The sequence below is a fragment of the Pecten maximus genome, chromosome 16 (assembly GCF_902652985.1).
Source record: "Pecten maximus chromosome 16, xPecMax1.1, whole genome shotgun sequence".
Lineage (NCBI taxonomy): Eukaryota > Metazoa > Mollusca > Bivalvia > Pectinida > Pectinidae > Pecten > Pecten maximus.
In genome coordinates, this window is record NC_047030.1 from 31,489,455 (window position 1) to 31,614,372 (window position 124,918).

The following is a 124,918-nucleotide window of genomic DNA, read 5'->3' on the forward strand; positions in this document are numbered from 1 at the left end:
GCATGTAGTCAGTGAAGCTGAAAGAAAAGCTTTAAATTAATTCCAATACATGCAAAACTCTATATCGTTCTCGTGTTTGTTGTCGTTTTATTAAAGGTGTAAATGTTCTAATAAATAACTGTATTGTTTAGTTAAATTATTTCCGTAGAAAAGTCCAGAAATAACATGGCGAAAAATAGTGGAATCGTTTCATAAAACAAAACAGGTATTGACTTTGTTTAGGTTAATACGAGGAATTGTTAACCTTCCAAAGGTGATATTTTCTTCGACTTCCGGTTACGGGAAAAATCACCTTCCGAAGGTTAACCATCCCTGGTATTAACCTAAACAAAGTCAATACCTGTATAATTACATACTGACTGTGACATTATAACTTTCTGAGACATTATAGTAGTATTTTTGTATGAATATTATTAATTATGTCCATGCTACTGTTTTTCAGGCTCAGAAGAAACTTTCAGATTCAGAAATTTCGGGTAACATTAAAGTATTACATTTTTGAAATGAAAGTACAATTTGATTAATATTACACAATATCAAACCCTAACTTTTATCAGTTAAATCAGTTAAGAAATGAAGTAAATGTTTTACTCTCGTCAAAATTCCACATGTGAAACATTAATATGAATAATTGTATCAGTTCGGGCGACTTTGTCATATAGTCCACTAAATTATCATGTCAAATAACCAAACGCGTTGAGAAAGACAGAGAGACTGTGGAAACAGTAACTGAGATTCCATACTGTATTTACAGATGTAATATACATTGTTTTTCTGTTTCATTTTATCTATAAGATTTACGGACGATATTCGATCAATTTGATACGGATCATAGTGGACAAATCTCCGCAGATGAGCTAGTTACCGTGTTGAATGCGAGTGGAATGTATCCAACAAAAGGCGAAATCAAGAAAATGCTAAAAGAGGCGGATACAAATAGTAAGTCAGAAGTTCGCTACCAATTAGAGTGACGTCGACAACTAACCCTAGTTAAATGATGGCAAACCATCGCTCATTAGGTAGACATTATACCCAATCATCACTCATTAGGTTACTCTATTACTAACCCTAGTTAGACATTATAACCAACCGTCAATCATAAGAAAACCTCTATAACTAACTTATTCGACATTATAACCAACCGTCACTCATTAGAGAACTTCTATAACTAACTTAGACATTATAACAAGCCATCACTCATTAGGTTACTCTATAACTAAGTTAAACATTATAACCAGTCATCACTCATTAGTTAACCTCTATAACTAAGTTAAACATTATAACCAGTCATCACTCATTAGGGAACCTCTATATCTAACCCTAGTTAGATATATTAACCAGACATATCTCATTAACCAAGTCTATTTGTACAACAAAATTACTATCATATAGTATGCATGATCATTGGTGTCTGAGAAATCATTAAATATATATCTATTCTGTCACAGAGGACGGACAACTTGACTTTGAGGAATTCACCTCGATCTTTATAAAACGGAAGGGAACGGTGGATGAGAAGGGCACTTTGAGGGAAGCATTTAAAGAATTAGATACGGACAATTCCGGTTTCTTGGATAGAAAAGAATTAGAAGCCATGTTCCAACCTGGCGAAATTGATGTAATACTGAAAGATTTCGATAAAGATGGTGACGGTAGAATTGATTATGACGGTAAGTCTCGTATATATATATATGTATATGTGTGTTATGTGAGGCGATCCAGTTTGCTAAGAGGAAACGAACTATTGACTTAACTTAACTAACGTCTAACTAGAGTTAGTTATAGAGGTTCACTAATGAGTGGTGACTGGTTATAATGTCTAACTAGAGTTAGTGATAGAGGTTCTCTAATGAGTGGTGACTGGTTATAATGTCTAACTAGAGTTAGTGATAGAGGTTCCCTAGTGAGTGGTGACTGGTTATAATGACTAACTAAGTTAGTGATAGAGGTTCCCTAATGAGTGATGGCTGGTTATAATGTCTAACTTAGTTAGTGATAGAGGTTCACTAATGAGTGGTGACTGGTTATAATGTCTAACTTAGTTAGTGATAGAGGTTCTCTAATGAGTGATGGCTGGTTATAATGTCTAACTTAGTTAGTGATAGAGGTTACCTAGTGAGTGATGGCTGGTTATAATGTCTAACTAAGTTAGTGATAGAGGTTCACTAATGAGTGATGACTGGTTATAATGTCTAACTAGAGTTAGTTATAGAGGTTAACTAATGAGTGGTGACTGGTTATAATGTCTACTAGAGTTAGTTATAGAGGTTCACTAATGAGTGATGACTGGTTATAATGTCTAACTAAGTTAGTGATAGAGGTTAACTAATGAGTGATGGCTGGTTATAATGACTAACTAGAGTTAGTGATAGAGGGTCACTAATGAGTCATGACTTGTTATAATGTCTAACTAGAGTTAGTTATAGAGGTTCCCTAATGAGTGGTGACTGGTTATAATGTCTAACTAGAGTTAGTTATAGAGGTTCCCTAATGAGTTATGACTGGTTATAATGTCTAACTAAAGTTAGTTATAGAGGTTAACTAATGAGTGATGACTGGTTATAATGTCTAACTAGAGTTAGTTATAGAGGTTAACTAATGAGTGGTGACTGGTTATAATGTCTAACTAGAGTTAGTTATAGAGGTTCTCTAATGAGTGGTGACTGGTTATAATGTCTAACTTAGTTAGTGATAGAGGTTCACTAATGAGTGATGGTTGGTTAAAATGACTAACTAGAGTTAGTTATAGAAGTTCACTAATGAGTGATGACTGGTTATAATGTCTAACTAGAGTTAGTGATAGAGGTTCTCTAATGAGTGGTGACTGGTTATAATGTCTAACTAAGTTAGTGATAGAGGTTCACTAATGAGTGGTGACTGGTTATAATGTCTAACTAAGTTAGTGATAGAGGTTCACTAATGAGTGATGGCTGGTTATAATGTCTACTAGAGTTAGTTAAAGAGGTTCACTAATGAGTGGTGACTGGTTATAATGTCTATGTAGAGTAGTTAGTCATAGAGGTTCCCTAATGAGTGATGGCTGGTTATAATGTCTACTAGAGTAGTTAGTTATAGAGGTTCACTAATGAGTGATGACTGGTTATAATGTCTAACTAGAGTTAGTGATAGAGGTTCACTAATGAGTGGTGACTGGTTATAATGTCTAACTAGAGTTAGTGATAGAGGTTCCCTAATGAGTGGTGACTGGTTATAATGACTAACTAGAGTTAGTTATAGAAGTTCACTAATGAGTGATGACTGGTTATAATGTCTAACTAGAGTTAGTGATAGAGGTTCTCTAATGAGTGATGGCTGGTTATAATGTCTACTAGAGTTAGTTAAAGAGGTTCACTAATGAGTGGTGACTGGTTATAATGTCTATGTAGAGTAGTTAGTCATAGAGGTTCCCTAATGAGTTATGACTGGTTATAATGTCTAACTAAGTTAGTGATAGAGGTTCACTAATGAGTGATGGTTGGTTAAAATGGCTAACTAGAGTTAGTTATAGAAGTTCTCTAATGAGTGATGGCTGGTTATAATGTCTACTAGAGTTAGTTAAAGAGGTTCACTAATGAGTGGTGACTGGTTATAATGTCTATGTAGAGTAGTTAGTCATAGAGGTTCCCTAATGAGTGATGGCTGGTTAAAATGACTAACTAGAGTTAGTGATAGAGGTTCACTAATGAGTGATGACTGGTTATAATGTCTAACTGGAGTTAGTTATGAAGATTCCCTAATGAGTGATGGCTGGTTATAACGTCTAACTAGAGTTAGTGATAGAGGTTTTCTTTAGGTTAACTAATGAGCGATGGTTTGCCATCATTTAACTAGGGTTAGTTGCAGACGTCACTCTAATTGGTAGCGAACTTCTGACTTACTATTTGTATCCGCCTCTTTTAGCATTTTCTTGATTTGACCTTTTGTTGGATTCATTCCGATCGCATTCAACACGGTAACTAGCTCATCTGCGGAGATTTGTCCACTATGATCCGTATCGAATTGATTGAATATCTCCCATAAATCTTTGAGATAAAATGAAACAGAAAAACAATGAATATTACATTTGTAAATATAGTAAGGAATCTCTGTTGAAGTTTCTTCTCTCTGTCTTTGTCAACGCGTTTGGATATTTGACATAATAATTTAGCGGACCATATAACAAAATCGCCCAAATTGATACAATTGTTAAAATAAATGTTTCACATGTGGAATTGGGACGATATGTAAAACATTTACTTCATTTTTTAATTGATGTAACTGATAAAAGTTAGTTAGACAATTACTTAGGAAACAATCGGGACTTCTGATTGGCCAAAATTGAGATATTGTCTCATTACTCTGAAAATTGATTCATAAAGGTTTCGAAAGATAGCAAATGCAACATTGCTATTATTCCAAATAACAAATACATGTAACATGGTTGCCATGGTTACAAATAAGGGGTAGCGGGGTGTTGTGGCTATCCATTGGCTTACAGACTCTTGTTTTTTATATCAAAATAACTTTTTCTTTGCAGAGTTCCTGGACTGGCTAGCATGATACTGAAACAACTGTCAAATGTCGACCAGATTATGACGTCATATTTCTTCAAAAGATGTTATCAACGTGTACAAATCTAAATGACGTCACGTCGCTTATAAAAGTTAAAAATTTACTGTCGATCTATTGCTACAAGAAAATATATTCACATGACTTAATTTGAATGAAATCACATAGCTTTAAAAACATGACTACGTTTCTAAATTTTAGTGACGTCACATTACAACGAGAGACAAATTTTGATGACGTCACATTGCAACGAGAGACAAATTTTGATGACGTCACAATTCAAAAACAGAACATGTATAAGTGTGTAAAAAGTACTGGAACAATATCCATATTGCTACATTGGATGAAGTCACAGTGTTATAAGTATGTCTTTATGGATCTAAGATGCTACCGCTTAAAAGACCTTGATATGATTGTATCGTTTTACTTCATTCATTCTAGGTATCTTATTCACAAAATATATTTTGTTTGTCATTGATAAAGGTAAAGAAATATAATTGAATAGAATCATATATCAGAAAACATGCTTACAAAATATACCAAAATGTCTGAAACCATATTCACAATAAAACATAGAAACAAAGTAAAATGGAGTTTTATTTTCCAAACGCTTCGGATTAAAAAAAATGAAAAGTATGTGTCGATAAATGGATGATCTATACAGAGCATTTTTTTAAAATCTACACACTTTCAGGGGATATGGAGAATACATGGTCAGTGTCTTAAAATATAAGCTGTATTTTGGCGAGGGTAAAGAAAGACAAAAGTGGCGAGCCATGGCGAGCCACTTTTGTCTTTCTGTCCCGAGCCAAAAATACAGCTTATATTTTAAGACACTGACCATGTATTCTATTTATCCTGCAACAATCATGAAAATAATCACCAAAAATAATCATTTTGAAGTGAAACGGTGTCAAAAATGACAGAAATATGTTCGCCTTTTAAACGTAGTTTCACTTTGAAGTAGATCAGTCGAACTGACGCACGTGCTAAGATTCCAAAATACAGCTGTTTTCCGTCACTGCCAGCAAAAATACATATGGTGGGTGTATTCCGACAATGCGGTGGCAGTTGCAGGATAATATATATAAATTTCATGTTAGAAAACACAACAAAAGCCAAACAGGAAATTCATAATGAATGACATACCGCTGTCCGTCACAAAGACACAAAGCTAAGATACCAAAGCTCAACTTATTGTCACAAAGACACCAGACTTATAGGGACCACGGAACCAAATGATTTCCCATAGCCGGTAATGTTAACGTTTACCACTGTACTGCTTAGATGGAGTTTTCAACACTGGTCCAGTAGCCATAATTTTGAAGTATGTCTTACAAGGCACAGCTTATCCCAGGAGACACTTGGGATGGACCAGGTGCACGATACAATACCACGGCGAAGGTTCTAGTTACAAAGTGATTTTGTTTGTTTGTTTGTTTATGTTTTACGGCCAATCGACAACTAGGGTCATTTAGGGCCAAACAATATACTATCGTTTTTTATTTTTAAAGTTAAAATCAGATAAAATTTGTCATTTTTAAAAGCATTCGTATTGTATATTTAGATCATTATGATAAAAAAAAAGTTGGTTAAAAATGGTAAAATATATATATGTACGAATAGATTATGTGAACTTTGTGATATAAATAGAACGTCAAAGAGAGTAACGTAAAAGACATCAAAGTCTATAAAATAGATCGATTTCTTTCAAGTAGCTAAATATTGTTTTCGAATCCACGGACCCGAAAAGGGTTTTCATATCCGGGACTCGAAAGTATTTATCACGAATGTGCTTGAAATCGGAACATTCTATTAAAATATGCTCCACTGTGAATTGAGCATCACATGCATAACACACCGGTGGATCCTCTCGTTTCAAAAGGAACGAATGAGTAGGATATGTGTGCCCGGTACGGAGCCGAGAGAGGACTATTTCCTCTCTACGATCCTTCCGACTTGGTGTTGATGTTTTAAGTTTTGGTTGTACTTTAAAAAGTTTGTTGCTTGTCTCGAGAGACCAGCGTTGCTGCCATTTACTCTGAATGGCAGAACTAATTACAGGTTTGAAATCTGTATATGGTATTTTGATATTTGTTTGTTGCAGATTTAGAGCATGTTTTGCTTGGCGGTCAACAAGTTCGTTGCCTTTAATTCCGACATGGCTCGGAATCCAAAGTAATGTTATTTTGCATTTTTTTAAGATACAAGATATTCGTAAAACAAGGTTTTGTATGAGTATATTCTTTGGATCTCGTAATTGTAAATTCTGAAGGACAGATAGAGAGTCGGAACAAATGATTGCCTTTCTAATGCGTTGTTCTTCGATATGGTCGAGGGCCAAATCGATGGCACATGCTTCCGCAGAGAAAATAGAGGCACCATCTGGTAAGCGGATTGAAGAGCAATGGTGATCGGTGTAGCATGCTGCGGAGACCTTTTCTCCATCTTTTGAGCCATCAGTGTAGATCTGAACGTGATCGGGAAAATCTTTAATGCATTCCCGAAAGGAGGATTTGTGTTCTTCGGGTAATGCACTCGATTTTGCCCTCACGTGTAGAGTATGGTTAATATCCGGTGTTTCGATAAGCCATGGCGGTACATCCGATACGATGTATTCGCCTATGGTGTCTAAGCTTATGTTAAGTTCATGAAGAAAATTCGAAATTCTAATGCCAAATGTTGGTAAGAGTTTTTGGTTTGAGTGAATATGTTTCGGTATTGCGGATTGACAACAAGATCAAAAGCCGGGTTTTTCGGGTTGGATTTCAATTGGGCGGCATATTGAAGAGCAAGATTTTTCCTTCGGTCATTTAAAGATGGTTCATTTGCCTCTACATAAAGGCTCTGCACTGGTGTTGTTCGGAAAGCACCAAGTGCTAGACGTAATCCTTGATTATGGATAGGATCCAACATTTACAGATAAGAATTCCGTGCCGATCCATAAACGATGGATCCATAGTCGAGTTTTGATCGAATAAGTGCCCTATAAAGGCGCAAGAGCATTTCACGGTCCGCGCCCCAGTCAGTATGGGATAGAACGCGTAAAATATTCATTGCCTTTGAGCACTTATCCTTTAGGTGTTTAATATGTGGAACAAAGGAGAGTTTTGAATCGAAAATTAGTCCGAGGAATTTGGTCTGCTCGACAACTGGAATTTTGCTTCCATTTAATGTTAGATCGGGATCATTATGTGGTTTTCGTTTTTTGCAGAAGTGCATGCAGACAGTTTTTGATCTGGAAAATTTGAAGCCGTTTTCATCTGCCCATGTTTGTAGTTTGCCCAAACATTGTTGAAGTTGTCGTTCTATCGTGTGCATGTTCTTCGACCTATAGCAGATCAAGAAGTCATCAACAAATAGAGACCCTTCAGTTGACTTACCGAGACATTTAGTTATACTGTTGATTTTCAGACCGAAAAGAGTTACGGAAAAGATCCCACCCTGAGGGACTCCCATTTCCTGTTTTGCTGTTTCAGAATACGTTGAGCCAACGCGAACCTTAAAATGTCTGTCAGATATGTAGTTTGAAATGAATTTAGGGAGATTCCCACGTACACCAATTTCATGCAGGTCTTTCATAATACCATATTGCCATGTAGTATCGTATGCTTTCTCCAGATCAAAGAACACAGCAACAAGATGTTCCTTCTTTACGAAAGCTTCTCGAATAAAGGTTTCTAATCTGACCAGGTGGTCTACTGTCCTCTGCGGTTTCTGAATCCGCTTTTGAGTGGACTCAAAATATTATTGGATTCAAGGAACCAAACTAGTCTATTGTTTATCATCCGTTCAAGTGTTTTACAGATGCAGCTTGTTAGAGAGATAGGGCGATAATTATTTGGTTCATTGGCGTCCTTACCAGGTTTTGGAATTGGAATAATTGTAGATTCCTTCCAAGACTCGAGGATCTTACCGGAAGCGTATACTTGATTAAAAATATATAAGAGACATCGTAATGATGATTCTGGTAAATGTTTCAGGAATTGGTACGGAATTTCATCTGGTCCAGCTGCTGAATCGGTCGATCTTTTTAGCGATTCAAGCAACTCCTGGAGATCGAAAGGCTTGTTGTAACTTTCTGTATTGGATGATTTGAAGTTAAGATGTTTCTTTTCTTTGTCTTTTTTGAAAGTTCGGAATTTTTTGGAGTGATTTTTGGCGGATGAGTTCTGGGCTATATTTTTAGCAAATGCATTTGCAATTTCAGATGTAGAAGAGAAAATTTGGCTATTGTTGATAAGATGGGATGCTGGTGCTGTTTTTCGTTTTCCACTTATTTTTCGTATCTGATCCCATATCTTTTTTGATGATGTGTTTGAAGATATTTTAGAAATGTATTCCTTCCAGCTATTCTTTTTGTCGGACTAAATAGATCGCCGAGCCTTCGCCCTCCAAATTTTAAAATTACTGTAATTTTCAGTTGTAGGGGAAGTCAGGAAACGTCTTAGAGCTGCCTTTCGGCCGGATCTACTGATAAAAGATACTTCAGATAAAAGGAACTTTGAAGGTTTTGGGACGGACTTTGGTATCGTTTTTGTGGCAATAGAAGTAATCGTTTCAGTGAATGTTTTAATTGGGTCATCGAGGTTAGTGAATTTTTCTACAGTAAGCTCCTCGTTGCACAGGTGTTGAAATTGGCCCCAATCTGCTTTGTGCACATTCCATCGAGGAAGTGGTTTATCAAGAAGGGTCCCAATATTTCTAAGAAAAATAGGGAAGTGGTCACTCCCACATAGATCATCATTTACCCTCCAGTCATAATCGAGTAAAATGGATGGATGGCATAATGATAGGTCTATGTGGGTACGAGAGCCTGTATCAGGGTGTAGATATGTTGGGGTATCATTGTTAAAAAGACACAGGTTAAATACAAAGTTATTAGGCTAAGATATAAGATACCAAAGTGCAGCGATCAGTTACAAAGACACCAGACTTAGATACCAAAGCAAAGTGTCTAGTCCGAAAGACAACATGCTAGGGCACCATGGCGAAGCGTCTAGTTACAAAGTTATTAGGCTAAGATACCGCAGTGCAGCGATTCGTTACAAAGACAAATACCAAAGCAAAGTGTCTAGTCACGAAGACACCAGTTTCATATACCACAACATCGAGTCTAGTCACAAAGACAAGACAACATGCTTCGATACCGAAACGTAGCGTCTAGTCACAAAGACACCAGGCTTAGATACCACGATGAAGCGTCTAGTCACAAAGACACCAGGCTTAGATATCAAAGCAAATTATCTAGTCACAAAGACACCAGGCTTAGATATCAAAGCAAATTATCTAGTCACAAAGACACCAGGCTTAGATCCCACAGTGTATCGTCTAGTCACAAAGACACCAGGCTTAGATATCACAGCGTACCGTCTAGTCACAAAGACACCAGGCTTAGATATCACAGTGTACCGTCTAGTCACAAAGACACCAGGCTTAGATACCACAGCGTAGCGTCTAGTCACAAAGACACCAGGCTTAGATACCACAGCGTAGCGTCTAGTCACAAAGACACCAGGCTTAGATATCACAGCGTAGCGTCTAGTCACAAAGACACCAGGCTTATATATCACAGCGTAGCGTCTAGTCACAAAGACACCAGGCTTAGATACCACAGCGTAGCGTCTAGTCACAAAGACACCAGGCTTAGATACCACAGCGTAGCGTCTAGTCACAAAGACACCAGGCTTAGATATCACAGCGTAGCGTCTAGTCACAAAGACACAAGGCTTATATACCACAGCGTAGCGTCTAGTCACAAAGACACCAGGCTTAGATATCACAGCGTAGCGTCTAGTCACAAAGACACAAGGCTTATATACCACAGCATAGCGTCTAGTCACAAAGACACCAGGCTTAGATATCACAGCGTAGCGTCTAGTCACAAAGACACCAGGCTTAGATACCACAGCGTAGCGTCTAGTCACAAAGACACCAGGCTTAGATACCACAGCGTAGCGTCTAGTCACAAAGACACCAGGCTTAGATATCACAGCGTAGCGTCTAGTCACAAAGACACCAGGCTTAGATACCACAGCGTAGCGTCTAGTCACAAAGACACCAGGCTTAGATATCACAGTGTACCGTCTAGTCACAAAGACACAAGGCTTATATACCACAGCGTAGCGTCTAGTCACAAAGACACAAGGCTTATATACCACAGCGTAGCGTCTAGTCACAAAGACACCAGGCTTAGATATCACAGCGTAGCGTCTAGTCACAAAGACACCAGGCTTATATACCACAGCATAGCGTCTAGTCACAAAGACACCAGGCTTAGATACCACAGCATAGCGTCTAGTCACAAAGACACCAGGCTTAGATACCACAGCGTAGCGTCTAGTCACAACGACACAAGGTTTATATACCACAGCGTAGCGTCTAATCACAAAGACACCAGGCTTATTATGTCTTAGTGTCTAGTCACAAAGACACCAGGCTAACACACCACAGCAAACCGTCTAGTTACAAAAACAGCTGCAGAGTTACCGCAGCAAAGCGTCTAGTCAAAAGGACAACGGCTTAAGATACCAAAGCAAACCGTCTAGTCACAAAGACACCTTCATAGTTACTATAGCAAAGCCTCTAGTCATATCCTGACAATGCCTTGATACAACAGGTTAGCGTCTAGTCTCAAAGACACCATCTGAGTTACTACATCAAAGCTTCTAGTCATAAAGACAAAATAAGGTGTAACATATTAATATTTGTTCAGGGGAATATGAAATAAAATGTATTGATTTAAGCTTTTTAGTGCACTTTGCTAACATATATAACCATTTGTTTACTAATGCTAATGTTATATCAATTTGTCATCGGATGTGCTTCTAAATCATTAAATACCACATGATTATATCGAAGATTGCAGATGTACATTTGTTACTGTATATATCAAACATTCTAGGCCATAGACTTGTGTATTGTATATTTTAACGCATCATGCACTTACGTTCATGCTTCATTTGTCCTTTTGTCGATCCCACGTATCAAATCTGATTGCTTTGTCAGGTGAAGCGCACAGATGACTGGTCATCTTAAACCACCGCACTTATAACGTTAACAATGACACAGTTGTTTAGATATGGATATCCCTAAAGCTGACATTTCTCCTTTTTATCCAACGCAAAACATACAAATAATAAAAATGTTAGTAGTACGCGGTATAAGACAATTAAAAGTGTATTAAGAAACAAAAATACGATAGGGTGGCGTTGTAAAAGAGAAAAATGGCGATGATGCTTAAGACTGTTCTTAATTTAACACGAATCAAAATGGCGGATCACCAAATGTAAAACAACTTGAAACGCATTGAATTCTTAAAGTGGGCATTTTATATTGTATTAGTTGTTTTTTTTCTGAGCATATTCATTTTTATTGTGACTTTGCCCCGACTAAATATGAAAATTTCGTACACAATCGATGTTGAAATGTTAGTAGACGATTTGTTAAGCTGACAATACTTAGTTGTTGTTGGGTCGAGGGTATTGTCAAACAAAAAAACTTAATTGTTTGACAATCGGAAACCATGCAACAAAGAGACGCCCCCAAAAGCATGAACAACCCATTACCAACAAACAAATATTTGTAATCATAATGATTTTCGAAGTCATCATCTTTGATTTTGATATTCCTCTTTAACTTTTAGCCTATTTCTCTGTTTCCTGGATGTTTTTCCTAAATATCTATCAGTGCCTGTATAAATCTGATACCAAATGATGAAAAAAAAACTGTTAAGGATTAGGCGATAGAGCGAAATATTATCACGATCCTTATCTTGCAGGAATTCTTAATTACTTTATGTTCGAATATAAGGCCATTTGAAAATATCCTTTGCTTTACATGAGCCGTTAATTAACATTTCAAAAATATATACACCAAATTTTATTTCTGGAATAGTTGATACTAAATAATGTACGTTATAAAGTGACTGGACTCGTTAATACCTAAATAGCGCGGTAGACGAACTCAAGCAAGAAACACAGGAAACCATCATATGATTTGTCTGTCCTTAAAATGATTCAATTAATTTAGTCGGAGTCAAGGACATGTTTGAATCTGATACCTGTTTGGAGCCACCATTTTAAACTTAGGAAAGGGCAATTTCAACACCAATCATGGTAAGTATATAATTTATGGACTAAACATTTACTATGTGATCAGATTTCGTTGAAAGTTACATTTCTGTTTCAATGTTTAAAATAAGGGTTATGTATGACTATGATATCGACTGTTAATTGAAGCTTAGGATCATTAAGGTTATATAATTAATTAACCTAATCAAAGTGTGATATAGATACCAAATATATTCAGGAAAAACTATCTACAAAAAAAATGATTTCACGGTGACAGATACAACTTGGTACACATAAACTGAAATTTTACAGAGATTGAAAAAATATGTAGAAAAGAACAGTGCTTTCGTGGTAATATCAACTATGTACATATCAACAGTGATTTCGTGGTGAAATAACTTTGGTACATATATAAACTATATACATATTATCAGTGATTTCGTGGTGATATATAAACTATATACATATCAACATTGATTTCGTGGTGATATATAAACTATATACATATTATCAGTGATTTCGTGGTGATATATAAACTATATACATATCAACATTGATTTCGTGGTGATATCAACTATGTACATATCAACAGTGATTTCGTAGTTGATATAAAATATGTACATATCAACAGTGATTTCGTGGTGATATATAAACTATATACATATCAACAGTGATTTCGTGGTGATATATAAACTATATACATATCAACATTGATTTCGTGGTGATATCAACTATGTACATACCAACAGTGATTTCGTGGTGATATATATAAACTATATACATATCAACATTGATTTCGTGGTGATATCAACTATGTACATATCATCAGTGATTTCGTGGTGATATATAAACTATGTACATATCATCAGTGATTTCGTGGTGATATATATAAACTATGTACATATCAACAGTGATTTCGTGGTGATATATATCAACTATGTACATACCAACAGTGATTTCGTGGTGATATATATAAACTATGTACATATCAACAGTGATTTCGTAGTTGATATAAAATATGTACATACCAACAGTGATTTCGTGGTGATATATATAAACTATGTACATATCAACAGTGATTTCGTGGTGATATATAAACTATATACATATCATCAGTGATTTCGTGGTGATATATATAAACTATGTACATATCAACATTGACTTCGTGGTGATATCAACTATGTACATACCAACAGTGATTTCGTGGTGATATATATAAACTATGTACATATCATCAGTGATTTCGTGGTGATATATATAAATTATGTACATATCAACAGTGATTTCGTGGTGATATCTATAAACTATGTACATATCAACAGTGATTTCGTAGTTGATATAAAATATGTACATACCATCAGTGATTTCGTGGTGATATATAAACTATGTACATATCAACAGTGATTTCTTCGTGGTGATATATATAAACTATGTACATATCAACAGTGATTTCGTAGTTGATATCAACTATGTACATATCAACAGTGATTTCGTGGTGATATCAACTATGTACATATCAACAGTGATTTCGTAGTTGATATAAAATATGTACATACCATCAGTGATTTCTTCGTGGTGATATATATAAACTATGCACATATCATCAGTGATTTCGTGGTGATATAAACTATGTACAAGTCAATAGTGATTTCGTAGTTGATATAAAATATGTACATACCATCAGTGATTTCGTGGTGATATATATAAACTATGTACATATTAGCATTGATTTCGTGGTGATATAAACTATGTACATATCAACAGTGATTTGTGGTGATATATAAACTATGTACATATCATCAGTGATTTCGTAGTGATATTAAATATTTCAAGTTTGGTGAATACGCATATTAAACGCATACTGATAAAGACTGATGTGATATGATTATTGACTGGTCCATTAATTTTATTTTCAGAGTGAACAGATTCAACAGAGTCAACAGATTGCACAGAAATTACCCTCAAATTTAACAGAAAATGAAGGTATCAATTAGCTCATCTTTTATAAACCACCTCGATGGCACACACTTACAACTTATATGAAAATTATATTCTGATATCTTTATGCACCGATTCTTTATTGGATTAGTGGTATTCGGAGCTATTTAAAGGGCACACCCATTTTATATTAGTGGTATTCCGAGCCACGATCCCATTCGGATTAATGGCATTCAAAGCTGTAAATGTGTCGTTCTAAACTGTCAAGAGACCAAGCCCCGGTTTAGATGAGTGGCGTTATTAGCTATTTATAGGCCGCGCCCTTTTTGGATTAGTGACGTTTTGAGCTTTTTATAGGCCACGTGCACGTCACTAATTAGATTAATGACATCCCAAGCTGTAAATATAGGCCACGACCCTTTTTTGATTTGTGGCGTTCTAAACTGCCAATATAGCACGCCCCGATTTGGCATTTTGAGCTATTTGTAGGCCGCGCCCCTTTTTGGATTAGTGGCGTTTTGTGCTATTTATAGGCACATCACTATTTAGATTAATGACATTTTTGAGCTATTTATAGGTCATGCACCTATTTGGATTAGTGACATTCCTAGCTATTTATAGACCACGCCTCGCTTTCGATTAATGGCGTTCTGAGCTATTTATATGCCAATCCCCTTTTTGGATTAGTGACGGTTTGAGCTATTTATAGGTCACGCCCCTATTTGGATTAGTGGCATTCCTAGCTATTTATAGGCCACGCCCCTTTTTGGGTTAATGGCGTTCTGTGCTAAAAATTTATATGCTTTTTTGATTTTTGGCGTTCTTAGCTGTCAATAGACCACGCCCCGATTTGGATTAGTGGCGTTTTGAGCCATTTATCTGCCACGTCCCTTTTTGGATTAACGGCGTTTTAAGCTATTTATAGGCCAAGTCACTATTTAGATTAATGGCATTCCAAGCTGTAGATATAGGCCGTGACCCTTTTTTGATTTTTGGCGTTCTTAGCTGTCAATAGACCACGCCCCGATTTGGATTAATGGCGTTTTGAGCCTTTTATCTGCCACGCCCCTTTTTGGATTAACGGCGTTTTAAGTATTTAAAGTTTACTCACCTAGACGTTAAAACACATGGTTATTCTAAATATTTTTTGATAAAGGGAGTGTGTCTTTCCTATCATGTATACAACCCCAAACAAATATATATTCTGTAGAACTTTTCTTGTTTTTCACAGTTGAAGAATATCGACAGACATTTAAACTTTTCGATACGAATGACGACGGTTCCGTCTCGGCCAAAGAGCTTAAAGTTGTGATGCAGAGACTAGAAGCAAACCCGACCGACGCGGAAATCGAAGAAATGATTCGTGAGGTTGATAAAGACGGTAAGTTATTTCAGGACTATTCTAATTGCATGTATGTTAATTTAACTCACTCAAATATTTCCGTTGTTTAAAATAGGAAAATTTTCGGGAAAAAAAAATGAAAATTTTCGAAAAAACGTAATTTTGTCGTTATTTTTATATTTTTTGGTGTATTAATGCTTCGAACAGGTTTAGCAATAGTTTAAACCTACGCAGACCCTTCTTGACCACGAAAAATAGCGAAAAACAGGAACAGTTTCTAAAACAAATATGAAAATTTTCGAAATAAAAAAGCGTGATTTTGTCGTTTTTGTTTGCTTTTTATTTTTAAATATTTTTCGGTGTTTCAATGCTTCCGGTAGGTTGAGGATGATTACGGAAATAAGATTACACGTCAGCATGTAAACGTAAACAATACACCTGTAACACAGTAATACAATGAAGGTGTGTTACAAAATTTTAAATTCCGTGTAACAATGTCTTAATTTTCTGGTTTTTGTTTTTCGGCAAAGCCGTATGATATTCTTTTGGCCCCGGATATGACGCGACAGGTGACGTTACTGGTCAATATGAAGTATATGATTGGTCAATGTAGCGGTAAATGCAAAATGCAGATATGCAGTTAAAAACGAAACAAAGTTAAGATTGAACGCAAGCTGAATAAGTGGATGTATCCTTTCAAATGACACATTGATAAAATTATATTCCTGATTCAAATGCAGTCTTATTATCACCAAAAATGATTCAAACTGATATAATTTTGTTATCCGTGCTGAAATGCATTAGTTCGTTGATTTATTTCACCAGCAGTTTTACATTAAAACCACCAGCATAAAAGCTATGTCTTTTTTGAAGATATTTCTTGTTATATATGAAAAATGTTATGAAATATTCTGATCTTGTGGTTTGATATAAACGATCTGTATTTTCTAAAAAAAATGATAAGTTTTTTTTCATCTAGAGAATGGCGTAATCGAATTTGAGGAATTTTGTGCGATGATGGAAAAAAATAAGGATAAAAATAAGGATGGCGAGTTACTCGATGCCTTTAAAGTATTCGACAAGGACGGAAGTGGAGCGATCGATAAAGAGCAACTGAGAATAACTTTGACACAAATCGGGGAGAAAATGACAGACGAAGAAGTGGACGAAATGTTTGAAGCAGCAGATGCAAATAAGGATGGAAAGATTGACTTCCAAGGTTTTTAGATATTTTCATTTTCATTTAAAATGTATCGTAGAGTTTTTAATCAGAAAAATCTAAAAAATTGTTTCAGTAAATCCGATAACATATTTCATTGATAAAACTTTGCCCTTTTGAATAATATCATAGAGCTTTATAAGACTTTTTCTGAGTCGTTTCAGTAATGTTAATGACGTATCTGGTCATAATTCAAAAATTCTAATTTATTTTGAAATAATTACTCTTATTTCTTTAACCCGTTCACATAACTCATTGTGAATAAATGCTTTTCATTTTTTATCCTTTTGTTCCAGAATTCGTCAACATGATGTCTTAATGATGGTTTATATCAAAACTATTTCCGAGTGATGGCACCATGGACAGAAATTACAATACACATTTCTAGAATTCCCATCATGGACTTATCAAATCATATCATGTATTAGTAAATATGAAATTTATAACATGAATATCCTTTTTCGTCGCGAAACAACTATATTTGAAAATTACACGATTATATTGGATAGAAAAGGGTCGTTTGAGTTATTTATTGGACCGACAAACTTGGTGATTTGACCATGCACAGTGCCTGACACAAGATATTTTACTCAGAATACAGTATTAGTGGATGAACACAAAATTTGGAGGGATGGGATATATTCTTATGTTTGAATACAAAAACCAAAAATTACGGGGGGAAATATAATTCTAACTCAAAGTTGACAAAAGAGTGGGCCGGAGCATGTGTTTCCGGGGCAAATTCAGGTTAAATTATGTCCGATCAAGTGAAATTTCTATTGAATCACCAGGCATATCAACGGGAATCGAACTTCATATCGCACAAAGAAATGGAAAGTTCACCATGGTCTTCATCAACTCTCTCGAATACCTGTGTTGTAAAGTGCTGTAAGTTAACCGCCAGCAGTCATGAATGTCATGTTAGTGCGAACAAACTCTTGAATCTCGAACAAATATTTATCAGGGACTTGTTTGGATTTTCACTCAAACTGGATAAAGCACGGTTGAATTAGCGAGGCATGAGTAGAAATCAGAGAAATTCTTCAAGGCAGTTTGATGTTACCGAGAATATTGGATAGATACGAATTAGTACTCATTATTGTCGTAAAAAAAATATCGAAAACCTTACACAGACCACTATGTGTATGTGATCGTAGAAATAGTTTCCTTTTTTTTTAAATTTTTGTTTTATTATAAATGTTGGATGTAGTCACAAAATATAAACATCTATCTTAATAATAACCGTGAGCGTTGGATCATGAGCATTTGTATATGGTTTTTGGAAATAAAAATCTGATTTTTATTTTCTAATTTGTGATTCTAAATAAAGAACTATCCTTATTTGGTCCACGTGATCAAAACGTCGATACAGAGGTATTAAGAACGACTAAAATATTCTTACCGATCACAATGATGGCATTAATGACCAAACTAATGTCTATAACGACCAAAAGAGATGTCCTTACCTACAAAGAGATATCCTTACCTACAAAGAGATATCCTTACCTACAAAAGAGATGTCCTAAACGACTAAAGTGATATCCTTAACGACTAAAGAGATATCCTTAACGACTAAAGAGATGTCCTTAACGACTAAAGAGATGTCCTTACCAACCAAAGAGATGTCCTTAACGACTAAAGAGATATCCTTACCTACAAAAGAGATATCCTTAACAACCAAAGAGATATCCTTAACGACTAAAGATATATCCTTACCAACCAAAGAGATATCCTTAACGACTAAAGATATATCCTTACAAACCAAAGAGATATCCTTAACGACTAAAGAGATATCCTTAACCACTTAAGAGATATCCTTAACGACTCATGAGATATCATTAACGACAAAAGAGATATCTTTAACGACTAAAGAGATATCCTTACCTACAAAAGAGATATCCTTAACGACTAAAGATATATCCTTACAAACCAAAGGGATATCCTTAACGACAAAAGAGATATCCTTAACGACTAAAGAGATATCCTTAACGACTAAAGAGATGTCCTTAACGACTAAAGAGATGTCCTTAACGACTACAGAGATATCCTTATCAACAAAAGAGATATCCTTATCAACAAAAGAGATATCCTTACCAACAAAAGAGATATCCTTAACGACTAAAGAGATATCCTTAACGACTAAAGAGATATCCTTAACGACTAAAGAGATATCCTTAACGACTAAAGAGATATCCTTACCTACAAAAGAGATATCCTTAACGACTAAAGAGATATCCTTAACGACTAAAGAGATATCCTTAACGACTAAAGAGATATCCTTAACGACTAAAGAGATATCCTTAACGACTAAAGAGATATCCTTAACGACTAAAGAGATGTCCTTAACGACTAAAGAGATATCCTTAACGACTAAAGAGATATCCTTAACGACTAAAGAGATGTCCTTAACGACTAAAGAGATATCCTTACCAACCAAAGAGATATCCTTAACGACTAAAAAGATATCCTTACCAACCAAAGAGATATCCTTAACGACTAAAGAGATGTCCTTAACGACTAAAGAGATGTCCTTAACGACTAAAGAGATATCCTTAACGACTAAAGAGATATCCTTAACGACTAAAGAGATATCCTTAACGACTAAAGAGATGTCCTTAAGGACTAAATAGATATCCTTAACGACTAAAGAGATATCCTCACCAACAAAAGAGATATCCTTAACGACTAAAGAGATGTCCTTACCTACAAAAGAGATATCCTTAACAACCAAAGAGATGTCCTTAACGACTAAAGAGATGTCCTTAACGACTAAAGAGATGTCCTTACCAACCAAAGAGATGTCCTTAATGACTAAAGAGATATCCTTACCTACAAAAGAGATATCCTTAACAACCAAAGAGATATCCTTAACGACTAAAGATATATCCTTACCAACCAAAGAGATATCCTTAACGACTAAAGATATATCCTTACAAACCAAAGAGATATCCTTAACGACTAAAGAGATATCCTTAACCACTTAAGAGATATCCTTAACGACTCATGAGATATCCTTAACAGCAAAAGAGATATCCTTAACGACTAAAGAGATATCCTTACCTACAAAAGAGATATCCTTAACGACAAAAGAGATATCCTTACCTACAAAAGAGATATCCTTAACGACTAAAGAGATGTCCTTAACGACTAAAGAGATGTCCTTAACGACTAAAGAGATATCCTTACCTACAAAAGAGATATCCTTAACAACTAAAGAGATATCTTTACCAACAAAAGAGATATCCTTAACGACTAAAGAGATATCCTTACCAACAAAAGAGATATCCTTAACGACAAAAGAGATGTCCTTACCTACAAAGAGATATCTTTACCAACCAAAGAGATATCCTTACCAACAAAAGAGATATCCTTAACGACAAAAGAGATGTCCTTACCTACAAAGAGATATCTTTACCAACCAAAGAGATATCCTTACCTACAAAAGAGATATCCTTAACGACTAAAGAGATATCCTTACCAACCAAAGAGATGTCCTTAACGCTAAAGAGATATCCTTAACGACTAAAGAGATGTCCTTAACGACTAAAGAGATATCCTTAACGACTAAAGAGATATCCTTAACGACTAAAGAGATGTCCTTACCTACAAAAGAGATGTCCTTAACGACTAAAGAGATGTCCTTACCTACAAAAGAGATATCCATAACAACTTAAGAGATATCCTTAACGACTAAAGAGATATCCTTACCTACAAAAGAGATATCCTTTACGACTAAAGAGATGTCCTTAACGACTAAAGAGATGTCCTTAACGACTAAAGAGATATCCTTTACGACTAAAGAGATATCCTTACCTACAAAAGAGATGTCCTTAACGACTAAAGAGATGTCCTTAACGACTAAAGAGATATCCTTAACGACTAAAGAGATATCCTTACCAACCAAAGAGATGTCCTTAACGACTAAAGAGATATCCTTACCTACAAAAGAGACATCCTTAACGCTAAAGAGATGTCCTGACCAACCAAAGAGATGTCCTTAACGACTAAAGATATATCCTTACCAACCAAAGAGATATCCTTAACGACTAAAGATATATCCTTAGAAACCAAAGAGATATCCTTAACGACTTAAGAGATATCCTTAACGACTCATGAGATATCCTTAACGACTTAAGAGATATCCTTACCTACAAAAGAGATATCCTTAACGACAAAAGAGATATCCTTAACGACTAAAGAGATGTCCTTAACGACTACAGAGATATCCTTATCAACAAAAGAGATATCCTTAACGCTAAAGAGATATCCTTACCTACAAAAGAGATATCCTTACCTACAAAAGAGATATCCTTACCTACAAAAGAGATATCCTAACCAACTAAAGAGATATCCTTACCTACAAAAGAGATATCCTTAACGACTAAAGAGATATCCTTACCTACAAAAGAGATATCCTTACCTACAAAAGAGATATCCTAACCAACTAAAGAGATATCCTTACCTACAAAAGAGATATCCTTACCTACAAAAGAGATATCCTTACCTACAAAAGAGATATCCTAACCAACTAAAGAGATATCCTTACCTACAAAAGAGATATCCTTACCTACAAAAGAGATATCCTTACCTACAAAAGAGATATCCTAACCAACTAAAGAGATATCCTAACCAACTAAAGAGATATCCTTACCTACAAAAGAGATATCCTTACCTACAAAAGAGATATCCTTACCTACAAAAGAGATATCCTAACCAACTAAAGAGATATCCTTACCTACAAAAGAGATATCCTTAACGACTAAAGAGATATCCTTACCTACAAAAGAGATATCCTTACCTACAAAAGAGATATCCTAACCAACTAAAGAGATATCCTTACCTACAAAAGAGATATCCTTACCTACAAAAGAGATGTCCTTACCTACAAAAGAGATATCCTTAACGACAAAAGAGATATCCTTACCTACAAAAGAGATGTTCTTAACGACTAAAGATATTTCCTTACCTACAAAAGAGATATCCTTATCAACAAAAGAGATATCCTTACCAATAAAAGAGATATCCTTATCAACAAAAGAGATATCCTTAACGACTAAAGAGATGTCCTTAACGACTAAAGAGATGTCCTTAACGACTAAAGATATGTTCTTATAGAAAAAAGAGATATCTTAAACGACAAAAGATGTATCCTTTATGACTACCGATATATCCCAAGTCGTATCTGAAATGTCCTGAATAGCTTCAAAGATATCACAAATGACTATAAATAGCCTTGATGACGACGGGAAAGTTATGTTTAAAGGGAAGCAACTCTTGACAAAAAAAAATAATTTAGCTCAAATTGAGGAAATGAGAGCAAACTACGCACAATACATTTATACATATCAAGGAGAATAAGACCAGGTGATCTCGCAGAGTAAGCGTCTTCTGTTTCATTGACAACACCCGGTCAGGTGTGTAAATATTCGCAAAAGTCGGGTTAAAGAGCAATCTCGAATGAAAACTAAAAGCCAGCCGGGTTAAGGGACAATCTCGAATGAAAACTAAAAGCCAGCCGGGTAGAGGGACAATCTCGAAATGAAAACTAAAATCCAGCCGGGTTAAGGGACAATCTCGAATGAAAACTAAAAGCCAGCCGGGTTGAGGGACAATCTCGAAATGAAAACTAAAAGCCCGCCGGGTTAAGGGACAATCTCGAAATGAAAACTAAAAGCCAGCCAGTTTAAGGGACAATCTCGAATGAAAAATAGAAACCAGTCGGGTTATGGAACAATCTCGAATGAAAACTAGAAACCAGCTGGGTTATGGAACAATCTCGAATGAAAACTAAAAGCCAGCCGGGTTAAGGGACAATCTCGAAATGGAAACTAGAAACCAGCCGGGTTAAGGGACAATCTCGAAATGGAAACTAGAAACCAGCCGAGTTAAGGGACAATCTCCAAATGAAAACTAGAAACCAGCCGGATTAAGGGACAATCTCCAAATGAAAACTTGAAACCAGCCGGGTTAGGGGACAATCTCCAAATGAAAACTAGAAACCAGCCGAGTTAAGGGACAATCTCGAAATGAAAACTAGAAACCAGCCGGGTTTAGGGACAATCTCGAAATGAAAACTAGAAACCAGCCGGGTTCAGGGACAATCTCGAAATGAAAACTTGAAACCAGCCGGGTTAAGGGACAATCTCGAAATGAAAACTAGAAACCAGCCGGGTTAAGGGACAATCTCGAAATGAAAACTTGAAACCAGCCGGGTTATGGAATAATCTCGAAGAAAAATCTAGAAACCAGCCGGATTAAGGGACAATCTCGAAAGGAAAACTAGAAACCAGCCGGGTTAAGAGACAATCTCGAAATGAAAACTAGAAACCAGCCGGGTTAAGGGACAATCTCGAAATGAAAACTTGAAACCGGCCGGGTTATGGAATAATCTCGAAGAAAAATCTAGAAACCAGCCGGATTAAGGGACAATCTCGAAAGGAAAACTAGAAACCAGCCGGGTTAAGAGACAATCTCGAAAGGAAAACTAGAAACCAGCCGGGTTAAGAGACATTCTCGAATAAAAAAAAACTAGAAACCAGCCGGGTTAAGGGACAATCTCAAATGAAAACTAGAAACCAGCCGGGTTAAAGGACAATCTCCAAATGGAAACTAGAAACCAGCTGGTTTATGGAACAATCTCGAATGAAAACTTGAAACCAGCCGGGTTAAGGGACAATCTCGAAATGAAAACTTGAATCAAGCCGGGTTAAGGGACAATCTCGAAATGGAAACTTGAAACCAGCCGGGTTAAGGGACAATCTCGAAAGGAAAACTAGAAACCAGCCGGGTTAAGGGACAATCCCGAAATGAAAACTTGAATCCAGCCGGGTTAAGGGACAATCTCGAAATGAAAACTAGAAACCAGCCGGTTAAGTTAAGGGTAATCCGTAAGAAAACGCATTGCCACCGAGGGCTGTTTTGCACATTTTCATGTATTGTGTATTTACTGTGTCGAATACTACGATGTATACTAGCCCATTACAGATTTTTAATATGCTTACCATATCCTCTCTCTCACGTCCATCTTGGATGTGATCCTACCGTCCCAAGTAGTCATTTGTCAAAGCTTCGTTGTCCAGACGGGACACATGTCATTTATCACAAAAAATATTGATGGGAGTACCTACTTCTCATGGGGCGCTGCTTTACTATTTATTCCCATTTAGTGATATCAATTAGTCGTTTTATAAGTGAAATCACTTAGTCGTTTAATAAGTGACATTTCTTAGTCATTAAATAAGTGACATCACTTAGTCGTTTAATAAATGACATCACTTAGTCGTTTAATAAGTGACATTACTTTGTCATTTAATAACTGACAGCGCTTAGACGTTTAATAAGTGACATTTCTTAGTCGTTTAATAAGTGACATTTCTTAGTCGTTTAATTAATAAGTGACATCATTAAGTCATTAAGTCACGTCACTAAACGAGAATAAATATTAAAACGGGCGCCCCATATAATTGTCCCATCGCTGCCATATTTGTCGCTGAACTCTCTGGTCATTAACCAAATGTCATCGCAAGGGAACAAAAATAACTTCTACTAAAGTATACATTGACATTTTAGTGCATATTGGAGCATTGATACTACGTCAATTTTGGAGAAACAAGCTAACTCAAAATCAGTTTCTGTCGGAGTTATGTACTAGTAATTGCAACGACGACGAATCGAAAAATTCGTATAAACTTGTTTTCCAAGTGACGTCAGATCAAGAATTGTTTGTATACATCTTACTAAAATATAACATCAGCTACTCTCTGATACATAGAACACTAATCTTATTTTCTTAAACAAAAATTCAAAAATATTGGATCAAAAACATATGAATATACACTGTATATTACAGTCGAATCTGTCCAAACGACCATCTCTTTTAAGTGACTCTCTGTTCTAAGTGACCATTTCAATTCCTCCCGCGCGTTTTCGCTATACATGTATATTTTAACTCTATTATGCGACCCTCTGTTTACGCGACCAGCGACCGCAATTTTTCATTCCTGTGATTATAATAACACTCTAATAAGCGACCAGAAGCCTCCAAAATGCCTTCCATTACCATTTTCGCCTTGATAACACCCACGGAAGTTTTACTTTTCGTGAATAAGGACGAGAGAGGAGGCGAAGAGACGGTCTAGAGTTCTGATGATTTTCAGACGTTTTGACTCATAAACATAAACGTATATCATATTACATGTATATATATTTTTCAGTCATAGGTTACCTCCCTTTGAACAGGATTTGACTAAGCTAGATATTTGCAATGTTTCTAGTAGGTTAAGTTCACCTATTTATGTTAATCCTTTTGTCCTTTAACAATAGGAAATGCAGTATACAAAATAGAAAATAAGTCCCAATCGGGAGCGAGACCTGTTGCATCACGACAGTGCTTGATCGATACGACATCCATAGACTTAATATTATCATATTTAGATACCAATAACAAAAGGTCCAGGGGCCTGTACCGCTCACCTGCATATTGTAGTAAATATGGGGAAACACTACATTTCTACAGAAGAGGAATTTTTAAGAATTTGCTTTATTTCCCCCGTTTGGGCCCTGCCCCTCAGGTCCCCGGGGCAAGATCAAAGATGTATACAAAATAGATTTTCCTTTACCCAAGAATGCTTCAAGCAAAATACAGACCCAGTTCTTTCATTCCTAGAGCAGAAGAACTTCGGTTTTTAATGAATTTGCTACGTTTTTCCTATTGGACCGGGAGAGATGTACAGGGAGACAGCTGGTTCGTTCTGATGTCAGTATAATGGACCGGGAGAGATGTACAGGGAAACAACTGGTCCATTCTGATGTCAGTATAATGGACCGGGAGAGATGTACAGGGAAACAACTGGTCCATTCTGATGTCAGTATAATGGACCGGGGGAGATGTACAGGGAAACAACTGGTCCATTCTGATGTCAGTATAATGGACCGGGAGGGATGTACAGGGAAACAGCTGGTCCATTCTGATGTCAGTATAATGGACCGGGAGAGATGTACAGGGAAACAGCTGGTCCATTCTGATGTCAGTATAATGGACCGGGACAGATGTACAGGGAAACAGCTGGTTCATTCTGATGTCAGTATAATGGTACAGGGAAACAGCTGGTCCATTCTGATGTCAGTATAATGGACCGGGAGAGATGTACAGGGAAACAGCTGGTCCATTCTGGTGTCAGTATAATGGATCAGGGGAGATATACAGGGAAACAGCTGGTCCATTCTGATGTCAGTATAATGGTACAGGGAAACAGCTGGTCCATTTTGATGTCAGTATAACGGACCGGGAGAGATGTACAGGGAAACAGCTGGTCCATTCTGGTGTCAGTATAATGGTACAGGGAAACAGCTGGTCCATTCTGGTGTCAGTATAATGGTACAGGGAAACAGCTGGTCCATTCTGATGTCAGTATAATGGACCGGGAGAGATGTACAGGGAAACAGCTGGTCCATTCTGTCAAACTGTCATCCCATGCTGATAATGTTAACCAAATTAGAATGAATTCCAATAGATATACAACAAATCATAGAGAAAATTGTGATTTCCCTATATAAACTATAGTAAAGTTTACGCCCTCCCCAGGAGCAAACGTGAAACCCCAGGGTTATGAAATTCACAATTTTGGTAAAGCACCATAAGACCCTGCCATCTATGAAGAGCGTTTGATGCCACCATATCTGAGAGTAGAGAAAGAGTTTTGAAGTTTTAGTCAACTTGACCCTTTTTGGCCCCGCCCCTCAGGCCCCTAGGGGTGTGGATCATATAGTTCACACTTTTAGTTGACCTTTAGCCATAGAAGCCCCCTACTAAATTTCATCAAATTTGGTTCAGCAGTTTTGGAGAAGTCGAAAATGTAAATTGTTTACGGACTCACGACGACGGACAGAATGCGATTAGAATAGGTCACTTGAGGCTTCGTCTCGGGTGACCTCAAAAGTTCACTTTCTTAAAGAAAAAGTGGTAAGGAAATGTACGTAAAATCATGCCATTTGTGTCCAAATGTAACGTTCTCCAATGTACAGTATATCTGTGACTTTGAAAACGGGTCAAATCATTTGATACATTAATCGGGGATATGTAGCAAGCTAACACACGTACGCATGTCAATACATGTAGGCTTCCTTGTAGCTGGTGGATCTGTGGTGGAATGTTGCATTACTCAATCTCTTGGGATTGCCCACACGTAACCACCGTCAGCAGGGTGCCATTGAATGTGAATATCAAGACAATACCTTAACATTTCAGTTAAATAAATCAAGTACACCCAACGTCAGCATGGCATGGTTACTACATCCGGAGATTAATTTAGTGTGTTTTCGAAACCTACGTGGGGCAGTTGCCAGGTACTGACTGTAGGCCGGTGGTTTTTCTCCGGGTACTCCGGCTTTCCTCCAGCTCCAAAGCCTGGCACGTCCTTAAATGACCCTGGCTGTTAATAGGACGTTAAACAAAAACAAACCAAACCAAACTAATAAGTGCGTCATGTTATCTTCCCTGTGACCTTGAAAATGGGTCACTGTGACCTTGAAAATGGATTAAAGACCCATCTTGAGAACGTACTCACAGTATCGGGTATACATCAGTATTTGATGACCTATGTACGTTTGATATGCCACTTCAACATGTTCCTTTAATTTGACCTCTGTGACAAAGCAAGGTGTGTACAGTGAATGAAGTTCAAGGCCATTCCAAGACCGTGATAAGATATAGAATATGAACAATTTCTGTATCACATGATGCTTTTTGTTTTTCAGCAATGATTAACTCAATCCAATTTACCTGGAGCTTTAGGGCACTTTCCCAAGCAAGAACTTTTCAAGGCCACAGACAAGTCTGTCAAAGGCTTCTGGAAGTCTAAATAAATCCACGGCTGATCAAAGCCACACAGCACAAAGGATTTTTCAAGACTTTTGCATCTTGTTTACATGAAACACACAAAAAGCCTGAAAACCACTAGTTAGACATCCGATTCCAGGCATTTAGGTTAATTTTCAAGTGTTTCAAGAGATTTACATCCCTGCACTCATGATCAACTCCCTACAAATGTATACAATGTCATGTCAATAACTTGCCATAGTTGATTAACATTTCGTCGTTGATGCCAGAATGCTGGTGGATGAAATAAGCTTTCATAAGAAGACAATGTTCTTTAATAAATTCCTTCCATGGGACTTGAATTGTGATAAAGGTCATTTCGATTAAGTCACAAAGCACAGTGCCAGCTACTGATTAATCAGAGGATGCTATTTGAGTGGTAAACAAATTTGTTCCCCCAAATTTGCTATACCAGTCAAGTAAACTTCGTAGCACTTAACGCCAGTAAGCTATTGTCATTTTATATGTTACTTGTTAATCAGAAGTTGTTGAGAACATATCTTGACCATTGTGAGCTTGAACACTACTGTATAACACCAAGTGTTTGTCTACTACATGCGTTCTGTTGCAAAATCTTTCCTGTCTATCACATGTTAATGAATATAAATAAAATATGTTTTGTAATTACTTTATCCATCATAACCATGATAGTTGATAATCGTGGAGATTTATAAACAAATATTTCGGTCCATGCAGCAGCACTATATCACCAAGACATTGGAATTACTGTTCAGTGTTTGGAAGGGGTCTTCCCGGAACATCAACTGGAAACAAGGGGTCAGTCAGGGCCAACATGTGCATATCATTAAGCTGTCATCCGGGTTCCCATGCTGATAATTTTAAGAAAGTTAGAATCCCTCCTCAGGGGCAAATGCGAAACCCCAGGGTCATGAAATTTACAATTTTGGTAAAGCACCATATACAAGACCCCTCCATCTATGAAGAGTGTTTGATTCTACCATATCTGAGAGTAAAGAGGAAGATTTTTGAAATTTCAGTCAATTTGACCCTTTTTAGCCCCACCCCTCAGGCCCCTGGGGGGGTGGGGACCATATAGTTCAGCCATAAAATTTCATTGAATTTGGTTCAGCGTCGAAAATGTAAATTGTTTACGACGCAGGACAAAAAGGCGATTAGAATAGGTCACTTGAGACTTCGTCTCGGGTGACCTAAAAATCCTACGAGCTCTTGTGGCCATTGGCCAGTAGAGCTAAATGAACCAAAACAGAATTTTTTTTCAACAAAAAAGTCAAAGATGATGATGTATTATTAGCTTCATATTTAATTGATGTCGGTCGTGTCATGATAATATTGTGATATGACCAAGCACTTTAACATGACTTGCGACCCCTGTACAATATCTACCAGAATACAGCTAACATAATCTTTTCGCTATCTCATCACATCTGCTGCCAATAATGTTAAGCGAAAAAAATTGTACAATCGAATCATCCACATATAATTATACACATTCAGTCATAACTACACACATACTTACCACAATACACATATACACTAATATACAGATATACACATACACACATGTATACTCTCCACATAAACAGATGTAAGGATACACATACTCTTCACACTACATATGTACCATTCAAATCAAAAATTAAAAAATTAAAAAAAAAAATTTTTTTTTAAATTAGGTCTCCTTTCAAAGAAATCAAAAAAGTAGAAAAGTAAGAATTCAAAAATTCTTAAATGTTTTATTTGAAATTGATTGATAACCTTATAGCACAAATTAAATGAATACTAAACTTTTTACTGATATGTACGTAACATATTTTAAAATATTTTTTGTTTTCAAACATGGATACAAATTGCCGATCAGAGCATGTGCAGTAAAAGCAGGGTTGGTTGAAAAGCCTGAAACATTATTTTATTCTTGAGACCTCATTTAAGCATCACATACATCACACAGACTATCATATTTTCTCCCTGACATGACATTTATACTTTATAAACAATCTGACTTATCAACAAAGGTTGGTCCTCGGGTGTGGTGAACACGGACACAACAGAACCGGGGACAACTAGTGTTAAATACTCAATATGGATTCATGCTGATAATTGGTGACCCGAACAAAAGGGAACGTGGAATTTGCAGCGGTTTATTTGGTTTGTTGGGGTGGAATATATATCACCGAACAAAAGGGAACGTGGAATTTGCAGCGGTTTATTTGGTTTGTTGGGGTGGAATATATATATATTGTAAGTTTACAGGGTATGAATTTTTACATGTACAATTCTTAGATTTATATGCACTTCAGTACATCTACAATGGAGACACAAGGTAGAGTTGTGAATTTGGCTCCTATATTTCCTTCTAAAGAAAAATCATTTAAAGCAAAAAAGAAAATAAATAAATCCAGAATTTTTTTTTTTTTTTTTTTTTAATTTACCCATTTTTGTTGTTTCATCAAATATAAATTCTGATTTGCATATTGACTTCACTTTTTTTACCCTGACAGTCAATAACAGATCACAGGAAGACCCCATGCCGAAAAATAATTTTGAGGGGGAAAAAAATCTAAATTATCCAAAATAAATCCATGAATTCTGTATCTTACTAGCTTATATACACAGTTATTCGCCCTGCCCATGCCAAAGAAAAAAAATTCTGGAACCATTCATTCTCCAATGTAAAACACACAACAGCACGCTGGGTTTATATATATAATTTACACTTTTTTACGCCAGCTACCAGTTACACAAAAACAATTACGCCATAATATAGATTTACCATCTCACACACATGTATACATCTAATGCTGTACACCCTTACATACAGAATACACACTTACATTACACACCAAACACATGTGTTATTTCTACAGGTAGACGTAACTTACTTTTATTCAAGTTTGGCATATCACCTTTTACAATATTTATATATTTATAATATATATACGAATATCTACAGTGTAATTCGGCCCCTTTCACTGGGACACACACACCTCTTTCCAGAGCAGCAAGTGTCAATCATATGTACATATTACTTATAACAATTGGGAGGAGTTATCTGCCCATTACTTATTTACATCTTGTCTATACACATATATATTTACATCTATATATTTACATATCCCTATTTACACTTTTAAATATCTACAATGTGACATCACAATGGGGGGTTGGGAGTACAATAAGGGGAGGGAACTCTTAAAGGTATTGAGATCATTTTACATTGCACACTATCAATACTTTTGTCTAAAGCTCCACAGATATAACAAATGTTGTTACCATAGTAACAAGAGGTACAGCAGTCTCCACACCGAACCCTGTAGAAGTTGGTACGATACACTGAGGGGTCAAATGTCAAAGTGGACAAGATCTAACCCTTGGTGACACATACAGTTAGCCTCAAGCTCTCTAACGGAGATTTCGGTGTGAAAATCGATGCAGTTCAGCAAAATTGGGAGGTATAATCCACTTCTCTGGACAACCACTATTGATGTTGAGGAACGCTGAACTCAACAAAAACAAACTAGGTACTAAACCTCTAGAAAATGAACTATACTCAAAGGACTACACAACAATATATCACAAACTAAATTAAAACAGAATAAAATCAGAAAAAGATTATTTTTTTATGAATTCACAATCATGAGTGAAAATCCAACAAAATCTATCTTTTCAGTGCTAAACAGCAATCTTCAATTCACTACATGTTAAATTAGGGTTTAATAGAATGAATTTCATATGTGTGCTTGAAAAGTCTCCGAAAACATTCTTAATAATAATAATCAATAAAACACTCTGGCCTATGCACCAATAGTAGCTGTCCTGAGTGACACAAAAAACATGACTGGTTATAGTGGTATTTACAATGAATTTCAAGTAACTAGCTGCCATAGAAGTGAAGATTTATGTGAAAATAATTTTTTGTTACCATGACGATTATATATATATATCTCTTAATGATACAAATCTGTGTTCTGATCAGTACAATTCTGATCTGCGTGAGCAAGGGGAGGTAACCCCTACGAACATGTTGACAATGAAGTGAAACGTATAATGAGTACTGGCGTGATGTTTCTGATCCCTGATGCAAATTTATATTTCTCCGACAAATGATAATGAGGATGACCGATGATAGCGTAAAAAAAAAAAAAAAAAAAATGATTCTCACAAGAAAACTACAGAATATGTACGATACGTACTCCATAGCTATGGTGAACAACAAGAAGGATATCTAGTTTTGGCACAGAAGCTATGCCATCATAACCGTACTCCAGACGCTGGCTATCTGGCAAAAACCTGCATTATCACAGTAAGTGGAATTTAACACATACAAATAACCTTGCACACTATCTCACATATACACATACACATACACACAATAGATTCTTACGTAGCCCAGCCTACTTTGTAGACCTATCTCAGAGCGATCACACTTCAGAGCCACAAAATACAAGATCAATATTTTTAGAATGTTTCACTTAATTGTACCGTTAATCAAATAAACTGTCAATCTACAGTAAAAAAGGAAATGATGTTCCAAAAGTTTCGTAACATTTAAGGAAACAATGTCCCTGGAAAATAAAAATATTTTAACCAAAAACTTGCTTCATTTATTTTAATCAATTCCGAAAGTCAAATACGTAAAGCAATGTTTTTCGCATTTCTCTTCAGTATGCTACTATGAGCTGGGCTATCTTCACACAAACATCACAACTGTGTTCTCCCACATAAATCTACAGGACCTTTGGACCTTTTTATGACCACCGATTTGAAACGGAAAAAAAAAGATCAGAAGCATTGCTAGGGTTTTAGTGAAACCAACAATATATACATATTACCTGCTTATTATATTGAAAAAAATATATATTAACTTTTTGACAAATTCAATTAAAAAAAATACTCAAACGCGAGAAAAAAAATAACAGCATATAGCACTTCATCATCTGACAATGTAAATGAATGTTTTGCAAAATTAATCTAATTTTTATTTTAATTAATTGGGTAAAAAATTGATTTAAATACAAAAATGTATCACAATTTTTAATCTATACATCTCTGTGATTCCTAACATTAAGATGAAAATTTTAACAACAAAATGTTAGTAATAAATGTTATAAATTACTGATTATGTAAATTTCAAATTTAACAATATTGATCAAACTTAGCAAAGAATATTGGTAAATGTTTAAGTACTTAAAGAGAGAAAAAAAACTTTGAATGAAGGAAATTTTTAGAGAATAAAAACCACCTTACAATATCAGGTTGTAAGATTCAAACAAGAGATTTATGGATTATACAAGTACCCATTTCATTTTTAGATACCCACAATTAGCAGGAGATTGAGGAAGAATTTAGTAATTTGTCACAAAGCATAGGTACCAAAAACGTTTAAATACGCGTAAACTGCTACTAATAGATTAAAAGAAAGAGTTCAGAATAGTTCAAAAGTTCACTAGTCAGAAAAAAACTGATTTCCTTTTTCTATATATAAAGCATTCCTTTTCAAAAATCTATGCAAAACTTGAACAGGGACACATTGTCGCAAGTCCATAACTAGTATACAGTCTACAACCTTTAATTTAGTCCAAGAACCACAAACACCATAACAACATATATATAATAGTTAAACAAGCAACAGTCACTCTGTAAATCTGGCCGTTCTGTTGGCCAATTTATAAACTTAAGCTTGATTCTATCAAACCAACTGGACAGTTTTTTTAATTATTTTATTAAATATTTCTTAAAAAAATAACCAAAAGGCTTGCCCTATGTTCTAGCAGTATAATGCTAACACACACATTTACGCACTGTTTATTAATTGGAATTCTTAGTTAACGTGTAACACAATGTGTGTCGAACGACAGTCTCAACATTCTCCCACTTCCAATTCAATCCTTGTGTAAAGATGTCCAACTATCATCAAAATAATTCACTGAACAAAAGGAATGAACTCTTCCAGTCTCTGATCTGGAGCATTCCATTTCTGTTCATAGGGACGAGGGTATAAATTACATCACTCCTTTGTGAAGCGTTTTTCAGCACAATTTTTATCGCACATATATTACCACACAGAACACATAGCACTTTTATATTCCATCCATTAAAACCAACTTGAAAGCAGATTTCCTTCATTGAAGTAATCCTGTCACTGGAAAATGTCTTAATTACTACTATCAATTAATTCACTAATAACTTAAACATCCGACATCGTGTGCTTTGCACAAGATATATCAATAACAACCGGGAGTTGTATTCCTCGAAGAATAGAACAAACTCCACAAATAAATATCCAAGGTTTGAATAATTGTCGTAATCCAGAGTTATATCCCTTTAATCGTGGACCGTGTGTGAGCACATTTCACGACGGAACTTAATCCTTTAGGGCACATGTCAAATTTCTGTGAGATCCATCTATGTTGGACGAATAAATATAATCCATCCACATTGACGATTAATCTTAATCCAGGAAAAATAAGGAACAGAAAAAACACAACGGACACAACTTTGACAGCCAAGCCAGGATGGATAGGGCTCAGGCTACAGTTGTGATGATGACGAGTAAATGGGACAGATCTTTGACCTGATGCATTAGATCAAATCCTTGGCGACCCAGTTGGGCATGGGAAAATTCACAAGGTGGAAAGATGTGCACAACATACGCCGGCTGAAACAGAAGAAAATACAGGAATTATATAATTTGTCTGAATTCCATGTCGGACAAAATAACCCTTAGTATTCGAAATGGTTCACAAATGGATTAAGGTGCCTTCAATAATTCAATTTTCTTCTAATAATAATTCTATTGTTTTCTCAAAGGCAATACACCAAAATAGTTTTGAATTTCTGTTGATAAATGCTAAGTTCACCCTCAGTAATGTTTCAAATTTCAAAAAATTTTACCCCGCAAAAGTTCCTTAGTTTCTCACACAGGAAATTAGTTTTAAGTGTAAAACTGCTAAACCTATCTGGAAAAATTACAAGATTTGATCGCTATAGCTCACCTGTTGGGATCCCTGATCAGCCACGTTGACAATACCAGCGGCCTGTTTCTGCTGGAGGTATTGTATAAACCCCATTGACATTGCTCGTGTTTGTTGGATAATGTCGCTGTGATCTCTTCCACACGGCAAGGCCAGCAACATACAATAATCCTCTTCCATCTGTACAAAAAAAATTGGGATAGAAGTGTTAACAATTTGCAAGTTCTTGTTTTCATTTTCAATTTTTTTTTTTATAAAATCGAATTTTTGACGAATTATTAAACAGTCTTCAAATTTCTGATTTTCCCCTTTTTTTTTCTGAAGAAATTTATTTTCCATGAATTGGTATTATCTACAAAAATAATGAAAAGTGGAACATAATTAAACACCTTTACAGTAAATGCAAAATATAATTGAGATGTAGCTAAGAAAATCATGTAATTTCTCCTTCAATTTGTAGTCGGAGACCAAAAATAGATGAACATGTCCCTTAAAATATTAACTGGGTTATAATTAGAAGGAGCTGGATAAAAGAGGGTTGATAATAGTGACTACTAACGTTCATCCGTTTGATGACGCCGTCTAGCTGCGTCGGCTCCAGTCTCATTCTCTGGGCGATGCGGAGTGGCTGAACGGTACCGTCAGGCGATTGCTGCGGTAAACTTAGCTTGACAAGCTGCTGGAATCCTGCGATCAGGTGCATCTGGACGACACAACTGTCGTTCTTGAGCGCTAACACTCCCTGCCACATGACTGGATATCGCTGTAGAACAGGAGGACAAACAGGTTACCAGTAAGTTCAAAAGAAAAATATACGCATCATTTAAATATGCAACATTCTCAACTGTCAATAGCCAAAACTGTAACAGAATACTTTATAAGTCTATGAAAACCACAATCAGGCTTTATAACTTAAGTAAGCCATTTTACATCAAAATGTTATTTTTAGTCTTGAGTTTTACGGCCCATCCACAGCTAGGGTCATTTAGGGCCAAACAATAAACTATGATTTTATTTGATTTCAGTTTAAAATCAGATACAAATATTGATTTTCTAAAAGCATTGGTATTGTATATTTAGATCATTAAAATAAAAAGGGGGTTAAAATAATTTTTTTAAAAATATAACGACTTCCTGATGTGTGTCATTTTGAAGTTGTTGCCAATGCACAAGAACAATATATATATCCTTTTTAACAAATTGGTACCAGAGGCTTAGCAAAGGCTTAACAGAGGCTTAGCAGAGGTAAGTAAAAACAAAATTAGGCTTTTGTGACCTAACTTAGGCTAGCAATGACATTTACCTGAAGTAGTGAGAGGAGACTGCCCTCCCCAGCTGCTGACGTATCCGTGACACATCGTCCTGGGATGTTCTGGATGCCATCTTGAGAACTATGCTTACTCTGCCCCTGCTGGCTCAGTGCCTGTCCAGGTCGGGAAGGAGAGTGTAATGGCTGCGGGGTCAAGTGAGGTGTGGGTCTACCATCTTGTTGCATAGCCCCGTGGATATAATGCGATGCTAGATGGCCTGGAATGAATGCCGGGCTGTTGTGTGGCGGGTACATCAAACTGGGGTCAATAAGTGGCACTCGTATCATACCTAGTCCCGGGTTGTACATGTGAGAGGTGGCAATACCCTGTGTCAACTCGGCACTGCTGATAGGCGGGGTGAACGCGCTGATGTTCTGTGCTCCAGTCCGTCGTAAATCGGACGATGGATACGGCATGGATGAAAGAAGAGAATCCATCGCTCCGCTCTTCTCATCGCTGGTATGGGAAGAAGGAACAGGTACATTGGAACGTGGGTGTACCCGAGCTGTCTGTCGAGTGTCCGAGGGTGCAGAGCCAGAAACCTCGTGTAGATGACGCAGCATCTCCTGTTGTTGTTGTTGCTGTCGTTGGAGGTCCTGCTGGTGTTGTTTCTGCTGCTGTTTCTTCCAGTCCTGTTTCTGACGCTCCTGCTCTTTCTCCTGTTGTTGCTGCTGCTGTTGTTGCTGTAACTGCTGGTGCTGTAAGAACTGCAGCTCTGCCTGGTGTCGGTTTTTGGCATCCTGTTGTTGTTGGCGACGCGTCAACTCTTGTATTCTTTGTTGCTGATGCTCCTGTTGTGCTGTCTCCCGGGGCGACGGGCTTTGTTGCTGAGCTGTTGATAAGTTGATACCTTGCTCTGTGCGCTGATGAGCTGGAGCTAGACTCTGAACACCATACACTGTGAAAGGTAAACAAAAATAATTTATACTCAAAAACATACAAGCTTTGCTACAAAGGATCATTTTGAGAAAAAAATTAAGGTTGGTAAATAGGTTTCCTAACATTTTTTTTAAAGAGTATTTAACAGTATATGAATGTATCAATTATTCAATCATTAGTTAAGTGTTATCTAAAAACTGCATGTTATGGAAAATCTTGAAGACCAATTCTGATACTTAACTGACTCGAAACACTCTCCTCCACTGGAATACAAATCTCTTTATCTTTTTTTCCCCCACATTTGTTTTATTCTTATTCTTATATTCTAGGAAAAGTCTTCAAATATTGAAGTACAACCCTAATTTTTAACTTTTTAACAGATATATGCTTGGGTCTTTTCAAAATTGACTGAAATATTAACAGCAGTTAAAGTCAGTAGTGTGACTTACTCCAGGCCTCGCGCTGAGCAGCTGGGATGATATCAGTAGCCTGAGCGTGAGGTCCTCTCATCCTGGAGTCTTCTGGCCATTTGGACGACGCTTGAGCGTTCTTCTCCACAGCCTGGAAATTCAAACAGTATACAGTAGGCATAAGGTGGCCAAAAAACTTGAGGAATAGTGAGGCTATCATCAATAAATGTGTGAACATGTAACATATATGTAATGTTTTCTGCTTAATCTGGGAAAATGTAACATTCTCTTCAACATTGTGAAAATATTCATTACTTTCATTTTTTTAAACACTTTTTCATGATATGGGAAACAGCCTGTTTTCAGCTCTAAAACTGAGGAAATATCATCACTGTGTTGTTAAGGACTTTCAAAGACCTCCGTTGAAATTATCATGTTGTACATTTTCAAAATATTGTGACAGAACAAGAAAGAAAAGAGCCAGCTACACGATATCAGTAATGAGAACTAACCTTTTTATGGAGGGACGGACTGGATGGTGGCTGGTTGATCTGTAGGGGACTGGGTGCTGTCTGAGCGATAGCCGGCGATCGTGCCATCGGATGGGGTGATGGCCCCTGGGTGGTGGCAGCGCTAGCCGCGATCACGGTCCGTTGTCCAATCGGTGTCATCATCTTTTGGAGGTCAATTGCCCCTCCTCCATTCTTCTCAAACTCTCCTTTCTGCGGCATTTGTGGGTAGTAGGAAACCATATGAGGGTTGACCTGCCCATGTGCATAGGCGTTCTTCATACCAGCTGGATGAAGCTGTTTACGGATTTGTTCGTGGATGGATGCAGTATGGTGCGCAAGTTGTTCGTGGGCACTTGAGGGCCTCGGTGGCTGTGGTTCACCAGACTTTTGTATCTGGGAGTGTGCACTTGGTGGACGCTGTGGGGTTGACTCACGACCAGCATGAGCCGTAACTGCCACCTGTTGGGGCACACTTCCTGCACGACTCACCGATTTCAGGACAGATGTTTCCTGTTTCCCATCGTGGCGACGACTAGCCAGGTCCTGGACCGTAGCCTCAACCTGAGCCTGTCCCTGAGCGTACAGCATCTGACTCATTATTTGCATCTTGCTGGGGTCTTTGACTGAAGACAGCACACTTGAACTGGACGAGTTTGCTGCAGTGATGATTCCTGTTGGTGGCTTCAGAATGTCATGCTTCGATGTGAATGCCGACGTGGTGATAGGATGGACTACACATGTCGGAGCAGATGCTGAAGTGGAATTAGGCGCAGACGAGACTGGCTGTCGGTCGACAGCCTTTTCTCCTCCTTGTTGCTCTGCCAGGTAAGCTGCATTTTGAGCGGAGGCATGCAAGCCTTTCTGCTTGGCAGCCTGCTCTGCATTGTGGTGCAGACGGTTGATCTGGGCCATGACATCCTGTACCGGACGCAAGTTGTCCGGTGTATGCATCATTCCCACATGTGCCATCGACACAGATGGAGGAGGAATCGCCTTGCTAGTCGTCAGGCCGGACTTGCTGACCATAGACATGACTCCCTGGGACATGGATACCATACCCTGGTGGCACGTTGGGATTACATGATAAGGTGATATATGCTGAGGGTTGCCCTGCTTGGCCATTTCAGCCTTATCGAGATGCTCCCCCTGGCGATGAGGTGTAGGCGACAGAGCGATGTGGTGGCTGTGCATAGCTTGTGGGCGATTAGACATCTGCGGTGTTCCATGCAATAGGTCGACCGATTTGGTCTTACCACCACCGAGTTCGGCAATGTGAGCTGCCACCTGGCTGTGGAATGGCTTCATGGACGATGTTACAATCGCGTTCGGTGGACCCGTAACGGTATTGGGAAATCCTTCCTTGGAATGAGGCTGTCTGCCAAACGGCATGGTCAGGGCTGGCTCACCTATGGAACCTGAGGAGGAGGAAGAATCAGAGAATTATTTATACGAACAACCTATGGAACCTGAGGAGGAGGAAAAATCAGAGAACTATTAATACGAACAAAGATTTTTTCATTATAAATACATGATCATCTTAATGCTTTATATATTTTCCTTTTTATGGTTCACCAATCATCTTATGGTTTACTGACTTTCAATTTATGGTTTATTTACTTACATCTGAAGGGCTCATTAGTTTTCATCTGAATAAACGGTTCATCTGATCTTAATGCTACATCTGTTTTTATAAATTTACTATAATTTTAAATTACAAATGTAATCATTGCTAACTGTCTCTAATACTGTAAAAGTGCATATTCTAATGGTAATACTATCTTAGCATTTTTTCGCACTGGAAGCATTCTGCTAAATAATGATGGCATTAATTTCAGTTTACCTACATTGGTTTCTATGGCAAATATTTTTGTTGCACTAATTCATTATTCTGTTTAAATGTGGTTTTGTGCAAAAATTTGCTGTGTCAAACTAAAACTGTACACAGTAATGGAGTATACAATGTATCTTACATTAAACTTCATCTCTAGAGAATATCTATTAAGATACATATTACAACATACCTTGTTGAAAACCTTCCATGTGTCCAGCATTAACGGTTGTGAGTGGCCTCCCCAGATTGTCCGTCACCATGTTGGGTGCCCCTTCAGCCCCATGATTCCGGCCCTGGTAACGTTTCTTGCCATGCAGTATTCCATCGTTGTGCTGGCCTGTCATCTCAACATCTCCAAACTCAAATATTCCCTTTGATACGTTGTCAATAATACGGTCGATATTGCTCATTGGCGTGGCAGGGGTGATTGGTGAGTTGGTGGTAGGTGGTACTGCTTCTGTCTTGTCCGCCTTCCTGCCTCTATGCGAAGTGACAGGGTGTGCCGTAGAGGAGGTGGTGGTGGGAACCACCATTTCTTGAACAGGTGGTACCACTTTCGGCTCCACAGATGGTGCTTCCTCCACGACTGATGGTTTGGTTATGATTGTTGTGACAATCGGTGGTTTCACTGTAGGATCTTCCGATGTCTTACTGAGAATGGAGGAAGTGTCGGGACTCTCTGCTACTTGGTACTTCGTCTGTTTGATGATATTTTCAAACTCCTGCGACTTTTTGCTAGGTTTTGTCACATGGGTGTCTGTGTCCAATTTATCAGCTTTGTGCCGCGTTGCTCGAGCCTCTTTATCTTTATTTGCACGCAGTGAACTTGTGTTACCAGTATTGATGATCATTTTGATGCCCGACTCCGTACTGAGGCTCCGAACTCTCGCCTCTTCCGGACGGTGCTGCTCCACTTTACTTTCAGTAGGTTCACGATGAAATTTGTCATCCTGTTCCTGGCAGCTGCTTTCTGCTTTCTTTCTACGCGATGGTCGCCGCCTCACTGGTTCAATCTTAGGCTCAGATTCGCTAGCCTCAAAGTCAAAAACGTTTGTTGGGTCCACTGGTTGTCCCTCTGAAGGGGGCTCCAAATCCTTCGACTCCAACTCAGAAACGTCTATGGCTAGAAGAGGAACAGTTGTTTTTCCCAGCCGTTTACCGTTGTCTTTGCCCTGATCCACAATCTCACCATCCTTCTTGCCATTTTTGGAGGTCAGTGGAAGCCTCTCAATTTTCACAACAGGACTAGGAATGTCTGCTGGCGAGTTCTGTAACTTCGGTGATGACGATTGCTTCGGAGATGTAACATTTCTTGGTGACCTTGGAGATGTCCTTGATCTAGGAGAGGTCGTTCGTGGTAAAACACCCGAATTCATTTCCTTGTAGTTCTTTGGTTTTCTTCCTCGGCGTTGCACACGCTTCGGTTCGTTTGGATAGTTTTGGTCATCCATGACTAGTCGGTTAGGGTCGTAGTCAAGGTCAAGGCTATTGTCGGAGAATCCCAAAACAGCTGGATCATTCGTGTCCTCAGCTACCCCAACCTGAGGCGTGCTCTGACATGTCGACAACAAATCAGAAGCATCCATTGGTACTTGTGGGTTATTAGGCATAACCTCAGTAGAGTCCACATTCTGCTTAGCTTGTTCCTTGAGCTGTCTGCGAGTGACACGTTTTTCCCCGCCTTTCGGTGACTTGTTGGGTGCAACTTCTACCGGCTGTACTGGAGGTACTGGAACAGGTAATCCTAAATTGAAGGAGGATGCTACAATAGGCATTTCCCTAAGTGGATTCACAAGATCTACCGCCAACGCAGGAACATTTTCTGGTTCATTCCTCTCCTGGCTATGGGCTTGCAGCTTGTTTCTAAGGGCCTGGTTCGTTGCCTGACCACAAGTTTCTTTGTTGTGCTCCACCACGACAGGCACTGGTACAGACATTGCGTTGAGAGCCTTCGCCTTGGCTTTGTTCTTGCGATTACGCGTTGCCTTGGGTTTTTTACCAGGAGTGGTGATAGTACTAGCACTAGTGTCAATGAGCAGTGTGCCTTCATTGTCGCCGGAGTCGATGACAAGAGGTGCATTAGTATCGAGAAGAGCATTAAACCCTTGTGACTCAGGGAATGGATCAGGAGTCGGCAGCAGAACTGGTTCAGCAACTTCGATCTCCTTCGGCTCTTGTGTAACGACGGGTTCTGGCTGGAATGGTATCACCGGTTCTGGTTGACTGACTTCAACCTCTGCTGGTGGCAGTAACGATTCCACAGCAGCAGCCGTCTCTGTTTCCGAGACAGTGGACACCTGACCTGGTTGAACGAACTCTCCCGTCTTCTCATCAAGTGGCAAGATGGACCTTATGGCGAGAGCCATTTCGTCCTCTACCTGACTGGGAACAGGCTCTGCAGGTTCTTCAGGGACAGATTTGACTGGCTCAGATTCAGGAATGTCGATAACAAGTCGTGGTTCATCAATGGCCGACAGATGCTCCAGACTTGAAACAGCTTCAAGAGTTTCCAAGGCATCCAGGACTGCTGTATCCTTGGTAACCTCTTTTGTGATGCTGACTTTTGGTTCAATCTCCTTCAAAAGGTTGTCGCTAGTGCCCTCTGGTGGATTGAGAGGTTTCAAGGGAGATAATATAACTGTAGAAAGTAAACTTTCCACTGTTTTAGAAACTGGAGTGGGTTCTGGTGTTTTCTGTGTATTGACCTCCGGAGAGTTCAATACATTGTCAAATTTGTGATCCAAATTCTCCACTGCTGTATCGCCACTCGTCTTCTTCTTTCGTTTTTGTTTCTTCTTTCCTGATTTCGACAATTCATTATTGGGAGGTGAAGACATGGCAAGTTTATCTAAGCTGTCTACTGTTTTGTCTGGAGACTTCATACTGGTAAACCTCTCGATTGCATTGTTGATTGGAAACAATGGCTCATCAAAGTTTAGCACCTCATCACCACATTTGATGGAGTTCATAAATGAAGGTGTAGTTTTCTTTCCATCATCTTTCTCAACAACATCCCCCTTTGAATTTCCTTTCAAGATATTATCTTTCGTTTTGTTTTTCTTTGATTTTTTCTCCTCTTTCCTAATAATTTCCAGCACAAAGTCCTTATCTTTCTGCCGGCTGATTTCAGCCTCTGTTGGTTTGGTTATACTCGAGTCCAATTCTTTAAAACCTGTTGGCTTGCTTATACTACACTCCAGTTCCTTGAAGCCAAAGTCCATATCTTTACCAAAGCTAGAATCTTTCGTTTTTCCAAGCTCTGTCGTTTCCTTGTGTTTGTCCTCTTTATGTTTCATGGTGTCCTTCGTAAGTGGTGTCTCAGTATCGGAGCAAGACAATGACAGACTATTTGATTTCCTCCGCTCACCTCCTTCAAACCGACTCTTCCTCAGGTGACCAGGTGTTATGATGTCCGAGTTGTCGTCATCTTCCGTGAAATCAAAAATATCTGCTGCGGGAGCATGGCCTTTGTGTCCAGAAACCACCTTTGGTGGTGCAGAGCATGTTTCGGGCTTTGATCCCAAAACATCTTCTGATGATTTTGCTTTTGATGTATCACTTTTGTTTTCGTTGCTCTCCGATACAGAAGAGTGAATCTTGTTTGGTCCTTTTTGTACAGAAGAGTCTGGCAAAGCATTGTGATGTGTATGGTCTGGCAAACTGAACATACTGCTTTTATCCCCACTGGTATTATCAGGTTTCTCGGGAGTGTTGATGGTTTTACTAGAGAGAGATTTCGACTTAGCAGAAGAAACTTGATTATGATCTTCCTTCATGGATTTATCCAATGTTTTCTTGGCAGCTTCCTGTCGAAGATATGCATCAAACAATGGCGGTTCATGGTAGGGCGTGGAGCCAAACAAAGGCTCTCTGTGGCCGTCAGATTCAGAAAATAGGTTCTCCAAAGCTGAAGTCGCCTGTTGGGTTTCGTTTTGAACTTTCGTGCTGACTGCATCCAAATCATTATTAACACCACTTTTACTTTCATCGGTTGAAATATGTGTAGGCTCATTGGAGATCTCCTCTACATATTTGTTGAAATTACCAAACACATTGTTAACTTTCTTCTTTTCTTTCTTGTGGCTACTGTCCTCTTTCATCCCCTTTTCTTTCTTTTCCTTTTTGCTCTTTTTGGACTCTGAACCTTCTTTCTTATCTTTCTTCTTCTTTTTACCCTTTTTGCTTTTCCCAGATTCACCAGTTAGTGGATCTGTAGCAGTCGCGTCTTGATGAGCAATATCCTCCATTGTGGAATGCCAGTTTGCGAAAAGACCCATTCCTTTCTGCGTGTCACGTGTGGAACTCATGTCGGTACTGATGCTGTCTTCCGCCCCAACTGTCAGATCATACCCATCCATCACACTACACTCGGCAGCTATCTCCGTTTCAGAAAAGTGTATAGCCTGGTCGGTACTCGTATCGGAGTTGTCCTTCTTGGAGAAATCGTCCCTGATTACATCAATACTATCTCGGGTTGTGCTTACGCTCTCAAGTGACAAACTCTTCTCGAAGATGGAAGTGTTCTCTTTTCCCTTTTTCGTCGCCTCATTTTTATCTTTTTTCTTCTTCTTCCCTTCTTTCTTGTGCCCTTTGACTTTCTCGGTTGATGATTGCTGAAGTTTCTGAAAGTCACTCGAATCAGATTTCTTATATTTCTCTTGGTTCACAACATGTTTCATGTTGTTTGGACCCTCAGTCAGCTCGGACTGTGCACTTATAAAATCCTCCATTTTGGCAAACAATCCAAAGGATTCCTCCTTCTTTTCTGCTGGTTTTCCGATCTCTAATTTCCCCTCTGACACAAGAATATTTTCCTTCTTCCCTGATTCCTTTGTACTTTTCTCTTTCCGATTGAAACTGGTCTCTTCGATTTCAGACATAGTTTGTATCCTAACCAGGTCGATATAGCCAGCACGTTTCATTTCCTCTGTATTATCTTCATCACTTTCTGAGGGTAAGAGGCTAAGGGGATTAACCTTGCCCTTGTGTTTCTGGTTGTTTTTCTTCTTTTCCTTCGTGCTCTTTTTGTTGTTATCGACAGGTTTAGATACACTCAAAGGTCTATAGTCTTCATCCATTTCGCTTCCAGATGTTGATGAGAAAATTTTACGTTTTGGTAATTTTTTCTCATCCTTTTTGTTCTTCAGTTTTCCTGATGGTTTCTTAGGTTTGAGGTCAAAGTTCATGTCACTGTCCTCATCTTTATCATCAGAAGTGAAACTGAGAGCAGATTTTCGCTTTGTGTTGACTTTTTTTGCTGAAATTGGTTGCTTTTCTTTCTTTTTAGCTTTGACAACTTTTACTTTCTTTGATGAAAAATCCTCTGAGCTCTCAGTCGTCAATTCTTTCTTTTTGATGTTTTCTTTGTCTTTCTTAGAACTTGAAATGTCAATATCTCTAAATGGAGGGTCTGAGAATTGTTCATCTTCTTCAGAGTCAGATGAATAAATGTCCAATATAGATGCTTTCTTACCCTGTTGGAAGCCTCGACCTTTAACATCTTTTGAGCTTGATTTCTGAAGCGATTTAAGAAAGAATTGTGGATCGTCTTCCTCTTCTTCATTATCTGATGATGACATTGAACTATCAAATATGGTATTCTTACGCTTTCCACGGGCTTCTTTTGTAGATGTTTTCTTTTTTCTCGACACAATAGGTTCATCGTCCTCGTCGGACGTGAAAGTACAATCATCCGAGTCATCACTATGCTTATTCTTCTTTTTCCGTCTTTGCTTGAAATTATCCATTTTCTTCTTCATATCGTCCATCTCCTTCTCTTTGACCTTTGTATTTGACCTTCGTTTGACCTTGTCATACATCGACACGTAAGGTCCAGCCCATTCTGCCCAGTTGAAATCATCCACTTCCTCTACAGGCTTTTTCTCTGCTGATTTGTCTGATTTGTCTGATTTGTCAGATTTATCCGATTTATCAGACTTATCCGATTTATCAGACTTATCCGATTTATCAGACTTATCCGATTTATCTGATTTATCCGATTTATCAGACTTATCCGATTTATCCGATTTATCCGATTTGTCAGATTTGCTACCAGATTTATCCGATTTCTCTGTAGATTTCACTTCTGTTATTTCTTTGGATTTTGGGGTCTTGTTTTTCTTAGGCTTATCAGAGTCACATTTTGGAGGTGGTTTGCTGTTTTCCGTATCTGGTTTTAATGCATTATTTTTATCCTTATTTTTCTTTCCGACAGAAAGTTTGTGAGATTTGTCCTTTTTTCCTTCTTTCTTATTATCGGAGCCAAAATCTTCGCTTTCAGATTTACGATCAGAGTTACTACATTTCATGCTTGATTTCTTTTCCGTACGTTGTTTCTCTGTACTTTTATGACTTTTATCAGACATTGATTCGTTCACTTTCCCTTTATCGTCGTGCTGTTCGGAAGCCTTATTCTCCTTCCCTTTCTCACCTTTATTATCCGACTCCTGCTTTTTTCCGTCCTTGCTTTTGTCCGTGGAATCTGAGGATTTGTTTTTATTTGAGCTGTGGTGGTCAGTGGATTTGGGTTTCTCCACTTTTGCATCCTGATGGCTGCTGCTTTTACTGTCTCCCTTCGACTGGCTGCTGGAGTTCTTGTCTTTGTGGCTTTTGTCTTTGTCTTTGTCATTCCCACTTGGCTTTTCTTTACACGTCGACTTGTCTGTTGTGCTAACTTTTGGCTTTCCTTCATCTTTTTTAGCTTTCATGTGACTAGATGTTTTCGTTTTATCCTTATGCTTAGCCTGTTCTCCTTCGACACCAGATGATGACGGATCTTTGGGTTTCGTGGTGTCTGTATCCTTGGTAACACTTTGATCCTTGCTCTTACTTGGTTCAGTCTCCTTAGCAACAGGCTTGTCTTTGGTTTGACTCGGCTCACCTTCCTTTGTTTTTACCTTGTGTTTTGATCCATCACTAGACTTGTGTTTTGATTCTGATGTCGGTGTTTTGTCCTTATGCTTGGCTTCACCAGCGGCTTTATGCTTGCTGCCTTCAGTAGACGTTTTTTCCTTGTGCTTGCCTGCTGCATCTCCACTAGCACTTTTTTCTTTATGCTTGCTTGAATCTCCTGGTGTTTTATCCTTATGTTTATGAGAATCACTAACTGTTTTGTCCTTATGTTTGCTTTCAGATGTCTTATGCTTAGAAGGGTCCCCTGATTTAGCCTTGGTTTTGGACAAATCTGTGCTGGCCTGTTTATCAGGACTGGGTTTGGAATCCTTCGACAAGGCCACTGTTGGCTCACCACTCTCTTTACCCTTGACTGTATTTGTTGAATCTTTCACCGAATCTTTCGCTGAATCTTTCGCTGAATCTTTCTGCGAATCTTTTGCCGATTCCTTTGCCAAATCCTTTGCTGAATCCTTCGTCGACTTACTGGAATGTCCAGTCTGGCCGTCCTTCTTCTTGGCAGAGTGACCAGACTGACTAGTAGGTTTTTCAGTAGGTGTGTCCTTGTTTGGCTGACTAGAGTTACTTTCCTTATGGCCATCTTTTGACTTGGCTTTCTCCGAATGAGTGGAGTCAGTTTCTGTGGTTTTGGGTGTGTTGTCCACTTTACTTGAAGTCTTGTCATCCTTGCTGGGTTTTGTAGAAGAATGGTCTTTGCTTTTCTTACTATGTCCCTCTTTGTTCTGTTTGTCTTTAGATTTATCATTTTTCGAAGATTTATGTTTGTGTGACGAGGTTTCCGCATTTTTGTCCTTCTTGGCCGATGCATTGGCATTGTCCTTGACCTTGTCGTCCTTGACCTTGGACGACACAGACTTTGAGGACTTGCCACTGCCACCGGCCTTGTCTTTGTCTTTATCCTTTTTCTCACTTTTGTCTTTGTTGTGGTTGACAGTGTTTATCTCTCCGTCCGAATTCTCCTTTTTCTTGTTTTCCTTCTCCTTCTTTTCTTTATCTTTCTTCTCCGTCATGACCTCGTTTTTATTTTTGGGTGGCGTGTTGTTCTCTTCTGCTATCTTAGGTTTCTTTGTTTCGGGAGATTTGGATGAATCTTCCACTTTAACTTCCTGTATTGTAGGTTCAACTTTGATTGACACTTCAACAGCTTTTACACTGCTTTCAGCTGAATGATCCTCTGTATTAGCCTTCCGTTTACCCAAAGCTGATAAATCAGTCTTATTATCGGTCATAAACATCGCCTCCGCTACAGATGTTTCAAACACTGTAACATCTTTTACGTCGGCATTGACAGTTTTGTTGGTTAAATCACTGTTTGGTACACTTTGAGATTGCTGTTCTTGGACAAAGTCTTTATCTTCTTTCTCATCTTTCACACTCACACATGGTTTCGAATCAATGATATCTGATGATTTACTAACATTGTCACATATCGTTACATCATCTGTCGCCGGCTGCTGCGACAGACTCTGTGAACTGTTTTGTAGGTTTGGATTCGAATGTTCCTCCGTTGAATTACTGACTGCAGAGGAATCGTTTGTTGGCTGAATGGACTGACCAGTAAATGAAGCGGTCAGTCCGGGACTGTCTGAACACTTTAACAATGAGATATTATTGTCCTCGCTCATGAGTGGTTGAGACAGAGAATGGGACCGAGGGAAAGTGGACGAAGTAAAACTTGGCGAGTCAGTAACACTTGCTGAGGAAGGATCTGGAAACATGTCCTCAAAATTGTCAAGGTCATTAGGACACAAGTCATCCGTGGGTGGCGGGGTCTGTGTTCCATCGTACGGGTTTGTTGTGGACGGGGACGGCACCTCGCCCGATAAAACACTACCGGGCGCGGCAAACGGACTCCGAGGTGACGAATTGGGTGAGGGGCTCATAAATGGAAGATGTGATGCTTGCTGGTTTGCCATGTTTGTATTTACTGAGAGGGTTGGGAATGAGGCTGCACCAGCTGAACCCAGCCTAGCAGCTAATGACTGTGGCAGTGTTGACAGCGGCATTTCCTTCGCTGCCGCCTTTGTCCGTATCATCCCACTTTTAGGATTTTCGTCGGCGTTCACAAGTACAGACTTGGGGCAATATTTTTCATTTATTTGCTCCAATCTGCGAGTGTCTTGATCGAATATACTACTACGTGATAATACAGTTCGCACAATTTCAGATGGCTCTGACTTTGAATCACCCGACACCGATCCAGTGGAATCCTGCTTTTTACGGCGTTTATATTTGGAATACATGTCTGTATTTGGTACAGCAACATTAGCAGCTGATAAGGAAGGTATACTTATTGCTGATAGTTGATCTGGCAATTTATTTGGAGGATTTGGGGCAGGACGACTCATTTTCTCGTCTAGCCTTCGTATTCGTTCCTCAATTGATAAATCATCCAAACATGTTTCCGCAACCGCCGCTCCGTCCTCCGGACACAAATCACTGTCCGACAAGTTATCGTCCTCCTTTTTACTTTTCTCCTGTTCATTTTCACTGACAGGAGCCGACACAACGGCTGACTGTGACGCTTCATCCTCAGGTGGGAAATAGTTATTAGCGTCAATTTTAGGTAGTCCTTGAGATTCGCCAGAGTTAGAATCACTGGGAGACATTTGTGGTGAATGAGTCTTACTCCCACTACTGGGAGGTGAAAAACACGGGGAGTCATGAGTCTTCGGTGAACCGAGATGGATTGGTTGAATCATTAACGGACGTGTATAACTCGCAAACCGTGGAAGAGGTAGTGACATAAGCTCCTCCTCATGGGGGCGCTGTTGACGTGGGTCTTTTAAGTCTAAATTCGGTAATAAATCATCCCCAAGGGGAATCATAATTAACTGATGTTCCTCTTTATGACTCCGATTCACATTAATTTGGCTGTCTGACTCGGATAATTTCTTTGCTGAACCCTTCTTTCTGGATGTGCTAGATCCCATGCCTTCACTTGCAGACAAGTCCGATTCACTATACCTATAATGGTCCATAGACTGTGCCACGACCGGTGTCCGTGGCGACGAGTGACCACTAGATAGTCTCCGTAGCGACACAATTGAGTCTGTCCGATTAAATCCTTTGCCAGTTTCCTCATTATCACTACTGGCATGGTCCTCATCGTCGCCACGTTTTGTCCGATATGACCTTTGTCCTTTTAAACCGATATCATCAGGGCCATCAAACTTTTTCCGTTTTTTCATGATGAAAGCTGAGGGTATCTCTCGAGGAGATAAAAGCATTCCGGCTTCCTCACCCTCGCTATCATATCCTATCACAGATTTGCTGGTTTTTACGTCCTTAAGCCCATGTCCGTCCTCTATCACATTTTGTTCCTCAAGTTTACGGAAAGCTTCCATTTGCTTTCTATAACTTTGTGTATTGTCCACTTTATAAGTATCCTGGTAATCCAATGAATGCGAACTCTTACGAGCCGGTATTATCACACTACCAAGCCGTTGTCCCGCCTTACCCTGCCAGGGGTCGAGACGAGGACGTTTTGTCACTACTTTACGTGTATCCTCAATGTCCGCAGATTCATTATCACTAGTACTGCCCTCGTTCTCCAATTGATTAAGTTTCTCCAGGAGCTGAAGTTTTTCGTGTTGGAGTTTCGTAAGTTCTCCCTCTGTGAGAGAGCCATGTTCCGATTCCGTACTTGCCGAAGAACTTGGACTACTATGATTACCCGATGATTCTTTAAGTCTTCCAGACATTTTGTCACTAATTTCTTGTACTTTCTGGAATAAGTCCCGTTTAAATTCTGCGTGAGTACGGCCACGACGTTGATCGAATTTCATGTCATATTGTCCATGAAACGTGTCATCATAAGAGCGTTTTTTCACTAACCTACCCTCAGAGCGAATCACAAGTGGCTCTTTTCTGTTTGGGTAAGTCGAACGTATTTCCTGAATATCTGCTTCACTAATGTCAAAGTCATCCATTTTTCCCGATTTTGATTTATATTCCAAGGTGTGATGTTGTGAACCTTCTGTATCCATTTGAGCTGGATCCTGAGAATCTTCCAGTTCATCCCCCAGCGGTGTGGGTGGCGTGTGTTTACCAAAATTTTCCTTGTGTTGTCGCCCATACGAGGGGGATCTACTCCAACTTCGCCCCTCAGGAGAGTAATGTCCGTATTCCCCTGATGGACTTTGGTCTTTGTCACGACCAGGAATATACCGTTCTTGGTTAAAGTATTTGTCCTCTGGGCGGCCTTTGCCACCGAACTCGTATCGTAAGTCCTCGGGGTAACCCGATGCACGATCACTACCAGGACTTTCACTACGGTAATCCAAAGAATATCTGTCTTTATAGCCACGTTCTGGGTAACGACCATCTTTACTATTCCGACGATACAGTTCGGTGTACAGATCGTCGGAATACTGACTAGGGCTTTGACTCCCGCCTGCCTCACGGCGTTCACGTTGACTGTGACTGTATGCGCGCAGGTCCTGTTCAAACGAGTCCTCGCCTCCCTCGGAGTAGGGCGTGCCGGTACTGCCGGGACCACCACTCCCCTGCGGGTACTCCTCATATGATCTGAAAAACCAAAAGTCAAGGTCAGTGGTCAGAATAAAAAGGCTTAAAGAAAATACTGCACAGAGCTAAAAACGTGTATGGTTAAAGATGTGTTCAGGGGATCATTAGAATACTTTTAATAAAAAAAAAATTTCTTGAAAAATGTTCAACATTGATATCATCGATACATGTATATTATTCAACCATTGCATATGAACTATATCATGTGACAAATAGAGACAATATTGCAACAAATCATTCCCAGTCATCACCGTCTTTATCTTAAAAGAATTAGAATTTCGTGAATTTTGATGCAAAATATCTTCTATGAAAGTGCAGATCTACACCTGGGGCTAGAAGTTGCTATAAAGAGTTTAAACCTAGCTGCACAGCAACCGTCACAAATTGGTGGATGTTTTAACTACACACCTCTGTCGCCTGAAGCCTTCCTCTGTGAAGTTTTCCTTGCTGAAACTTTGACCCCTGCCCCTAAACGAGGCACTGCCTCGATGGTAGCCACGCATTCTTCTGTTGTTACCAAACGGGCGGAAATTTCCTCTTGTCCTGGAAAGAAACAATTAATATTTCCGTCACTTAGAACTTACAAACATGCTCTATGTAATTTCTTTTCGAAGGGCTAGCGGAACCTTATTTACACAAGGAAGGCATTTTAATTCCACCTTAATCTTGCATCAGTGTTAATTTTTGCGCTTTTTGCATTATACCAGTAACTCTGCTATAATTCAACAATGAAGTGAAGACATCAAGTTCTGGACAATTACTTTTAACTGCCAGCTTTAGGAAGCCTTGGGAACAGATATTTTTACTAAACAACTAAAAACAGGCGAACTATCAAAAAAAAAAAATGTCCCCGTAATAACACCCATATATCGATAACTACCGTGTATCCTGTCCATTCATGTTGTAAATCCTGAATTTCTTACCTCCCTCCTCCTCCCCCTCCTGCTCCGGCTGATGATGCTGCTGCTCCTCCTCCAGCCCCTGTGGCTCCCCCAGTGTTGGCATCAGGCCATTGACCCCCCTCAGACCCCTGTGGCCGATTGTTGATCCAGCCCCTTCTCTCATCTGGCCGCTGACCAGGTTGAAGTTGTCCAGACTTTTCCATTTTTTCAAAGAACCTATTCTGGCAGTCTCTACTGGCAAAGTCCGTCTGAAACACAATCAAATTGACACCATACTAACAATTTTCTAAGCATACTTCCAATATAAATTTCCCTACAGATCATCCATTAAATGTCTACCCAAAACAAGAGCTCAAGGTTTGTCAAACATTAACCACCAGAAGTGGTTTAATCTAAACAGCACCATACAATAAGACACCTTTTTGTCCAGTATCAATCATGCAGAGAGTTCATTTCCATTTCTAGAGTCTTTCTATAAATATCTTACTAGGATATCCCTTACTGTTTATCGGTGACTGTCAAATCATTTTTTTTTTTTTTTTTTTTATAATCTTTAAGTAACGATGTACATTTACCACAGCAGAAGACTGCGAGAAAAAGAAAACTTCTTTTAAGCTGTGTTTCATTAAAAAGCATTTCTCTTCCATACATAAACTCATTCATTCTGTAACATTTACCATTATCTTCTTCCCGTTGAGTATTCGGTTGCGCATTTCATTGAGGGCGAACTGTGCAGCGTCGATATTGGTAAAGAATACCAACGCCTTTCCACCATTTTTATCAATAATGCCATGACTGACGTTGCCATAGCGACTGAACTGCCGACACAGGAAACTCTCGGAGACCGTATCTGCCAGATTGTCCAACCATATACAATTTGTGGGCATACTCTTTCCAAAGCCAAGCTGGAAAATCAAACATTTGTAAATTATTTGAAATATTCTGTGAATGCTGAATATTTTTCTTTGATTTCTATGTACAGTATATGACCTGGCTAAATATCGCCCTGTCTAATCAGATCCCTGTCTATACCAACTTTGATATTTGGTTGTAACATTTCCCCTCTTAATTTAGACTACTTAAAACCGGTCTTATCCGATTCTGTCACATTTATACACGGATCTAAAAACCGTTTCTGGTCCCTATTTTCTCTTGGCAAACAGTCTTAATTTGCCATCACAATTTAAAAAAAAAAAATTATGCAGCTTCAGATGTAACGGAATTGTATTATGAAATGAAATGGAAGAGAAAATCTTCATTCGTGTGCCCCTATCCAGGCTAGGTCTAGAATGTTGATTGCTTACCTTTATCTTCATTGAGCCTATTGTTTGTCCTTCTAGTTCCTTTAAGGCCTTTACCACACTAGATATGTCCGCATACTGCACAAACGCGTACGCTGACACAGCTCCTTGTCTCTTGACATCAATATCCTGAAACACAAAATTCATCTGAGGTATACCATACGTAAAGGCCCCAGAGTTTGTCAAATACAACAAAGAATAATTTTCCCATCTACTTCCACTATAATTTTCTTGTAAAATGTTCTCTGTATTCTAGAATTTTTGTACTTTAAATACTCTGATGTTTCCACAATGTACTTATCCTCGTCATAAATTTAATTCATAACATTCAATCTCTTATACAAAACATGGCATGGGCTGATTTTCATAGGAAATGAATAGAATTTGTTATGAAGACTCACCACCTCCCAATCATGACCCAGTCATTTGTTCAATATAATCAATTTTGATTTCAGTTTAAATACAACATATTTCATTGTTAAAGGAAGAAATCAATGACAATCACAGATATTAATCCACGGAACAAAAAACAAACAAACAGAAACAAACAGATATTTACTATTATTTCTCCATATTCTCCAAATCTGTCTCGGAGTTCTTGCGTGGTAATATCTTTCTCGAGATTGCCAACAAATAATGTACGTGTGGCTTTCGGATGATATTCATCTAACTCTGCCTCAGGAGGTCGGAATTCATTGTCCTCTGTGTCCGCTGAAAAGTCCAAAAAATACATGGATGAGCCATTGTGTCATCATAAAAGTCATAAAATGTATTCATCAATTTTAAACGAGTAAAGGAAATTCTTAAATATTATGAGGCTGGCGAGTCCAAATATGATTCCACCACCGGATTTTGTGTCAAAGCACAAACTATAAGCCAGATCACTTTCAATACAAAGAAAAAACAACATTTTTTAGCAAAGCATGATTTTTCTTCAGTCAAAAGATCACTTTCAATACAGAGAAAAAACAATATCTTTTAGCAAATCATAATTTTTCTTCACAGTCAAAAGCCTTTCTTATTGACAGCAGTATTTGTCATGGTCTTAACCATACATAATGAATTCAAAACAAATCACAGATATAATCCACTTTGGAGACTTCTGGTCCCCATAAAAACATAAAAGAATTTGTAGTTTTCAGTTGAATTCACCAAGAAATAATCTCTGAGGTACAAGTTTCATTAAAACGTTCTCTTATTTATTTACCCTCCTGGCTCCTGCTGCCAACTTATCACAGATGTGGTTAAAACTCGATCTAACAGTAGGAATATACAAACATTTTCACAGTTTTAACTGTGAAAGCAAAATATGGCACTTATTAACAGGTCTGCAAGGGTTTTGCCTTAAAAGACATTGATCACAACAGGAAACTAATAGGTGTGTGACTGTTTCTTAAGCACACGTACATCAATCCATTTTTTTTTTTTTTTAGCGTTCAAATAATGTCAATGCTCAAGAAATCTCTAGGTAGCGATCTCCATGCAGAACAAAATTTAATGTTTCTTAAGCACACATACATTCAATTCAAATCTTATTTTTCTTTTTTTTAAGGTTCAAATAATGTTAATTCTCAAGAAGAAAGAGAAGAGAACACGATGAGTAGCTCTTACACAGGAGGGATCCATTCGACAAACCAAACACTCATATCCAACACTCAATTCAAATTGGCCGACACATGACCATTACAGCCCATTTAATTATATCGGACAATGGCTTTATAAAATCACCTTCCTGAGGGATCCCCGATATTTTACAGCCTCAGGATGTTGCTTTCCCTGTCATTATCAATACACCAACATATGATCTAAACTATCAATTTAGTCCATCCTGGCATTGTTTAATACCAGGGTCATTATAAATCTAAGATATCAATTAACAAATATTATTTAACAAGAGATCTCCCATTTTTTGCATGAACCTCAATATTTTCATTCACAATTTTTTTTTTTTTTTTTTTCCGAATATTTCATTCATATTTTTTTTATCATATATCATATAGAGTTGAGCCCGGGAAAATTGAACAAAAACTGACAAAAACTCATCAACAAGATTCAACCCGATTACAAGTAAATCAGAATTTGACAGTTACCTATGCCTTCGTGTGACTGAACCTTGATTCTAGCCCCAAAGAATGTTTTGTCTAAGCTGGCTTCATACGCCTTTTCTGCATCTTCTGCCCTGTAAAATAAAAAATATCCAATAAGTCATAAAAATATTAGTTCATTTCCCTGAACAAATCTATACCATGTTGAAGTACATCTTGGCTTAATTATCACCTGATGTTATCTACTGTTAAACACTTTTTCATGAGGGGAAATAAAACTGCAGAGATTGTACGAAAGCCACAAGATATTAGCAATGTTGAAACGGAGTTAAGATTCACGAGAGCCAAAAAATTAATTCAACTTCATCATACAGCTGTTTCTTTCTTCTAAGACTTGTCAGTGATGCAAAAGGCATAAAGTTTTGTGTAAATATTTACAAAAATTTGAAGCTATGTGAACCAGTATTCTGACCTCTTCATACAAGTACATGTAGAATATTTCTTCAATTTCAAGAAGATGAACATGACCGCACAAGTTTCATAGCAGGCTTACAGCAAACGGTGCTCTCCCATTACAGATGGACTGGAGAGTAAATCTGACTTTAAGAGAATCAATGATTGAGTTTGCTGCTTACTTTTTAAAGCTAACAATGGCATATCTATCCTCATTGGCGCCCGCCACTTGTACAGCATTCACTTTCCCGTATTTTTTATACTCATGGAACAGGCCATCCCTCAGACTTGTATCTGCAAAACGAAAAATATCAGATATCTAAGTTTATAAAGGAGAATAATTTCTACCAACCTAAAAATAAAAGAGTTTTTTGTTTTGCTTTCAAAATCATAAATAGTTAATTTCTACCTAAAACATAGCAAAATTAGGATTTTAAGTGTTAATAGGCTTCAGAGGCCTTGAATAGGCAGCAACATTACTTGTTATGTTTAGCGTAAAAAGATACAAAACATAAAATTTGAGTTAAAAACGACAAAACACAAAATTTAAGCATTAAATTAACAGTGAAGGAATTGATTTCAAGGCATATATGATCTGAAAGCTTGATTTTCCATTGTGTCTCGTAAAACAAGGCTACTATTTCGGAATAACTTCTACAACAGAGGACCAACTTACCGCTGGAACGTAGTGGTAGAGCAGTTATACATATCCCATGGGGCCGTTTGTCGAGAGGGTCACGTTCTGTTGACTTGTCACTACCAGACGAGTCTTGGGACTCGGTTCGGTGGGATTTAGCCTGAGGAGGAATTGTTGCCGTTGAGGGCAACTGGTGATGCCTTGGACTGCTGCGGCCACTACTCCTACTGCTGAAATGCAAGATTGTACTCAGCTCATGCCCCGAGTTTTCATACGGAATTTACCCAACACCAAGTAGTTATGATTAACACTCAAAAACTCAACTCATTCCAACAATATCATTGATCAGAAAAAATAAATCAAATTTGAGTTGTATCAAAACCAAAGCTACACAACCCGCAAACATCAAGTCGGGAATAAATAACATGAAATATTAAGTAATTAAAAACAAATATTTTTAAATTAAAATATTACATCTATAGATAATTGAAAAATAAGTTAAAGAAATCCTGAGGCCGGAAACACTAACGATGGACATTAACCTCAACTTTGCCTTTACCTACTTAACATACCTTCGTGAATCGGAGCCTGAATCGCTACTCCCAGATGACGATCGACTGTAACTGCTACTACTACTGCTTGACCTTGAATTTGACCTTGAACTACGTTGTTTGCGCGTTGAGCTGTGCCGACTAGACCGAGAGGCTGAATGTGTTGGAGAGGACTGTGTTTTAGAACGTTCAAATGTTGCATCTCGTGACTCCATCGGGGAATGGTCAAACGACCTATGACCTTCCATATGGCGTGATCCAAACTGTCGCTGGCCATGATTTCCCCTATAACATCGGAGAAAACAATGAAAAACACGAAAAAAAACATGTTTCACAATCTTTACAATTTTGAAATCCGATTTTCATCTATATTTACTGATGTACTTCGGACACCTTATTGAATACCAACCGCCAACAATCCCAAGCTGTCACCACAGAGTAATTTCTCTTTTGTTTGTCACAAACAATAATACATTTACTATCATTGCATTTTATTTCCTGAATACATTAAAATGCTTTTAACATCAATTTTTGAAAAAGTGTTTACTTGTTAAGAGCAGTAAATGCATAACTTCCTATCAAGTTTTTTTTACACAAAATTGACAAAAACATTAAAAGGTTTAAATAAAACTGTTTTTACAATGTTTTAAAATGCACATTTAGTGTTGAGTGAATACATACTTGAAGCCCCCTCTGAAGAAGCGTTCTCTGGGGCGTCCCCGTGTCTGGTTCTGGCCATTCTCATTGAAGGGTGGTGGAAATCGGTTTTCAAACTGGGCGGGGTCTCTGGTTCCAGCTCCACTCGTGTAGTAGTCTCTGTTATCATACGTCTCTCCTTCCTCAGTTCTATAACACACAAAGATGATAACATGAATGTGATGACATTGACATAGAGGTCATCGCACAAAGTGTGAGAAACTAACAACTCTGTCACTCCTGCTGTCAAATAGACTAATAACCCCGCCCCACCCACTCTTCGGTCCAATAAACTAACAAACCTGGCCTGCCCCACTCCTCTGTCCAATAAACCAATAACCCCGCCCACTGCCCCACCCCGCCAACTCCTCTGTCCAATAAACCAATAACCCCGCCCACTGCCCTGTCCAATAAATAAATAACCCTGCCCCACCCCCACCCCGCCCCGCCCACTCCCCGCCCCGCCCCGCCCACTCCCCTGTCCAATTAACAAAACAAAAAATACCGTAAGTCCAATAAACCAACAACCCATCGGAAGACCTTTTAGAATTTTTCCCATTTCATGAGGTAAACAACCTTTGGGCTTCATGTGCACCCATCTTCTTCCTCACAAGTGTGTCAGTTATCAGATAGAATACGGTAATATAAATTTGTATATTTATTCATACCAGGACAAATTTCTACAGGTTAGCTTACCACCACATAACATTTCAATATTGAATGTTAAATGTAATGTCCAACATCAGTTATCTGTAGCATTATATAAGTACATGTAGTTGTATGTAAAATTAGATGTAACAGTTGTATGTAAAATAGTTGTATGTAAAATTAGTTGTATGTAGAATTAGATGTAACAATTGTATGTAAAATAGTTGTATGTAACGATTCTACTTTGGTCGAGGTTTTCCACTCTAAAGCAATCTGGCAAATACAAAAGGGCAAATACAGACGGTACAGTACTTTGATGTGCAGTATTAATTCTCCGCCAAACTGAGAATCATTTGACCTTTTATTTATTGATATATGAAGGTCACAGTGATCTCGTATCTGTTGCAACTGCAAATTATCTCCATCTGTACGAGGAATGACTGGTATATGGACAAGCTCGAGTTATCACCGAGACTAGAAAACAGAACGGCTAGTGTCCATCTACCTGTCTATCATAAACAACTTTGTACCAGGTACTAAATCTGTACTCCACGACCTGAACGTAAATCTACCTGAAAGGAGGAAGTTAAAAACACTGGACATGGGGTCACGCTTAGGTTGGGAGACAACTGGTCCAAGACGGGTTTCCTTCCTGTCCGACATGCCATGGCTACATTCCACATGTCTGATATACGCTCAGATTGTGCCCAGATCGTGAGAGCCAGGAGTGGGGGAAGCAACAATGACATGCATTTATAAATCAACGTAGAAGGGAAGGATCTTCAGAGCTAGGCCTACAGGGCAATTAAAGCCATGACCAAACATTAGTATTTATTAACCTTTTCTGAAATATGACATATGAATAAGTCAATCAAAACCTAACACATGTTAGGGTTTAAAGAGAGCTAGGGATTTCAGCTTTGGACCAGACTGGACTTCCTTCAGGTAGAGGTTCCCCAGTATACCATATAGAAGCATAGAAAAGTTTGTGTTGGGTACAATTTAGTTCTGAATGAAACATAGCTGAGGTTCCTCTGGTCCCCGACACCATGGCTGGTCCAGAGACCAGAGGATATAGGTTCCTCTGGTCCCCGACACCATGGCTGGTCCTGAGACCAGAGGATATAGGTTCCTCTGGTCCCCAACACCATGGCTGGTCCAGAGACCAGAGGATATAGGTTCCTCTGGTCCCCGACACCATGGCTGAGGTTCCTCTGGTCCCCGACACCATGGCTGAGGTTCGTCTGGTCCCCCGACACCATGGCTGGTCCAGAGACCAGAGGAGTTAGGTTACTCTGGTCCCCGACACCATGGCTGGTCCAGAGACCAGAGGATATAGGTTCCTCTGGTCCCCGACACCATGGCTGGTCCTGAGACCAGAGGATATAGGTTCCTCTGGTCCCCGACACCATGGCTGGTCCAGAGACCAGAGGATATAGGTTCCTCTGGTCCCCGACACCATGGCTGGTCCAGAGACCAGAGGATATATGAATTCCATTATTGATGATGTTCTCCTTTAGTTTAAAGCAGTTAGATGTTCTCCTTTAGTGTAAAGCAGTTAAAGTCTAAAATCAGGATAAACACATGTACACAGATTCCCCCTCAAATTCCATAATGGATGATGCAAGACTTTTGATTTAGAGTGCAAATTAACAAGAAAGACTTCAACATTTCCAAGGTCGAACTTGCCCAGACTGGCAGATTATCTGACAGGAGAACAGAACATATGTACCAGTTAACGGCAATCATTTATCTTGTATACTTTTTCTGCATTCCTGTCATAACATTTTTTAAGAGACTGAACCGAAAGAATGGCGAACAGTATTACAACCCTTCATTTTTTTAGCATCCAGGTGTGTTTGCCCCAATTAAAACCTTACTTTTCTAACGACTTTCACCCTGACCTACCATTTTTTTCGGTGTACAGACACGATATGTCAATCATTGCCATCAACGTTGGACATGATTTACTAATGTACTCTTGAGAAGTTGGCAAAGTGAATGAACAGTTGTTTTAAATCAACACAGCTTCATTATCTTCTACTCTTAGTTATTGACAGTAGTTACTCTTGAAGGTTTTCCCTCAACTTCTACATATAAACTTCATATTAAGCTATCCAATCTGAAACCAGACGTATTAAATGAAGTTTCAATTACCATAGTTTTTCATTTGATCATTCCTTTCCCTGAATACTCCAGCGTAACAATTTCCTAATCAATGAATAAAGGTCCTTTATCGTTCATCTGTTGTACTAAATTAAGATCAGATAACAAAAATTTGAAAATCAAATATTAGCTAAAGACACTACTTGTAAGAGTATGCCAATAAGTCAAACTTATTATCACAACAAAAGTATAAAAGTCTGCCAATAAGTTAAACTTATTATCACTACAAAAGTATACAAGTCTGCCAATAATTTAAACTTATCATCTCACTACAAAAGTATACCAGACTGCCAATAAGTTAAAATAATTATCTCAACAAAAGTATACAAGCCTGCCAATAAGTTAAACTTATCATCTCACTACAAAAGTATAAAAGTCTGCCAATAAGTTAAACTTATTATCACTACAAAAGTATAAAAGTCTGCCAATAAGTTAAACTTATTATCACTACAAAAGTATACAAGTCTGCCAATAATTTAAACTTATCATCTCACTACAAAAGTATACAAGCCTGCCAATAAGTTAAAATAATTATCTCAACAAAAGTATACCAGACTGCCAATAAGTGAAACTTATCATCTCACTACAAAAGTATAAAAGTCTGCCAATAAGTTAAACTTATTATCACTACAAAAGTATACAAGCCTGCCAATAATTTAAACTTATCATCTCACTACAAAAGTATACCAGACTGCCAATAAGTTAAAATAATTATCTCAACAAAAGTATACAAGCCTGCCAATAAGTGAAACTTATCATCTCACTACAAAAGTATACCAGACTGCCAATAAGTTAAACTAATTATCTCAACAAAAGTATACAAGTCTGCCAATAAGTTAAACTTATCTCGCTACAAAAGTATAAAAGTCTGCCAATAAGTCAAACTTATTATCTCACTACAAAAGTATACAAGTCTGCCAATAAGTTAAACTAATTATCTCACAACAAAAGTATAAAAGTCTGCCAATAAGTCAAACTTATCATCTCACTACAAAAGTATGCCAGACTGCCAATAAGTTAAACTTATTATCACAACAAAAGTATAAAAGTCTGCCAATAAGTTAAACTTATTATCACTACAAAAGTAATACAAGTCTGCCAATAATTTAAACTTATTATCACAACAAAAGTATACAAGTCTGCCAATAAGTTAAACTAATTATCTCACAACAAAAGTATAAAAGTCTGCCAATAAGTTAAACTTATCATCTCACTACAAAAGTATACATGTAACTGTACTGAATTTTGATTCTCTAAGTAATGTGATAAGTATTTCTATCTTAAAACTCGTACTAATGGCATAAATTATTCTATTTATAGTGTAGTGTCAAAGTCGTTTTATCTCCAAAACTGACTCATACTTATTATCACTCCTAAGGGTTGTGTGAATTAAAAAAAAAAAAATCTAATCTACCTTACAAACTGTGTATTACCACTCCTAGGGTTTCTTGATCAGTTTGTATGGAAACAGCCATCTGGTAATAAAAATCTTCCTGCGAGAAAATGACACTGAATTTTATGTTGTAGCCCTCTGTTAAAATATGGTTCACTCAGGGAAACCAATTATTAGTTAGAAAAAACATTACCACAAACAAATAACAGGGAAATGTTATTAAATATCTAATGAAAGGTCATTTTTTTTCAAACAAATATTCGAAGTTTTCTTGTTCAATTTCAAAACCAACAACAGTAACAATCATTGAGAGGCCCTTGTCACTTGCTAGGAGGGCTGATCTGAAGTAAAACGATGTATTGATTTTCTGAAAACATTCCCACACAATATCATGTGTCAGATCTATAAACCCCACAACAGCTTCCTGCTAATGAATATTTATGAATATAGTCTATATAAAACCCAGTCAGGTCTTATTATGCATAACAGGTAATCTACACTAACATTCTAGTTTTCCTTATACCATATACATCTCTATAAACACCCTACCTATGTTCCTATACCATAAACATCTCTATAAACACCCTACCCATGTTCCTATACCATATACATCTCTATAAACACCCTACCAATGTTCCTTTACCATATACATCTCTATAAACACCCTACCAATGTTCCTATGCCATATAAATCTCAATTAACACCCTACCCATGTTCCTATACATATACATCACTATAAACACCCTACCCATGCTTCTATATAGTGTACATCTCTATAAACACCCTACCCCTGTTTTTATACCATATACATCTCTATAAACACCCTACCAATGTTCCTTTACCATAAACATTTCTATAAACACCCTACCCATGTTCATATACCATAAATTATATACCTTCATCCTATACCTTCCCCTTTAGTATAGAGTTTAGTATCAATGTTTGGGAGGGCTTATATGCAAACCACTTTTAGGTTACTATTTCGAAATCAACAGGTTTTGCAAAAATAAAAAAATTATTACTTTTTTTGGGTAGCGGGCTTATTTGCAGATAAATCTGGTACGTTTTTAAGATAAGAATTGAAACATTATACATACTGGCCTTACACTTGTGATCACCTGTACAGCTATCAATTATACTCATCAAAAGGCAGACTTAGACAGATACAGAAATACCTGGAAATTACCTGGAAAAGTTATAACAGGTAAACCCAGGACAGTCACACCCATAAACACAAGTACAGGTGTCAATCATTCAACCGGAGTTTTTTGACAAGCATGGTATAAATCTTGTGTTTGTGATTTATATATGGATAAATATATTCACAAACAATAACCGAACATTAATGTTCGTTTAAAAAAGAAACTATTGTTCGTTTCTCATTTAGTTAAAGTCATTCCTCGGATTAACCCTTATACTTTTATTCAAACATGTCATACCTATTTTTTTTTTCAGTTCTAGTCAACAAGAACAGTGACACTGTCTCGGATCCTCCTTTTCACATCATGACGAGACACCAATTGTCTGTATTTCATTCTCAGACAACAAAGACTTGTTTTGAGACAACGATATCATTTTCCCCAAACATTATTTACATTGAACCATGAAACACAAGCTGAATGCATGTATCGATGACTCTCCCAATATATATACGATGTACACAGATATTTTAGACATTTAAAATGGTTTATTGTTTTCTACACCTAAGTGAGAGACACAAAGGACCTACGTGTTATAACACATGGCTTGTTGTTTCGACATTTTATCATTGTATAACTGATTCCAACAGTATCAATATCCATACTAGATGAAGCATTTAACAGTACACCTATCACTGCAATTGACTGATGATCACGAAGTTATCTGAAGTTATCATGAAGTTATCTGAAGTTATCTCGGTGAAACAGCCATCCAATTTTTGGGCACGTGTACTGAACTTGTACATCTAAACATTAATAACTAGTTGGGCAAACTTACACTTAACTCAGCCCAAACTTACACTTAACTCTGCCCAAACTTACACTTAACTCGGCCCAAGCTTACACTTAACTCGGCCCAAGCTTACACTTAACTCTGCCCAAACTTACATCTAACTCGGCCCAAATTTACACTTAACTCTGCCAAAAATTACACCTAACTCAGCCAAAACTTACACCTAACTCAGCCCAAACTTACACCTAACTCAGCCCAAACTTACACCTTACTCAGCCCAAACTTACACTTAACTCAGCCCAAACTTACACCTAACTCAGCCCAAACTTACACCTAACTCAGCCCAAACTTACACCTAACTCAGCCCAAACTTACACTTAACTCAGCCAAACATAAGTTTGATTTGAAATGTAGTTTTGATTTGACCATAATCTATGTATGCGAGACACCAGAGTTGGAATCAAACCTCAGAGACACCAATATTCAGTTGGTGTGGCCTATCTTTGTTGGTCATTTATGAGGACAGGAAACGTAAGAACACAATGAGTTGGTGTGGCCTCTTTTTATCTTTTAAGAGGACAAGAAACCTAACAAAGACACATTGAGTTGGTGTGGCCTTTCTTTGGTTTATCGATCAGATGGCCAGGTAAGGTGACACATTGAGTTGGTGTGGCCTTTCTTTGGTTTATCGATCAGATGGCCAGGTAAGGTGACACATTGAGTTGGTGTGGCCTTTCTTTGGTTTATTGATCAGATGGCCAGGTAAGGTGACACATTGAGTTGGTGTGGCCTTTCTTTGGTTTATCGATCAGATGGCCAGGTAAGGTGACACATTGAGTTGGTGTGGCCTTTCTTTGGTTTATTGATCAGATGGCCAGGTAAGGTGACACATTGAGTTGGTGTGGCCTTTCTTTGGTTTATCGATCAGATGGCCAGGTAAGGTGACACATTGAGTTGGTGTGGCCTTATCATTTCTATGTTGTTTTTCAGCACTTGTCAGATTATTGATATTTTGCAGGTGACCAATGGACACACTCTCTAAACTGGCAATCTGATAAATCGATCTTACACCACAACTCAGATCCAGAACAATAGGCTAGGGACTTGATCAAAACAATGGTATTGTTTACCTTTGTGGCTCATGATACACCACCAGGCAGTCACACCAGTTGTAGGTGACTTATAATGATTTTACAGGCCATATGTATCTACCAACAGGAACATACAGTAAACAATACAGCAAGTCTAAGCATGCTGGGAAATTAGTATGTGGTCACCAGATGTCAACAATACAGAACTGGGAGTTACCTGATAACGAGCCTAACAGGCGATATTTCAGGAAACTGTGAAACATGGGCAAGATAAAGTATTACAGTTGATGACATTAATCATCTGTTATATTTAATAACTCCCGATTTCCAGCAGAAATTTAGAAAATTTACCCTTGATTCAAGGATGTTCCTCTATGTTTGGCCTAGCCGTATTTAATTAACAGGCCTTATTTTACCGATAAACTCTTTTTTGCCTCGGCCTGTGTTTTACCATTACAGTGTATAAGCACATTTACAACTTGGGGTGGCCTAAATCTACCAATTAACATTTACCAATGAACATCTCTATAACTTGGCCTTGCCTATATTTACCAATGAACATAATGAACATTTCTATAACTTGGCCTTGCCTATATTTACCAATGAACATTTCTATAACTTGGGGTGGCCTACATTTACTGATAAACATTTCTATAACTTGGCCTGGCCTGGCACCAGAGAGAACCTATTTGTATCTGGGTTGGAACTGTTCCATTACATGACCACCAATCTGACACAAATCGGAGCACAGTGAGAGCAGGGCAAATACTGGCTGTCAGTAAAACAAACACAAGCACAGGGCCATAATGATATTTCCTCCCTGGTCAGAGATAACAATTTCACAATACCATCATCACACTCTAATGCATCAAAAGATATTAGGAGATTTCCACTGGCATAGTAATGGTTTTGTTTATTGCCATTAAACTGTCCAGGTAACTTAGGAAAACTGAAGAATTATGCTGATCATATTATAGTCAGCACAATATTCACAAGACACACATTCTTACTTTAAAATCCAATGCATCAACTGCCTACCTGCAGCTTAGGTTTTTGCAAGGAATTCTGATACCAAGTTATCTTCCCAAAAATTTTGGAAATATAAGTAAAAGACTTTGATTTTCATCTTTGTAAGCAATGTACCTCAGAAAGACTTCCTAGATCATGCATTTGTTTTTAAAGTCAAATACCTACGACATATAACAGCTCTTTCGGAGAATAAGTCATAGCCTTGACGAAGAGTCTGATGAAAATGACAAATCCGCCAAGTAATTCATTCAGAAGTTAGATCAAAAACATTTTTTTTTTACTTTTTGACAAAAGCATATACAAGTATTTATAAAGACCATATAATTCGGTAGGCTTTTCCATGAGCCCAAATTTCCCTGCAGAAATCACAACCTGATGAAAGAGATGTCTCAAATTACATTAAAATATTAACAGAGTCTCAAATAGTTGATCTACAGACATCAGTTGATTTGTGGGACAGACAGGAAATTGCCCATCTTAAAATACTTACATGCTTGATTCTAGATCAGGAAATACATGATAGTTGTGAAACAAACACAGGGAATAATGTATGGTATGTACAAGAGAATACCTCAGGTTTTATTAGGTGTAGTTTTTACTGCATGTTATGCTATAAAAATGTCAGAAAAACATGTGTGCCTCGATACTTTTTTGCAACTACAACTTTAACTGTATCCCTGGATATTTTATTGTAACTACAACTGTAACTGTCCCACGATATTTACAGTGTAACCTTCAATACTTCATTTTAACTAACGATTTAACTGCATACTACTCACTTCTTCATGTTTTATCAAATTCAGTCGAGAAAGATCATGAATACCATGGAAACCAATCACTGGATTAATACAATTGGAGAAACACTTTAGATGTTAATTAAAACCAGCTTATAAAAGATCTCAATAGAAAAGTTCAGAGCCATATATAGTCAATGATATGGATATAACTAAGACATGGTTAACGATCACTTGTTACAAATAAATAGGACTGAACCAGGTTACCTTATAGCAAATTTAAAACAAGCCACCTTGAAGAAAACAACCTTTAATTTTTTCTGTAAAATTTATTTTGTTTTTAACCCTTTCACCCCTACTGAGCATATTGGACTTCAAATTATGAAAGAATGGCAGAGTCCACTAAAGTTTCTTAGGTTTGAAAGGGTTAAGGTGTGATTAAAAAAATATTATATATGTACTAAACTACAACAAAGTAAACCTATACAGTATTGACTCACATTCTTGTTGACAATTAAAGATGTTTTGAATCTCTTCTCACTTACTATCAATATAAGCCTTTTCTTTGCATCAGAACTTGAAATATGTTTATATCATGTGCCTTAGCAATCGATTCAGATTCTGAAATTTTAATGGTGGACATGGAGGTGAATTTACATATTTTGATTCACGGTTTTAAATTATTTGCAATTATAAGGTAAATTGTAAGGAAAATATTTCCGATAAGGATGACTAACTTGAATGAAATTTAATTTAAGTGGCCTAGTATATATTGTCAACATTCCTCCGAGATAATGAGTGCTATTAAATTCAAATTAAAGGAAATACCCAGCAGTTCATAAATAATTTATAAATATCCTACATACTGTGTGAGTTTATCCCTAACTGTTCCCCTGGCAAACAAGTCTTGACCAGTTTAGCTAATCTCTTTAATACTTCTTTACATATTGTATGTATTAAATTCATATCTATATATAAAGATCCGTTATACATACATAAACATATTAGTCCATGTTACAACACAACCTGTTTATGTAAATATGTACAAATAAAGTTTTACTAAATCTTGTTCTTTCACATTTGATAACAAATGAAGACTGCTTATTCACAAGAAAGGAGAAAAAATTTCTGGGGTGCAAAATCTAGTTACAAAACCATTGGATCAGTCCATTTCGCTGTATGTTTATTACAGAGGGTGGTTTGGAATAGTCTAACAACAGCTGTACATAAGGGGTGTCAGGTTGCTGTTAACTTGATGTGGCAGTTATGATAATAAGCTAGCCTTGTCATACTAGAATATCTGGCTGGTGTGCTGTCAAAACATGTATATTTCCCTACAGTACCAGCTCAGCCCATAGGTAGGTGATGTGCCCCCAGGATGAGACAGCTCATGATAGACATCTTTGTGACCTAGATCATCAGTACAAGCCAGTGTACACCTGACAAAACTACCACCAGTGTGAGATTAGTTTTTGAGACGACCCCTACTTGTAATATGGTGCAGACAAGCTGTTTGGCTTCCCCTTGTGTTTGCTCAGGTTGAACAGGATATTTCCTTCAAAAACCTATTCAATTTCAGATCTGTTGGTTCATGTGTATAGAACAATTACCAGTTTTTTCTTAACAAGAATAAGACATAATAAGCCCATTATGTACATATATGAATTGCCTTTAAAAATCCATCATGTCTAATTTTAGCCTACTAGACCTTTATCACTGAGCAAAGGAAGGCTGTGTGTTTCATAAACCTAAGTATTCAAACCTTAAATCTCCATGGTGTAAAAGCTTGGTCACGGCACACCTAAATACAGAAATTTAAAAGGGTTGTGACTTATTAAAATAAGTAGGAGCAAATCTAGATATGGTATACCCAAATCATATTGGTCTATATTCCATTATCAAATCTAATGTTAAGGCCTAGAATATAAACAGGATGTGAAAGCAGGTCAAGTATATGTTTCCTACCCAGAATTCTACTTTCCACTAGGGATTTTTGATGTTTATATCAAATCCATTTACCTGGTCATAAACTGTAAGTTCAATACATCTCTGGTTAAAACTCCCCAAATTTTTTTGTGAAAAAAAAAATTGAAATAATAAAGATTTTTTTAAACTTTATAAAGAAATTTCCACAAAAAGCCAATAACAATAAACTCATGAGTACAAATACATTTGTTAATGTATCGCTTAGTTATCCTGGCCAGCCATCACGTTCAGTTTCAGATAAATCTGTACATGTCGGTATTTTTCCAGAACCAGACCAATTTGAATAGGTACAAAAGCATTGAGACGCCATTTTGATTCGTCTTGTTGCCTCCACAATGATAAAAGCCATCAGCGACAACACACAACTCGTGATCTATTGAGATTACACTTAAAACACAAAATGTTATTTCCATCTCCCTCTCACAAATCTACTGATATAACATTTGGTGTGCTAGATCTAGATTCTATACGAAATGGCTCTACTGGTTTTTAGGTTTTTTGAAAGGGAAGTCGAGCAGAGCAGACATATCTAATAACCCACTACAGATACACCTGCAAGCCAGCCTGGGCCGCCTAGCTACTGTAGAAACACACACTCAAACATGACAGTCTAAAATATCAGTTATATTTTTAGCACTCACTGATGTGTACAACAAGATTTGGAGGAGAAAATGTGTCTGAATACTGTAGCAGGGTGCTAATGCTTCCCCACAAGCTCTTAGCGGCTTTGCGTTACTCATACATGCATCTCAACATTTCACTTCAAATATTGCTCATTGTTGGGGGAGAAGGGAGAGGAATATTATGTAACTATTTGTAACCAATTTTTTACTAAATGAAAAATTTAGAAAAACTTGTTTCATAAATTTCTTTTGTTTCTTTGATCAAGTAGACAATTAAAGACTACTATAAGTTTGTAAATAACATCACTTTCCATTCATCAGAACCCAAGAATATTTCGATCACTTTTTCAATTATTGATGTAATCGTTTTAAATTATTTTTTAAATGGTCATCAAAAATTTGAACTAGAAAGTTTGTTGTTAACACAATTAAAAGTCTTCCTTTATTATCCAAACAAATGAGTTTAAGTCTCATTTCATATAATCTTGACTTGGAGATGAAGTTTACACTGACCTAGATAAATTACAATGAAGGTAGCAGTGACCTAGATAAATTACAATGAAGGTCGCAGTGACCTAGATAAATTACAATGAAGGTAGCAGTGACCTATATAAAGTCCTATTGAAATTAAACGTTGCATTAAAATCTTTTGAGTAGTATTTTTCATCTTCGACTACAAGGTTCTGGTTATTATGACAAAATCTCACTGCAGGAATCCACTAGGGAAAATACAAAATTGGGAAACATACCTTAAATTTTGGACAAAAATATACAGACAGAGAAAATACTGTATACAAAGAACATTCAATTTTAGAAGAAGCCATTCTTACATTTTTTTTCAGGGATAATAACGCCAAGTTTGTCATTTGAAGTTGAACGTAATCTTAATCGGCCATAACAGCTAGCTGCATCCGGACTAATGTACGCCATCTGCACTTGTACTTAGGTAATTACCAGCCATAATGTTCTTATTTACAAGGTAATGTGACCAGGAAAGAGATGTTCAGTAAATCTGACATTTGGCTGCGTCCCCACTGCACAAGGATAGGACTTCATCTGAGGACTCTTAACTACCTTCTACTTTCCCTGTATGTGTAGCTCTAAGAGATGAAAATGTTTGAAAATATTTCGGTTTAGTAGCCATTTACTGCCATGTTCTCCGATTGAAATTTTGAGATAATTAATTACTGTATATAGTAGAAGTATTGGTTTCCCATCATGCATCATTAAAACAGTTCTTCCAAAAAACCAATCACCTAATCCGAGTCAATCTTATATCGTTTTTAATCACAATTAAAAAACAGCATGACTTTAAATAAGCTACGTATACTGGTTTAATTACCATCTCCTAACCAAGAATATATTCATTTGTGTAGTGATAACAATAATAAACTTTTAATTTATTATTTCAAAATCTGTCCAAACTAACAAAATAGATTCGTCTTCGAAGAAACCACATTTTTGTTGATTTGTTTTTCTAAATTGTTCTGCTCCATGATTTTTGTGTTAATTTCTGAAAATAAATATAAGTTTCAGAAAATCTTTCTGATGGAACCTTACTGATCGACAGGGACAGACAGTATTATGTTCATTTCCGATACATGTACCAAGTATCAATTTTAATAAATTACATGCTTCCAACGTTTTGTGAGAAGATAGCACGATTGTAAATTTAACTTCAAAATTATTTCATTCCAATTTATTTGAACAGCGTGGGCAAAAATACAACAGAAATAAGTTAAACATTTTCTCTGGTCCTTCGAGCCGACAGGACCATCTAATTGTGTACCAGTTATTTTTATACACTGCCATTCTCTGATCAGTAATTATCTTATACCAGCTAAACTTGTTGACTCAAATGTCATGAAAATCTCATTGATAAGACCACATCTGTAACCCACCCATGATAATATCCTAGACCATTAAATCTCTGTTTCGGAGAGCCTCCCATTTTATGGCTGGGCCTATTTTTGATCTCCCTGTCTCCATTTCAAATGTCAGGCGTATGGAGTTGATAGCCACTGCCTAACAACTTCAGCTCTCAACTCCCAATCCGTTGGACTTCCCAGGAAAAAATCAATTCCCTAGGAACATGTTATTCTGATTACAGAGAATACGACTTCTTCTGTTATTGATCGGCAGACCAAGACCGAGACTCATCCCACCAAACTTTTACATCTGGGAGATCATCCTCCACTCCAACGACCGAACACTACATCAGCGATTGTCCTTCGCACAGCCCTACACTAGAGAGATCGATCGCAAACCATGCAACTAGCCTAGAATATGATTATCTACGAAGGTTTATAAATAGATCTTGTTATGGAAACCCTATTTATTTGAAAACGGATAAATGGTGACTCTGGAGTAGAATAAAAGAAAGGAAGGAAGATTGAACTTGAAAATTTTAAAAATTTCAAGAGGGATAAACACTGAACTTAGAAATTTTAAAAATTAGAACTTGCACATCTTGTCATTTTTATTTTTGCTCATATTAGCAAGCTCTGAAATGATCCCAATCTAATTTCATTCAAACTTTGTAATCAATCCTCAAAAAGCCCTTGAACATCAAGACCATAACAAGCAAGATCTTTGAAGACCTGTATTGCTTCTGGTCGAGATATTGAATCAGATTTCATACAAGTTGCAAATGAATGTTTGAAATCGACAAGCCTCCAAGAACCAATTAATCTGCAGATCTTTTTTTTTAGAGAAATCTAAGGTAAAAAATCAAATAAGAGGCACGAAATTATTCAACGGCTAAGTGATATTTCTACTTTAAATGTCAATCAAACTTTTCTATTGGTTAGGGGACGCAGTCGGACCAAAACAGAAATGGAGGTATCACATTTTGAGATATGAGTGTTTTTTTTTTTTAATTTGAACGGTACAAGATTACCTGTTGAACGAATCTTGACAATATCGGGCCAGATTCTCAAATATTTAACTGGTTATAGACATGTAAGGTGCGCAGATCACAGATGGGACTTTCATATTGATCTTATGTCATTGTGAACTCAAGTCCCAATAGAAATCTAGTAAATCGAAATACGTTTGAAAGGGGCTTATACCAATAACATCATCCAGGGATCTCCTAACCTGCTCACAACATGTACATTTTAATATAAAAGGCCACACAGTAATCAGAACCTGACAATACTGGTTATTGGATATACAATGTATATAAAACTTGTGTTGGCACAGGACTTTTTAACATCAACGAAGAATATAAAAGACTGTTCATTTTTTTTTTTTTTTTTATTAATGTGAGAATTTAGAATGACTTAATTTTTAGAAACAGATAACAGAGGCTTATCTGGATCAGTGCCCAGTTCTGCTACATGCCAGTACAGGACTTTTTTACTGTTAGCAAATTTCCTTCCGAGTAGACCAGACTGCCTGGTGGTATTCCATGAATTCAACAAATTTGATAAAAAGGTGACAGATAAGATCATTCTTGCATTCATACTGGTACCCAGAAGTTCAATCTAACTTTGGATTTGTGTAAATAATTTACAACTTGCTATTGAACTAAAATTTTAACATGAAGAAAAATATATATCACTGTTTTACTTTAAGCTTCTTAAAAGACTAAACTTTCTTTACATACTATGATGCATGTACATCAAAAAGATTTTGACCGTTTTCAAATATGTCGGTGTGAAGAGGTTCCATTGAATACAAATAAAGTGAATTTGTTGAACAGTTCTACCACAAAGTCTTTAAAACTTTCTATAAAACCTGGCAATGTTATCCACAAAGTTTTATTTTCTGTAAAACCTGGCAATGGCATAATAACAATCAAACGGAAGAACAAGAAAAGATTTATATGGTTACAATATTTCTAATTTAAAACAAATACATTTTTACAATTAAAGATATGATAGCTAAAATAAATTTTCTTGTAAAACACATTCAAATCATTTTAAATGTGTTCCATCATATCTGAGGAAGGAAAAGCACAGCATTATGTATGTAGAGGGAAAATGCACTTCATTCAATACAATTATGAGTCCCAATAGGTTTTAACTAAACAGCAATAGGTTTTAACTGAACAGAGAGTCATCACTGTCCTGCCCTCCATCTATGCATAATTTATTTCTCTTGATCTATGTTTCAGACTATAATCCCGATAATAATGATATGCCAGGCTTCCAACCCTTGGGGGAGCTAAGGTTTGTCATTAGAAGTAGCTGTTGCATATCTAATGATGGCTGTAGGCACAACCAGGGACCATGCCGTCCCACATTTTACATGAAATCTGTGTCTGCCTCTAGCATTACAGCATAGTCAATATATACAAGTATGTTGGTGGCACAGTAGTAAAACCTCCTCCATCACCAGGAAACCTAAGGCTGAGTGGTGGTTCATATTGATTTTCTGCCTAGAACCTCTGTCTTCACAGGATTGTGAGCAACATGACAGCAGAAATTGTCCACTCTGCCAGGTTAAAATCTTCTACAGTACAAAGCTAGCTTGTATCACGGCCATCTTAAAAGCGGGAATAAGAAACCCTGTCAGCTATGAGAACTTATATCCACCTAAATGTATATATATGTAGGAAATCATAATTACTTTCAGAGTTCAAATATACAAGTTTTTAAAAGAACTTTGTGAAATTGAAGCCTGGTGAGCCTCTAAAATGAAATTTAGATAAACATGAATTGATGTTCAACAAAGCCTTGGTATATATCTACGAAATGAAACCATTGCTGAAATTAACAACTACAAACCACAACAAATTGAATATTGAAACATTCTGGCTAATTACACAGGCTTAAAACAACAAAGAATGATTTGTACATACATTTTAAACTGCACAACAAACACCAAACATGGCTTTCTATAATATCAATATATGGATAAAATATTTGGGATGTCATAAAGAGTTTTGTTAACATCGATAAATCGCTCACTTCAGTTTTTCTTGACGAAATATCAAATTGTGGCACAACCAATCTGTTGTTTTGATTTATAACTACGTTAAAATTAAGATTTCCTCTATACTGTAGTATAAACAATACTCTTATAAAACATACAGGACTCTGTATCAAATAATACTTGCATAAAACAAACGTGTGCAATCAAATTAAAATAATGTTAGAATACTAAACATGTTCATGCAATTAAAAACTAATTTACACACATGTAAAAAACAATTCACATTTATCATAAACACCATTGCCATAAAGCTGTATTTAAAATTAAACATAAATCATGTTTATAAATAGACTTGCCATTAAGGTGCATTAATTCGCTAAATTCTTGTCTCAGGATTTTCCGTGTTTTGATAAACATGTCATGCACACAAATTAATAATTTTCAGCAAAATGTAGAAAATCATCTTCCAAGTTGTAACGTACTGTCAACTCAGGTCTGTTATTACTTTATGGGGAAAATGCATGCAATTTTTTTTTTTTACTGAAATAAAGACAATTCCTCCTATACAGGGCTGGAACATATGTATGCACACTCGGACTGGTACAGGGTTCAAGCAATATCAAAAGGTTGTATAAAACCCAGCTTCAAGAATTTCACTAGAATAACACATTCAGTCTGATCATTTTAAGCTTTTGATACTACACCAGAATGATGCTGGCCTAAAATTGACAACATACAATTCAGTAATCCTTGAAATTGGATGACATCGCTTATCAAAATCTTGCACCATATTTCTTATAACTCTGGGAACATAAAAACTTTGACTCAAAGATGCTCAAGGGACTGGCTTCAAATATATAGAATGAATTACAATACTGCAACATAGTGCTTGTATTTCCCCACCAAATATATCAATAAGGTAAACATTGACATTTCTCCAAGATATATATGGGTAAGTTCACATAAATTTATGAAATAATGTGGAATGGAGCGACTTGTATGAAATGTTCTCTACAATTTACTGCCCAGCTATACTTTGAAGCAAAACTTCTTCACATGATGTTACAGGAATCCAGCTCGAGTTGGCTACGTGCCAATTTGTGGTTAAAATGTCCTAAAACTTCATGGTGTGCCCTACTTATGTCATTACACATATAAAGGAAAACTTGTGATAAAGATATTTGTTTAGCAACATCATCCAAGGTCAGTGAAGCACAGGATTTTAACAGGACAAGACCACAACTCTAGATCATAAACATTGCAATACTATAATGATCTGTATGGTCAAAAATTCTGAAGCTGGAGTAGGGAAGAAGTTGTACTGTGATCATGGAGTACAAAACACTTATCATCGGAATAGAACCAATATTCCTTTGGAATTCTTAGAATTTAGTATCAATCTTTTTTAAGATCTTTTCATCTTTAACAATTCAAGTTGTGCTTTTTGCTTTTAAAATACACAACAAATATTTTTGCCAATGAAATTCATTATGGAATTTGATGAAATGAGATTTTTTTTCTCTTGTTTTCTTTTTAATCAAATAGAAACTGAAGATCTTGGACATCTTTTGAAATTGAAATATTTTTCCGTTTAGATCAGAAATTGGTTCCACCCAGTTGTGTCAACACAAACATATTTACAATACCTTACGAACAGGGGTTATAATCCATAGTGACGTCTCGGCCATCAAGCATGTGGTTTATTCACAGATGTATATTCCTTTCGCAACAAAATTAATCCACCTTACCGTGGATGTAAATATTTCCAAAACTGTTTAATCCACGCCAAAACTTGCACTGTCGTTATACTTACCAAGCGATTACGGCACAGTGCTTGTTATTACAGTTAATACATCCGTATAATCCAGCGTTGCATCTTGATCACAGGAAAGTTTTGTACATCCCCAAGTAATCCTCGGTAAAAACAACTACATCCAAAAACTAAATCCAAGCTACGCTGTACCAGGATAGCAATCCACAGGGCAAAAACGATAACCATGATTGCCGAAATCACGACAAATCAAACAAAAAAACAGCATACTCAAACAATTTATACTGCAACACAGGAACTTGTACATCCATGCCGACCTGATACAGTATATATATATATAAATAGGTAAATAGATTTTACAATTTAATAATCCAGGAAAAAATTGGGCAGGAGGGACTACATACAATATTGACTAATAATTTCACCAAAAAAACACACAACTTAAACTACAATTTTTTTTCTAATAATCCACTGTTATTGGCATCCAGGTCAGTTGGACTCTTTGATGTAAATCCGAGTCCAGGTCAAGCTTGACATCCATGTTGCTCAAAAATGAGCTAAGATCCAAACTTTTTTTAAAACGTCGGTAATCCATTCGTCGTCATGAAAACGAGCAGACATTTTCACACAAGATGGTAACATTCCAACATGTCGCGCAAATCGTAATAATCCACATGTGGTATAATCCATGTGCACAGTCAAAGGTCAAATTTTAATAGCATAAGTTGTCAGTGTGTTAAAATATGCACATCACATGGAAAATTAATGTAAATGAAATAATTTGAGAAATCAAAAAACACAAACATAGATAAAACATACAGATAAATCTAATTACAGGGAAATCACAAAATGTATTTACCAATAGACAACAGCGAAACATTTCAGGAAGGGTTTAAGGAGGAGTTGTATACTGTGATATTCTATTTTGTAATAATGGCACATTCAAATGTGCACAAGACTCCAGCAAATAGCATCTTTTACCCAACCCATTAACATTGTGTTATGTAAGTAAGCTACTCGACCCCATGAAATTGTTGACATCATGGAATCGTACTTACTGATAATGTCTTCACAAGTAAACAAACTCAAACTTTAGCTAGTCAAAGGTCAATGAATATGGAATTTATGTCACAGGTCGAGAATTTTTTGGCTCCAACGTTTGTTTTAATAGGGCCAAACCCATGTCCATTAAAATTTTAATCTGATCCGATTCATTAAAATTCAGTCAAAATCAGACTTAACCCATTAAGATAAGATGGTGTCTATAAAAACTTGGTTAAAACCCAACTTTAACCAAGGTAATTAAATATTTGGACAATTAAGAGGGCATCTGACTAGATTACATACACAAGTAAAGTTTCTTTTCATAATTTCTCATGTAATATTTGAACAAGAATTGGGAAGGCGATTACAGTAAGCATTAGGATAATCATGGGGCAAGTCTCTGAAATACTATTAATCCATAATATCCCAGTATACAAAACTTGTTACAATGAGGGAAGGTGATGAGGACAAAATAGACATGACATCAGTCAAATATTCAGGACCTGTTGTTTGTAATGCAACCTTCAAGGAGGAATTGATGAAATAACAACTGCTATTTAACATCAGCATCGTGGAAATGATTCATTTATGCAAGAATTTGTTTTTCTATGCATGTAAATGTGAATTGATAGTGTTTAGCTGCATTTGTGATCTGTTTTTTTCTTGCACATGTACTTGGGAAGAAATTAGTCTAACCTATCTGAATTCAAATTTTTGAATTCTAAATCCTGCATCAATTTGTCCTGGTATAAGAAATGTACACAATATTGTCAAAGAAGGAAGCTATTATAAATATTCCAGATATTTCTTAACTAGTTCAATTCCCTATATATTTTTTTCTAAAAATATCAAGTTAGAGACACATGAGAAAAGAAAATTCCACCCCTTCTCATTCTCCCTCTTTCCAATCATGAATCGTCCTTATTAAAAAAAAAAAAACCCCAAAAAGAACAGAAATCTGAAGGACAATCTCCGATCTTTGCCCTGTGTGATCATGACTTACCCCTTCGGTCTATTTGTATAGGTTGTGGGCCGAGTGTGTGGGGTAAATGCTGTAGTACGAGGGACCGGCTCCTGCCTCGTACGCGTGACGGCACTTCCTGTTGCGGAACCCTCGCTGTACTCAGTAACCAAAGTCTTGCTGTCAATAGTATTCTCACTGTTGTGGGCTTTTGATGCCGACTTAATGTCCCCAAAAGCTACGGTGGCTGATAGCCCCTCCTCATCTTCCTTCTTCTCGTGGAACTTTACACTTTGTATCTTTCCATACCTGGAGAGAAAGAACAGGAACATTAGTTTTGTGCTCAACAGTCATTCAAAAACAATTTATATGAACATTAATTTAATCAAAATACAAACAAAGATATTATTCGTTTTCATTGGGATTTTAACACCTCCATATCATGCGTAATTATGTGAAATTTAGACCAATCAAAATGTTGCATATTTTCGAGGCGGGGGAAAAAGTAATAATTATTTGGAGTCTGGACTTTTCTGCATCTGAACAAACAACAAGCATCACTGGTGTATTTTTAAATTTGCATTGTTGAAAAACCTTATTCCTTTTAATTTCATACTAACACGGCTATGTATAGTAATATACGCATCAAAGATTACCAGGGACATCTGACAAAATATTTAGATATTTTTCTCGTAAGTCTAATATGAAGTCAGATACCAAATCCATTCAATTGAATGTCCACAAACTAAATAAAATTTTGCAATTTTTCATCCCTGTTTTTCCTGTTGGCCATAAAACTTTAATCTAGTTGTATTGAAAATTACAAATTTTATTTGCAAGGCAAATTTCAACAAATCTTATTTGATCTAAACGGAACCTTAATTAAGTTAATAATCTTTGTCTATCAAAATATCAAATGTAACAAACAAACTTTTCTAAATTATCATATGCCTCACAGAAACTTGGTTTCTGAACATGTTTTATGCATACTAGACTGAACTTTTCCCATCCAGTGAATTGGACATACTGGAAAAGTGTATGTGTTGGTTTTGTACCATTTCATAGCATTCAGAGGTATTATTAAACTTACAGGAACAAACCTAAATACTAGCTGTCAACTGTTTTTATTGTTACCATTTCAAAATTTTCTCTCAACAACCTGATACAAAATCTACCAACCCTAGGGGTCAATTGGACTTTAGTAACCGTACACCCTGTGAAAAATTCCTCAAGACAGCAATGCCTATCTATCTCGGAAATGTTAAAATACTGTTGTTGTTTTGGGAAATGTTGGAAATGATAATAGCTACTTAAATCCTAATGCATTTTAAGTTTTGTATATGACAGAGTTTTATTTTTTCCCCTTCCCATCCGACATTTAGTGCAGTTGAACTAAAGAAAGCACAGAAAAATATATTAAACATGGGTCACGCAGGCAAAAAAAAGGCTTATAATAAAAAGCCTTTATTCACACAGTGATAAGAAAATTTTATTGAACACGTGACCCATGTAAACACGTCACCAAACATGACGATATCGAAGGACCACATGTTTTATATATAACCCCAATCAATACTATCTTTTTTTATGATGATGATAAATCTCTGATCTGGTGCAAGCCTGACTCTGAGTCACAGTATTATGTTGATGCCCTGAATCGAAGTTGCCACGCACATCTTTTATGCAACACAAATACCAAATACTGGATATTCAGCGAATTCTGAGGTGCACAAGCTAAATATGTACAAAGAATATTTTCACTGCCCTAATCTTTGATCAATAATAAATATTCATGGCTAATGATCTACATTCTGGACATTCTGGTCGGTACAATGGTTATTTTAATCACTGACTCGCTTGGAAAATTCAAATTTAAGCTTTGAAATTCAAATCTGTTTTTCTTTTGTTGCGAGTACTTCAGCAATCTTTGAATATTTATTGTCAAGGGGCCTGTGGGAACACCGCTCCCATCTTTTGTCAAGCGAGAAAACATATGCGTGTCTGATAAATTATACATCCAGACTGCAGTGCTTCAAATTCTTGCATATTCCAGCCACCAACCGTTCACAGACAAAGCTTTCTCGTTCACAGACAAAGCTTTCTCGGCTTCTATCAGTAGACAGATCATGTTAACTTCAATCCCATGGTTACCCGCTCTTATTCGGAGTATGGAAATATGATGTTGAAGACAAATTTATTCTGTGTCAATTTTTTTTTCTTTTCAAATTGAGGCGAAGTTTCGGAATCTGTGCTGATAAAATTGATATATTTCAATATTCTGTGGAATTTGTAATGTTATCACAATTCAGCAACGATTTTTGTGATGGATCAACCAAAATCCAACGTGTAAAAACCTGTATATATCTATACAAGCTTTAAAGTGCCTTTGATATTACACCCTCTTTTCTATGTAATTGTTCCCAGAATGTTAAAAGCATGGAGGTCTATTTATTCAACAAGGAAGCCCAGTACAACATATATAGTGTATATTGTACAGCCAGCAGGTCGTGGCACACTGCCAAGTATACAGCATTTAGTTAAGCCTGCCTTTAGCTCCTCTATACAAATGCTGGCCCTATACACAATGAACACAGTAAACCTGAAATACAAAAGATCCCCTAGCCTACAAATAACTTGGCTGGCTGCCAAGTAATTAATTTTGTTTTGCAGAGCTTGAGGCAGATATCAGCATTACTGCTATGGTGTTGTATATATAGACCAAGGGCAACCCACACAAAACCCAGCCATTGCTGACTTGGCACATCGCCAGCAAATGGACTAGTCCATTTCTACAGCTGGGTCTGTTTCCTGGCTAGCCTATACAAAATCCTGCAGAAAAGCTAAAAGCCCCCCTAGTGACTTCGCAGCAGTTGACTAGTCCTGATGATTCATGCTCAGGTGACCTGGCCAGCTCAATAGCTGCCGACAGCCTGAGCTCTGAGAAATCTGGATCTAGGGACTGAGAGGAGAAAGAAAACCAACAGAAATCCACCAGCTATACAAAGATGGAAAAGCTTACTTACAATAAAATGACTCTCCTTCAATGGAAAATTTTACATCATATTGGAACTGATTTAACTAGTCCACTTTAGAATGTTTTAGACTAGCCTACAGCACTGAAGCCCCGGGTTTGTGGGTTGTAGACCTAACCAAAGGACTAAACTATTTTTAACGGTTATCCCACTTACCGGATTTTTAGTTTGGATATTAATTTCTCACTGCGGAATATATCTATAACACAAATAAAAAGCCAGGATTTCTCATCTCTGAGTGAACTAATAAAGTAGTTTTGTTTGTGATTATGAATGTGTCTGTGGAAATCCAAAATGGCCGCCACTCCAGGATTATAATATTAGACAAAGGAGACCTGTACGATTTTTTGTCTGGGTTCATACAAAATTGTCATGACGACCACCAAGCCTTTATACTAACTACCTGTACAAGCTTTTACCTATATAATACACCATTTTCCCTAAAAAAAACACTCCCCAGAGGTGAACCCTAGCTTGGATGGGTAACCATTACCGTATTTACTCTGGCAAGCCACACTCCCTATGCAATAACGGAGGAGATGATTAAATTTAAAATAAACAGATTATCTCAGTTTGCTTTTACTAACCTAAGCTTTTTCAGTGCATGCAATATAGATATTTTTATGGGCTAGTGGTATACTTTAAATGCTAATGATGTAATTTTATGTTCGGTGTTGCATAAAAAATCCAGACAATTTTTCTTTCTTTTCAGGTCCAGTAAGCAGACATGTGATGATATTTCTGTTACATCTTATGTTGAATTCAAATATAATTTTAATGACCTTTGATCTTTAAATGTTTTCTTCTTACCAGATGCTGATTTGTATACTTTGTGAATTTCACCATTGTCCTGGTATGCATGATACAAGACAATGATTAAATATGCAATAGATGCCATCTCTTTAGAGAAAATCTAGTTCATTAATTTACTACTGCATTTATTTTATCAAGTGAAATTTATGTTGAAAACATGTGATCTATTTTCAGGCCAACATACTTTAACTTTATTCTTTAATAGGCACTTTATCATTACCGTATTTATGATAATGAAGACAATATTTATTGATATTTTAGTTCATACATGTATAATAAACCGAATTTTAAGTGACAATATTTATAAGACTTTCATGCATGACCTTAATAATATTTTCTGATATTTTCCCCAAATGTCTGAAGGCAAAATTCTTTGTTTTTTTTTTACCTTTTCCGAAATTTCATTTTAATAAAATTTACAAAACATGCTAACATTTATATTTCAGATAATTGTTCCATAACGAAATGTACAATATAATGGAGAAAATCACTATACAGCATTTATCCAAAATATAAGAAATTGAAATTAACCTGGTGATACTTCCAGAAGGCAATCGTATGGCCGACAATGATCAAAATACACTTCATCCTCATAAGATATCTTATTCAAATGAACTTCCTTACTTTAGTTCATTAAAATTGCAAAGAACATTATTATGAAAACTTCATGACATTCATTATTCAATAAAACATACATTAACGTCCTTCTGATAAATCTGTTAGTCTTTATTACTTCACTAACTCATTATGGCAATAAACTATTTTTACAAACAGTGAAATATTATTGTATGTGTTACATTAAAATCATTTAAAAGTCAATACAATCTTTTTGTGATGTTTTTATTAATTCAATGTTTAGACGTAAAATCCAACATATATTTAGAGTTTACAGATGAATATATGCATGTTTTGATACTCAAAATCTTTGAAATGTTACATTTCATGAAATTTTAAGTTCTATATCTGGTTGTATACAGTATATATTTATAATAAGATTTTCCTTCTCTTCTGTGAAAAAATCTTTCGAAACAATTACTGATCAGAAGAAATTCTTCTCCGGGTATTAAAATAACACAATTAGAAAGATATAAAAAAAATTTTAAATCAAAACCATACAAGACGGTTACCAGTATATAACTGGTGGGATGTTATATTCAGAGCAAATATCATGCAATTATAATTATGAGCCCAAGATCCATAAACTGCAATTGATAGGAGCAGGCTTATTGGCTTATTGTGGAAATAAGCCCAAGGCGCCAAATCATAATATGTAGACAAGATAACGGCTTGGAATTGTATGTGTAGATATTGTCAATGAACTCAAATTGATAGGAATTGGCTTATTGCTGAAATAAGCCCATAGAAGGCAAATTATTTCCTCTGTAGGGGACCACGGCTTGATATTGTATAAATGAACATATGTCAAAGAACTGCGACCGATATGAGTGGGCTTATTTTATCAGGGTGAGGAGTGCCAGTTGATGAAACTTAATAACACTACAACTGATCGAGGTTGACCGACATTTTAAAACTAACTGGTTAGAAGTTTTTCTAAAACTGTTAATTTGTAATTCCTGCTTCAACTCACAAGAGGGCGCCATTTCCTCAGACAGCTCAACTTGTTTGTAATGCTATAATAAACTGTAGGAGGACAGTGGCTTGAAATTTTAAGAATTCATATGTCAATGAACTGCAATATGATAATAGTGGGCTTATTACACAGCATGGGCTAATGCCAGAGATATGCAGTATTAGCTTATAATTAAACCAGTAGTAAATTCTGGAAAGCTTTAGTAAACACCAATAACAGTACGTTTAGATAGGTAAACATTATGTCCTGTTCCTGAGAAAACTTTCACTGTGCCATTTACAACAAGGTCTTGCTCTAGAATATGCCAAACTAATTTATTCAAAATGGAACACAAAATTCTTTGAAGTATGTATGTATACTTTCGTTGGATTTAACAAAACAATACTGTCATTAGATTACAGGATATCTCCATACAGATAAGGCATGAAACTCAGAAAGTCATGACAATTGGTTGAAAAATACTTTTAAACTGTTGATTTGTAACTCTTACTTTAGTAATATATATTACAACTCGCAAGAGGTTTCCATGTCCTCAAACTAACTCATCTTGTTTGTAATCTTAAAGCTAATTCTTTCTGATCTTCTCGCCATGAACAGACTCAAGATTTACATTTTATTCAATAATTGGATGGGTGTCTCATATTCCTTATTCATGTTGTGATCAAATCTTAATTTGTAAAGCTATTCTACTGGAGTAGTCTTTCGTGTCTTAATTCTTTCTTCAAGGTATTGTGACTTTTCGATCATGACACCTTCCTACGAGTTGCGACATGAACGAATATATTTATTACATTGGAAATGGACTCTCATAGAATTTGGTACCACGATGTGAAATAAAAACATCCTATATTGATAGAAGGAAGCTACTTGGAGATTTACAAAGTCACCTCAAATGATAGTTGTTTAAAACCAATACATCATAAACAAGCGGGACCAATTTAACATGGCAACAGGCCGTGAAAATGTAAAATATTTCATAATGTGGTGCATTAAGGATTATTGGCCAAAAAAGCTGCAGTCAATCACTCAATGGCAAATGTAAGAAACAATATGGTTTGTATTAAACCAGACAGCAAAGTGTTTAAGATGGTGTTAGAGAGTTGTGTATGTATACAATCTATGACCTTGACCTCTAGTGTATACACAATCCATAACCTTGACCTGAGTATGACCTATCTGAAATGCCAAGCATATGTGTTTACATTCCCCCAGGGTAACAGGTAGTCACATACAAGCTGTATTATGGTCATCAATACTTTGATGGAATGAGGTAGGTTATGACCATGGGCATTTACAAAATGCCATGTTTCTTTAATTTTTTCTAGTTTGGGATCGAACCCTTTTGCCCCATTTTCAGGAGAATTGGGAAGGAAATTTTCATGGATATACATGTTCTGTGAATTTTGGTTAGAATATTGAATAATTAATATGAATTTGGAATTGCGCCACATTATAGCCCTGCAATTGGGTTAGCAAAATTATAAAACTTCATAACTGCATGACCATATTAAGATAAAATTTGTGAAATGGTTCTTCAAATACACCACATAAATAATGAAGTACATTTGGATTTCCTCAACTTTAGAATATGAAAATCTGCAAAAAATGACGGAGATAATGTCTGTACTTTTTGAACAACAATTAAAGCTTTTGTTCTAATATAATTGTAAATTATAGAAATAAATAAATTTACTTTCATGGAAAATTTTGTCAACTTGTGTTTTTAGAAGAATTTAAATCTATCTTTGGTTGTAACATCATTGTGACATATTTTTTATACATATATTTAATGAACTTTTTTATTTTGAGATACAAAATACAATGGAAAAGGAATGTAATAATTATGGTCAGTTAGTTCATTTATCCTAAATCATTATGCAATTCTTCATCTAACATCTATTTAACATCCCAATCTTAAGTTTCTTCTGGAATAAACAAAATGTAAAACAGTAACTAAATCAAAGTGGTAATGATGTTTTTATCAATATATCCAAACAAACAAGTTTATTCTCGACAGGAACTTATGGAGGCTTTTAGTGTTAATATATATGGAAACATGATTTGCTCAGCTGGGTAGTAATTAGCCAATGTCTGCCTCTGACAGTTTGTTGGAAACAAACAACTAGCTATAATTGACGGCCTGACCATAGGAAAGCATACTTCTTCAGCACAGAACCACATATACATTCTGAAACCAACTTTCTAACAATATATATATTTTTTTTTATTCAAGCCACATGTTGAACCCGCTGAATGTGACTATTTCTTCATGCCATTCCTGTTGTGAACCTAATGAATACAACAGCTTGCTGTTCCGTTATATGTGTACTTATAAACGTCCATTTCACAACTATGGATGCCATTATTAACAGGAACTTGTATCTATAGACCTTGCAGCAACACCTTCAATATCATAGATACAAATGGACCCAAAGAAATTACCTTTCCAATACTGACCATTAGTCTCCATGGAAACCAACAAGAGGAATCCAATAATTTAGCCTCCAATCCAAACTTATGTCTGTTGTACTTAACACAGGGAATTGAACCATAATTTTACCAGTACTATTAGGACAGGTCACCTTGTCCTTTCATTTTATAACATTTGATGCAAACAAAGATACATTCAGGATTGCTAATTTTTTATCTTTTTTTTTAACATAGCCAGTTATATATGTCTACTAGTCAATGAATAGTTTGTTTACCCAGAATTTATATCAATTTATTCATAGAAAATATCAAGTTTTCTAAACCATACAGCTAAAATGTATAGATAAACTAAGTCATTTAACTTGTAAGCAGTAATTTGTATATAATTTTTATCCAAGCCCAAAACATAATTTTAAAAAATTTGACAGGTTCCAATACTAGAGAAAGATATGTTGGCACTGAGAATTAAGGAAGTCCACAGAAAAAACGCGAGTCCATAACTCAAATATTATAATCTGAAAAATTGTAATGTATTCCAGTAAACAACCAAATGATATCCTGCAATTGTTTCATTGAATAATTTTCAAATTCAGTTTGAAACGTTCGAGCTTTTAAAATTAAAAGCAACATACAAAATGGAGACCGTGTATATAGCTGACCTACCAAGCTGTGTCATTGTGATAACAAATTTTTAAAACCTGGTCATACTCGGAATCGTCAGGACAAAAACCACCCTGCCCCTAGTGTGTGTGGCGGTTCTTTCACTCTGAGTCGACAGGTAAAGGCATTGAATCGTGTCACACTGTATACAGCGGTATTAGTATTTACCCTGCAAATACAAAGCGTTTACGGCCCAGTAAAAAAAAATACTTGTTGCCCATTGTCCTGTCGTGGCTTATCAAGGATCCCCAACTTCAAAGACTTTTAGCATTCACCTATAATCTTATACTGTTTTTGTGTCGAGACATTCACCAATATAGCATTGGTAACAAAACTAGGAAAGTGTACAATATAAACATGTATATCCATTAACTTTAGATTAGACACCTTTCTGAAGATTCAGTTCTGCCGGAAAGCAACTATTTAATTCATTACTAAGATAGAAATGTGAATCAAAATAAAAGCAAAATTCAATCCTGTCTAAAATCTTTTAAAGTACACTTGCTAGAAATCATCCACCTCCATTTGAACATTGTTAAAAATATCCGAGATTGAAGTCGGTTAACCAATGTTTTCATATGCTTGGCCTCAACTAATCTCTCAAAGCTGGCCAGCGAGCTGAATTCAATTACTTTAATCTATATCCACATGCTACTTGGCAAGCTCAGACTAGAGCCGTTAGGTTTTAAACTTTTCTTTTTTTGTGTCCGAAGGATTTCCTTAAAACCAGCATTAAACAAATTCTCTAATGACCCGCTAACAATTTCTTTGAGTTGTAGGAAGTTGATGGTAAAGCAAATCCATGTATTTATAAGAAATCATGCCATATTATAATTATTTTTTTCCTTTCTTGCAGGTGTAACAAAACTCCTTTATTTATATCCTTGCGACACACTTTGATACATAAATCCTGGATGATGAACATGTATTCCCATAAACAAGTAAAGCATAATCCAAACTGGAAACATCAAAGGATGGAAATGAGTGAATATTTTCCCTGTTAATCCATCACACAAAATGTCACCTAAATTGTAACATCTTCACCGTGACTTCAATGATCCAAGATGGTAACCACAAAATTAACATAAATCCATTTTGGTGATAAAATCAAGTGAAGTTTTGTTTTACTGTAAATAATATAAAGGTTAAAAACACATTCAATATCAACACTGATGATGACAACACTATTTTTTCATCATCTAAGGCTAATGACACATCAGGCTGTTGAACTGGTTTATTGTACAGCAATATTGGAGTACTGTTTCAAATTAAACACATCTTTTATTGTCTTCACATCACAGCGACCAATCTCAAATGTGCAAATTAGCATTTAATACTTTACAAAACTTCAATTAAGGAAATATTTAGTAGCTGCATTCCTTAAAAGATTATATATAACAATATATTGCTGTAATGCTTGAATAAATATCTATATATTTTTTAGGAGTAAAAAATAGTTTTAGAGCTGTTTTACTTTTAGACCAAATGCCTTCTTTATCAGAGAATAATCTCAATATTACTATTTTATATGACATTCTATCTAATTGATCAATTAGCAACAAGCAGGTGCCCTTTTCTATAATACTATAATATCTTCCTGTCACAGCAATCATGAATGCAAGTTGTTTTGGTTTACTTGTACTTGTAGTTAAGGCCCATTTCATAACATGTGGTAAGATTATTGGCACATCATTACATAATATTACATCTGAATTCCGCTTCCCTTGTCAAGGTGTGTGATGAAACGGACACTAAATTCTCTACAGCCCGGGGGAAGTCGTTTATAAATATATTGAAGCAAAACACCTACACCATATATACAGTACTAGGAATTGATAATTCATACTCATGGATCTTTAATATTATGATTTTAACGTGAACCGATATTCCTCATTGGTTTACAATCAAACATGTTTGTTTCTAGATATACTATTTGAAATGTGAATTAACATCGCCGTTAGATTCCCAGTACGTTTAAGCAACAAGCTAGGCATTAATTCAAGTTCACAACAAAGCACTTTGAAACACGATATTAATACAAGTGAACGTATGAAATACATCAAACTTCAAACGTCCATTTTATCCATGTAGACAATATATATGAGGTTCCATATTATGCTGTGTACTTCATAAACAAACCAATGCAAATCGGTGTGAAGAATCGAAGTCTGTCAGACATCATGGCGCATGAAATCACATTTCAAATCTCGACATTTTACAAAATACAGAACAACGCCATAAATAAGTTCATATCAATGTGTAAGCTAGTAGATTTATGTTATTAATATCATTCAAAGTATTTCCAGAACGCGCCCACATAAAATGGCTGACCCCATTCGCTCATAGCATTGTCAACGTGCATTTGGACGGTATGCACGCATACTTACCGCTTAAAGTGTTCAGACACCTCATCTTCTGTGACTTTTTCCGGTAAATTTCCTACGAAGAGGTACCTAGTTTCCCGAACCATAGCTTTTTCTCCTACATTACGTTGGGTTGATGCTAGTTACCATGATTTCACTGTTTCAATATCACACGTCTGTACATCCTTCACTTTTCTCATAGCGCTATTCCTATAGTAAAATAATTCATGCCCTTCCATGACGTCACCTACACGTGACCTTCGACCGACTGATCTTGCGAATATATTACAAAGAATCGGGGGTCGTCTCAAAATACTATTCTCTATCTAAAATATAAAAACGTGGCAAGAATTAATAATTTATGACCACATTGTGTTTTATAAACATAAATTATTACGTTAATTATGATCACATAGGCCAACGAATGTCCAAAATCAAATTATTTGATGTAAATAATATGCTATTATGTTCTAAACAGGTGCCCGCTCATTATTCAAAGTACCACAACAGACCGTATTTACTCTAAAATACATTGCATAATTTATAGGAAAGTATATAATTTCAGAATACATTTTCACCGATTTCATATGTATATGCACGGGAAATAAATGTATAAAAACTTGAATTAGATAATTGGATGACTTAGATATTAAACTATACATTCAATGCTAGATCAGCTCGCTGATAGGTGAACAACAATGTCGATGTCAATATTCAGAACGAATTAATGAAACATTAATTTTGAATCATGCCACGTCGCCAGTAATTATATCAGTATACATCATTTTGAGACAAACTTTTTACTATGATAGACTACTGCTCTACTTCAAATAATAGTACCGTAGTTACCCATTAATAAATTAGCATGGCAGATGTGTTATTTTGTAATGTTTAAACAACCATACTGATAATATAAATGTACTAAAGTTAATATTTCGTAAATAATATAAGTGGACGTGTTTTAAATAAGTTCGTGTATGTTACTTGTAAATTTAACTATATCTTCAAATTTAAAATTAAATAAAGAAATTCCTATTATGGATCAATGTATTTCATTTTACAATGTAATTGATTTCACTTTGTCTAGAGACCCTGTTTAAGATCTCGGACTTCGTTCAGGGATAGAGTGATGAATGGTTCTGCCTTTGTGCGAACAAGTTCCTGCCCCACAGCTAGACGTACAGGCCTAATGGCGGAACAAGCTATGAGGTCGGTTTAGCAGACGGTGACCTTTCCGAGCTACTCGGCAGCATGCTGCGTCCTACTTTTTATACTTTGATTATATTGAATACCACGTGATTTAATACCACGCGTTTATCTTCGCCGATTCGCATAAATGTCTTGGTGCTTCGTATCTGTGATATAAATATGTATATGTTTGCTCATGGTAATTACAATTCACGTTTCGGAAATTAGCATATTCAATGCCATTTCATTAGGCGTTTTCCTGTATAATCAGGGAATATTTTTAATCATATATGACACGAATTGACACGTCACTCCGATAAGTGTTTATATATATATAAACATGTACAATATTGGTGTGTGTTTAGTACAACTGTCCGGACAATACAAATAATTATGCTTGTCAGACCAATGTGTAAATTACAAGTCATAATGGTGAAAACGCATAAAGGGACCGTTTCGTGTCACATGGCAAAATATGATGTCAATTAGCACACACCGTCACTAATTAATTGTCCGATGTGTGTTTAGGGTTCAGGAATACATTTCTTAGGGTGTGGCACGTCGTTATTATTACTAACATCCGTCGTTGTATGTCGTAAGACTCGACTAGCATTGATAGAACACATATACATACATATATATATATATATATATATATACTAGATTTGTTTTCTGGTTACAATTCAGGATGTGACGGATTTACACCAAACTGAAATAAAGCTCGTGGCGAATGGTTTTCATTATATTTTTAATTTGATAAACATCCAAACAGCCGTACGCAACCGCACACACAACTTGTAAAAAGACTGTTCAAAACACAACATTCCAATATGGCGGAGTTTGACATTGAAGTATGTTCGGTCTCCTTGACGTGGCTAGCAGCCGACAAAGCACTATGGTTAACGCTTTCAAACCCCAGAAGACCCGTTCTGTTAAGAGTTTATTTATAGAACATGAGTTGTGCTTTGTACAAATTCTCCATCTGTCGAATATTGCCTCGGTTAATCAAGGATTTTCAGTGTCATACTGCTTGGATTGGATTTTAAACGTTGAAAAAACCGGTACAAGAAAGTACAATGTAGCTCAATATTTGTCCTTCCATCATAGCTGTTTTCGTTCTATCGATTTTTTGGGCAAGAGAAGACGAAACTCCACATGTCGCTTGGGTTCGCTTAGTAGTTCGTCGAGGCCGCGTTATCGATCTAAGCCCGTTGGATAGACTATGTGGGAGAGTGACGGTACATCAGACGAGTCCATTTAGCCAGAAAGGGGTGTCAGATCCTACCAAGGAAGAGTTTACGTTGAGGGGCGTTCCGGAAACCATGGACTAATTTAACGGTCACGTGCACTGTTGCGAACGCAACTACCACGCCTTTGGGGATAGATAGACCAGTTGTCGGAGCTGGCACTGACTACGGGTATACAGGCATGTAAATTATTGAAATGATTTTAATTACATTGTATATATAGGTATATACATTGTGTATATTATGTATACACGATAGTATGCAAACATGGGGTTCGGGAAAGGGGCAAACATTGTAGAAATTTTATTAATTTGCTACAAAGTTTTACAAACAAACATATTAACAGTCAACGAATTATAACTTTGAATTGATCTTAATGAATATATTTTTCTTGTAACACATAAACAATAAAGGGGACATTTTAAAGGATTATACACGAATTATAACTTTGAATTAATCTTAATGAAGGTAGTTTTCTTGTAACACATAAACAATAAAGGGGACATGTTATAACGATATCCACATCATCCAATATATGCAGATATTTTAATACCAGAATACTTCATGCTAAGTAAACTTTAAATATCTAAACACACGACTCATTCACCCCATCCTTACAGAAACCACGATAACACAGATATGCAAAACGATCGATAAAAACGCAAGAAAAATGAGGCTCATACGGGTAAATGTCTTTAACGAATAAAAGGGAAATATGTCGACATTCTGTTATGAGAACACAAATAAAATTCACGTTCTTAAAATGGTTTCGATAACAAAATTAAGTATACAGGTAAAATATTTTCTAACACCACATTTTTTTTCAGAATTGCATTAATTAAATAAATTTTGAATGGAATTAATGGGAAAAAAATGAATAAAATTTTCCCAATTCAGGCCTTTCGTGTGTGATTTAAGATAAAGTATCATTTTTTTATTAGGACTTCTGAAGACCCCAGCTGCTCGGATAAACAGGCATTGAGTACATCGGGCGAAAGCCTCTTACGTCTTCAAGTATCGCGGCAAAGTCGCTGGGGATAATATATAACGATTTACCTGCCGATTTGTCAACAAATAGCCATACTCCCTATTGGGCCACGGATAACATTTCATGAACCATCATTGCTTTTAAATATTAACTTTTTTGTACTAACGATTTCCTGAAGTTTGGAGTTATATCATTATTTCGTTATATATAAATGAACTTGAATGGCTAAACTGATATGATTTAATCTTGCATGTAACAAGCATTTTCATTGGCTTAAACATTTATGTTATCAGCACATTTGGATATCAAACAGTTTATACCACACGCGGAATAAACTCTAAACGCGTTTTGATTGGTTGACACGATGACCTTTATTTTTGCTAACTTTTGAGCAAATACTAACTCGAGTGAAAGAAATATCACATACAACGACCACTCGTTGTATAACCTTTATTTCCATTGTATTTAGAATATGAATAGATTGGACAACAAAGATAAAAGTGTGAATTAACGAGCATTGAGACGGTTATAGGAGGAAGGAGAGGGGAAGAAGGGAGATGCATAGTCAAAAAGAATAATTCACAGGAAAAGCAAAACACCAAAAGATGGGCATCAAAATAACACCAACAAGAGAGACTGTCGAGGCATATAATAATAATAATAAAGTCTTTATTTAAAAAACTTGATAACAAAATGAGGCAAAGTTTGGTTTGTTTTTGTTTAACGTCCTATTAACAGCCAGGGTCATTTAAGGACGTGCCAGGTTTTGGAGGTGGAGGAAAGCCGGAGTACCCGGAGAAAAACCACCGGCCTACAGTCAGTACCTGGCAACTGCCCCACGTAGGTTTCGAACTCGCAACCCAGAGGTGGTGGGCTAGTGATAAAGTGTCGGGACACCTTAACCACTCGGCCACCGCGGCCCCTCAAAGACTCGTCTCCCTTTTGGTCAAGTTCACAAAGCATAATATGTACAGTATATTACAAAATAGACATAAAAAACACTTAATATCACAGATGAGCATATAAGTAATATCCAGAAAGAGTCTTGATAAAGTAGCTATTACTGGTATAATTTAAGATGAGTCAATAAAAAATCGTTTGGCATTTTGTTTAAATGATAACAGTGACGTAGAATTCCTGACATGTTCTGGTAAAATGTTCCATGTAGATGGACCCTGGTAAGTAAAAGATCTCTTTAACATTTTTGTTTTAATAAAGCAGGAATGTAAAATAAATTATTTGGCGATGCTCTAGTAGACCTTGACTGGACAGCAGAGGCAAATTTAAAATTATTCAAATAATTAGGAGCCAAGCCATGTAAAACTTTATACATCAGAACTGACTGGGTGTACAAAACGCGTTTGGAGAATGGCAGCCAGTTCAAGTTTTTAAACATATCACAGGATGGAGTATTAAAATTACATTTTAAGATTATCCTGGCAGCCCTTTTTAGTAGTTTATCTAGCCTGCCAGTGTTATTTTGAGAAGTATTACCCCAGATGTTTACACAATAATTAAAAAAAATGGGGATTCACAAAACAGTTAAAAAAATGTCACACAAGAAGTCTCACTAAGGAATGGACTTAAACGTTTCATTTGAAAAATGTAAAAAGACAGTTTTTATACACATTTTCTGTTTGGCTATTCCAAGATCAACAATGATCTACTGTAACACCAAGAAGTTTTTCAGTTGTTACATTTTCAATCACAGAATCATCAATAATAACATTCAGACACTGATTCTGTCTACACTTACGCTGGTGCGTACCAATCGACATTGATTTGGTCTTGTCAGTAATTATACACATTTGATTTGATTTGCACCATTCGGAAATAAGTTGAGTATCAGCATTTAAGTTATCATTGATGACATCAATAGATTTATTGGAATATTCAACTGTTGTATCATCAGCATACATATGGGAGGTACATGTTTTGTTTAAAAGAGGTAAGTCATTAACATACAAATCAATGTATAAGTCAGCACAGTCTGAAACAGCAGTAAAACGAATCGAGAAGATTTCGTCATTATCTCAATACGAACTGATTGGAAATCAAGACAAACATAAAATCTTGACACGAGCAAAGAGTCCGCCGAAAACCACGTAGGGATTCGGCTGTCTCCCAGCCGTCAAGGATGTCCTGACAGTGACGTAACAACACGTGTCCATGCGCGATGGATTATGACAGTTCTGGAAGTTACTGTTGGATGGGAAGGGTTGTGGTTCAAACCAAGGAAGCTAAGTTATCAAAAGCGGCGCGGTAACGGAGAGATTCACAATGAAGATCATGGAGGACGACATCAACTTCTTAGTGGACCCGATAAAGGGTTTGGGGTTGATTCCAGTATGAACAAAATCAACAAGGGAATACAGGATCAACAAGGAATATCAACATAATAACAAAACCATTATTCAAAATCAAAATCGAGAAAGCGAGTGCAAAATATTAACAAAAAATAGATTTTCATTGAGACCAATAAAACAAGGTACAAGGAGAATACGAAAAGGTGATCCGAGAGAGAGTTTTCTTCATTGACGACACCCGCCATACTGATTTAGGTCAAATATGGTATAAGTCACATTCTCAAAATGAGAGCTAAGATGTTGACAACGGAACCACCAGGCATAACAACACAAGCATCGAACACGTATGACGTAATGTCGTATAAGGAAATAGAATATGTGCAAGTGAGGTCATGATGTCGAGTAGTCGACTATAAAGCTTTCTCTTGGTCTTTATCGATCTTCATGTCTAGTCAAGCACATGTACAGGATGGACTGAAAAAGACTGAAAAGAGCGACCTGCCAGGGAACCTGCCAGGATTCAAGGCGTGGCTTTACCAGCTGGGTCTTTTACTTGGACTGGGATGGCTTCTCACATCATACGAGATAACCACAACAAAAGCGGAAGCTTTGGAAGGGAAAGTCAGTGAGTTCCTGCGTAGATGGCTTGGAATACCACCGAGTTTTACAAGTGTCAGCCTCTACCGCACACCAATAAAAAAATTACAGGTTACAGCTCCGAATGTCATAATTTATTGAGAAGTTCAGGATAGCGAACGCAAGACAGGTGATGACTATGAGAGGCTTCAGGGATGACAAGGTCCGAGATGAAGGGTGTGGTCTGCAAGCAATGCAGTCGACCAAGGAGAATTGAGACACAAAGAATTGTGGTATGACACGTGTAAGACGACAGGTATTCTGGATGACAAAAGTATAGCGATGGGAAACAACAAAGACTGGAAAGAGGAATATGATCCAATATGACAACAGGAAAGTGGACGAGGAAATCAGGAAAGCAAAGGTCGTGGAGATGGAGACACATAGAGCATGGGCCAGATGGGAATATACAGATAAAAGTCTAACATATGGTGACTGGACATTGTCGGCCAATGTACGACCTGCTTCTATCACCAATACACTTCTACAAGTGAAGATTGACGTAAGACAAGCTGATTTTTTTTCGAAAAATCGGGCTCTCCCAACCACATTGAGTCATCGTGAAGCGGCCTTCAAATGTTAGCCAATCAAATTGCATTGAACCACGTGATTAAAAAAAATCCGGTCAAAGGTCACCGTGTCAACCAATCAAAACGCATTTAGAGTCAAAGAAGGACGAGACAGCTGTATAGTGTCCCTAGCATCACTGACGAGTCCTAGTGGGACGAGAAAGCTGAATGATACAGTTTTATATATGAATTTGGATTAAAGTGCTTTTGAAATCCAAGTCATATTTGGCTCTACTACACAAAACAATCATTTTGTATTGAAAGGTGCCAATATCTTGTGTCGTTGTACAGTACTTTAAAGGCAAATACATTCTAGTTGTACTAACCAAATACATTCTAGTTGTACTAACCAAATACATTCTAGTTGTACTAACCAAATACATTCTAGTTGTACTAACCAAATACATTCTAGTTGTACTAACCAAACACATTCTAGTTGTACTAACCAAACACATTCTAGTTGTACTAACCAAATACATTCTAGTTGTACTAACCCAGTGAAATGATCATATCATTGCCACATCATAAACATATCTCGTCTTCAACTTTGATCAGAAGCCGATAGGAGTGTCTATATGATGATCTGAATTCATTCCAGGATAAATGATATGCAGCTAGTTCGTTAATCTTTAACAAAACTAAGGGGCCGCGGTGGCCAAGTGGTTAAGGTGTCCCGACACTTTATCACTAGCCCTCCACCTCTGGGTTGCGAGTTCGAAACCTACGTGGGACAGTTGCCAGGTACTGACTGTAGGCCGGTGGTTTTTCTCCGGGTACTCCGGCTTTCCCCCACCTCCAAAACCCTCACACGTCCTTAAATGACCTTGGATGTTGATAGGACGTTAAACAAAAACAAACCAAATTTTAACAAAATATCATCAGTGTGCTTAATGATCAGGGAAATGACCTCCGTCAATACCACTCGTCATATCAAGAATAGAGATATACACTGTAGATAAAAAAAATCATAGTTTGTCCCCATTGAACTTTCAATAATCAGCTTTCAAATGCATATCATAAATATATTACTGAGGTAAGCAGTTTTAGCAATGACAGTGTGTCGCTCTCCGGTATACATATTGGCTTTATCACTACCCAGCTGTGGGATGTTTTGCATTGAATTATTTATATACAATCGATCAGTTCGTCCAAGCACGACAAGTATTTGTGTAAAATTGCAGAATATGCATTTTAAATCATCACTAGTTACCTTGAACAATGAAACAATATTATTGTGACTTTATCAAGTCTATTGTATCCAAGTGTTTTCTAAACATAAGCTATTTATGGGCTTTGTTTCATATGATGCTGCCGGGATGTCAAATATTCATGATGATGGTTTTTTGAAAGTCGGATATTGTTATCAAGGCCTTTGTGCACTTAACCTCAACAATTTCATTGTAACAGATATGGGACAGGCGAAATTTATTTATACGATTTCATTCATATCCATCGAGTAATAATGATTTACATGTAAACAAATACAAAATTCTAATTCAAAATCTATAAAACGAGTAGATAATATTGACAAAAGATCAATTTCCACAAAGATCACTGAAAATGTGTGAGGACCAGATGCTCCAGAGGGTAAGCGTCTTCTGCTTCGATGACGACAGTCAAAATCTAAATATAGATTCTATAAATATAGCGTGTATTTAACTACTGGGTAAAGCTAATCAAATTCAATTTAACGGATTTTACGTCCGCTATTACGGCCTTGCGGCCTTTCATCTGACGAGTGGTTAAAGATTCGCTATCAACACTGTTATATTGGAGGATTCAGAGGAAAGAGTCCGTGTTGATGAATACATTACGTAGTCAGGGTTTTCTACCGGAGTGGTTATAATAGAATCTGTACATTTCATGATCCATTTCTCGACGCGTTTTGTAATTATGTATAATATGGATATCATTATCACTGCCATTTCATGATTGTAGCATTATAATTGGTCGCTGTACCAGCCATACTGTACGGTTTGAAAATGGTCGGTTTACTTTTATAAACTCGTTGGCATAATTTATGAGCAGTGATTGGTTACCTGCTGTCTGTGATGTCATCATTCGTAGAGGGACAATTGAGATAATCAATTGCAAACAAAATGTGATAGATAAAATCAGAGAGATCCGAATGTTCATACAGGGTCGTTCGACTTTGTTCTGCTATTCAACGCATGGTGGCGCTGGTGTATGGCTATGGTTGAAAATCGATAAAACCAGAGAGCCATGCATACGAGAGAAACTCCACAGTACCACCTGACCAACAGGTTAACAATTGTTCGCTCGTGGACACACTTAACACCAAATTATATCTCTCTCATAAATAAATTCACAGCACAACTGCCCGAGCTTCTAGTCACAAGACTATCTCAAACTGTACTAGAACTGTTTATTAATAAATAATGCTTTTGGAACCGGTAGCCCCCTTAGCTTTTTGGGAAGCTAATACTTGTTAAATGTTTTAATTCGCTCTGTGGGCTTCATTTTTAATCGAACTGACGAGAACCGATCACGAAATGTTCTATCTCTATCTCTGTCATTTGTGATGACGTCCCTGTCTTGTTTTGTGTGACTCGTTGGTTCGTGTTATTGCCTCTTCGCTTCCCTTTTGAATCTGTATCATTGTGAGTTCTCATATAGATTACGATTTCCAATAAAATCAAATACTATATGTTTTTCGGCATAGTCGTATAATATTCTTTTGGTCCCGGATATGACGCGACAGATGGCGTTACTGGTCAAGATGAAGTATGTGATTGGTCAATGTAGCTGTAAATGCAAAATGCAGATATGCAGTTAAAAACGATGCAAAGTTAATATTGAATGCAAGCTGAATAAGTGGATGTATCTTTTCAAATGACACATTAATAAAATTATATTCCTGATTCAAATGCAACACGTTTTATTATCACAAAAAAGATTCAAACTGATATAAATGTTATCCGTGCTGAAACACATTAGTTCGTTAATTTTTTTCACCAGCAGTTTTATATTATAACCACCAGCATTAAAACTATGCCGTTTCTCTTTTTAAAGATATTTCTTGTTAAATTTGATTCAATTTTATTGCAAACCACGCATAAAAGGTTGGACGCAAGTTATCACAACTTATCAATGTCCTGTCCGTAATACAACTAGACATATGCAAAACGTAGCAATGACCTAATGATAAAAAGCATATAATAATTCTATCATATTATCTTAATCAGAGCAGAAATATAGAGGAAAAGGGAAAGATAGGGGAGAAGAGAGAAAAAGGAGGATACTTGTAGGAGAAATTAAAATGTGACGTTGGTAGATGATGCCTCAAATACCTGAATCAAGATACACTGGTGATCAGTTTTATTTTCTCTGCTGGAAATCGGGTCATAAATTCTCTTTATCATATCTCAATGTGTAGAGTGTCTAGATTTATCATGTCTCAATGTCTTCTAACGAGTGTCTAGATTTATCATGTCTCAATGTCTTCTAACGAGTATCTAGATTTATCATATCTCAATGTCTTCTAACCAGTGTCTAGATTTATCATATCTCAATGTCTTCTAACGAGTGTCTAGATTTATCATGTCTCAATGTCTTCTAATGAGTGTCTAGATTTATCATATCTCAATGTCTTCTAACGAGTGTCTAGATTTATCATGTCTCAATGTCTTCTAACGAGTGTCTAGATTTATCATGTCTCAATGTCTTCTAACGAGTGTCTATATTTATCATATCTCAATGTCTTCAAACGAGTGTCTAGATTTATCATGTCTCAATGTCATCTAACGAGTGTCTAGATTTATCATGTCTCAATGTCTTCTAACGAGTGTCTAGATTTATCATATCTCAATGTCTTCTAACGAGTGTCTAGATTTATCATATCTCAATGTCTTCTAACGAGTGTCTAGATTTATCATATCTCAATGTCTACCAACGAGTGTCTATATTTATCATATCTCAATGTCTTCAAACGAGTGTCTACATTTATCATATCTCAATGTCTTCTAACGAGTGTCTATATTTATCATATCTCAATGTCTTCAAACGAGTGTCTACATTTATCATATCTCAATGTCTTCAAACGAGTGTCTAGATTTATCATATCTCAATGTCTTCCAACGAGTGTCTAGATTTATCATATCTCAATGTCTTCTAACGAATGTTTAGATTTGTCATATCTCAATGTCTTCTAACGAGTGTCTAGATTTATCATCTCAATGTCTTCCAACAAGTGTCTACATTTATCATATATCAATTTGTCTTCCAACGAGTGTCTGGATTTATTCCTTAGTCCTTGGCTGTTTGGAAAAAAACTGTACATCAGAATAAATTCTGACATCATGCTTGCAATGTAATATATCGAGATATTTTTTTTTTCTATATGAGCTCTTATCTAACTGAAATTTTTAGAGTTCCACGAATCTACTGGTTCCCCTTTAGCTATATTGATGACATTTCTTAATCTCTGGTAAACATTTTGTATCTCCTTCAGTCCCGGTAATCAGTTCTGTGTTTCTACTTTGCTCGTTCCTGTGACGTCGATACACTTTCTTTTGTGTGAACTGCAACCTTTACCTGGGGCCTCAGCAATATCATGAAAAAGCTGTTTAACAGAATTTTGGTGTAAGCTCACGAAAGTAGAAAGGAAGGCTATCTTCTCGTCGATCTGTACTCCTATTTCCCTTTTCTGAAGAACTTGGTCCAACTTGGTCTTATCATTCCCGTGTCCATTGCTAATATTATCTCTTCATTTTTTCGGCATAGCCGTATAATATTCTTTTGGTCCGGATATGACGCGACAGGTGGCGTTACTGGTCAAGATGAAGTATGTGATTGGTCAATGTAGCGGTCAATGCAAAATGCAGATATGCAGTTAAAAACGAAACAAAGATAACATTGAATGCAAGATGAATAAGTGGATGTATCTTTTCAAAGGACACATTAATAAAATCATATTCCTGATTCAAATGCAGTCTTATTATCACCAAAAATGATTCAAACTGATAAAATTTTGTTAGCTATGCTGAAACACATTAGTTCGTTGATTCATTTCACCAGCAGTTTAAATTATAACTATCAGCATTAAAACTATGCCGTTTATCTTTTTTAAAGATATTTCTTGTTTCATTTATCGATAGTGTTTAATATGCTCGATTTTATTTCTCTGTCTCCCTTATGGATTTTCACACTCCCCCGTAACAATACTGACGAGTCCTAGATGATTCAGTATTGAGTATTTTTGTCTGACCGAATTCATACCGATAGGGGCTACTCAACAGTTTGTCTTTTGTACAAGCCTATGCATTTCTATGAATGGAATTTTAGGAGCCATGTAAATTTCGAAATAGATTCGGATGTAACATTTCATGAGGCATTCTTCGTTTGCCTTCTGTTTTATTATAGAATATTTATCCAGCCCCCATTGCTCCTTCATAAACCAACGAGAAATCAAATCCCAAATTGTGAAAGATTTTACCAAGGGAGAATCCGACACGTTTCTAAATAGACAGGACTGTGAAAAGAAAATAAGTTTTTTTTGATGATCAAATGACGGGAAACTAAAAATACTCAGAATCAGGAAGCTGCGTATCGGATGTGGTTACATTGAAGGTCAAATCAACTAAATAAGCTTTGCCCTTGGACAGTTCTCGTACCAGGTACATACCAAATATACTGAAAAAAAATGATTTAATGGCTTGAATACACTTTATTTCTGCCCAGCTGTATAGTTGGGCTAATATGCTATTTATAGAAATCGCTTGGCAAACTATTAAATACTGAACACAGCAGCGTATGTTGTTAAACTGCAGTTAGAGTAAACAGACCTTCGCCGCTGTGTAAACAACCTGTCGCTCTCGACGCCCTCTTATTTTTGATTATCTAATTAAACTGTCTACTATACATTCAGGAAGTGTGTCAATCGTATCCAATTACGGTCGAATCTTATTTCATGTTGCTGGGTTACCATTCCCCTCTATGTATATAGTGCTTATTAGCGTTCTGTGGACATTCTCGCTAATTGTACTTTCTGGTTCAATCAGACGCTTGACCCATTCTGACGAGTAACTAGCCCGAGTTTCCTCTGGCCCTGACACCATGTCTGGTGTATAAAGGTGTCAGGGCTAGATGAAACTCGGACTGACGAGTAACAGGCAATATTGTCATTGTTGTTGTTACGTTTTGCGTTGCGCTTTTCCATCGATATTTAGTGGAGTATGCATGTATTAACAGCTTAAGACATTTTTTTCACATTTTAGTGAAATATCATGGTAAGTTTGGACCCGATAATAAGACATTATTCTGTCAACTGAATAAGACATCATTTTGGTATCAGAAGTGAATTTCCATCGTTGTTTTGTTTGAACTTCGATATTTTCACATTTTATTGAATTTTCTTAAGCAAACCTCAATTTTTGTTATATCTTTCATATTTTCTTTAAAAAAATCGAAATTCTATTGAAAATAGATACACAAGTGGAAATAGGAACACGATATATATTAACATGGACATTCTGGAACAAGTTCACGGAGAATAGGACCATGTGTTAAGGTCGGGGAAGCGTCTTCTTTATTATCGACGACACCAGGAGGCCAGATACTTGCTAGCCATGTAACTAGGATATTAAAGGCATCAACCATGTCTGTCCTGCAAGGAAGGCGAAGGAATTGTACCCAGATATGAATAAAAAGAGGCGACTAAATTTGGGATATTTATCTTTCGAACCAACTCCTTTCTTTCAAATGTCAATTGACAATGCCTCACTGTTGGTTTGGGTTGTTTTGGTTTATTTTGTTTAAAGTCCTATTAACAGTCAGAGTCATTGTAGGGCGTGCCAGGTTTTGGAGGTGGAGGAAAGCCGGAGTACCCGGAGAAAAAACCCCCGGCCTACGGTCAGTACCTGGGAACTGCCCCACGTAGGTTTCAAACTCGCAACCCAGAGGTGGAGGGCTAGTGATAAAGTGTCGGGACACCTTTTTTTTTATTGTGTCGGGATACCTCAACCACTCGGCCACCCCGGCCCATCCTCACTGTTGGTCTGTAGATTGCATTCGTCTTTGTTAGGAAGGCTTTGCGTTCTGTTTCCTGGACAGTACATATCAGAGTCTATACAATTGATCGGGTTTGGGACGACTGTTTTGCCCGTTGTCAGTATCATGTAACCGGGTATGGTGTTATACTGGGTGTCTTCGGCAGTATGCTTCAGAGAAGAAGCAATATGAAATCTGCATCAATTCCGCGCTCTCAAAGAGACAAACACACCCATGTATCTCGCACACAGGTGAGGCGTCCTTCATCACCATAGTTGTTGATAAGACGTTAAACAGCAAATTCCAGGATGTCGAATGCAAACTTGTCGACCATGGATTTTAACATTATCAATCCAATTCCGAAAGGAGAGAAAAAATTAGGATTCACTATGTAGTTACCAGAAGTTTACATTCAAAGTTGAAAGCACGGATGCCAGTCTTTTCGGTAGAGTGTTGTTATTGAAGGCTTACCGCTAAAAGCTTGTCAAAATTTCTTATATTCTCGTTTCATAAAACAGACATTCGTGTCAGATCTCTTATGTAATCCATTGTTATTTCGATCAATACAGTTACCAAGAAAAACGCTTATTTTTAAAAAGTCGGGGATAGATAAATACAGCACAGAGCATAAAAATCAGTCTATTCGCGATAACACATAAATGTCTCAACTCCAGAAATATACCAATTACGAAGGTGTGTTTGGATGTTTCTGGTAAGGAATCTACGAGGGAGCCTTTGAAAAAAAAACCCCGAGGAGTTCCGGATGGCCATATGGCGTGACGTAAAAGATAATAACGGCATCAGAGCCTAACGTCTTTTCCACCTGCTCATTACTTTCAGGTGGATCTGCATTCCTCGGCTCGAGGAGCTCTGAAGCGGAAGCAAGGCCGCAATCCTTCACATAGAATCCTGCGGATTATAGCAGCAGCTGGCTTCACATCAAACGGTACTGTATGGGGCCACCGAAGGGAATTTGTTTACCAATACAGTCACGTTTTCCTTAATTATATGGACAGTTCTAAATGGGGCCATCGAAGGGGATTTCTGTACCAATACACACATATTCCTTAATTATATGGACAGTTCTATATGGGGCCACCGAAGGGGATTTTTTTTACCAATACAGTCACGTATTCCTTAATTATGCTGTACTTAATTTGTCCAAACAATAGTGTACGGGGCCAATCAAAGGGGTTTCGTTTACCAATTAACACGTATTCCTTAATTATCTGATGTTTCTGGCTTGTCTGGGGTTACCGAGGGAGTTTGATTAACCAACATATTGATATACATATTTGTTGTTGTTTATCGCTTTAGACAATCAATTTTTATTTAGAACAGCAACGCGTATACTGGTAAACCACGAAAATCTTAATGCAGAGCACTAAAACATAACCATAAACGAAGGAATATAAAAATAATATATATATAATTATCATTTGGGACTTTTTTTCTGCAGGAATATTCACTGTTTATATACTTCGATATATAATTATCGTTTTGCAATCCCCACGAATGTGCGTGATTATTATTCTGTTTCTCCTAACAACTGGTGGACAAGACTTTTCAGAGTATTGACAAATAAAAAAAAAAAACAAAGGAAAAAACAACAACAACAAATTATTAAAAGATTCATTGTTATTTATTCACTACAATGTGAATTTAGTAACACATATATTGTACGTCATGCAATGAACACTAAACTATACCATACAGATATGTTTCGTTCTTCCTTGACTCGTTAGCTATTCTGGGGGCCAATATTGAGTGTGGAAATTAAGTAGGGGCGACTGGCAAAATGGACCTGTATCAATAAATATGAAAATATAGCAGGTGTTTTTATCCTGGTATATTGCATCAAACAAAATACCACAGGGTCATCGAGTGGGATGGTTTGTACTTTCAGAAATAGCAACATGATTAATCTGGGGTTATCGAGCGGTGATGCACAGTATCAAATTGTGTCTATGACCTTTGGGTTCAAACACACTTGATTGTGCAAACGACACTTTATATTAGCACTTTTCAATAGTATTCTAAATAGCCCTTAATAATAAATCTCATTTCCATATGATGTGACTGTCGTTGTTACTTACTTTTCTGAAATGTATTCAGTACTGGTAGCGCACGGCAAAGGGGAGAAAACTCTTTTGACAAAGAGATATATTTTCTAAGACTTCTATCCTTCTCTCTACCCCAATCCCTCCAATTGCAGGTATAAGCAATATCAAATAAACCATAAGTTCTTTGCCAGGCCAAAATGGGATATTTTACTATATCATACGTTCCAGATATAGACGTTTCTATAAACTGAAGGCATATTTTCGACGTTGAATATTGTTCTTCTATTATGCTTTCTCATGCAGGAGTATCTTCATATGTACAACTTGTCAAAAAAGGAAACGTTCATTAAAGAATAAATCATTGTCAGAACTTGTATGTAAAACGCCACGTACTCCTTGCGAAAATAGCATGTACACTCACCTTTCAACAGTGATTGACATTGTTGCTAAGCTATAATGAAGTTGAAAAGTGAAAGTTTTCATTATTATTTTTTAAGGTATTTCATATAAAAATTGACTACATGCTAAACTAGGTCAATATGACCTATTTTTTTCATTTTTTTTACGTGTTTCTTTTAACTCAATTTACCTGATGCCTCTTTAGAAGAAACTAATAAAACTATTATTTTTACTCCAATATTAAATTTATATGACCCTTAACAATGACAATTTAAGTTTTCACCCTCTGACTTTTGACTTCCGAAATTTCGGTGAGCCAACTTGATGTTTTGAATAGCATACCAAGTGCAGCTGACCTTAAATAATCTTCCTGTGTTTGTCACCGAGTGGCCGCAGATTAACCCAAATTGGCACCCTTCTGTCATAGCTGACATTGCAAACCTTCCAATGTTCTCTATTGTATTAGGTGCCAAGTGCAGTTTAATATGTTGGTGAAACGAATCGGCAAGGGATGAATGGCTGTAGTTCTACAGGGAAGTTTGAATCAACACTGCAATATATCCAATCATTCTGATCATTCAATAGTCTGTGTATGAGCGTCCGTAATGAATGGCATACCCTTACTGCACTGTTCTTTAGACTACGAGATGAAAATCAAATATGCTTTCATGGCACTGCTTCGCTAATATGAACGTAAAATTGCAATGTATTCTGAAGGAAATATCATTGTTCACACAGCAAAGGCGACAAAACACACATACTTATGGTGTTCCGTTAGGGCCAAATTTCCAATATTGCTCATTCGCTTCTTCGACCTAAACGCGAAGGAGTGAAGGAGCGAAAACACGATGGCGAAGGAGCGAAGAAGCGATGGAGCGAAAACACGATGGCGAAGGAGCGAAGAAGTGATGGAGCGAAAACATGATGGCGACGGAGCGAAGAAGCGAAGGAGCGAACTTCGCTCCTTCGCCATAGTTTTTTCGCTCCTTAGCCAACGTATTTTCGCTTCTTCGCTATCGTGTTTTCCCTCATTCGCTCCTTCGCGTTTAGGTAGAAGGAGCGATATTGAAAATTTGGCCTGTTAGCATGTTTAGCCTGTTAGATAGTTACACTATTCAGCGTCTAGACACGTTGTAAAAGCCGAATTCACCAACAATTATCTTACTCCACAAGTCTGTCCAGCAAACATTCCACGGTACTTCCGGTATAAAGGTACCCTGTTATTTCTCGGAAGTAATCTTTATCCGTTAGTCCCTAACTTCAATCATAAGAAAACGTAGCCCGAGATTCCTCTGGCCCTGACCTACACAAGACATGGTGTCAGGGCCAGAGGAAACTCGGACTAAAGAAAACGCGACAACAGCTGAATTTGGATGACATGAATATTGTCTACTTCAGCACGTTTCTATTCTACTTCGCAATGCAACTATGGTCAAGTGTAGAAACTTGCGATCTTCGCAATTTCCACAATGATTGACAATGAGAGTTTTTTTCACGAACGTTCGGAGGATTGAGAGACTCATCCCATTGGATGACATGTGAGTTTTCAGGATATTTATAAACTCTGTGGAAGACAAATTGCACCAGAGGATAGGTAAAAAAGACCATGGAACATTAGATTAACTGTCAGAGAGGACGAGTACCATTCTTTCCATTCATCATTAAAATCTCTTCTACATAAAACCCATCTATTCAATGGTGAGATGCTTGCTGTCAGTATGGCAATATTTATAGATTCCGAGTTCTTATAAACAATGTTGTGTTAGTGCCTCATGCCAAGCATTTGAAAATATACTAACTACCATTCTTTGTATGGGATACTGTATACTTCAGCGCTTTGGTCAATCCTTAACAGCCGTTCATGAAAACTATATCCTCTACAACTTTCTTTACTCTGTATATTACGAAAACCCATTCCAAACTTATTGAACATCTCCGTTCTTTTGTTTCCAATAACCGTGCTTTGTGAGGTGCATACTCATGTGAACTTTACTGGATAGTATTTTGTGGAACATTGGGAGGCACCAGTGGGCTAGGTGATTTAATGGTCGATAGTTCAAGTCTCGGCACGGACACTGTGTTGTATCCTTGAATGAGGACGTGGTAGGACAGTGCAATAATTGTCGTGTTTAAGCCGCTACCGCCTAAATGGCAGCTCCGGCTGCATGCTACCCTTGGAGTTGAGAAAGACCTTGGCTGGTTACTAAAGGTCCATTTACCAAAGATAATAATTTGTGACCCACTTTGAGACAGCTATGAAGCTGTGATATAGCGATTTAATAGTAATAGTGTGATTTAAAAAGTGACGTTGGAAAAAAAGCAGAATTGGTTATGACGTCACAATGGAGGCAATGGTTGTAGAGCCAAATTTACTGCAGGACCAACTTGAAAGAAAAATGTGTTTTCAGCATTATTTGCGAAAAAAACCCACTGATAGTAAAATAAAAGATCTTAAATTCAACTCCATTTGTAACGAGATTATGGAACTCGGCGTAAGCGTTCTTTCTTTTAGCTTGCTAGTCGCAGAAGCGAATTAAAATCAAAGATTCCGTCGATCAATTTCATAAGCTGGAAGCTTAGATATATATATCTTTAATAATTGTCATCTCGTCATATACGGCGCGTCCTGTCAATCACAACGTCATATACAATGATGTATGATATCCTCGATCATATTTACTGGTCGTTCATCAACAGCGGGCATGCTGTTCCTTTTCCGTGGCACAATGGAAATGCCTTCCTAGATTTAATAAGGCTTTGACGTGTTCCCTATAACGACGGATCGATACCCACCATTTCCGCTAGAATCTGTAACATAAAGCTAGTTTCGTATCAATTTGGTATTAGCAATCATTTCAAATGACAGAAACAGTTCTTAATTAAACCCAGCTTGAAATACAAGGGCTGTATATGTCATTAAAATGACTTGGAGGCAGTGTGTTCATGTCAGTTTGAGAAACACGATATTTCATTAAACGAAAAAAACATATTGAAAAACGTCATACGCTTCAAGGCATGTGTGTCCATTCATTATTTGATTTTTGATTTTTTTTTTAATTTTTTTTTTTTTTCAAATTTTGTTCATGCAACCTTTTCCATATCCGTCATCTTGTCATACAGGCCGGTAATTTTGCTTTGGCAATTTTCTGACTGATGTGTGAAGTTAACAAAATGGAATAAGTTTATTCATCAAACTTTTTTACCTCCGCGAATATATACACAAGAAATCGACAAATAGTAAGAGAACTTTCAGTCATCGCGCGGATAAAGAAAACTGACAAGTCTAATTTCAACACTTTAACCCTGTTTTTGTTTAGTTTTGTTTCACATTATTTAACGCCCAGTCAACAGCTATGGTCTTCCCTGAATGCGACCTACACGTGTGGTGTGCTCAGGTTTGTCTCCTTTGGACAGCACGGAACTAATGCCGATTTTATAGTGCTATCTCACTGAAATATACTGCCAAACGCCTCCAACAGGACACACCACCCGGTTACATTCTACCGATAATAGACTAACCATTCGTTTCACTCCCAACATGCTGAGCGTTAGAGACTCTGGTATGTTCAATGCTCAACTAAATGACACAAATGAAAAAGTGACAAAAAACGAACTGTGATCATTTATAAGATTCTGAACCGACTACTGGTATTGGACGCACGTAGTCCCCACCGATTAAGGTGCAAACAAAGAAAGCATTGTCTTCTCTTCCAACTATTTTGAACATATTCAGGCCGAACTGAGAAAGGATTTATGGTAGAAAATTTGCGCGGGGGTTACTGGTGTACTTGCAACTGGAACAAAAATTGCGTCAGCTCAAAAGTATAGAACGGAATGGCCAGGAAGAGCTGGCATTGTCAATACTGGATCCGGTGATTAAATTAAACGAATGTCTGATACTGACTCTACGAACCACATAATGCATGACATGGGTTCATTCTCAACCAGAATGGTCTTTCAGGTAATATTAACTTCGTGCGTATACCTCAGAAGGCGGAAACAACAACATCTTGAAACACAGTCACTAATTCATGCAGAATGATTGAGGTACAGTACATCAACACCAGCTCACAAACATCGTGCTAATTGCGCGGATTTCGTCTTTCCTCTGCCTCGGCTTGATAGTCTGCCTCAGTTTTGCATGTCATTTTTGTTGGCTCTCTCACTAAATAAAGATGTGATATATATACTCTTTCTGGAGAGCGAAATCAACATCAAATGAACCAGAATAAAACGGTAAAGGCCCCCTCCATATCGACCGTTCATAACGGACATACTAAATACTATCAAAACGACTGAAACGAAACAACAAAACCTATTTCATGGAATTTATCACTTTAGCCGAACCTATAGCATGACGTGTATCGTCACTGAAGCTGAAGACGCTTTTCCTTCCCGAACATTCAATGGTCTCCATACGGATCCATATTCTGAGCGTATCTTGCCCTCGTTTTGTCGAGTTTGAGATAGAATTGTGGTTTCTTTTGCATGTCGGTATTTAATTGTTTTTGTTTTGTTTCGTTCAGAAAAAAAAAATCTTTGCTTTTAACAAAGATCATACCATATACTAGCGTATTTCTAGGTTGTGTCTCACTGACTATTGTCAGTGTTTTGTCGGTGTAACTTAGCATTTGTTAGAGGTTTACCGCCTATATGACTCTATTACTAGGTCTCGTCTCACCGAGTGAGTTTGTAGTTTATCGCCCCAACGACTCCGTCCACTAGGCCTCGTCTCACCGAGTGAGTTTGTAGTTTATCGCCCTCACGACTTCGTCCACTAGGCCTCGTCTCACCGAGTGAGTTTGTTGTTTATCGCCCCCATGACTCCGTCCACTAGGCCTCGTCTCACCGAGTGAGTTTGTTGTTTATCGCCCCCACGACTCCGTCCACTAGGCCTCGTCTCACCGAGTGAGTTTGTTGTTTATCGCCTCCACGACTCCGTCCACTAGGCCTCGTCTCACCGAGTGAGTTTGTTGTTTATCGCCCCCACGACTCCGTCCACTAGGCCTCGTCTCACCGAGTGAGTTTGTAGTTTATCGCCCCCACGACTCCGTCCACTAGGCCTCGTCTCACCGAGTGAGTTTGTAGTTTATCGCCTCCACGACTCCGTCCACTAGGTCTCGTCTCACCGAGTGAGTTTGTAGTTTATCGCCCCCACGACTCCGTCCACTAGGCCTCGTCTCACCGAGTGAGTTTGTAGTTTATCGCCCTCACGACTCCATCCACTAGGCCTCGTCTCACCGAGTGAGTTTGTTGTTTATCGCCCCCACGACTCCGTCCACTAGGCCTCGTCTCACCGAGTGAGTTTGTTGTTTATCGCCCCCGCGACTCCGTCCACTAGGCCTCGTCTCACCGAGTGAGTTTGTAGTTTATCGCCCCCACGACTCCGTCCACTAGGCCTCGTCTCACCGAGTGAGTTTGTAGTTTATCGCCTCCACGACTCCGTCCACTAGGCCTCGTCTCACCGAGTGAGTTTGTAGTTTATAGCCCTCACGACTCCGTCCACTAGGCCTCGTCTCACCGAGTGAGTTTGTAGTTTATCGCCCCCACGACTCCGTCCACTAGGCCTCGTCTCACCGAGTGAGTTTGTTGTTTATCGCCCCCACGACTCCGTCCACTAGGCCTCGTCTCACCGAGTGAGTTTGTTGTTTATCGCCTCCACGACTCCGTCTACTAGGCCTCGTCTCACCGAGTGAGTTTGTAGTTTATCGCCCCACGACTCCGTCCACTAGGTCTCGTCTCACCGAGTAAGTTTGTAGTTTATCGCCCTCACGACTCCGTCCACTTGGGTCTCGTCTCACCGGGTGAGTTTGTAGTTTATCGCCCCACGACTCCGTCCACTTGGTCTCGTCTCACCGAGTGAGTTTGTAGTTTATCGCCCCACGACTCCGTCCACTTGGTCTCGTCTCACCGAGTGAGTTTGTAGTTTATCGCCCCACGACTCCGTCCACTTGGGTCTCGTCTCACCGGGTGAGTTTGTAGTTTATCGCCCTCACATCTCCGTCCACTAGGTCTCATCTCACTGACCACAGGGACACGTTGCAATAATAATGTATGTATAAAATATATGGGGGTCGATATAAACATAACACAAGGGACGAAGCTCCGATTCTGGAAATTCCAGGGCGCCAATTTCAAATATAAATTAACAACACTTACTTTCAGTCTTTTTTCACGGGAATTGCTGCTATCGTTTCGTTATAAGTTATAATTTCACACATATAATCCTTTATTGTCCATCTGTTCTCATGCTCCCCATTTAAAGCACTTTGTCGGAAGTTTTCAAAGTTCCCTCCAAAAAATTGATGCTATGGACCGGAAGTTGCGCAACACCTTGGCAGGTCCGCACTGAATTATCAGTACCATCGGGATGCCTCGACCAAGACACGATATCAGTCATATTCCTAATTATGGAATACGTTTGATAATTTTCTGATCACGCATAACGCGATTAATTAACGATTACTCACCAAGACACGATATCGGTCATAATTTGTTTCAAAAATTCCGCCAAAATTATTCACTGCGGATATGCGGTTGCCTCGGGAGTTATCTTACCTTTGGCTGCTATTGTCCATCGCCTTCCGAAAGGTGTTGCGCAACTTCCGGTCCATAGCATCACTTTTTTGGAGGGAACTTTGAAAACTCCCGACAAAGTGCTTTAAAATGGGGAGTATGAGAATAGATGGACAATAAAGGATTATATGTGTGAAAACTATAACTTATAACGAAACGATAGCAGCAATTCCCGTGAAAAAAGACTGAAAGTAAGTGTTGTTAATTTATATTTGAAATTGGCGCCCTGGGATTTCCAGAATCGGAGCTTCGTCCCTTGTGTTATGTTTATATCGACCCCCCATATATTTTATACATACATTACTATTGTAACGTGTCCCTGTGCACTGACCGTGTCCTCTCGGCGTTACCGGACATAGTAGGCTGGTTACCATGTATGACGATCGTAAGTTGTGTTCAGTCGATACGTGAAAGGAAAGGTTTACTCCGCCTCTGGTGAGTCCGAAGTTCTATCCATTCGGAACTATCCCAGGGCCGCAATCGGAACACCTCGCCTCCGTCTGCGAACGTGCCAGGGCCGGTGTAACGTTGACCCTCATTCAAAATCGACGCGGGGTCAGCTATGCCGTTGAAAACGTTACACCGGCCTGCCCCTGAAACGGACCTGGACACGTCATACGCTGTCGGACTGGGTGGTCTGCATGCAGTCCTCATGACTTCGCACGTATCGCCGACCCAAACTCTCTTGATATGTGTATCATACATATTCATGTGTAAAAATTGTGTATTCATATATATATGGACCATCGGGTGGAAGTCCAATTCCCTATAGTCCTTTTGAGCCCTATGGCGAAGTTATTTCATACTGAACGCTGGTTTGTACTGATAACAGACGAGTCGATATTGACATATAGGATACCAAGGCAGGCAGACACATGTACAATCTGAACCATTCGATGATAAAGTACCACAGAGCACATTGTGTAGCCGATAATGAGAAATACAGGTGAAAATTGCCCCATATGAATATTCCTTGTCAGGTTTCTTTGTCTTCATATGTCATAAATGAAATCATCCAACAATGACCGGTGACATATAGATAAAGACAATGCACTTATCTTTGTTTACCAACTTATCTGTGTTTCTGTGTCACCTATATTCGGCGACCGATAATAATGAAGTTCAGTTTCAGACATGCCATTGGCAACATGTAAAACATGGAATTGACCCAGATGTTGCCGAAGGAGCTTGGTTAATGACAGGGCGCTGCTATATTTAAAATCCGTCTCCAATTCGTTTTCTTCTTAGTGTTGTTAACTGCCATCAGTTTTGATGATTATGGTGAAGCGGAGGTGTGCATTGTGCGTGTAAACAGTGGCGATTTATTGTGATGGTTACTTCTTTAAATGAGGATATTCATGCGCAGACCAGGTGCATTTTTTTTACAAACATACCATGACCACCGATTTCATATGCAATTATTTAAAGTGTTGGGAGGAAAATAGGGAGTGTGACAAAGAAATCTCAACCCTCGGGGAAATTCACGAGTGTCCAACCCTTGAGAAATCTCAACCCTCGGGGAAATTCACGAGTGTCCAACCCTCGAGAAATCTCAACCCTCGGGGAAATTCACGAGTGTCCAACCCTCGAGAAATCTCAACCCTCGGGGTAATTCAAGAATGTCCAACCCTCGAGAAATCTCAACCCTCGGGGTAATTCACGAGTGTCCAACCCTCGAGAAATCTCAACCCTCGGGGAAATTCATGAATGTCCATCCCTCGAGAAATCTCAACCCTCGGGGAAATTCATGAATGTCCAACCCTCGAGAAATCTCAGCCCTCCGGGTAATTCAAGAATGTCCAACCCTCGAGAAATATCAGCCCTCCGGGTAATTCAAGAATGTCCAACCCTCGAGAAATCTCAACTCTCGGAGATATTCATGAATGTCCAACCCTCGAGAAATCTCAACCCTCGGGGAAATTCATGAATGTCCAACCCTCGAGAAATTTAAACCCTCGGAGATATTCATGAATGTCTAACCCTCGGCAAGGCTCGGGGTGGACATTCATGGATTTCGGGTTGAGATTTCTTTGTCACACCCCAAAGCATGGAGATATTCTATTAGTCTTAATGGCTAGTTGAGGAGTCGTGTTCTTGTTCTACGTGTCCGGAGTGATGTCAGAAATTGAATTCGTGTTGCCATATTTGTTGTCGATGTATCTAACACTTTTTCTATTAGGTTTATAATAGTTTCTTCTTTATCTGGGTGAATGGTCTGTATGCATTTGAACGAGATGGCGTGTACAGTGCATTTGTCTGGATGATTGAATCTTTTTTTCAACGCTTAAGTATCGAATGCATATCACCTTATTCTCATAATGAAAACTCATACATCTAGTTAACGGAAAAATACTCGGCAGTCTAATTTTTTTTTTCATATTCACGGCATCATTTCTGGATAATATTCCATATTTTCCAGGATGCCTTACCAGGTAAAGGAGCATGTACAGTTGTTCGCGACAACACAACACCACCATTTGAAAACGAGGCATGAATTGTATTGATAGTGTTATCCGTGGGGGTCGTGTGATCGATCCTAAAAACGAAATTGACATTATTGGGGATGTAGCAATCCATCAGGGCTTGATCCATTCAGTCGGAGAGGGGTTGCAGGTTACAGGAAAAGAAGAGTTCAACGCCGAGGGTTGCCTGGTAACGCCTGGACTTATTGACGGTCATGTCCACTGTTACCAGTATGCCACTCCCCTTGGGATCAACCCGGATGAGCGATGTCTGTCGCGTGGAGTGACGACTGTTGTGGATGCGGGAAGCGCAGGCAGGTTGATAAGAGTTTTGACCTTTTTTTTTTTTACTAAAGCCAAACCTGGTCTAGAGACAACTTGTATATATAGCGTTCCCTGTCTATAACGATCATCACATACATGTATATAACGAAATATAGTTGATCAATGACTTTTCCATTCACAGCAATGTTTTGTTGTGTTGTAATACAGGCTATGAAAATTGGCAGTACCTTGCAGTTGTGAGACTGTAGAACTCGGTTAAATAAACAAATATTGATTCATGTAACTTTGAGTGGAAAATACTCTGCATTACACGGCAATATGGTAATTATTTCAAAATGTTTTAGAAATTTATTCAAAGATTCAAACAAATTAAATTTTATGAAAACAGCAACACTGATAAACATTGAAGAAAATTAAATAAAATGACATAAAGCAGTAAACGTCATTTCCATGTTTTACGACGCCAATCTCTACCAAGAGTTGTCGTTCCTAGTGAATATCACACAGAGTTATCGCCCTTCCATGACAGTATTGTAAACGCGAGTGTAAGGAACGATAACTCTGGTAAGAGGTCAATTTCAACACGTGTCAAACATGTTCGTACTCTGCAGGGTCGTCCACCTTTCCTGGGTTGCGAAATTTCATAGCTGAGCGGAGTGAAACTACGGGTTCTTTGCTTCCTGCATATAGCGGCACATGGACTAGCGGCCGCAGGTTGTAGCGCTGGGGGTAAGTCCGCAAATTTGATCGCATACCTATGTAATACAACAGTAATACAACACTTAACTGTTTCTGGTTTCTATAATAAGATGTCATATTGCCATAATAACTGGAACATTTTTTAGGGGAATTCCCTATTTCTATCTCGACGACGGAAACTAAAAATAGACTGTTCATAGGATGGAGCGAACTGTAGTTTTATGATAAAAATATCTTACAAAATATCTTCTGTATTAAATATCAATAAAAAATAACTGCTGTTATATTTATGGATATGCCGGCTTTATTAAAATGAATATCATCCTCCAGACATGAAATTCGGGGGATCCAACTAGTCGAAATCCAAACGTTCTCCTTCCAATTTCATTTATCGTGTCTGCTCCCTCGCGAATTGTCTTGACGATATCGGTTATACCAGACTGATCTGATGTTTTTGCTCTGGAGGACTGCATCCAAACTCAACCCAACCTGTTTTATCTTCACTACCGCGTGATTAGTCTATGTCTTTATTAAAGTGATCACACGTGGCACGCTTCCGTAAGTTTCCAGGCTCTGTATCTTTCGCAACGGCGTGAAGGAAGTCATCGGTTTCGCCATCTTTTATCCCATGGTTATAGAGAGCTTATATCGAGGTTAAACCTTTGAATTACAAAGATTTCTGTGATCTTGAATGTCAATGTAGATATACTATTTATAATCAATATGTATTTCAGCTAGCTAAAGGTCTCTGTATATTTTTTGGTTCTGACACCAACGCGCCCGGCATAAGTTTCTCGCCGTTTAATCCTCTAACTCTGTTAGAGGAAATTAATATGTAGTTTCAAAAGTCAGATATAGACATAGACTAAAAGGATTTAAGGCGAAGGAAGGAAGGAAGGAAGGAAGGAAGGAAGGAAGGAAGGAAGGAAGGAAGGAAGGAAGGAAGGAAGGAAGGAAGGAAGGAAGGAAGGAAGATGACCTGGTGAGAAAGAATTTCGATGGTTATAAAATGCATTGAAAATTAATATAAAATATATTTTCAGCCCCGGGTGGTGAGTCTGATTGTTTGAATCAGCTGGATGTGACGTCATGTCGGGATGTTTTGGAACAAAACCGGGACATGATTGTTGGAGTTAAAGCGAGGCTGTCGGAAACCATTGCAAATCAAGGGGAAAATGAACAGGAAGTGTACAGGTAAAAAACAACAACAACGACGACGACGATGACGACGACGACGACAACTGTATATCATATAGTATTGTTTTTTTCAAACAATTTGTCCTCCATCTTACAATAGTCCGAATCTTAAATTGTATATAATTCGGAGTAATTATTTGCACTTTTTTAATTGTCAATTAATAAATATATTGATCGAATCTAGGTATAAAATCTTGGCTGTCCGGTCAAACAGGAAATGTTAACTTTAGAAAAAGTTCAAATGAGAAAACGTCAAAGTAGAGATATTTAAGTATATTATTAACTGGCGTTGTTGATTTCATTACAGACGAGCGATGGAGGTAGGCAGGCTGTGTAAAGTACCGACAATGGTTCACCATACACTGTCAACCGTACCTACACAGGGTCGAACAGGTAACTAATATTTAAATACATGGGGTCAAGGACTGAAATACACATGGTGTCAAGGACTGAAATATACATGGGGTCAAGGACTGATATACACATGGTGTCAAGGACTGAAATATACATGGGGTCAAGGACTGAAATATACATCGGGTCATGGCCTGACATATACATCGGGTCATGGGCTGATATATACATGGTGTCAAGGACTGAAATATACATGGGGTCAAGGACTGAAATATACATGGTGTCAAGGACTGAAATATACATGGGGTCAAGGACTGAAATATACATGGGGTCAAGGACTGAAATATACATGGGGTCAAGGACTGAAATATACATGGGGTCAAGGACTGAAATATACATCGGGTCAAGGACTGAAATATACATAGGGTCAAGGACTGAAATATACATGAGGTCAAGGACTGAAATATACATCGGGTCAAGGACTGAAATATACATGAGGTCAAGGACTGAAATATACATGGGGTCAAGGACTGAAATATACATGGGGTCAAGGACTGAAATATACATGGTGTCAAGGACTGAAATATACATGGGGTCAAGGACTGAAATATACATGGGGTCAAGGTCTGATATATACATGGTGTCAAGGACTGAAATATACATGGGGTCACGGCTGAAATATACATGGGGTCAAGGGCCTGAAATATACATGGGGCCAAGGCCTGAAATATACATGGGGTTATGGTCACAGGACAATTTTCATTTACATCGATGAGCTTGCTTGAGTGAAAATCATGCCAGTTAGTACCACTTTTGATAATCGATTATATGGGATGGTTTCTTTGAAAGTCGTAATAATCAGATATTAACCCGACTTGTCATAATAGCTAGAAAATCGCCAGGTATGTCGTAAGTACTACCTTGTATGCAATAATGTATACATCAAATTACAATGTAACTACAATGTATGTCGTAATCACGACAAATATTTTCGTATCCAGATATTTTGTGACATTTCTTAAACAAAAGGAATTCACCCGACAGGTATCAAATTAGACTTTAAAGATGTGATATATAAGTCTCTGATGAAATACGGCTCCCAATATGTATCTATTGAAATCATTGTATAACATTTTGTCGATTATTTCTGTAATTTCGTGCAAGGCTGTTGCTCTGATTTTCTTCTACAATTTATCATCGTCACTTTCATCAAGGACACCTAATAACACAAGTTAAAAAAAAACATTTTTTCCTTGATAATTGTTAAAGATGACAAAAGAACCCGGCGATCTAGCAATTGTAACAGGAGAGGAAAAATGCAACAACCAGCTCTAGACTCGAGCCCGGAAGTTACGAGCTCTAGACGGACGCTGTAACCAATAGAGACCCGCGCGTTCAGCCCTGTCCAGTTCGTCTGCATAATTTTAACCAATCGGAACTGATCGCCTCCGTCTATAACGAGGGGTTCCGATTGAATTTTAACTAAATTCTAACTAAACTTCAATGCGTCGTCCAGAAATGTCGTATTCAGACTAACAAAGCATTTTAGTGTAGTAATGTGTCTGCTGTTCACTATTAATTAATTGTTCATTTGAAATCATTATCGTATGAAAAGAGATAAAGATGGAAATACGGAACGGATATTGTCTGATCAGAATCTGTCTTTGATCTGCAGGTGACAAACGTCTCTGCTGCCCACGTGACATGGCTCCTGGTGATATTTACACACACACCTATCACGCATTCCCCAGTACAATTATCGACCTGGAAACCGGCAACATACACGATGACGTCATTGAAGCACGGAGAAAAGGAGTATTATTTGAAACTGGGCATGGTCAGGGATCTTTCAGCTGGACAGTGGCAGAAATGTGTGCCAAGAGTTCTTTTTGGCCAGATATCATAGGGACGGATCTCCATTCCGGGAATATGGATGGTCCAGTTTACGATCTTCCACGGGTCATGACGAAATTGTTACACCTGGGAATGCCTCTTTATGACGTCATTTCCGCTGTAACTGTGAATACAGCCAAGGCTATAGGAAAAGGGGGTGAAATAGGCTCTTTGTCCACGGGGTTAGAGGCAGATGTGACGGTGATGAAAATCGAGGAAATTGAGCGGGAATTGGAGGATTCTCAGTCCCAGACGAGACGTGTACGGCAGTGGTTCACTCCAGTAGCTGTTTGGAGAAAAGGGAAACGGCATGAAATTACTGAACCGAGAGAAATTCCAAACATGGCTGCCATGAAAATGAACGCGAAGGACTGGCCGTTACTGTTAGTCAAGGATGCGAATCCTCCTTCTGTTTTACAGGGTAAATAATGGCTAAATAACCATTACAACGTCGGCGACAACGCACAACGACAATGGCGACGACACATAACGACAATGACAAAGACAACGCACAACGAAAATGACGACAAATCACAACGACAATGACAAATAACAACGGCAATGACGCAACGCACAACAACGAAAATGACGACGACAGCGCACAGCAACGAAAATGATGACGACAACGCACAACAACGAAAATGACAACGACAACGCATAACGACATTGACGACGACATCGCACAAGAAAAACGGCAACAATGACAACAACAGACTAGATGTACTAAACAAGACATTTGATTCATTATTTGATATTTCGCGCTAGTCAAAATTATTCCGGTCAACTGTTAAACAGTTTTGCCGATATGACGTCAGAACAATCTCTGACCTGCATTAATAGGGCCGCCAAACCTCCTTTTGTTGTCGAGGGTAAGTAATGGTCTCACTTAAACAACAAGGGCGTCGATGATAACACCAAAGGCAAGAGTTAACTTTCTAGTCGGAGCCAGGACATCTGAAGCATTACTTCATTGTCTCTCTCATTACTTTCAACATTATTTGTAGTCACTGCTTGGTTTTAGCGATGTATAGCAAGAAAAATATATTTTTGAAGTATTTACCAATATTTTGTTTTTGTAATTTTGTTTCCATATTTCCAAAAAGGTTTTGTTTGCACTTGTGTTTGGCAAGGTATCGTTGCAGCTGACAAAATGCTTGAATATTTTTTACTGAGCACTGAAACTGACATCTGCACCACCAGCACCGACGGCGAAATCGATTTCACTGCTGGTAAATGTTCATTTCACAGTTTGTTGCCGGGAGGGCTTCGCAAACAAATTAGTTGCTTGGTCGGTGAAAACTATGAGACATCTTTTAAAATGAAAAAAATGCTTAGGGCAGACAAAAATAGCCGCAGATTTGTAAATAACATAAACCTGTTTTATCTAAGCCGTGAGTAGATGTTCGGACGTCTGTTTCATTTTCTGCTGTCTGCCTCTTTACTGTTTTTGGGTACTCTTAGATATTGGTCGAGTTTGAATTCCAATTGTTTTGTTGTTTTGGTGATTACTGACGCTGCCTTCCCTTTAGTTTTGACACGAGTATTTTTTAATCCCCCCCCCCCCCCCCCCCAAAAAAAACCCCAACAAAAGTCTGAAAATGTGATATACACAATAAAGAAGGTCCAATCACACGTGTACTGTAATACATTCTCAGGTCCCTCTGATAAACATCGCAGATTTGTCCCCCGAAGCATTCGAGCTAGAGTCGTCCCCTTGTAAGCAACATCCTGTTATTGGAAATCGACACTCGAGGGAGCAGAGCATGGAGTGTGTGTTACATAAACATCTAAAAGTACACGGTGACAGGTCATATGGAGTGTATTGAGACTTTTGTGGAGACCGTAAACATTCTGAAAAAATGCAACCGAATACTGTAAATCACTTATATTTCGCGTGGGATTTATTTTCGCGTTAATTCGCGAGGAGAGTCAAACGCGAATTCAAATCCCTCGCGAATATTTATATAGGAATGACAAGATAAAGTGGCGTCAATTTTGAATCCATCGTAATCTTTAGTTGGTGAACTGACATCGCCATTAATACTTATATCAGAGTGTAATTTTATATCACAAAACACCAAAATTTCACACACAAAAACATCGCTGAACACTACTATGGTAGTTGATTTCCGCGCGGTTCTAGTGTCATGGGCGGTATATTTCGTTTCCCGAGAAGTCGGTTGAATTATATTAAAACCAAACAGAGTTTGACCCATATGACCTTAAATGTGGCTGAAGGTCATTCTTCATGACATTTTATGCCAGCGAGCTTTTGCTAGACATCTCGCCTATAAGTAGGAGAAAATGTTATTCTTAACTTCTTTGAAGTAAATTGACAAGCAAATAAATGTAGGAATATGTTCGTTGATCAAAACATGAAGCGGTTTTGAAAATTCAAAAGACTTTAAAGAATATATATATATATATATCAAAACTAGTACACGTAGATATTAATTCAAGGTAAAATGTCTCTCTTAAAATAACCTTTCTATTGAATGTTGTTAATATCTTGTGTGTTTTTTTGTACAGACCTTTGTATAGAAAGGTATTAATATCTTAGTTTTAACAGTATTTTATTCTATTCATAGGCATTGCATACAACTATACAAAATAACAGTTCATAATTTGCAAAAGGATCTGGAATCAAGCTTAAAGCTTATATCAATCCATCTCCCTCAAAAGGTCAGCATAGTTTTATGAAGTATAGTTGTCAAGCCACAACACTGCTTAATCTTTTACGATTTATATAGGTAGTTATATAAATGATAATGTATTAAAACATAAGATATGTTAATATGTTGCGTGTCTCTTGATAACTTGTTCTAAATTATCTAAACGTTCATACCCCTGATGTTATTACCGTACTATTTTACCTATGTACGTGTATATATATATATATATATATATGGAAAAATTTAAAAAAATGACTCAGACAACATCTAACGTTTTCGTCCCGTCTAGGGGACTCTTCAGACTGTTTTTAAAACAGTCTGAAGAGTCCCCTAGACGGGACGAAAACGTTAGATGTTGTCTGAGTCATTTTTTTAATTTTTCCATATATTTTCTTCCACAAGGACTACTATTATTTTTTCTCTCTCTCTCTATATATATATATATAGAATAAAGTTGAAATGTCCATGTGACGGTAAATAATAATAAAATAAAAAGCCAAACACAGATCTGCTGTCTCCCTAGTACTTTCGCGGCTACATTCTGCCGCTCTTCATGGGATTTTACTTACATGTAAGTACGAATTATATATATATATTTTTTGTAACAATGTAGATGATTTTGTGTGGTCCACCTCATATATGTCACCAATTCGGACACGGCGCTCTGAGTAGCTGACAAAGTGACATTGTGTACTGTTATTTCCATGTACCTCGGAGGTGTATCTTAAGCGAATCGTGAACTTCTGAATATATTTAGTATTCTTATGAACTTAATACGTACTTCTAATTTTCAGGAATATTATGAAAATGTCGACATTTTTTTTACTATGCCATAACATATACATGAAACGGACAATTACATGTGACATTTTTGTTTTACACGATAATTTACTTCAGGTATAATGTAACATAAATTATGAGATTTGGGAAAACCGGACTTATGATATATATAGGTCACCCCGTGAGGAAAGGCGAGGTTATTTGGTGTGAAATATAATGCCCGGGGCCAAACGTCCAGGGAGACAGCCAACGAATTGCTTCGCTGATGATTTTTTTTCTCAGCTACCGATATTTTCCAATTTAACTTTGTTTGCAGGTTAATCAATAAAAAAAAATTGCGAAAGATGGATATTGCGGTCCAGCTTAACTGATAATACACAGCTTCAAATGTATGTTATACCGCACGGCTAGAGAAAATTTCTCTTCAGCTTGATCGGTTGAGCGCAAGACTAGTAAGGCAGAAATCTTCGGTTCAATTCCTAGCGGCCTTGCAAAGATAGGTATTTAAAGGGGCATTCCTTTGTTTGAAAAACATGAGGTCGTCAAAATTAGACTTAATGGAAAATATTATTTTTCAAAGTAGTTAAAGTTATAATCTTTACATTAATAAGGCAGTTTTACTCTCAAGATAAACCAAAGTTCTTCGAATATTAAGTCCTGAAAATTCTTAATTCGACCCGAAGTATCACTAATTACCGTAAATACGGTATTTATATACGATACGTCTTTTTCTTGTACATTTCGGCGTTAATATGATTACATGTATGCATAAACACTCATATAATCATCGTTCGGACATAGATTTCATCAATAGAAAGTGTGCATGTTTCTGATGTCCGAATGAAGGGATGTCCCTTTAATGATTTTAAATATTGGAAGTCAAATTCACGCTAGGTAATATTAATCATATTACTAAAAACAGCAAACACTTAATTTGATAGATGTTCATATTACTGACATACATTTTGAAGAAATAACTTATTCATTCGCCAATATTTGCGAATGTAAATAAAACCAGACATGCGATGTTATTACATGTAAATTTCATATATGCAAATGACAATGTATGCATATGTATTATGTAAATATATGCATATTATGTATGCATATTTCTTTATTAAACTATTTTTTAAGCTAAACAAAATCACCCTTTGCTTTATCAAACGACAGTCGATGTTTGCTAGTGTCTAATAGTTTAACATAGGTTTTTGTCGCGTAATTGAATTGTTTTTCATAAATCATATGTAACATATGACATGCATTTCAATGAGTTAATTACGCCTCGCCGGAACAAACAATTGCCACGACAGATTCAATCTGTCATTGGCCACATGCTGGAATCATTATTATTATTTTAGATAAAAACTTAAAAATATAAATAAATGAATAATTGAAACAAATAAATAAATATATAAATATATTGAAATGCTTTAATCTAGTTATGGGATTGTTTAAAATCATTTTTCTTTGATACATTTATTTTAAGACATTTCATTTTATATATGTTGATAGTTATACATATACTTGTCCACGTTTCCTCTGACCTTTATTGACTAACGTGATACAGTTATATCTGGTGTTCAGGTCAAACGAAATTATAAAAACATCAGAAGAAAAAGATTCATGGGAATCCGAATAATTCACAAAGACCTGACAAAGTATAAATAAAAAGGTGGTCAAGAAAATAACAATGTTATAACAAGGCCGACGACAGTTATTGCTATTTCTGGTATTATGTTAAAACCTGTCATAGTGACACAAGAGTTCACTCCCTTGATCTCAATACAGTTTCTCGGAGTTGCCTCCCTTCGTCAATCGCATACGAGTTTCGATACAGTAGGCTTAGTTACCTGTTTTCTAGCTAAATATACTGATGACATAGATCATTCATTTTTTTTTGGCTTAATAATATCTCCTGATTTTATGACATTCAAATGAACACAACGGAAATTAACGACGAATATTTTTTTTTCATGAAAACCTGATTACGTAAACGAAACTACCCCCTATTTTTCAGAATCGCAAAGATAATATTCTTTAGGTATTTACAACACGAAAACAACAAGCATTCTGTGAGTATTGCTAAACCAAAATAGGTCCCCTACCGGCGCCCTCAAGTTAAGACTTTAGCCAAATTTGAGTAAAAAGAGTTTAGCCAAAACTGGAACATGTCAGATCATTTTATGAAAATTCAACTCTATTGGGTTGAATAAACAATGTTTCCTGCCCCTAACAGATATTCAGGTATTCTTTTGGTATGTCTACTGTACAGAGAATACAGTGAAACAGTTAAGTCCATAATATGGAAAAAAAATCAAAAAATGATTTATTTTTTTTTCATTTTTAAATCTAAAAAGTTATGCCACATACCCAAAGAACCTCTATGCAAAGAATCAGCATCCTAATACCATTATTAAGTGAATGGTGTGCCATTATAAAACTTTAACCAAAACTTTAACCGGACGGACGGCCGGACTGACGGACGGACGGACGGACGGACGGACGCAGGCAAAACCTATAGTCCCCCCGGTTTC

The 124,918-nt window shown here is 37.3% G+C and overlaps 4 protein-coding genes across 5 annotated transcripts; 3 read left to right on the top strand and 1 right to left on the bottom strand.

Annotated features, from left to right (window-relative positions):
- The first annotated feature begins 410 nt into the window (after positions 1–410).
- Positions 411–5,137, top strand: LOC117344817 (calmodulin-like). The gene is made up of 4 exons (XM_033907642.1): positions 411–476; positions 796–939; positions 1,449–1,670; positions 4,517–5,137. The coding sequence occupies exons 2-4, from the start codon at positions 885–887 to the stop codon at positions 4,537–4,539; spliced, it is 300 nt and encodes a 99-aa protein (XP_033763533.1). The 5' UTR covers positions 411–476; positions 796–884; the 3' UTR covers positions 4,540–5,137.
- Positions 5,138–9,744: 4,607 nt separating this feature from the next.
- Positions 9,745–17,639, top strand: LOC117344760 (calmodulin-like). The gene is made up of 5 exons (XM_033907587.1): positions 9,745–9,966; positions 14,537–14,603; positions 15,790–15,939; positions 16,880–17,119; positions 17,416–17,639. Exons 1-5 carry the CDS (start codon positions 9,745–9,747, stop codon positions 17,436–17,438), a joined length of 702 nt encoding a protein of 233 aa, XP_033763478.1. The 3' UTR covers positions 17,439–17,639.
- An 11,617-nt stretch (positions 17,640–29,256) lies between these two features.
- Positions 29,257–89,270, bottom strand: LOC117344818 (protein split ends-like). 2 transcript variants are annotated; one of them, XM_033907645.1, is made up of 19 exons: positions 89,090–89,270; positions 78,219–78,485; positions 57,903–58,067; positions 57,243–57,506; positions 56,710–56,897; positions 56,216–56,327; positions 55,626–55,714; positions 54,095–54,246; positions 53,539–53,664; positions 52,912–53,139; positions 52,256–52,482; positions 51,741–51,875; positions 40,081–51,332; positions 38,060–39,474; positions 37,587–37,698; positions 36,252–37,156; positions 35,508–35,711; positions 34,970–35,128; positions 29,257–34,632 (listed from the first exon to the last, which is right to left on the bottom strand). In XM_033907645.1, exons 1-19 carry the CDS (start codon positions 89,170–89,172, stop codon positions 34,501–34,503), a joined length of 16,215 nt encoding a protein of 5,404 aa, XP_033763536.1. In that variant the 5' UTR covers positions 89,173–89,270; the 3' UTR covers positions 29,257–34,500. The 2 variants fall into 2 exon arrangements, with proteins under 2 accessions (XP_033763536.1, XP_033763535.1); XM_033907644.1 differs by having other exon boundaries at positions 56,710–56,900.
- Positions 89,271–114,464: 25,194 nt separating this feature from the next.
- LOC117344819 (deacetylase Oant_2987-like) lies at positions 114,465–119,990 on the top strand. Its single transcript, XM_033907646.1, is given in 6 exon segments — positions 114,465–114,821; positions 115,404–115,456; positions 115,458–115,521; positions 116,535–116,685; positions 116,996–117,081; positions 118,715–119,990. Coding segments are annotated over 6 exon segments (1,287 nt in total). The 5' UTR covers positions 114,465–114,535; the 3' UTR covers positions 119,362–119,990.
- The last annotated feature ends 4,928 nt before the right edge of the window (positions 119,991–124,918 follow it).

What these genes read in the sequence shown, in the direction of transcription:
- LOC117344818 (XM_033907644.1), bottom strand. Translation starts at nt 89,172, where the DNA reads ATGGTTCGGGAAACTAGGTACCTCTTCGTAGGAAATTTACCGGAAAAA. An exon ending in TCTACCACTACGTTCCAGCG is followed by an intron (nt 56,328 to 56,709) that starts GTAAGTTGGTCC and finishes TTCGTTTTGCAG; the next exon opens with ATACAAGTCTGAGGGATGGC. An exon ending in GTCTCCTCTCACTACTTCAG is followed by an intron (nt 35,712 to 36,251) that starts GTAAATGTCATT and finishes CCTGTTCTACAG; the next exon opens with CGATATCCAGTCATGTGGCA.
- LOC117344760 (XM_033907587.1), top strand. Translation starts at nt 9,745, where the DNA reads ATGAAGCGTCTAGTCACAAAGACACCAGGCTTAGATATCAAAGCAAAT. An exon ending in AAATTTAACAGAAAATGAAG is followed by an intron (nt 14,604 to 15,789) that starts GTATCAATTAGC and finishes TGTTTTTCACAG; the next exon opens with TTGAAGAATATCGACAGACA. An exon ending in TCGTGAGGTTGATAAAGACG is followed by an intron (nt 15,940 to 16,879) that starts GTAAGTTATTTC and finishes TTTTTCATCTAG; the next exon opens with AGAATGGCGTAATCGAATTT.
- LOC117344817 (XM_033907642.1), top strand. Translation starts at nt 885, where the DNA reads ATGTATCCAACAAAAGGCGAAATCAAGAAAATGCTAAAAGAGGCGGAT. An exon ending in AAAAGAGGCGGATACAAATA is followed by an intron (nt 940 to 1,448) that starts GTAAGTCAGAAG and finishes ATTCTGTCACAG; the next exon opens with AGGACGGACAACTTGACTTT. An exon ending in CGGTAGAATTGATTATGACG is followed by an intron (nt 1,671 to 4,516) that starts GTAAGTCTCGTA and finishes TTTTCTTTGCAG; the next exon opens with AGTTCCTGGACTGGCTAGCA.